We start from the raw sequence: 144,179 nt of genomic DNA, 5'->3' as shown, positions 1-144,179 counted from the left end.
TCATAAATAATGTTTGTTTTCTTCTTTATCCATTTGTTTGTTTTGAGCATAATCCACAAAATTCCCCAAATCAATGAATTTTCCATAGAATGTGCTCCATACATAGTATCTTAATTCTGCAGTATCCACACCCCCCCTTGCTTCCATAATTGACAAATCTATATTTCTATTTATACTCAGTACATTTTACTTTCATAAGTTTATAAAATTTAGTATTTTAATTTACACAGCATAAAAATATTCAGTGTAGCACAAGGAAAGGAAAGCCCTTCTACAATATTGTGGTGCATGTACAACATGAAATGGTTTATGCTAAGCCATGCCATACAGCAAGTGTAGCGGGAAGTATTTCATTCATACGCACGATAATTTGGGGTCACCCGTTATCTTGGTTAATAACTGAGGTGTGCACGTACATCAAGCACTTTCACTGTAATTGTATTGATCAGTATGCAGAGTGCAAACCACTTACATGAATAAGATCCAGATTAGATTCTATGTTGACTGCAGTATTATGGTCTATTATTTTTCGGTTAGATGCAGTTATGTGTAACAACAATAATATTCATATCTAACCTCTATATTGGTATGGTGACAAAATATATCTCTATATTGGTATTGTGAGAAAATATAAATTTAAATTGTTCGTCTTCACTCAGCAGATTGACTCCAGGCTCCAAATGCAAGTGAATTTTATCAGAGAAACTGTCATTATTAACTTCAAGTGAATTGTAAAGCACTGACTTTGGATTTGGTTAAAGGTCCGTGCCCCGATCGACAGCCTCTACCCCGATCGACAGCCTCAACCCCATTTTTATTCATCAAAACTGAGATTTTGGTCAGAAGAAAGCTCATATTTTTCTCATTACCCCTGTGAAATTTAACACCTCAGATATTTCTCTTTTAAATGGTGTGAACAAAAACATAGTGATTTGTGGTTATCACTCTGGAAGTACAATGTACTATCCTATGGGACAGTTATACACGTTTCTGCATCTCATATCAAAACACTGCAGCCCTGCAACTCAAAATTTGGATGTGTGTTGTCTTTTGGTGGTAGGCCTCAATCTAAGATAGAAAACAGAACATAATAAATCGGACCAAGCCTCGAAGTATTTTACTTCCAATTCTAGATACATGCAGGTTAACTGCATCCCATAGTATGTTATTAGGACTGCATTTAAACAATAGGAAGAATAGCAATGATAAACTTACACATTTCACATTTGTGATGCGATCAAGCTTTAATGTGTCTGATATCCATCAGAATCAAAATTCAGCTTTCAATTTCAATACATGAGCCATTCTTAGTATAGAGCTTTATTTTGCTGAGAACCCTGGCATTAGACAAGTTTGCGATTCCACATATATTTAGTGTTGCTCAGAACAATAAAATACAAAAAGGAAATTGAATACTCTTGGCTATATCTCAAAATCAATATTCCTGTCAGATATTCGATTCATTTTGCTTGATTACATCACATTTTTTTTTCAATTTCATGCTAGAAGTACACTGAAAGAGGGTACTTAAACACTTAAATGCCCACACAGAGTACTTATTAAGGAAGAATAGGTAAAGTTAGTTCAGTATTTGACTAATTATTAGCACCCTGTTATTTAATTTTTAAGGGCACTTACAAAATAAAATGCTTTAAAATGAATATATAATTTATAGAGAATTTGCATAACATTCCAAATACAGTGTTAGGTACATGTATAAGTCACCTGTGTAAAATAAATGGTAAATTTAATTTTAGTTTTGACCAATTTAATTTGTTCAAGCACATCAAAAACGGACAGTTTAGACAAGTTGTCATTTGAGCAATTTCAGGGGAGGGACGCTAATTAGGTAAAATCCTGTACTAGTTACTGAAGATTTTCAGCGCTCATGTATTGAATGCAAATTTTATAATTAACAGCAGCACTAAATATAAATCACAGATTCTGGTTAAATACATTTTTAATATGGATCATTAACAATTTTTCATACTGTTAACAGTATCCTATGTGCATGGCTCGAAAAAGTGGGGAATTGGGGAAGCTCATTCCCAGGAAATGTTGGTGTTTGGAGGGAAATTCTGGTATTTGGAGGGAAATTGTGTCTTTTTTGTATATAAAAACATGCTATAAATTGTGGGAAATTTAGCTAGCTTCCCGGGAAATTAACATTTTTTCGAGCCCTGCCTATGTGACTTACATCTCAAACTGTTTCCAAATTATGTATTATGTATAGTATGCCTCTATTACAAGCTTTTAATTTGCTTGCTGAAAATTAGGTAGCATTTATTCCACTACTGCCTATTTTTCCTCCTCAATTTTGTGATTACCTCAATCAATGTCCTACTAATGAACCAAATTATTTCCATTACATTGTCTTGATTGAATTTATTTACGTCAATCAGTAACAATGACGCACCAAGTCCAGGAACATCTGGATCCATGTATTTGGGTTCTTTTTTTACATCTTTTGTACACTTCTAACAGCCCCTTTATTTTAATTGGCAGACATTGATAAGCAATGTAAAGAATTGTCCTTGTTATTATTCAAAATGAGAGTATTTTGAACATGGCTTAATCAGTATCTTGCATTTAATGTAAACATGCATGCTCAAATTCATGATATCCAAACTTACTGTCTCAGGCTGTAGAATGAAATAATTTTGCCAATTTTCAGTTTGCCAAGAAGAGCCCATGAAAACTTATGCAATTTTTTTAATAGAAAGAGCAAGTATGTTATACCAACTTGGTGTGGGAAACATGTGACATTGACAGAGACAATTGGAAAAAAAAATGTGCACCAAATGCAGACATGTACATGTATCCACTTGCAAATAAGTGCAGACACTGCATGAGAAAAAAAAGGGGTTTTTTTGGCCAAAGAGAGTTCGAGTAAGAGCGAGGACCCCCAGGGAACAGCCCTCGAATTAAGGATCTGAAGGGGCACGGCAACTTTTTTAGGGCAAGTTGAAAATGCCTTGGATTTTCACTGAAAAGGCAAGGCAGCACGGCAGTTTGTAATATTTCAAGAGGGCATCATGGCAACTGTTGAAAATTTGAGAAGGGTACCAAGGCAATTTCTCAAAAGTGAAGAAAACACACACAAACATAGATTGATGATTTTATAATGAAGGGGCAGGGCTGGGGCACCAACGGCAACTTCATTAGAGGGCACGGCAAGTGACTGCCTTGGGTAAAGGACATATTTTGAGGGCATTACGGCAGAGGGGATGGGCACCCACGGCAAAATGCCATGGGTGCCGTGGGTTAATTCGAGGGCTGCCAGGGAAGGGCCCCTGGGGTAGGGTAATGGCACAACAAAAATTTCATCACAGAGCTTTGATTTATGCAAATGAGCTACCTTAGCATTATATTATTATGTGTGGTGGAAAATATGACTAGGAATTTGAACTTTACAAGACCGCCAATTGCCACCCCTCCACAAAGTCACATATCCTGAAAATAGTACAAAAATCCAGAAAAAACTGCATAAAATTGGGCAAAAATACCCTAAAACGGGCTTAAAATCAATAAAATTTTGTAAATTTTGGCCACAAAAAAATCCAGACAAATCACACAATGCAGCCAGGGGTAGCGCTACCTTGCACCATGGTGTCATAGGTGCATTCCTTTAGGTTATGGCACGCAAAAGTATCGTTAAGCGGTTGCTATTAAAGGGTAATTTGAACCATTAATTTTTAATGTTATCACAAAATTTCTAATTTTTGACCCCCTGAATGCAGCCCATAAATTAAGACATGATAGACATCCAAGTGCTGTAACTCATATGATTTTAATAGTCTCTCTAGAAACTATTTATCCAGTCACTTTAACACTTTCCTGCACATGAAATAAACATCTATATGCAAACATTTTGTATTTTGGAGGAAATCCAGGCTAAAGCTGCAGACATCCCCACCTTACACCCTGGACTACACATGTTGCAAAGTGGACCTACATGTATGTATGTCAAATGGCATTCATGAGCATGGACAAACACACAAAACAAGTATTTTGAATACATTTAATGAGGAGAGGGTTTATATTTTCTTCTACAAATGTACATTTTTGAGGTTACGCCATATTAATTTTTAATTGTTTGTCTCAAAGCTCCTGTCCATGTGAGTTAATAAAATCATGCATCTTCTGTTTCAGCTTGTTTTCTTTCTGTCCCCAATCCAACATGCCTTCGTCCAAACCGGTTGATCCACACACAGCCTCAAAATAGTCCAAATTCTAAATTATTAATAATATTTTAAATAAAATGAAGCAAAAAATAAAACAAAAATGCATTCTGCATTAAATTTCAGAAGAGTTTTGAGACAAACAATGAAATTAATGTGGCATCCAGAAGTTTAACTTAAGTCTCTTTAATGTTTAAAACAGATCCATCTCCTCTTTATGCCAAAATATAAACAACGAAATTAATTGGTGAATTTATTTTTTGCACATTGCTAGCATCCCATTCACATAAATGTGCTGATCCAGGACCCATGACCACTACATATATATGGCCATGCGTCGTGAACTCGCCGACTTTGCGTCACACCTTGATTTTTCTGTCACGATGCACCTTTTTTGGTATAAATTGTCATATCTGGAAATCTATACACCCTATGATAGTAAAAGTATACATTTTTGGAAAGCTATTGGTCCAAGGAATCTAAAAATGGAATCAGAATTAGTGTAGGGTATATGTGAAAAGAAATAATGTAAAAAATGCAAGCCCATTTTATATTTTTGATGAATTTTACTTGGGGTACTGGTTTTCATTCATGTGTACCCCTCCATCAATTTTTAATGCAGTTTTGAAAAGTTCACACCTTGATTTTTCTGTCACGATGCACCTTTTTTGGTATAAATTGTCATATCTGGAAATCTATACACCCTATGATAGTAAAAGTATACATTTTTGGAAAGCTATTGGTCCAAGGAATCTAAAAATGGAATCAGAATTAGTGTAGGGTATATGTGAAAAGAAATAATGTAAAAAATGCAAGCCCATTTATATTTTTGATGAATTTTACTTGGGGTACTGGTTTTCATTCATGTGTACCCCTCCATCAATTTTAATGCAGTTTTGAAAAGTTCAGACCATTACCTTTCTGATGATATAGGGCTTTATGATAGTAAACCAATGTGTATTTCAGAAAATGGTTGGTGGAATTTTATACCGATTCAACTCATCAGTCTAGTACATTTTGAAAAATATTTTCTTAGGGTAACACCTACACTACTTTCAAGTGCATTTTGGATTCCTTGAGCCAAGAGCTTTCCAAAAATGTATACTTTGGCTATTCTAGGGGTATACATTTAAAAATACAGCGATGGTAATCTCTAGCAGTATATTGCGGTTGAAAATTTGGGTTTACTGTGTAGAGAATAGGGACTAATTTGTATGTCATGTGACTTACCTGTGACTACCAGTCCTCTTATATTATTTTAAGAAAGTTAAGGTATTTAAATGTTTACATGGACAACTAAGCTATCTTTTGATACCAAATTTATAGTAATAAGGACATTTGAAGTGCATAATGAACAATTTTACAATTGTGTGCACTTAAAATACAAACTACCCATAGAGTTTGTACATGAGTGCACCGCTGCCACATGCACCGCTGCCACCACCACCCCTGACTTGGTCAATTGGATTGGGTGCCATTCTGCCAATGTTCAAGATATCTTAATGAAACTGTCCATAGTTACTAATCAATATCGTAGCCTTCATTTGATACCAAATTTACTGTCATACCTAGATTTCTTCCAAAGATACACTCAAAAAACAAAATGATCACAGTGAAAATTGTGACGCCACCACCCTTTTTGGGTGTTGAGTTCAAAACGCATGGCCATATACAAGTATCTAGGATCTAAGAAAGTTCCTGGTTTTCCTGTACACTGGCGATTGAGTAACATTATTATGTGTGTCATGAGCATGACAGATCCTGTATTATTTTAAGGATAATATGCCATTAAAGCAATGATCACAAATCCATGTAATTTTAATATTAGATGTATAAAGATAATGCATTGCAACATTTGAATTTATCTTGCTGATATCACTTGGGTTCCACTAAAGTTTGGAATAGTTGCATTCCCAGGGAATAATTTAAGGCCAGAGTAATGGAAGACACATTCGTCCACGACCGAATTTTAGATTTTTGATATTTATCAACACTAAGATGTATTCTTTCACTTGAAAATGATAAAATACAACTTGCTAATATTTATTCGTATTTTTGCTTGATTTATTTCACTCTTTTCAACTCTAAAAAGTCACATGGCTCAAGACAGCTTAGTAAATTGGCGGGAAATAATGAGTCAGAAATGCGCGAATGCGAAAAAATATTGTGATTCTGCAGCGATTCGCGTCGGCGTGACGTGGCAAGAACGCTATGCGTATGTCCAACATGAGTCAAGGCGCATTCGGTATGTTGTTAACGCCAGCAAATGTGGTGTAAACAAAACAAAAATTTGCAGTCAAAATGCCACTTAGATTTTTTAATTATTTTGAATTTTGGCGCACTGAAAGCAGAGATTATAGATTCATTGGTGCAAAAAGATGTATATTTAGACCATGCACCAGATACAGCTTTTACAAGTGTGAAAGTCTTACCGTTTTAAAATTTAAGGACGTTTTGTGCATAATTGTGACATTTTTTTACTAAAACGTCGATTTCTCAGAGTTCACTTTTGACAATATTACGCGATTTTTGTGACAAGATAACTCGAAAAATATGCAAACAAAGGGTAAACTTTTTGCACTATCCTTTAGAGTACATCAAAGTCTAGGGAAGCTTTTTTCATTTTTCAAAATATTTGTTTTAAACAAAAATATACACCATTATGTGCAATTTTAGCTTAATAGAGTGACAAAATGGTTTTTTTTCTCATCTTTTTTTTAATATTTCTAAAAAAGTTTCGAATTTCAAAAAAATTAAAAACCTTCCCTAAGTTCATGTCTCTTCTTCATGAAAAGCTAACTGAATTTTTTTTTACTCGAACGGATTTTTTTCTAAGTTGTCACAAAAAAATTGGGTTAAAAAGGTGAATTTTGTGATTTTTTCAAAAACTTGAGATTTTTGAACAAATCTGGCGTCACCATGGGATTCCTTGACTCATTTCCTTTCCAAAAATGTATAGTTTTATATACTTTGGACATACAATTCAGAAATAATGAAGCTCGAAAAGGTCCATGTTCTCTCCCATTACTCTGCCCTTAACTGGTATCACATCGCATTTTGCTACACAATCTAGCCAAATTGCTATGCAATCACACAAACGTATGTCATTGCTATACAGAATTATTGCTAGATACAACTTTGTCACAATATTTCTAAGCAAAATTTTGACACTAAATTATGCCCTGTATGTCAATAGTATGATATATTGAAGCCGCCCCTAATTTGCATATTTGCATAAATGATAATTAATTATGCAAATATGCAAATGAGGCAACCTCACTTTATAATACATTAGAACATATTAGAAACACTTTGACCAAGTGTCAGGGCAAAAGTATGCAAAATAAAAGTACCATGAACATTTATGCATCAATTGATTTTTAGCAAAATATTGGCAAAAATTATATATTAATGAGTCTTTAAAGTCCTTTTTTAGCTCATTAACTATATTGATTATTGATAAAAACAATAAGATACAAAGAAAATATAATTTGATGTATTATGGAAACCGTATGTCCGATTAGCTTTTAACAAAAGGCATATTGATCAGTGTCCTCTGCCCTACTCAATATGTTTAAAACATAAATAGAGCGCTTCCCAAATGCCTCCAATACTACCTTAAATGGTCATTTGTACTGAGTACCCTTCCCCCAACACATGAAACACATTTGATACACAAGGACAAGGACTTGTACATGCAGACCTTCACTATACATTGCATTGCTGTACATGTACAAATGTCATGGTTATAAATAAACAAACCTGCTGATAACATTTGGACACATCAGGTTCAACAGCCAATAGAATCATGATATTTGAGAGGTGTGTCACAGTATTCCCATTCCATGAGCCTCTCATGTATATCAAATGTGTATTTTGGTTACATAACATGAGTCAAAGTGGTACATGTACAATGTAGGATCAGAAAAATTCCACATTTAGCACAGTATTTAATTTTCTGGTGGTATACTACAGGTAAATTAAGTAATTCTTGGCCAAGATCGAACACTTTGAACGCTAGTGGCGCCACAATAAACAAATATGCCCATAGCACGGTACAGAAGAAAGCATACACGTGCCTTGCATTGCGTACCGGTACACGCTTAGTACGCTACATGGCCGCAATGGGCATGTTCCAGTTTGGCCAAGAAATATGTAATTTACCTGTAGTGAGTGGAACATATGGATGATCTAGAAATATTTCTTTCTAGATCTTCCTGGTACACATGAATGCAGATCTAGAAATATCTGTCACTCTACCATAGTAAAATGAAGGTCACTTTTAAATTTTGGCATTTTAAATTCAGTAGAAATTCAGGGACCAATTATGTAATTCAAATGAATTGCATGCATTCACTACTTGCCAAAACAAACTCCTTTCCATTCAAGATCACTCATTTCAAGGTTTTTTAATAAGTACTTAGATCAACAAAGTGCGCATTTATGGTATTACTTATTCACACCACTAGTCTTTCAACCTTTGGACCCATCAAAATGACATATGCAGTCCGAGACTGAGTTTTCTATCTCATATCTTCTCTGCCCATATATGTACTTTTTGTGCTTTCAAATCTGTACTTTGGCATTTAAAAATGTACAGAACCAAAACAGTGAATTGCTGACTGCTGGTCATGCAAAATAGGTTGCATTGAGAAACTACTGCTGACAAAAATCATTTCAATTAAAATTGCAATATAGAATATTTCCACTTTTTTTATTACTAGTATATTAGTAATAATTAAGCCTATTATTTGGGAAAACATGCTACGGTACAATGACATATCTAATGTGCCAGTTATAAGCTTCATAAACATAGCAAGATTTGTTGCCTCTGCTCCCCTCTGCTGTTGCAACCTGTAACTTTTCTATTTTGATTGGTAAAATGCAAAGCCCCATTTTGAATAACCCGACCAGTTGCATATTTTCAAAAAATTGTTTAAAAATTATTATTAACGAAGAGGAGTGGCATTGACAGCCCGGGCTGCCCTGCTTTTGTTGTGGCCCTAATGAGAGATCAATGACTTTTATATTGGCAATAATCCCACATGGATCACTTCCTCTTTTCTTGTTGTCTTTATAATTACATTTCATGTATATAATATCATCATCCCATTTTATTGTCTAGTCTTTTTATTTTTATCATACATGCTGTTGTTGTTTTATTGTTTTGCGTAGCATCTATAGGTTAATACAACTTTTTTTACATTTGAATGTCTAGGGCTCCACACAAGTGCCTTTCATTAATTGTACATGTGTGTAGTGGGGTGGGTGTGCGTGGGTACATTCGTACACCTGATGTGCACCTGTCTTCAAAATTACATTCAATACAAAACAACTGGGTTTCAACTGCAAGCACATTTTTGTGTTATTTTGTTTTTGTCACAAACACCAAACGCTTCCCTCAAATACAAGCAAAGTTCTGTAGTCTGTACATGTTTATGCTGTAAGATGTACAATAATAATTTGACTGCACACACACCCCCACATACATACTACCGTACCTAAATAAAACCTAAAAGTTGTGGAATATTTGAGAGATTATTCATTTCTGTGACAGCAAGTGAATACACCACAGCAAGCAGCACACAAACTGGTCACGCTCTGGCAGGCACTATGGACAAGACAAGGCATTGTTTTGCTTGTGTGGAAGCAATCATGAAGAACGTACTTGTCAACACTGTATATTCCCTTCTCAGGTCAAAGCTGGCAAAGCTAAAACATGCATTCAACTGTTTAATGGTTTACAGTGTACTGAATATTTTGTCTACAAATGAAAACAGTTGTATTTTCCAGTTTTAATAAGCAACCATAAACACTAAAATCTTTGCATAGATCAGAATAAGTTGTGCCCCAATATGAAAACTTGTAATATGATGTCATTCAAGAAACTTAACTTTATTGTCAGTGTAAAATGTACAACAACTGATCAAATGATTATGATCATGCTATTGTTTTATGTTTGTGTAAATGTGAAGCAGCAAGCACAACATAACATATCATTATGATAACATTTCATCAGGTTTTATGATTACTTTGATATGCTATGTGTACCAGGTCATAGGAAACGGCGGGAAAGGAAACAAGATTCCTGTCCCATTGGTTAATTACCACTAATGTTTACTGAGAAATGAATTAATAACTTGAATTGTACTTACCTTTTATCATGAATATTTAAGTTTTGACCAAATTCATTCTGCAATAAAGAATCAAGAAAAACAAAAGGTTATATGGTTGGTGAGTGTCTCTTGTTATCATTTTACATTAGGTAAAAACAAATGTTCCTTTGCCTTTTAGAGTGCAAGAATTATATATTTATGCACTCCTTCAAATTGCAAGATCGAAAATTTTTGCATTTTTTATATGATCATACTGATGTGGCACATCAATTGAGGAAACTGAGCCATTAATTGCACAATATCAGACTTTCCGAGCCATCTTCTTGCCCATACTTCCAAAATGCTAGCAACATTGGAGTAAGTCTAAAATTATGAATATTTTCATGTTGCAGGCAATAAAATAAAACAACACTGTTTTCTCTTGGCCCATCTTAAAATTGATTTACCAGAGGACAACAATTTATCACATCATATCCCGCATGATGGAGACGGAGTTCTCATGATGCGCTGGATTGGGTGGATAAGGAATCACTCTCCAGTCCATATCTTAATCCCACATTCAGTCTTGACCAGGGATTTTCAAGTCATACCCTTGATAAAATTTGCCCTTAGCAGAAAACATACCCTACACAGGAATACATTTTTGTAACTGTGGCATTTGCAATATATTTTCCCTGCTAAAGGAGGGTAACCCTATTGTTTAGGATATGGAATGTTTTCAAACCTATACAATGTCAAACGTCGTCCAAGGTACACATTATACCCTGTACAGGCATAATTTTCTGAATTACTAAATTTGTTAAAAATTAACCTTTTCATGTATTTCAGATTATAATGCATTTTTAAACATTCTACTGTGCGGCTATCAATTATATCCCTGGCAATTATGGGGATCTAGACAGGGACTTTATTTTGAAAATTGGCAAATCCCCCCCCCTACATGTTAAAAGCAGGGCCCCTCTGACTTCCACACAAGGCAGGGTATCTTCAAATGGCGAATCCCCATCCAAGTCTCAGCCCATAACATTGCAAATTTTCCCAAGCCGCCTTCCATTGACCTCCATGCAGGATGGGGCATCTTTGACTGACGAGTCCCTGACCAAATCATAGCCCCATACCCCAGGGAATTTTGAAGTCTCAGACAAGATCCCAGCTCATGTTCCTGGTCCAAATTGCCACTGTTGATGCCCCTATCAATTGTAACCCTGGCCTCCAGGTAACACTGACATACAGGGACCTCATCTAGGCATAGCAGGGGACTTGAGCAGTCAGATTAAGTGATTCTTGCAAGCACCTTCTGGTGCATACCAGGCTTGTTCAGAAAGCACTCTAATTTCCAGGACATTAACAAAGGAGAACATCATGGGCACCTTGTGCTTTTGAAATGGGGCACCAAAGGCAGGTAAGGTAACCAAATTCCCCACGGAAGTTGTTAGCACGATTTACCACAATTTCTCATACGTTTCTGTACTTGGGATTTTAGGAAATCAAAATTTCCCAACATTACAATACAAATGCCAAAATTTCCTAGGCAATAGCTTCTTAAATTCTCCATGTTTTTTAGTACCGGTACTGCCTACTACAGTACTGCTGTAACTGCTCAGTGCTCATCCTTCACCTTCTCCTAGTACATGTAATTGTAATGTACAGATGTACAACATCTGTAATACAAATAATATAATTTACTTTGTGCATGTACATACAATTGTACATGTACATAGTACACCAATGGAAATACATTGTACTAATAACATCCTCATTATTTACATAAGTTTTCTACCCATGAGTTGGGACCTTGACAAGAGAACAATCAATCAAACAATCAATCCTGGACCTGAACAACTTTAAATCAATTCCTATGCACTGGAGCGAATAATGTGAAACACTCAACATAAATGCAAATATATTCCTAACTGTAATAATCACAAGAGCAACAACATTTGCTACTGTAAACTGATAATAACCAGGGTTGCCAAAAGATTTCAGCCCGAATCGTGGGTAAAATAATTGAAAAGTCACCCAAATTTTCTCTTTACCATTGGTTTCTATGGGGCAGGAAACTATCGGAAGTCGCGGGAGCCAATGTTGAAAAGTCCCCCAATTTTTTCTTAACCATGGGACTGTAAATTGTCAAAAGTTGCGGGGCAAATCTTCAAATGTCGCCCAATTGGGCTACCAAATCACGGGTTTGGCAACCCTGATAATAACAGATCCATGGGTTTCAATCAATAATCTGATGACAACAAGAGCTGCATTCACCTATAACCTGTCAATAAATATTGAACTTTGATCTGAAATTAAAAAGTCAAAAATGGAAAGGCCAGTCATATGGACCTTGGTGACAAATCAATATTTAATATACATGTACTGCATTGTCATATTTGTGATGATATGTTTATCATCCATTATGTACATTGTATATAACTGGCATAATGTGGCATTGTATTGTCTCAATGAATTAAATCTAAATTAAGTTCCTATAAATAATAATGTAATTCATTCATTTTTGTAGTCAAGTTGGAGTTATCTGTTTTTCTTCTTTTGGTAAATAAAGATGAATAAATAAATTAAAAACAAAAGACTGAACAACAAACAAACACACATTATGGTATGTCCTGTAATTATTACATTTACTGCATTGTTATTTTTGTGTGGGAGGATTTTTTTTTGTCAAATGCAATATACAAAAATTCTATACAAAGGTAAAATTTAATTGTGCAAATCATGTAAAAACTAAAATCCTGACTGAGGTGTGCACCAGTTGATCATCTGATGGCATAAAAATGGATTGAATTATAATTAATATACGGTGGCAGTACAAAGGTAATTTGACACACGGAAGATCACCTCACAGGGAAATTAATTGATGTTGCCAACAACATACCAAGTAAGCAATATGGAAGCAAGTACTGCTTGCTACCAAAAAGCTCATTAGATATGAAGCAATCAAGCAATTGCTACTCCTCAAATTGCTATTCAGTATCAATTACGCCTAATCTACCAAATTGATGGTATAACATCCAATTTTGTTATACATGTAATCTTGTGATGCCCATTTTCATTACATAAATTACATTGTACACTGTAGGGTGCACATCCAACATTGTTTTTACACTTCAAGGGCTCATGATTCAAGAGCAAATGTGTATTTTGTTGTTGTAGTATCTGAATGAAATAAATATATTTGATTGACTGATTGCTGATAAACTGTCCTTTTATTGTTTAGTACTTTACAAAATGTGTCAGAAAAATGCAAGTTAATATTTTAAATCAACTCTGATTCAAATCTAGTTCTTAAAGTATACATAATTTACATTTGCTGCCACATGCAAACTTCCGCAAATGACTGGGGTTGTGACCCCTGATCTATTTGTTTCAAAGAAAATAATATTTTATTATTTTTGATCATAAAAATATCCCACCAATCACTCAGTGAGCAGAGAATGACACATCAATTTTGTACAGGTATGTATACATGTATAATAGGCAAAGGTGAAAATAAGTGGGAGACGGGAGCCGTTTATCCCCCAGAAACCCTGAAATGGCCCCTGGTTCCATCTAAATTTAAGCTGACCAGGGACACTTTTCTTCAGAAACTGGCCCTGGTCACTCCCGTGGTCACCACACCCAAAAATTTAATTCTATAGCCATTAATGCATGATGAACTTATCCAGAACAAATATTGGCCCCTTGTTGATTAGAAGTGGCCCCTGGTTCCATGTTGAATGAAGTGTACCAGAGGCCATTGTGTGTAAAAAGGAGCCCCTGGTTCATCATTTCTTATTTTCACCCTTGATAATAGGGTTTGCAGTTCTTATGGCACTGTTCTGTACATTATTTGGTATTGATTTAAAGCTCAAGACCACAATGAGTAAAATAATTGTATATCTTTATTAATTACCGGTTACCGTATGTACATTTGGAATTTGATTTGATTAGATATTATTACAAGGGGAAAATGTCTCTCCTTGTCTTTAAAACAACGAAGTAAATTTAAAACAAAATAAAAAACAATTGTAGCAGGATAGCCAACTTTTTCGACAAGAGGACTACATGGCAGATTTCAGACAAATTTTTAAGCAAAAGGCCTTGCGGACTTGATAACATGTGACACGCAATCTTGCAAATTGAGTCGATAAAACAAATTTTGAGTAACTTTATGGCAAAAAGAAACAATTCTTCATTAATTTTAGAAATGTGAAAAGAACTGTGTTTGTATCTTCGGAATTAAGTAAAACAATTTTGATGAATTTTCAGTATATTGCCTGTCACTTAAAAGATGCTTTCAATCAGGTCAACACTTGTAATAGGACAAGAATTTTAAAAGAAAAACAAGTAAATAAATCAAGAGAAGCACATTTGAGCTCACTCGGTTGTGCCGAGCATACAGCACAATGGATGCCCATACGCTAAATGTTATTACACAAAAAGTGCACTGATATGACAAAGTGTATACATGCAGTAGGTACATGGTTGAAATTAAATGCTTTTATTAGATTAGCTTTTTTTAAACATTTTGTTGGACATTGTTTTGGTTTGCTTGTTTGTTTTCCTATTAAAGCTGCTAAAGTTGCATTTCATGTTTCATACATGTACCATTTATGTTCTTGACAGGGGACGTACAGAAAAAATGTTAGAGCTATAGTTTCAAGTTTTTCTTCTGAAGAGGCATTTCTTCATAGTACTTACTAATACAGTACCAATCAACTACTTCTATTTTGTATGGTACTACAATCATCACCGGATGGAGGTTAAAAGCACAGGTCAGCATGATCCGACGGTTCTCGGTACAGGTAACAAAATTAAATTTAATATCATGAAACGGCTGCACACATATTTTTTGTCAATATTTCATACTTTTAATTTACTCACCTTTAATGTGACCTCTTTTACTAGTTGATGAAGTTCGTTGATGTGATCTGGCTGCACAAATGCTGCAAAAAAAAAACAGGGAAAGACACCAAAACATTAACTGCCAACTAGATTTCGAATGCAATGGTCTAACCAAAAATGAGAAGCTATCGGTAAGACAATTTGTGGCTAGACTTCTCAAGCAATAACACAGTGTAAAGCAACGGAAGTTCAGAAGTAAACACAGCCAATTACAATGGGTGATCACATCAAAAATGTTGTTAAAATTGCTCAATTTTAGCCTGTTCAAAATGATGGGCAACATTTAGTCTTCAAAATAAATGCATCCAAATATAAACATCAATGATCAACAGAATATTTAATATGATTAATATCATCATGATCGTTGATGTTGCAAAAAATGTCACTGCTTCCTCTACCAAAAAAACAATTAGGCCTTAGTACATGTATGTAGGACTGATCGTGAGCAACCATTTTACGTTTAGATGAATGAACCCCGTTCATAGCAGAACATATGCAGAGGGCATAAACAACCATTTTACGTTTAGTCATGAAAATATATGAATGAACCCCGTTCATACATATACCAGAACATTTTGTGAATTTTATTTAAATAATAACAAAAAAGTACATTTTGTAACAATTATTAAAAAACATGATGTTCCTGCATTTTCCATACCCGACGATCTCACATCCGGGACACCGGGCATAAACAGTGTTTATGCCCGGGCTCTCGACCAATCACGCACGCTTGTAACAGTGCAGAATGTTGATACCTTTTGTAGGATATTCTTGTTTGCTTTTTGCTATTTAAGAAATAGAAACACATCGTAATATTCCAGATAAACGGTCGAGTCATTCAGATCGATTTTATTAGGACAAAAGAATATTTGTTTATGAATAGGGAAGACGACTATAAAACCCAGGTGTGGGATAAATCTTTCTCTCACTCTCTCACTCAAACTCATGGGGCCAACACACATTCAATTATCATTTGTATTTTGATGTTGTGAAGGAAGAATAAATAAATTCATCACCAAACCAATTCCAGTTGTTACCAGAACTTTTATTTAAACCAGTGGCCTACCGCAGCATCTTTATATATATACACCAACCGAGCCTCGTTACACGCTGTTACATAGTCATAGCGTGTATGTACAATTGTACATGATGTATGAATGGTTGTTTATGCCCGAGGGGCTGCTTGCGTTCATACACGCCGCCGTACCAGAACATTTTGTGATTCTTTCATTAAAAAAATTACACTACAGGTAATAAATTTATTTATTCTTTCTTTATCCAGGGTAACCTCTTCAGTATCTTGTACGGATCTCCAAGATCAGTAACAACTAAAATACGTGATTTTCCTTCATTTTCCCTACCACAAAAAAACATGATCAAGCGATCTCACATACATGTACATCATTGTACATGAGTGACATCCGGGACACATCGACACCGGGCAATGTGGGCATGCCCGGCTTTTGAGCATGTATGTATGAACACTGAGAACAGGGGCATTGAGTGACATACATTGTATTAATGTTGATGAGTACTGTATCTTTTGCGACATGTCATAACTCTTACTCTGCACATTTATCATGTAATTTGTCAATAAAAACCAGAAAGGTTTTAACATTTGAAGTTAATAACTATGTTGGAAAGACTAGTGTTGAGTTCCAAAATGTGTCAATGGACTATAATGAACAACAGGATCACGTACAACTTTTTCAAGATATTCTTCCACGCTTGACTAGTACAACCATGAAGCACATGCACGTTTCCTGAATGTATTGTTTACATTTTTGTGTGCACGATCATAACAACATAAAAAGTAACGCAATATTTTCAAGTATTTACACACTGTGTAGATCCCTAAGAACGGTACTTTACCTTGACGTTGGGCTTTTGCTGTGTCTAGATGAGTTGGGATTATCTGTAGAATACTAAGGGCGAGTGTAAGCCACATTTGTGCGACCCGCTACTGTGTTGTTCGGCGCGACTATAACCCGCCATGCTTGTCAATCTATCTATGTATTTCTGCCTTGTGATGAATTTCACTACAGTCTCCTATGGGACAAATAATTTACATGACAAAGGTGATACTGAACGCACATTCAATAAATTTTATTTTACATCCTGTTTTAAATTTAAATGTTAAAAACAAAATATTATTTTAATATAAGAAAGCATCTTATATGGTGGTTTTACATGTAAATATGTGAATTAAGCTAATTTTTGATTATATTTTTTATGTAAATTTTGAAGAATATCTATATTACAAATAAAACACACTCATTGCGTGGTCATGCTGAAGGCATTCAAAACACTCACTATGATTGGATAGTAAAAATACCAGTAAAAGTTTTAATATTAAATTTAGGTAGATTAAAATATTCAGAAAAACACTTAAATGTATGTAATATATTAAATACACTTATGATATTTTAATATAATAAGATATCTGACTCAAAAATAGAACAAAAGCAATTGTTTCTATAATTTCCATATCTATATTGACCAATCAGAGAGCTCGGTTCTTGAGCATTCTATTCTTTCATTGATTATTGATGCCGAAGTGATCGAAAGCAAGTTAATTGATTGATGGATACTACTTTTGGAAGTGAATGGGTAGGCCTACATGGGTGCATGTTTTCATGGAGCTAAAAACAAAAGACAGATCAAACAAACAAAGACGTCCATATTTTCTTGAACTGAAATTGTTATCGGAAACCCCTTCTTCACTGAGCTTCTTCAAGTTCTACGTTTGCCCCCCCCCCCACACACACACCCACCCACCCCCACACACTAGAGTTAAAAAGAGGACTTGCCTCGCCCGGGTTCTTGTGTGTCGACCCCTCCTAAATTTCTGGGATTTATTTTTTATTTTTTATTTTTAGATTTTTCAAAAAAATTTACCGTAAAATGGGGTAACTTTGGGCACTTTTCAGAGTTTTTAAACCACTGCTTCCAAACAAAACCAATTAGGCAAGTAGGCCTAGGCCTATTAGGCTACATTCCATGAAGGAAAACAAATCAGAAAAATTGATCTTCGCTGTAGGATATGGGCAAGTTGTTGTTTTTTGTGACATTTGACCCCTTGTAAAATTAATCAAGCACACATCTTGGCTCACAAATAGGTCTATTGATTTTTATTTTTTCTGAAAAAAAATGCCTAAAAAAAATGCTCATTTTTGGTCCAAAATCCTGATTTTTTCATAAATTTTGAGGAAATTAGACATTGGTCGACTAGCCTATTATTTCTTCCAAATAGGCCTATAGGCCCTATTTCTCAACAAATTAACACCAACTAGCCTATGACTAGGCCTACAAACAATAGGCCTATTGCTGTACGAAAATAGGCCTCGGGGCCTATGATCATTTCAAAAAATATATTTGACCGCCCAAAGTTACCCCCGCTGACCGAAGTTACCCCATTTTACGGTAGACTTTCTTTGGAATGAGCCTAGGCCTACATAGGCCTAGGCGCTCACTCTTAAAAAGAAACGAAAAATAGGCCAATGTAAGGGAGTGTTCATCATACTTTTTTGAACCCCCCTAAAAAATGGTGGTTTCTTTTTGATCCCCCTTTTATGGTCTAAAATTTTTTTTGACCCCCCCCCCTTTCATGTCCTAAAAAAGAAACCAAAAATATACATCATTAACAGTGGGATAGATTTCTTTTTGACATTGGGGTTGGAGAAAATTTATTGAAGTCCAGTGAATACAGCACCTTTTGCCGACAAAATAAGTAAATGGTACAATTGCGCGCGAAGCGCACAAAAGTTTTTGCCATATTGAAGCTAAACTGGTGAAAAATAGTACAAAACTGGAATTAATTTGCGCGAAGCGCAAAAAATTGGCACTTTTTATTTTAAAATGACGAAATATGGGGTAATTTTGGTTAGAAACCCATAGTCTAGACAGGCGTCCGATTGGGGGATGATTGTATGGACCATCCCCCTAGAAATATTGGGGGGATTTATCCCCCGGGATCTACCCCTATGGTCATTAACTCATTAGCTAAAAATAGGGCCTACCGTTTGGAGTTATTACCGGTACTCATTGGAGTCATAGTGTTACACCCAAATTGTAAAGTGCGCACATTTTGTTGATTTGTAGCTAGCTTGAGATTACAAAATTGAATACTTAACATTCATGCGCGTGGAGCGCGCACAAATTTTGGAATGTAGGCCTACGGTACATGGCTTCTCGTAAATTTTACCCTCAAATTTTTTTGTTCCCCCCCCCCCCTATTCAGGACCGAATTTTTTTTGGATCCCCCCTTTTTAGGACCCAAACTTTTTTTGATCCTTCCCTAAGCCTAGTGTTCCATAGTAGCTCTAGTGTAGGCCAGGCTAGTGGCGTAGATTTCATGGGGGGATGGAGTTGGGGAAAAATTCTTGAAGTAGCCTACCGTAGGCCTATAGTCAATCCAGCATCTTTTGGCGACATGATAAAGTTTATAGTAGGCCTACAAATGCTCGCGAAGCACGCGAAAATTTTTGCTATTTTGAAGTTAGGCCTATAGGCCTACCGATGAAATATGGTGTAAAAGTTGAATAAAAGCGCGCGAAGCGTGTGAAAATTTGTACTTTTGGGGCTAAAATGGGCAAATATGAGGTTAATTTGGTCAGAAACCATATTATCAGGCGTCAACATTGGGGGGATGATTGTATGGACCATCCCCCCTGGCAAAATATTGGGGGATTTATCCCACCCCCGATATCTATAGGCCTACGCCTATGGGCCAGGCGCAAATTGTTGAAGCCCAAGGGCCACCGTAGGGTAGGCCTCATTAGACTGGGGCAAAATGGGACACATGGGACAGTTTCGGAAATAGCCTAGGCCTATATCTTAAAATAGTCACATTTTGCCCATTTTTAGGCATAGGCCTACGGTACTGTGTGCTAAATCGCACTGTCCCATCATTTCACCAACAAAAAAAATTCCCATTAGTAGGCCTAGGGGCCTAATCAAAGGGGGGTAGGGGGCAGCTGCTTTGAAAAGTCTTGTCCCCTCTTGCCCCCCTGTGGGATGGTGACCACCCCGACATTTAAGACTTTTTGTGTTTCTGACCAAATTTAGGGCCTAGGCCTACATTATATTTTGCCATTTTAACTTTAAAAGTGCCCATTTGAGTGCGAGCTTCGCGCGAATTTATTCAATTTCTGTACCGTCATATAGCTTCAATATGGCAATTTTTTTCTCGCACTTCGCGCGCATTTGTAACATTAACTGATTTTGTCGCTAAAAGGTGCCCCCCCCACCTTAAAATTTGTCCCCCCCCTCTGAAAAAGTGCTGGCTACGCCACTGTTTCTTGGCCATGCCGTTTATTTTACTGCAGGACTGATCCGTTCAAAGTATTCAAAATAGCGACGCTTGGAATTTATGGAGATAGATGGCGCTATTTTAGCCTGCTGATAGCTATCAATGATGAAGCGTAGGAGCATTTACTATACTAGTAGGCCTACTATACGATTTTAATGTAAAACTGACAATACTAACCCCAATTTTGAGGGTCATAAATAAGCTCGTGATAATGTTATGACCCCTCTCGTATTTAGTGTCAAGTTATGGCCAACCCTTTTTGGTATGACTACAACCTACCACCCCTTCCGAAGAAAAGAAAATAGCAGCCCCTTTCAGGACCTGCCCTCTCCATTCCTTCCTGACCGCACTCAATATCCATTTTTGGTGATGATGAGGATAACCAAAATAAAATCACATATTAATCTATGCATAATTTAATATACTAATAGCTTTAAAGTCCCATTCAGTGATCCCAGCAAAAGTGTAAAAAAAATAAAACTGTTTATAAATTGCTTCAAAGTGAAGGATATCATTTAAATTGTCATTAGATATTTTTGGAATGAGAAATTTGGCAACCCCCCCCAAAAAAAAAAAACCCAGCAATATTGAGAAAATTTAAGTCCTATTCAAATCAGGGCCGGATTTACTGGGCCCCAAATTTTGGGGGGACCAAAATTGCCCTGTGCATCTGCATTCACTTGCAAAGCACTTTGAGTCTCAAAGTTTATTCCAGGAAATGTTTTATGTTTTAATGCATGATGATAACAAAATTTGAAGGCCTGTTCAGCAGCGCATTGCATTGCCTTAGTTTGTCTTGCAACAGAACAGAATCATTTTAATAACAATGGCACCGCACATGCTAATTAGGCCGTATAAAATTAATGTTTTGGTTCTCGTCCAGAGGAATTTCATGAATTGATGAGGGAGGAGGTGTTTTTTTTTTTTTTTTTTTTTTCAATGTAAAATTAGCATTGTCAGTAGTTTTCGGTCTTCTCCAACAGTGCTCGAGGAAACGATGAGGCCCTTTTTTTTTTTTTTTTCAAATGTGAGATTCTGAGGATAAACCCCTAGAGTACCACAAAAAGACTTGGAAGTGATGCTTGTTCTCTAATAAACTTATTTATATGTATGAAGATTTCATAAATCATTCCAAAGTCTAAAAAAATTGAAAAATCTAAAAAAAAAAAAAAAAATACAAATCCCAGAAATTGAGGAGGGAGGGAACGAGAACCAAAATATTAATTTTACACGGCCTTAGGGATTGTTTCTTCCAGGAATTGTTCAATGTTTAATGCATGATAGCAAAATTTGAAGGCCTGCTCATCAGACAGAACAGTTATTGTGTTACCATTTGCCAATTGCTTTGATCATCTGAAGCAGATACTTACGGAAAGTGTAATGCTATTTCCATGATCTAACGAAGTTTGTGCTTTTATAGATCAGGTCTACAAAAAACATTTTGACGGCCAAGCAGCTTGTTCAGACAGCTTTCAGATGGTAGGCCTATACCAGTAACTAGTGGAGCTCAGTGGCAGAAGCAAAGTTATCAGATTCACGAGTCAGGATTAAAGGTAGGCCCCCCTATGTCCATCTCGATGCGTCAGGGGAAAATCAAAATGATATATTGCTTCATGTAATAATATCTAAGAAGAACATTTAGCTTTTCAAGCGAGCTTCAGACTCCGTATTGTACGTACAATATTGTATGTACAATTTCGTGACGTCAAAAAGTATTGCACGTCCAATAAATATACGTGCCACGACGAGTTGAATCAGATTAAATAACGCGCTATAACCCTGACGGTTCATTGTTTGCTAAATCCAAGCGAGGTCACCCGAAAATCTATGCAAGAGAAATTTCTACTGCTGCTGATGAAAAATCCTAGAGTGCGTTTGTAATTGGAGGTTTTTTCTGCACTTTACCAGTAGGCCTAATAAATTCATTAAAAAATAAAAATAAAATAAACATTTAGAGGGAATGTTTTTACTCACTGTTCATCTGATCCACTTTCCCAGGAAACTAAATACCGATACTCCTTAGTTTTTTCCCTGACTTTCCAGACATAATTATGAGTAAACATCAGATTTAATGTTTACAAAACAATCAAATTATATACATTCGTTTGCATTTTGTACATTAATATTAATATTAATAATGTACAAACATTAAAAAAGGGGGCCTAAGAGTATGTCTATTTTTAATCATATACTAATTCCGCCATGCCCAAACATATTTTATATATGAAATCGCGTAAAAACATACCACTTGCAGATCTATGGAACCCCAAATTCCAATCAAAAATAAAAACAACTTTTTTATCAAATACACTAGGCCTATACATTGTATTACAGGAATTTAATAGATGGTGCATTTTAATTAATAAATAGATTAACACGGGTAATGGACGAGAAATATTTGGCAATACCGGATTTACCACAGAGCCAGTGGATAAAGAAATTAATTAAAATTAATTAAAATTAAATGAGAAAATGAAAGCAAGGACATTTGGTGAAGTATTGTTTTAGAATGCGAAGGAGTCCTAAATGTTATCCTGACCCAGGACACTGATTAAGGGCTGGGGTATGAACGTTTGGACAGTATTTATTTTGGGACATTAGAGCACATCAGACATATCGAATTGCATTCTGAATACGAAGAAAGTCATTCTGATATCAAATAATTTTGATTTTTTGAAATTCGCAATTTAATACACATTTTATGGCAAATCATTAAAAATTGATATTTTTGATATTTAACAGTACTTGAAGTAAACTTTATAAATCTGATGATTTATACTTAAAGTGTATGTAGGTGGGATGAAAAGCCGACGATCAATTGAAAATGTTGACCTTTCGTATTGAAGATATGGATTTTTTTTCCCAAAACACCAAAAAAAATTAGGTCTTTTTGGGAAAAAATCCATATCTTCAATATGAAAGGTCAAAATTTTCAATTGACCGTCATTTTTTCTCCTGCTACATACACTTTAAGAATATATCATTAGATTTATATAATTTACTTCGAGGACTGTTATATATCAAAAATTTGAAAAATATCAAATTTTTATAATTTGTCATAAAATTTGTATTATATTGTGATTTTCAAAAATGAAAATTATTTGATATCAGAAAGACATGCTTCATATTCAGAATGCGATACGATAGGTCTGAGGTGCTCTCATGTCCCACAAAAAAATACTGTCGAAACGCAATAAACGCTCATTTTAGATCCCTTAATGTAAATTCGACCCATAGTTATTTTGTCTACTTTTGCCAGCATTCAACCTGTTCAATGTGATTTATGCCTATTTTTAATAAAATTCCGAAATCTGACGTACGGTATCCGGTATCAACGTTTTATCGTGCACAAATTATGATTCGAGACTATTTCATTTGACACGGTTGTATGGATTTCAAAAGATCGATCCTACATGTATAATAGGGTACCTGCAGGTAATATGGGACCATTAAGGACATTTAGCTTATTTGCATAAAAACTAAAGAAGATATGCCCACAAGAGATTGTTATGATGAACAACCTGTCCTTTAAGATTAATAAAACAGGCAATGTTACCTTGTTTTTATGTTTGTTTGGACGCTATGACGTCAAAATGACGTCATCGTCAAGTGTCCCATATTACCTGCATGTGCAGGTAATATGGGACACTGTGTTATCTCTATGGTGAAAATCAAAAAGTTCAGAAAATCACTCTTTTGTTCTAAAAACATTTTTGTTACATGATTTTGAATGTTAAATGCAAATTTCTACAAGAAAATTCAATTTTCTAAATAGTTTTGCTTTTCGCATTGACAATGCACACAATTTCCTATGTGTCCCATATTACCTGCACCCATTCAGTTGAAAATCAGAGAAAATAATCATTTATAAAAGGAAAGTGCCACTTGTCAGTGGAATTTTACCTGCTGATAAGCTTAACCCATCACCTAAAGATCATAAAAAATGACAAATGCCCCCTCAGTACCCGAGTTTTTGGATACACAATCATAAAATGTGACGTCATTGATTTTATATCAGTCCAAAAAAACGACATAATTTTTTGGGCAATTTCACTCTTTTGGCATTGATTTCCAAGAGTTTGATACACAGACTCCAAAACTGCATTTCTAGAAGCACAATTGATGTCTCTAAACACTTAACAAATCAACTTAAAGTGTTTACCTTCTCTAAGCTACTTTTTGTTAAAATGAAAACAGGTGTCCCATATTACCTGCTGTCCCATATTACCTGCACCTACCCTAGATATCGAATAGAGAATTACAGCAAGAGGCTTTGAGGATGCCGCAATCCTCTTGACAATCAACCAATCAGAGAGACATTTCAGAAATATGTTCGTATAGTTGAAACTCTTTCAACTCTGAAATATATATTTCAAGTAATCTCGTTTCACATTTAGCACCACTTTGGCTTGCAATAAAGCCACGAAGGGACGGTAATGCTAATATACGATTTCAGTCAAATATTGGTGCAAATATATACGATTTCGGTCAACTATTTGGCTATTCTTTGCCAAAAATTATGAAATGTTTATTATAACAACTCTTAGGAGGGTTTTCGAGTAATTTTAACGAAATAATGAGGTAAAATAAAAGAAAACCCACTTACAATTTAGGACGCTTAACTGTGGGAATTAAAATATCACAATATTAACATGTTTAATTCAAAATCGTTGTCCTACAAGCACGTGTTAAATGGCTCGATTCACATTATAGGTATGTGAACATTACAAATACAAACAATAAGGTTGAAAAAAAAAGCCATTTTAAAATGATTTTAAAAGATCGTCTATTTTTTAGCTTACACTGAATAGACCAAATATCTGCCTCTGACGAAAAAAATGTTTTCCATGCTGATTTGTTTTTGTAACGAGTATGTCATTTCAAAAAGAAAGAAAAAAAGGCGGAAATTACTTTTTAAAATCTCATAGCTCAACGCATTACTATTAATAGGCCTATAATTAATGAAAAAGTATAGAAGGCGTTGCATCTGGGTCTGATGAGGGGGGAGGGGCACAAGCCGTTTTTGACAGTTTTCCTATGGATTTTCTAAAATTTCAGATCAATGGGGGGGTCCCGTGCCCCTATAAAGCTATACGGTTACTGCATTAACACGTTTATGGGTGTATTGTGATGATCATAAGTAGGCCTATAACCAGGCCCGTACGCAGAGCACCCGCCCCCCAAAAAAAAAAAAATCTGGAAAAGTGTACAAAAAGTCCCAAAATTTCAGAATTTGCGAGCGTAGCGAGCAAAAAAATGGGTTTTTTTACGCTTTTTGGACAAAAAAGGTCCAAATGTGGTCCACTTTTCACAAAATCGCCCCCCTTGGAAAAAGGTCCACTTTTTCAAAATCAGCACCCCCCCCCCAATGAAATCCTGCGTACGGGCCTGCCTATAACATACACCATCATAACATGCCTCACCGATATCAACATGTAAAAAGGTGTTGCAAATTCATAACACAACGTGTTATAATATAATGTAACAAATGCTATGCCAAAAAAAAAAAAATAATAAAAATATCAATATCAATAAAATTAATCAATCAGTAATCAATCAATCAATCAATCAATAAATAAATAAATAAATAAACAAATAGGCCTAAATAAATAAATCTATAAATAAATACATAAATAAATAAGAACTGATTGTGCCATTTATATTATTATTACAATTTTAATATTTTTTATATTAATATCAGTATTAATATTATTAACTTTAAAGGTGCCCATTGATTATATAATAATTCAAGTACAGTTGAATACAAGAAGACATAAAAAGATGTTCATCATTCCGTGCACGAACACTCACTAAATTTACCACTCTTAGAAATTTAGAAACTACATATCAATTAAGCAACCAATGATTATGGCAAAATATATATTTTCCCGGTACATACTTTTTATTGTACGTGCAATACTTTCTGACGTCACGAAAAATATTGTCCATTCAATATTGTACGTACAATACGGAGTCTGAAGCGCGCTTCAGTCAGATGCAATTTCAACCGAAATTGAAATCTCTTGATATCATGACATATCCAGAAAATACACAAAGATCAAGAAATTTGATTGTTTATCTTTGTGATCGATAGATTACTTTGAGGTTTTCGATCATTATAGCTGTAGCATGCAGATATCGAAAGATCAATGGGTTCAAAGAAACCATCCCATTGATGGATATAGGCCTAATGAATCTGTAATTTGGGGCTTCATCTTGATCACTTCTGTTGTTGAGTTCCTCATTTTTTTACCAAAAAGTTTCATTTCAAAAATACAGTATAGCTAAGCAACAATTTGAATGACTTATCCTTCACTTTTAGGTAATTTATACACAATTTTTACTTTTCGACTTTCGCTGGGATCACTGAAGCGTAAACATATTGTGAAACAATAATGAGAATCGTGATGATCTGTGTCTTTAAAATGATTGATGCTCTAGGTCTGTGACCTTCTGGATGCGGCTAACCATGTAACTTTTGAATATAGGCCTACTCTTGAAATTTCGGTTCATCAAATTGTCATCCTGATAGTCTTATTTAAATCTTTATGTCCCGGATTATGTTTTGAATAGTTTTTCATTTCAGTTGGTTGAAATTGTTAGTAAAATTGGTTTTATATCCGACTTTCTTCTTCAAGACCTCGGTGGAATAAAAAAGTTCGGTTAAAATCTAAAAAGTTTTTCTTTTACCTATGCAGTCTACGTTTGGGTGGAAAAGGGCATTCGCACATTAGGCCTATATCGATCCGATCTCGACAGATATATTATTTCATCAGGACTTTTAATTTTGAAGGTTATGGTTATTGAATATGCCGACATTTCAATTGGTGACAGGAGAAAGTATAACTTTTTGTTGCCTCGCTCAAAACCCCAAGAATGTCAAGAAAATGCGTTTGATTTGCTCTTCTTGAAACTGTTAAAGTTCCAAGATTTATTTATTCTATTCTAAGGGAAATCTCGAAATGGATTAAATATCTTGATGGTGCTGGAAGAGATTGATTGGAATTTGGTTCATACATGTGCAGTAGTTACCAGTATTGAAACTCAACTGATTGAAATTCTACTTCAAGATTTTCGCTATAATATCTTATAATGTAGGCCTAGGCCTACAAGTTATCGTTTCTTCATAATATTGGCAGAGCTTTAAGAAAATTAATATTTACACTGTACATAAGCATAATCAATCCATTTAAACATGATATTAAAAGATGCATGCTTACATAAAAGACACAATAATTATAATACATCATTGAACTAATTAATAAAATACACATTAGAAAGTGCATAAGAATTTTAGATTGAAGTAATACTTTATAGGCCTACAATGTGTACAGTTGACAGGGGCGGATCACTGGGCCAGGAATTTTCAATAGAGGGGGCGCCGAGCCACTGCCGCCGCCGCCGCGGCTCGGCGCCCACACCGTAAAGTCAGGCGCCGATCTGCAAAAAAATAGAGGGGGCGCGCGCCGGGTGCGCCCCCCCCCCCTAAATCCGCCCCTGGTTTATGCTATAAAATCTGTTGAGATCAAAAACACAATTTTAATGATGAAGAGCAAGATGATATAGTCATGAATGGCAAGTTAGGCCCTACATAATTTCATGTCTTTTTTTAAAAAAGCTGTTTTAAAAGACAAGAATGATTTTGCATTATGATTGTAGGAATTTAATTAGGATTATTGCCATTATAAATGCTGTTTTGTCCTTGATCAAATAAAAACAAATTAAAGGTTGAATGTAAATTAAACTGAAAAAATAAACTTAAGCTTGAATTATTTTTAAAAAAAATGGACTACTGACCTTGAACTTGGCCTGGTTCCTCCGGCTGGTTCCACTTTACAGTTTTTACGATTATTTATTTATTTATTTTTCTTTCAACATACATGCCATAGGCCTACCTTGGATTGTTTGGTCTTTCTTTTTTGTGTTTGTTTTAATTGTTTGTTTTTGCGTCTGTTTTGTTTTGTGGATTAGGCCTACTGGTTTGTCCACAGAATTTTGGTTTGTCCTTTTTTCTTTGCTGAATATTTAGTGTAGTGCGACCTTAACTTTTCTATCTCCGTCATTTTCGTGTCATGGGTGATGGGTCATTGGGCATGCGTTCATCTTCCGTGATCAAATTCTGGCTTCGGAACTTTTCCCGCGGTACAAGTCTTACGAATGTACCAGGCAAATTCAACATAATAATATAAAGATCGACAATCACTGGTAATCCTGGATTAGTTTATTTTAAGGTGAGTTTATGTTGTTATCTGTAGAACATAATAAAAGTGACAAATTCACCAAATTCCATGAGAGGATTTTCACGAAATGTCTTAATATGTCGAATTCGGAAGCTTTACAATAGGCTATTAATTGCATTGGCCATTCATGCATTGTACTCTCATGCTCTGCATGCTCATGTGCTGCTAGCTTTCATAGGTCTGATAGTCATATAACGACCAATAAATACTGTCACTAAAAATAATAATTTTTAAAGTTGTTTTTCTCTAAAGCTGGATAAAGTTGGATGTACTTTGTCTGAATTTCCTGTCAATTTTTTGGAATTGCTTTTTTTTGGCGTGACTTGCCGTGAGACACCTGGCCTAGCGATGGCGGATCTAGAGCTAGAGCAGTCCAAAATGTCCGCGTAGTTCCCTGTTCCCTGTTGCCCAACACATCATCATTTTCCGGACGCACAAAAAATTTTGCGACACGCATTTAGTATTTTACCGACCAAGTCCAAGATTTCAGTTGTGCATCCAATCGGACACATTTTGAAGACTAGCGCCATGATAGCGGGAGCTTTGGCTTGATTTTTGACCTATGAATGATTATTTGAGCCAGCACACCAGCCCTCGAATTAAGGATCTGAAGGGGCATGGCAACTTTTTTAGGGCAAGTTGATAATTGCCTTGGATTTTCACTAAAAAGGCAAGGCACAGCTGGAAAAAGTGGGCAATATGGGAAGCTCCTTGCCGGGAAATTCAGTACATCTCAAGGGAAACAAGAGCTATGGAGAAAAAAAAATCGAGGAAAAGTCCAAATATTTCTTTAAATATACCCTTTTTTCACCACGCACTGTAGTGTAGCACTGGACGCCCAGTTATGCCCGACAGTCGCTCCCCGAATCCATCCCATCACTCACAAGGTTATCCTGCGTGGTGCGCGTCCACCATCGCCCATCTTCAAAAACCCTACATACCGGTACCCGGTACGTGAAAACAAGCAAGTACATGTACAACAACGTGTGCTACAGACAACACAATATAATATAGCGATAGCTCACACAGAAAGTACTGTAGGCCTTACGACATCTGTACATGCACGATGCATTTGCAATTAATACTGCAATGCAGTCAAACTTTCCGTAAACAAACTAGCGAGCGGTGCTGCTAGTACCTCGCGTTTTGCGCCCAATGTGCAGCCTAGTGTGACACGTGACAATAAATAATATTTTTTTCTTACACAAATAACTTCACTTACGATATTATTTATAACATCAACAGCACTATCTGTCATCATTTTTAATTTCAGATTTGAATAGAAAAACTTTTAATATTTACTTAATTTTATCTAGTGCTGTAATCGATTGTCGTAAGTATCGATAGTCAGAAAATACATAGACTTCCGACATGTCGAAACACTCAATGTCAGTATCGATACACAAACGACATGGCACACATGCTTAGGTTATAAATCTCAAATCAGGTCCAAGGTGAGCTTTACATCTAGAATACATGCATCATGTCGTCTTCACGATCTCCAGCCCCTCCAGTATTGGTAAACTCAAATCCGTGTTTCAAACTGCGTGAGTATCGATAATAGTATCGACATGTCGGATGTTTGCCTCCCGACATATCGATACCCAGAAAGCTTATCGATTACAGCACTAATTTTATCGTAAATAATACGAAAATTTACAACATATTTCTAAAAGAAAGAACAATGATGGTAGTAAAATATCTAGTACGTCATCGAAAATAAATAAATACGATGTCTAAAATTGCATTGGGAAATCCCAGACTACGTCATAGAGATGTCCCAAAAACATAAACATTCGCCCTGCTATTTAGATAGGAAACCCCAACGTAGCATTTAAAACACGCACTGCTTGACACGTGAATGCATGCTCATGTTGATAAACAAATCATGCGGCATCATCGGCACTGCGCCCAAATGAATGCAGAGTTCCGACGGTCGTCTATTGTTCTTTCTTTCTTTTAACTCATTTTACAAATATTATAAACTTAGTTCTCGTAAGTTTTAATATTCTCAATCTCAAACTTGTATTTTGTATTGTTGTTTGGCGTTTGTTCTTGTTCTTGTTCAATCCATCCATCCAATATGTTGGCATGACATCGTACATGTAGTTTTCATATTAACATGCGCATTTATGATTGATGGGTGGGTGGGTCTTACCTTTACCAAAGTTACCGTAAGGGTGGGTGGGTAGCTAAGCAATAATTTCACTTGATTGACACATCACGCTTTTGACACAAACCTTTTTTCAAGAGTTTTATGGGCATTGACGGCCATTTTTTCGCGGGAAAGTGTAACTAGCTTGCCGGGAAAAAAACATTTTTTCAGGCCGTGCAAGGCAGCACGGCAGTTTGTAATATTTCAAGAGGGCATCATGGCAACTGTTGAAAATTTGAGAAGGGCACCAAGGCAATTTCTTAAAAGCGAAGAAAACACACACAAGCAGTCTGATAGATGATTTTATAATGAAGGGGCAGGGCTGGGGTACCGAAGGCAACTTCATTTGAGGGCACGGCAAGTGACTGCCGTCGGTAAAGGACATATTTTGAGGGCAGTGGGGATGGGCACCCATGGCATTAGGCTAATGAAAGTCGATTCCTAGTTTCCCGTTACCCTACTCCGCTCAAAACAATTTGCTGGCCAAATATTCCATTATTCCATGATTTCTAACAAACTTTAACATACAAATAAATAATTGTGGTTTTAAATAATCATAAATCTCTTTCTGTTGATTTTCAGGGATTTTCTTTGCAGTAGAAGCATGGTATATGGTTAATAATGAATTAATAATGAATACCTACTCAATTCTCTGTCCTGCACTTTTGATCTGCTCTGATCTCATCCCATAAAAATATTGTCAAACTTAATTTTGATAATAGTTGTACAATCACCTTCATGTGGTTGTAAACTACATCTGTAAACTACAAATTGTGATTTATCACATGTATACATGGGTAGTTATTGGTTTACACCTGTAACAGATGCAATAATGAAATGGTATAAAATAATGAATAATGAAATAGTCACCTACACAGTCATGAAAAATTATGTAACGGGAAACAACTTTCACAAGCCTTATGCTGTGGGTGCCATGGGTTAATTCGAGGGCTGCAGCACACTCAATAATCTTTCAAAAAAATTGCGGAGGGGGGTAGGGCTGTGAGATTTTACTGCCTTGGCGACTTTTTATGAGATTTTACGACTTTTTAGAGCAAGAGAAAGCGTAAATCTCACGCTTTATGCATGATAGTTGATACAATGTAGCCCCGATCAATAGATAGCAGGAAATTAACTGCAAATTATGAACTTATAATTATATATGGTATCGATATACAAATTGTTTTCATCAGATCACTAGTACATATATTGCAGTGCCAAAATTGGTTGTACAATGAATGGTGAAGTTACTAACAATGGTGCCGAAGATGGCGGCACCAACAAAAAAGCTTCGGCAGCTGAGAAAATCGTCATCCTGGATGCAGGGGCACAGTATGGAAAAGTGATTGACAGGAAGGTCAGAGAGCTTTGTGTTGCCACAGAGATCTTACCACTGGATACGCCAGCATATATATTACAAGAAAAAGGATTCAAGTAAGTTGCTTTTAAAGCCAAAATGTATGATTTCTATCGAATTTAAATTAAGGATGGGAACGTTAAACGCATGTACTGTTAAACACACACATGCAGGTGTGTCTGTGTGGCAAGCTGTGGAAAACTGTTTCATGCTTAAAACATCAAAACCATGGCCTTTTGCACTGTTTGAGCTTGATTGTGATTGTACTTAATGCATAATTTGAGTCCATAATCCTTAGAAAGTCACCCATCCCCAAATTATTATATTAGGAGTATATAAAGTTAAAACAACTTGCAATCTCACAATAGTAAAAAGCAAGTCACACTTATTTTTTTTTTTTTTTTACAGAGCTATCATTATATCAGGAGGGCCAAGCTCTGTGAATGATGAGGATGCCCCAGTGTATGATGCTGCTATATTCACATGTGGTCTTCCAGTGTTAGGAATATGTTATGGTATGCAGGTAAGAAAACATGGTTGCATTGGCCTATTCCAGTTGAAATCCATACACCCCTTAGGCCTAAAAAAAATAATGTTTGGTTTCCGGTATCCCGACCGACCGTGTTTTTTATTTTTTCAGTTTTGTAGTGTCCCTGGACCTAGACCTAAATGCTAGGATCATTCATGGACATGGTTGACCTAAAAAAAAAAATTGAATTTTGCACGGTGTTTTGTGTTTTTAATATGAAAAGTGATACTTTGTTTTCATGTCATACTCTATTAATGATATCAAAATGCATTGAATTTGAATGCATTTTGATATCATTAATAGAGTATGACATGAAAAGAAAGTATCAATTTTCATATTAAAAACACAAAACACTGTGCAAAATTCAATTTTTTATTTATTTTTTTATTTCGGGTACCCGGGCAGGGTATTTCCTGCCCGGGTAATGTAATCTCGGGCGGATTATTTTTGTTAGGCCTTATGGAAGACATAACCTTAATCTTCCACATATGGCAGTGTGAATTTCAAATGGGTGAGTCCATTTGAAATCTACATTCCCAGTGTAGGAGATTAAGGGGGTACTACACCCCTGGCCAATTTTGTGCCTATTTTTGCATTTTTCTCAAAAATTATAGGGCATTGGTGACAAGTAAGATATGTATATTATAGGGGCAAGGACTAAAACTACTGCACTGAAAATTCAGCAACTCAAGGCAAGTAGTTATTGATTTATTGATCAAATATTGGTTTTCCCTCATTTTTGACTAAAACTCCACAACTGTTGTCTTTAATTTCTGAATTTTTAATGTCGTTTTTGTAGTTTTGGCTTTTACAATATACATATATTACTTGTCACCAATGCGCGCTATAATTTTTGAGAAAATGCAAAACAGGCACAAAATTGGCCAGGTGTAGTACCTCTTAAGGTCATGTCTTCCATAGGGAGTGTATGGATTTCAACTTGAATAGCTCATTCAGTCACACATTCACAGAAAAATTAATTTTGATTCTTGCATGGGGAGAACAAAAATCGACTGTATAGTCAGGCAAACATGCTCATAGGCACAATTATAGCTGAATTTGCCTCAAATTTATTGTCGAGTAATCTGTGCAAATGGATTTGCTTTAGTCAAGTTGTCAAAATTCTAACCCTGTTAAATTACCTAAAATTAACTTTTTACATAATGCTACTGTGTTGTAGCACTGGTCTGTAGAGCTGGAACAAATTCCTGTGAACCTGTCCGTCCCTAATGTACCCAGGTCTGAATTTCCAGAACGGGTTACAAGCCTTTGACTAGTTCACAAGTTAACATAAACAGTTCAGTGGCAGCAGTGTGTTGGTTCCAGCCCAAATTCAAATTGCAAATAGCCAGAATTCAATTCCTGAGATTTTACATATTAAAGATCAAACCTTGTCAATTTATAATATTTTGCTTCATTTATTCATAATTATACCGTATTCCCTCGATTAAACGCCCCCGGGGGCGTTGCATTTTCCATGGGGGGGGGGGGGCGTTTATTAGAGGTTATTTTTAGTTAAAATCATTAGGCCAGCTTAAAGTCACACTTTAGTTAAAATCATTAGGTCAGCTTAAAGTCACACTAAAATGACGAACTATGAACTAGAAACACTGACTTTTGGTTCACTTCCGGGTTTCCGATGCAGATTTTCGCCAATTATTGCTGCTATTATCGACTATGTGAGCAACTTGGTAAGCTTACTACACAAGATAGCATGGAAATATCAGCATTTTTGAAAAATCTTGGTTGAAAAAAGTGGTGGGGGCATTTATTTGAGGGGGGGGCAACTAATCGAGGAAATACGGTATATAATAATTAGATCATGTCCTGTATTTCCCAACAGATGATGAACAAGGAGAGTGGAGGTAAAGTAGTCAAGAAAGATGTGAGAGAAGATGGACAGTTTACAATCACCATCAAAGAAAATATTGCCTTGTTCAAGTAAGTTGAAATTTTGCACGATAACCATCAACTGTTGATTTCCTTGAGATTGAGTAACTTCCCTTTCCATACCGCCATATCAATTGCTTTCTGTCTATTATGCTGGCTGTTCATTTAACAATTTCATCTTGTATCAATGGAACATGATGTATGGCAAAGGGTTAGTACAAGAATACCCTATAGCTGCCAGGTGATACACAATGTAGTCCATAGGGCAGCTATTGCAGAAAGGCCTTGTTGTTGTACTTTTGTACTGTTTTCCTGACACTTCTGTGGGCTCTGGAATTGACCATTTTTGGCCATCGAACTTTGCCTGTTTTTGTGCCTACATTGGTTGTTTGGTTTATCGCGTCTGTTTAGGACTTTATGTGCACACTGATTTTCATCACTTGTTCTAGTGTACTTTTGTATTACCATTGATTCTTGTTGATTTTGTAAGTGTAGCTCTTCTGTGTGTTTTGGAAATGGTAATTTTTGGCTATCAAACTTTACCTGTTTCTACTGCCTATATGCTGTTTTTGTCCACCTTCTATGTACCATCTAGTCTGTATTTTACTTGTTTCCCCACATCAAGTTAGTGTATCTTGCTCTTTTTCTTTGCTGTAAATCCAAATTCAATTATAATTTAACGGGTAAATGGACAAGAAGAAGTAGGGAAAGTAGATATACATAATTAAAATTGATGAAAGCAGTTATCTCAATTATGAGTTTCAAGCCCTGACAGTGCCAATTTATACATGTAGCTTGAAATTTTTATAGACAAAAAACTAATTGTCCCTGTTTACCCATGCAAAACTTGGGGAGCTGATCCTGGTTGTGATGGTTCATATAGGTCGATTACTCTCTGTACATTCATGGGATGGTAAATGATTTGGGCCACCCTGATTTGTGGCACTCTGTAAATTGTGCGGCCTTGTGGGTCTAGCTACATTGTAGCAGTGTACTATAATGATCAGTTTCCCAAGATAAGGTCAACATCACATCGTATGGCGATCAATAAAGCTCAATAGATGATTTATTTAATTAGCTAACCAACCGTTTTTGTTTGTTTGTTTGTTTTATTTACCTATACTAGGGGATTAAGTAAAGAACAGCAGGTTTTATTAACACATGGGGACAGTCTAGACTCAATAGGAGATGGCTTCAAGGTAGCAGCAACATCAGGCAATATTATAGCAGGTAAGATGTCAATCACAGAAAGAATTCACTCCTCGTGAAGTACCTGAAATGAATTACCCATAGCAGGGGATTAACAATGAAACGCGGATTAGCCAAATTTGCACGCTACAGGATGCTGTACAGAAGTTGCCGCGAATTACAAAATTTGACACACGTATGGGGGCCGCCATGCTAACGGGTGCTAACACTACGCGTACAGTACGCATTCCTAACTGTCAAGCATCAGGGGACAACGATGATCTAAATGGACTATCGCCAAGTCTAACGTGTAGGCGTGTTTAACTTTAGGGTTAATTTTCGTGTTTGAAACAGTATTTTCTTGTATATCTTAGCCCGGATAGCGGGATTGTTGGTCGATTGGATGTAAATAATAAAAATTAGTTCATGGATGCGCTAAAAATGTCATTAAAATATTAAAAATAGCTGTTCAACATTTGAAAAAAATACACTGTAGCAGGCTTGAAAAGTCTAACCTTGGATGCAGCAAGCCGTGATTTTTACGGGTAAATTTATTACTTGAACGCGGAGCAACGGACGCGATGCAGCTGGTAGAAATCGCGGCTTCCATGGCGGCTTCCATAGTTTATTACTTTTATCATAGAGTGACACTTCCCAATCTTATTTATTCCCTGCCCATAGACGTACATGTAATTGACATCAGCTTGACTTCTGCCAGATTCAAGCAGGGCACTTCTATTATTATCGGGAATTGCCTGTCACATGATCGCACACAAGGTCGTAGGCAATTGGTGGGACCTCATCTGCTCAGAACATATTGACCCAGGTCAGCATACCACCATATCCTTCCCGACATGCTTAGTAGCCAAGTCCGCAGAACAGTGGATCCACACACTATGTACACAAATATACATTTGGCCACATTTTATTATACAATAAATACTGAATTTATTAAACATGGTAAGAAATATTCTCTTGCAAATCAGTTATACGATGGAACTGGTAGGCATATTATAAATTCGGGATATTAAATATCTTCCTGACCAGCCAGATCAGCGCATGGTCAAAGACGATTCCTTGCTAGCCACAGACCGTCCGCTGGAATTAGTTGAACATGAACCATTTGTTACAATGGCTGTTGGTGGGACCTCATCTCTCTACATCGATTGAAAAATTGTGATCTATAATCCCCGACATTGCTCTTATGAAGTCACATCCACCTGATTCAAGTGTGGTCTTCCAAGTCATTAAGTTTATTTTGATGTCATATGCACTTCTCTCATCAACCTCTAGTTATACTACCAGGGGGAAGTTCTTATTTAAAGGAAGATGCAACAAAGTAATGTGTACATCAGTTATGAGGATTTCCATTATGGATTGCTACTTACAGTTATTGTTTTCAGTGTTTTTCAGCCTATTTTTGAATCAAATTCACAGGAAATGGTAAAAAACATGGTTTTCAGTGTTTTTTTCCAAGACCAGTTTTCATGCCTGTACTTCTGCCATAATTAAGTAATACGACATACCACTGTATGACACACAAACTTATAATTGAAGTTTTTCAGGCAGGTGGTGAAACTATACCATTTTTCACCATGGTTTGGCAGTAACATCAGTGCATATTTCATTGGACCCAGTTTCAAATCTCTAGCTTTCGCTCAAAATTGCTGGCGTGCACACGCTTGAAGTCACCGCATAGATGCGTGCATGAAAAAGCTTCCTCAATGCTATGACGGTATATGATGGTATATCCACAGGTAAGATATATTCCCTTCCATGATTGACACAACAATATGGCATATAAGTGTTCTTCCTATTCTTCTAATTTGTTTCCTCTTCATGTTTTATATATAAATATGTAGCTATTGCAAATGAGAGCAGCAAACTGTATGGTGTGCAGTTTCATCCTGAAGTGGACTTGACAGAGAATGGTAAAACTATGATGAAGAATTTCCTGTTTGAAGTGTGTAAGCTTAAGGCTGACTACACAATGAAAAGCAGGGAGGCCGAATGTATTGCTGAAATCAAGGAGGCCGTCAAGGACAACAAAGTACTGGTAAGCTACAAGATTACAAATGCACCTTTTCTGTCAATTCTGTAAGTCTTTGCGTTTGGACACCTGGCGTCTTCACCTGTCTTCACGCCGATATGCACAATCGCTAGCGTCCATTGTTACTGCACACTACAATGCCGTGAAGGGTGCAGTAATGATGTGTGCATTGGCGTGACAACATCAGTGGGCCAAATGCAAAGGCCTGTGGGATTCACCCAAAAGGTGAATTTCTGACTGATCGAAAGCTGGCATTAATTGTGTATCATGTAGGGCTCAAAATACTTTTTATCAATTTATCAGTTTTGAACCGATTTTACCCCTGTGTGCATATTTTGCCATTAACAAATATTTGGGCCCAGGCCATTTTGGGCCTTGGTGCAGTGGCATCGCAGATCCTATTTGGGTGGGAAACTGACCATGATAGTAGGAGTGGGCCTGAGTGGAGGTCACAAGCTGTTTTTAGACAATTTTCCTATGTGATTGTCTATATATTTCAAATCAATTTGGAGGGGGGGGCGTGCAACTCCACTGCCCTGGTCTTATCTTAGTCATGGACAACTGCTAGGTCACTAATCATTGATCAAACACTTGCATACATGATACAGGTCGGTGATAAGATCAAAGAAAAATACATCAGGAAATTCTGAGAAACTTAAACCTCCAAAATTGAAATTTCAGTGCATGCTATTTAACTGGTGTGTTCATTTCATGTTTTTCAGTGTTTAGTGAGTGGTGGTGTGGATTCTACTGTCTGTGCTGCATTGATGTCAAAGGTAAGGCATATGTGACCATCCACAACGAACCCAGGGTAAAGTCGCCAGTGCTTATTCAGAGACATGGACCAATGAGCATAATAGAATCAATAGAAAGAATTTCAAGAGCAAACTTGATTTTTGAGAACCTTATTTCCCACGCAGTTATGACATGTGATATATCATTTTGAAGCTTGTTTTCTGGAGATTTCAACTGTTCAATAATCTTAAGGGGGTACTACACACCTGTGGTAAATTTGTGACTATTTTTACATTTTTCTCAAAAAATAATAACACACTGGTAACGAAAGTTATGTATATTATTGGGGCAAGGAATCCTATTACTACACTGAAATGTCAGTGACTCAAGACAAGCGGTTCAGTATCTATGATAGGAAGTGAGGTACATCCTAGCGGTACCTTATTTCTTATCATAAATAACGAACCGTTCGTCCTGGGTCACTGAAATTCCAGTATAGTAATTGGATTCCTTGCCCCTATAATATACATAACTTTTGTTACCACTGTATTATTAGTTTTTGAGAAAAATGCAAAAATAGACACAAATTCATCGAGGGGTGTAGTACCCCCTTAAGATATTCAAAATCTACCAGATCTAATGATAAGATTTCTTAAAACTAAAGGTGCATTTGGACAGGTTTGTAAAATACTTTCTCATTGACCTTATCTGATAGTAGACCAATCAGTCAATTTGAAGGAGTATTTTGTGATTCTAGCATCCTTTTTTTTATGACATTTTTCAGTAGATATGCATGAAAAAAGCTTTTCCCAAAAATTTCAGTTGATCCATAGGCCACTGTGTTTTAATTGTGTTATATTAACACAACAGGACGTAAATACAAATCTGACGACATTTTTGCTAAAAAAATTAATCAGCAAGAATTTTTTTGAACATAAACGTTATGTAGCCAGAGGTTTCCAGTGGTATGTGAATCTCAGCTTCTTTTTAGAAAAGTGGGGGACGAGGTTATGGATCACGAAATGCCTCAATTAAGTCAATGAGACAAAATTGCAACACTCTTTGCCACCCCCCACTGTGTACTATCCAAAGCGCAATCTATATAAATATGCAAAGAAACATTTCATATGTATAATTTGAAAAGTACATGCAATAGAACTGTCAGCCATAATTCTAGGACTGTGCTATTACACTCCTCCTCATGTCCATCTTAGGAAATCATTAATTATTCTGCTAATACTTTTTTTCAGGCATTAAAACATGACCAAGTAGTAGCAGTCCATGTTGATAATGGTTTCATGAGAAAGGATGAGAGTGAAAAGGTGGAGGAATCATTAGAAAGACTTGGACTTCACTTGAAAGGTAAGCCAGTAGAAAAGTAATTTCTATGAGTATCAGCAAAGAAGATATTTTGGCCCTTTCCGAGTACTATGTAACTGCTCAAATTGTAGAACACATGCATGAGAATTTTCCTGCCCAAGCAGGAATTCCTGCCTTTTTGTTGTCCAAATTTCCGCATTTTTATTTATTTTTGGCCCGTTTTGGAGAATTTTTGCCATATGTTTTTAATACATGTTTTTCCTGCTTTTTCAGAATGTTCATGTTTTGTCATTAATATCTATTCTCATGCCTGAGAACATATCCAGTTTTGCCTTGTGTTTGCACTTTGGTCCCTGACTTTCAAAGTACCAATTTAGTACTACTAACACTATAGGTTAACAAGGGTCATTTGTAAATACTGATAAATTTACATTTTGCAGTGCAAACAGTCATAATAAGTAGGAAACCCAATAAAAGGAAAATTGGAAAATAATTAATTGTGCAACAACAATTTCAAATGTTTGTGTTTGTAATCTTTTGGACAGGATTCGTAGCGGTCATTAAATTCCTTAAAAGTCAGTGAATTTGAAGCAAGGTCATTAAAGTCATTAAAAGTCATTAAATTTTGTAGAAAAGTAAAAAAAGTCATTAAAAGTCTTTGAAATATATTTGTATGAAGGAAAAATAAAAATACGATGTATTTTAATAATTATTTTATTTAATTTATGATTACATACCTGCCAACCGTTCCGCTTTGGCGGAACTGTTACACTTTTAAACCTCAAAGTCGGTTAAAAGCGGAACGTTCCGCTTTTCACGAGAAAAAAGAAATATTAATGATGATTCTTTCTGGACACATATATTTCCAATTTTAAAATGAAAATTCCTTAGAATCCTGACTGGATGACTAGGCTAGATAATGGTACTCATTTAACATGCATGTGGTCACCTTTTCATGCCCAAAAGACTCCCAAAATTGATGCATTTTGGTCGATTATCGGACCTGCATGTTATCAGGTTTTGCATACAAAAACTCATCTCTTTTTCCTCAATGAATATTACCTTAGTAAGAAGTATGTAATGTGTATTAATGAACGATGACGTTTGAGATGATGCTGGACTGATTTCGTGTAGGCCTATATGTATACTCTAATATCAAGTCATGTTTAAGTCTAAATTAAATTGAAGCAAACTTGGGTCAAAGGTTTGATATGAACCTTTTAGCTGTATCCTTTGGCTTTGTGTGGCCGTCAGTCGGGGTGGACTTGGGGTGGGGGTGGGGGAGGTTGGGTAGGGGTGTGTATGTATTTCCCTTGGGATAGGCCTACTATTTTAGTCCCAATTTGTAGTGACATCACTCTGTATGTTTAACATACTGAATTTTACAAATTACTTTTATCATACAATGTATTCTTCATGCACATTATTACCCCCATGTGGGCCCCCTCCCACATACCCAAGGTGTGGGGGTCAAAATTTGATGAATCATTGTTTTTATATTATGCATTATATATATCAATTTCAGTCATGTAGGCCATGTTATTAGGCAAAAAAGAAACTTTAAAGAATGTCTCTCATGTACAAAAGTATAGGAAACTGAAAACTTTAAAGCATGTTTTCTGGAAGAAGGAAGCACTTTTTATTAAAAGTGTAAAACAAGCCAGGAGCTTTGAAATACACATTAGTACCCCGGCCCTTCCCATGTGGGCCCCTCCCACATACCTGAAGGAGGGGTGGGGGCAAAATTTAATGAATCATCGCTTTTATATTATGCATTATATATATATCAATTTCGGTCATGTAGGCCATGTTATACAGGCAAAAAAAAACTTTGAAGAATGTCTCTCATGTACAATAGTATAGGAAACTGAAAATTTAAAACCACTTTTATAGGATGAAGGAAGCATTTTTTCAAAAAAGTCTAAAACAGGTCAAAATGGTGTAAAACCCTCTGGCTTCGGGGCTTCATCCACTCGACCCCCACCGGGGCTTTGCCCCTGAACCCCCGCTGTTATATGCTCGGTCGCCCAAGTGCTCCCGCGCAATATGTGTTCCACTTTTGGGGTTTCTGGGGTTGGCAGGTATGTGATTATTATGTATTACTTTATACTTTCCCGTTAGATAAATTAGAACAGTAGATTAGTTGAGTAACCCTTCAGAATTCAGCAGCTGAACCTACAGGCTGTAGTATCAATGTATATTTGTATAGGGTAAAACTAACTGGTACTTATATTAAGAGGTACAAACATAACTGGTACTTATATTAAGATGTACAAACAATACTGTTCAACACATCCGAGGTATGAGATTTAATAAAAAGTCATTGAAAAGTGTATTTGAAAGTCATTAAAAGTCATTGATTTCACTGTGGTCTTGACACTATGAACCCTGTTGGAGAGTACACAAATTATTGTTGCAAAGAGGCAGCCATCTGGAAAACATGAAAAAATGATGCCAAGTATATTTGATGTTGGTTGTTTATCCATTAACCCTAACCCTACCCGTGGTTTTTTGGCTATCGGAAGGGAAAGAAGGAACGAAAAAGGAGAGAAGATGAAGAAGAAAGTCACTTGGCACCCCCAGGATTCGAACCTCAGACCCCTCGCGTGCCACGCAGAAGATCCCCAGCATGTAGCTACACGGGTGACGTTGGCCCGGCCAACGATTCCCTGGGTATATATGACTTGGTCTGATTGCGTCATCAAGTCCCGTGGAATGCATGCACGCAGAGTGGTTTTAATAGTGAGCTTTAGTGAGTCCTAGTTGGGTTAGGGTTAAATTTGTTTTTGTTCTCTCTGTTGTGTTTTAGTTATTACTGCAGCTCAACAATTCTACAATGGTACCACCTCTATACCAGTAAACAGAAAAGATCCCAAGTCACCGAAACGGGTCACAAAGACACTCAACATGATCACAAACCCAGAAGAGAAACGAAAAGTTATCGGCGACATGTTCATGAGAATAGCGGACGAGGTTTGCATGGAGTTGAACTTGAAACCTGAAGATACCATACTGGCACAAGGTGGGTTGTGATTCATTTGCATATGACTACTCCCTACTCCAGAAAAATGCAGCTCTAATTTCTTGGAATTAAAAAAATATTATCTTGTTTTGCCAAATGAAAAATAGCTAAATCTTAATCCTTTATTAGTTCTAACTGGCAATGAAATTAAAATTTGGACAATTTGAGGGAAAATGGGCCAAAAACATGTAATTTTGCATGTTTTCTTACAATTGTAGTCATAAAATTCAAAGACTTAGCACAAGTCTAAGCATTCAAAATCTTGATTATAGGCTAAGAGTGAGCTCAAAATTTTAGAATTTATGTTAATTTTCATAATTGGTTATGGAAAATATTAGAAAATGTGTTATCTAAAAGTTAGAATGCATAACTTGACATATAGTCTTTGGGCTTGATATCACAGCATACGAAAATCACCCTAAAACGCATGTTTTTGGCCCATATTAGGATTTAGCTCCGTTTCATTTGGGAAAACAGGATAATATTTTTTTAATTAAATAAAATTAGTGCTGTATTTTTATGCTCCACCGAGATGTCTCGCTAGATAAGCTAATAATAATTGGGAATAATCATCCATTGAGGAGATAACCAAATTAAGATGACTTTGTCCCTTTGTGCACATGTGATCACAGTGTAAGATTTAAACAAAAGTATTATGTTCTTGGTGCCAGAAATTTCCTTTATTGATACTGAATATCAAATGTGAATAGACTTAAGGGATCTAGAATGAGCGTTTATGGTGTTTCGACAGTATTTTTTGTGGGACATGAGAGCACCTCAGACGATCGAATTGCATTCTGAATACGAAGCATGTCTTTCTGATATCAAATAATTTTCATTTTTGAAATTCACGATATAATACAAATTTTATGACAAATTATTAAAATTTGATATTTTTGAAAATTTTGATATATAACAGTCTTCGAAATAAATTTTATAAATCTAATGATATATTCTTAAAGTGTATGTAGCTGGGAGGAAAAGCCGACGATCAATTGAAAATGTTGACCTTTTATATTGAAGATATGGATTTTTTTCCCCAAAAGACCTATTTTTTTTGGTGTTTTGGGAAAAAATCCATATCTTCAATACTTAAAGGTCAAAATTTTCAATTGATCGTCGGCTTTTCACCCCCACCCCCCCCCCACAGACTCTTTAAGTATAAATCATCAGATTTATAAAGATTACTTCAAGTACTGTTAAGGTTATACACAATTTTGCCATTTTCAGAAGCAAAATGGGATGCACGTAGCCCCCTTTAAACTTTTCTATTTCTGGAAATAAATATCGGAGAGAGAAAACGCAAACTACGTCTAAAAGCTGAAAGTGTAAGGGTCATTATTATGCTTGAATTTTCCACTTGGCTCAAAATGAAATGTACTTTTCAAACATTTCAATTTTTTTCAATATCCGAGCATCAAGATTTTTGGGAACACGGCCATAATTTCTCATTGGAAGTGGCGATTTTGTTGGGAACTTCGACGCACATTACAAACAAGTCAATAAAAGAATGTGCATATTCATTCTTGATATTGGTTGTCTCGATTTTTATATAAGCTTAAAATGTTGGCCGAATTTGAAGTAAAATGGCCTCCACTTGTATGTCGTTTTGTAACCAGTAATAATAATTCCGCAAGATTTCATAGACAAAATTCTGACCTACATTATTTCTATAAACCCTCTTCTGCATGCAGGTGCTATTTAAATTTTCATTTCGATAGCAGAAAATTGAGATATTTGCTATTTTTCCGACTCGCTGCTGCCAAATTGTCTAGTTTCGCGATAAAAAGATACAGCGAAATCAATTTTTTTTTCGAACCATTTCACCTCGTTTGCTTGTGCTTTGAAGTACAAACTTCAAAATTGATATAGTGATTCTATATTTCAAGCCGCGTCATACTGTGTTTTTCTTACCTCTGATTGTCGCTGCTCAAGGCCAAAATTCAAAATTTTCTGGACAGAAGTGACACTCTCATTTCTTTTTAAAACACGCTGTTTACGTACGACATTGTTACGACGGGCTGTATTTGCCAAGTGGTGTTGCCGAGGGCAAGTGGTGTTGCCGAGTTTGGATTTTAAAATATTTAGGTATTTTCTAGCTTAAAATCCAGCGCCAATGCTGCGCTTGCAACAGGTAGATATTTAGAAATCCATTTAAGGTATGGGTATGGGTATGGAAATTGGGGATCCCAAACAATTGGCATATGCCTATATATAGGCTATATGCAAAGGGATGGGGCATTTTGGCAGGCCAAGGGGAGGGGCCACAAAAATTTGGCAGTCCAGGGGGTGCGGACAAGCGATTTTTGGCTGGTCGAGACGGGAGGCAAGCAATTTTTAGCGAGTCGCTTGGAAATTTTGGCTTATAATTAGTAGGCTAATACCGGTACTGATTGCAGGCCGGGGGCGGGGGAGGGAATAAAATTAAATTTTGGCAGGTCGAAAGGAAGAATGACTTTACCTAGCACACATTAAAGGGGCATTTCGTGATCCACAGCCTCATACAACCCCATAGGCCTACGCCCTTTCTCACAAGTTAAGATTTTTATACCAGTCATCCCGCTCTGGCCACATGTTTAGGCATTTTCACGCAGATCAATTCATTAAGCAATGGAAAATATTGCCAAATTTGAATTTCGTTTTAAAAGCCTAGGCCTACTCCCCATTAAAAAAAACCACTAATTTTGGGGGATTAAAAAGTTCTGTAAAATGAAACAAAAGCCTGCCTCAATCCTAATTATTCATTTAATAGGCCAGGCCTTCATTTCTGAAAATAGCGGGAGCTCAGTTAGTCACTCTCCTATGTGTAGGCCTACTGAGGAGCTTGACAAGGAGCTCAATTATATAATATCAATATTAAACCATAGGATTTTCAAGAAGTGAGCAGCTCAATAAATGCCATTAGTAAAATTATTGGGCCTACGATTTTTATATTTTATTTGACTGTGATCCGTTTTTCTATAGGCTATACATGCCTACACTGTATATAGGCCTACCTTTAAAATTTCTAAAATTGGCGGAATTGAACAAGCTCTGATTTCTCATACGTCCAGCATAACCAAGGGCAACGGGGCGCCTAGCTATGGCCATACCCGTAGTGGCGGAACCAGAATTTTTTCCGGGCATGGGGCCCGGGGAAGTGAATTTGAGACGAGGGCACTTATTGCACTTGAAATTGCCGCATAAAAAGTGGAAAATTACATAATTGTGGGGATTTTGCCTAAAAACTGGATGAGAAAGAACAAATATTGGGGAAATACTGCCCCCTCTAGCGGGCGCCACTGCATATCCATCCAAGCTCATCCATGATGCTAGAATGACGGAAGTTCTGGCGCTGAAATTCAATTTCAATATCACGAGTTTTTATCAGGGATTTTACCAAGGGAAGGCGATAGTGTAGGGTTTTGCTGATATACCAGGCAACACGAGAAAGGTGTGGCGAAATAAGGGAGTGTTCATTATAAATATTTTCCATTATCATACTTTTGACGCCGAGAGCATAATTATTTGAAGCGTACATCGTTTCAGTCACATGGTCACATTATTTTCTGTTGAAAGAGAAACGCACATGTCTCTGATTAGCTCGGGATTAGCTACTGCGGCCTGCGTGCTGGTCTGTTGTTGTCGAGTGGAAATGGGAAATTTATGAATGAACTTCCGCAACTTTGCAACATCATCACGCATGGCGTAGCTGGGATTTTTTTCCAGGAGGGGCAAGACTGTAGGCCCTATGGGGCGGGGCCCTAATCCACCAAATTTCCCACTGGGGGCGGGGGCCCAAATAGACAATTTTTGCCAGGCTTATGATACATAATATATGGTAGGCCTATTGAGCTGTATTGCATATCGCTTGAATTCCCCATCTCTCTGCCCCTCCTCTCACCCTCTCCTCTCTTTTTCCTCTTTCTCCCCCCCCTTTCCCTCTTTTTTTTCCTTGCACTAGGGGCGGGGCCCAAATAGGCAATTTTGCAATTGCCCCCCGGCAGCTACGCTTACTGTCATCACGGTAGACATACGCGGTAGGCCTACAAGCAGGGCTGTCAACTGTCCCGCATTGGCCGTGAGTCTCACGCATTGGGTCACTTTCTCACGGTCTCACGCCAAGGTTAATCTCACGCCTAGGTAATAAATCTCACGCAAAAAGCTGCAAAATGAGTAAAATCTCACGCATCGTCCTGAATAATTTGTTGCTCCTACCCCCCCCTCCCCCCCCCCCCCCTTTTCACATTCCCGCACCCCGTGGCCCAAATATTAATGGTTCAAAATGAACATTGAGTCGGCAAATCCCTGCACGCCCAGCTCTTTATACAGACAAATATAGTAGGCCTATCAAAATGTTGTATTTTTATATTTTCTGGTGGACTCGGGGGAATATCATGTCATGTAGGTCACGGCGCTGGGGGGGGGGGGGTCTCAAGGCATTTTGGTAGGCCTACCCATGATTGATTTGGGGAGGGTTTTTTTAGGAGGGCCGACCATTTTTTTAAATAAAAACACCTCGGGCGGGTCTCTTCAAAACATTTGTACCGCGGGGATCAAAGTCATCCAAATTTGGCCTAATTTGACGCTTTTTTAAGGGCACTTTTGCCAAAATGCGCCCAAAAGTTGGTCTTCGCTGTAAACCCACCCATCATAGTCGTTGAAAAGGTAGGCCTACCCCAAAACTGTGGCACATCCACTAACCCGAGGAGAGACCTCCAGGGTAAAACACACCTCTAGCGGGACCAGATTTATAATTTAAAATAGGCCTACATTTTGGAAGCCAGTCATCACGACAAAACGGGCTATGGCAGTGTTAATGGTATTAACACTTTGATTTTAGGCTTAAATAACGAGTGTAGGCCTATAAATTACAAATTTGCACACACCCGGGGGAACCTTCTCAAGCTGGTTTGGGTAAGGATGTGAGGCTGTGACTCCGAAAAACTACGGTACGATTTTAAACCAAATTTGAAGAAAACAGACCCAAAATTGTATCAACTTTTGGACTGAAAGTTTTCGCAAATTTTTACTTTTTCGAGAAAATTATTGAAAATACCCTTCTTGAACCTAATTTTCATGACACTGAGGGTCAATAAAATCATGGCTAAAAATACAACAGAGTCTAAACTAAATGGCTGAAAATGCACCCCAAATCTGCCGCACATCCCCACGACACATTTCACCTTAGGCCTATAGATTTTGAAAATTGTCACAATAAAATAGGCCCGAACTTATCCCAAATTATCCCCCGAAAAAATATTTTTTTGCAGGTTTTTTTGAGTCTTATCATTTTTATTCTCAGAGAGGATATGGGTTGATATTTTTAGCAGGGTACAATTTGTCTTGTTTTTTGACGTTGAAGTTCCAGATTCTTTTTTTTTTATATGTTATTATTCATTTATTTATTTATACCCCGGGATTTATACCCTGTACGTGGGGAAAAGTACACACGGCAGCTACAGAGAAACCACGAAAAACTCCTGTGAAGTGCATGAAAATGCCCAAAATGTGCCAACCGAAACACCCGAACAGGAAGATAAAATAAAAAACAAAACCAAAAACCCAGGAAATTTCCCGAAATAAGTTCCAAATTCTTTGTCCCCACTAAAATATATGAACACTCCCTTATGAAGTCTGCCCTCTTCCGCTATTCTGGTAGTAGGCGTTGACAATTACCTTCATATTTTTGAAGCATGTTGAACCCGATTTGTTCTCTATTCACATTTTTAACGTTGCAAGTAACATTTCAAGACCTCTATTTGTGACAGGTATTTATTATCTTGCTAGAGATGTGCCTAAAGTTGAAATTCAATATTTCGGATCGCAAAGATCGAGAGATATAAAGTTGTTGAATATCAGTTTAACACCATGGATCATATGGGCGTCTTATATGAACGATTACGATAACTAGGCAAAAATGGCTGGGATACAGGTTGTGTAAATACGACATGAATATTCATGAACTATACAGATTCCATTCTTCTCTAATAATAAAGATGTCAATCACTCTCCCAGACGACAGTTGCTTGGCGCTTGTAAACAAATCGAATAATAGTGCTTGATAACAGCTAAAAAATAGGCTAAAACACATTTTCACACAATTTTTCCGGATTTTTTTATTTCACATGATAAGTAGACATATTTTCTTACGTATAAGGTAATAATATATTTTTTCTGGAGGTAAAGCCCCTCAACACTTTGTTTAACCTTAAATATCAAAAATATCAATTTTAATGATTTGCCATAAAATGTGTATTACATTGCTAATTTCAAAAAATCAAAATTATTTGATATCAGAAGGACATTCTTCGTATTCAGAATGCAATTCGATATGTCTGATGTGCGCTAATGTCCCACAATAAATACTGTCCAAACGTTATTACCCCTTCCCTTAAGCAAATTGCCAGTACGTGTATTTTTTTATAACAATATGGAATGTAAAATTAATTATTCAGCTAAATGTTTTCTCAATAACATACACAAATTTGAAATTGATCTTTTTGCAGTACATGTTTATCTTTGTAATTTGAAATAAATGTTATTGATTTGCAGAATTTTGTACACAAAATTATAATAACTGACTTTTGATAAGTCAAGTGCCTATTAATTATAACGCCCATTATATGCCCATTTATAACAGGCACATTACGACCAGATTTGATTGAGAGTGCTTCCAAAATTGCCAGCCATAACGCAGAGGCAATTAAAACACATCACAACGACACAGAACTTGTGCGCCAATTGAGAGACCAGGGTAGGGTGATTGAGCCGCTGAAGGACTTCCATAAAGATGAGGTGCGAGTTCTTGGAACAGACTTGGGACTTCCTATAGATGTTGTGCAGAGACATCCATTTCCAGGTAACACAATATTATTTTGTATTATCTTTCACATGACCTTTTCAGGTCCTATTGGGGGATTTTAAAATAAAAAAATGGATGAAAAAGAAATAACACAACTTAAAGGTTTAATTTAACCCTTCAATGTTCACTACTTATTTGTGGCTTGTGGCCAAAGCATCAGTCTAGAGATCCAAAGGTCATCGGTTCGAATCAGGCCAAATGTTTTTGTTTGTTTGGTCCTTTTTTGGGGGGGTCAACATTTTATATGCACTGGCCATCCCAATCACCCAAGAGTTAAATTCCATAAAGTCACTGTGGTTAGGTTGAAGTTGCTATGTATCAATCTCTCTCACTCGCTCTCATATCATTCTGTCAGTGTACTAGTGTCCTTATTAATGTATTTATGTATGTTTTTATTGCAGGCCCTGGTTTAGCAATTAGAGTGATATGTGCAGAAGAACCCTATATGGGCAGAGATTTTGCAGAAACTAATGTTATTTTAAGAATACTTGTAGATTATGCACGAGCAGCAAGTAAGGTAAGGCTCTTGGCAGGAATTCTGTTGACCATAATTGAGTACCTGAGTGGAAGAAGGGCCCAACTCCATCAAAACTGTTTTTGAGATATTTAGAAAAAACTTAATATTTGGAAAAGTTTTATAGACAGAATGTTTTCATCTTCAGGGGACCTTTAATACATGTATACAATATTGTTAACATTCGAAATTATATATGATGTTTCCATGGCAACGGTACAGGTCTTAATACGAGCTGGAGTTGGGCCCTTCTTCCTCTAATATACTGCAAGTGCCAGTTCCGTAAGCAGATGTGTTATAAATAGCTACAGAAATTTGATAATTATCCATTGCACAAGTAGCATGTAATATATGTTAGCAAGAAAGTTTATTGTAGTGAAAAGTAGATTTCATGGATGAACAAAATTCCTCTTTAACCCAATATTTGTGGAAGAAGGGCCCAAACCATGGAGTTGGGCCTGCCTTCCATGAAAACCATGATTAAGCGTACATGGAAGACTATTTAGAGAGTGGATTTTGGTTCATCTTTCATACACAAGGAAGAACAATCTGCTGGCAATAAAATGCTGGGTCTAACTGATTTTTGTAAAAAAATTGGAGTTGGGCCCTTCTTCCTCTCAGGTATTAATATGTAGCATTGCAAGTCATCTTACCGGTTACAAAATTAGTAAAGTTATACTTTAATTGTCCTGATCTCTAGCAAAGGGTTCCATAAAGCATTATAACTACTAACCCTAATTGTAGCTGTAGAATACAGCTCCTCTTTAACAAAGAACTTTTTTGTGTATTGCATGTATAAAGAGCATATAGTTGGAAGGTTTAAGATGCTGACCAGTGATAGTTGTAAAAAGCTTATATTCTAATTAAACACATGAATAGGAAGCTTTACTGAATTATGTATATAGCTGGTATTATTCATTTTATAATTTCCAAACAGAAGGCTACTTATTTATGTTACCTTTTTAGCCATCTAAGTGAAACCTATGTCCTTGGAATACACATACAATGGGCTATTACAATTGAAATCCATACACCACACTATGGAAGATATGACCTTAATCTCTCACACAGGCAATGTAAATTCATCAGGAGTCGCCCATTTAGGTAACCCTGTTTGAAATTCACACTCCCTGTGTGTGAGATTAAGGTTATGTCTTCCACATGGGGTGTATGGACTTCAACTGGAATAGCCCAATTTCAGAATGTGCACACTTTCCTCCCATTAATAACGTATATGTTTGTGTTGTTATTATTAGCCACATGCTCTAATGGGGAGAATAAAGGGCTCAACATCTGAGGAAGAGAAAGACCTACTGACTGCAATCACGGTGGCATGTGATTTATCAGCTACGCTATTACCAATCAAAACTGTAGGGGTACAGGTAAGCTTTAAACAACAGGTTTGCACCCCAGACCTGCATTGGATTTTTCCCTTGTCATTAATTAATATGTTATAAAAGTAAATTTTGAATTCTTCTGTGGTATGTGCTGTGCATCGAACGTACACAAGCATGAATGCAGAAGTGATAAACAATCACCCTGTTAACGCTGATTGGCTGATCAACAGTTATGACAACGACCATTAGTGAGATGTAATGAGTACACAAGTCCGAAGTCCAATCAATCAATAGTGGGACAATAGCCTTTGATGTCATCCGCACAGTACATCTTATGTCCACATCTTAACTAAACCTAGTAAATGTGCGTCGGTGTATGCTTGCAAACAAGGACACACAAGATTTTTCACTCTACACTGCGGACATATCAGCAACCGAGGACAGTCCTCTGTCTCAAACTGCTGCAGTAGACCTCAAATGCCTGCTAAATGCATTTGAGCGATACTTACTCAAAACTGCAGACTATGTGTGTAAAAAATACAGTTAGCAGTTGATGGCTAAAATTCTGTTTTGTATCATACTCACAAAAAGTCCGCCATTTTAATCCACGGTTTGGCAATGAAAACATGATACACACATCTGCGGTTAGATAGCAATACACACTGTTCTCGGTTGGAGGCAAACACACACAGGGGTGTGTGGTTTTGTGTGTAGGGGTGGTTGTGTGTCTTATATGTATTGATGTGCCTGTCTTTGTTTTGCATGATATTGTCCAGCATGAATTTGCCGGGATGAATTGTTATCCCCTTTTGCTTTAGCCACGAGGGTGATATTGTGATACTTCAGAGAATAAATGTTTTTAACATCTACTACCATGTGATAGAAGATAATTATACAGGTCCAATAATTGGATGGGTGGATAACAGTCGATATCCACAAGTGTACTATAAAAGCAGTCTTCTTTATTAAATAGTTCTTAACCTCTAAATTATAACTCTTCTAAATTGGTGAAATATTTGAATTGCATGTTACAGGGTGATTGTAGAACATACAGCTATGTAGCAGCTTTAACCTGTGATGGAGAACCTCACTGGGAAAACCTCTTAACGTTAGCTAAAATCATACCCAAGATTTGTCATAATATTAACAGGTAAGATGCTCACAAACTCAAGTTGACTAAATACTGGAAATTATTCCTAAATACATTGGCTTCCTTGATAGCTCAGTGGTATGAGCACAGGTCTAGATACCCAGGGATCCCAGGTTCAAATCCTGGTCAAGTATCAAATTTTCCTTCCTTGGTCTACTGTAGGGAAAGAATAAATTTCTTGCTAATCTATAATTGCATTAATTCAATAAGTGTATACTTTTGATAAGGCAAAAAAAAAAGTTTGTCTCAAAGCTCACGAGTGGTTTGAAAACATGCTAAATGCGACCCCCGACTTTTTAATGGTATTTTTGGAACAAAAGTCTGATTTTCGCCAAATTTTTCTGAAAAAAACTTAAAAATTTAAACAAAAAAAATTCTGCATTCTTTTTTTTCAAATCGCGCGATTTTACAAATGCGCGCGCAAGCTTTCAGACAAACCTTTTTTTGGCCTAAATAACATGTGAAGAACATGTTATTGATATCCATTGATATCTTTGCCATTCTGTCATTTCAGGGTGGTCTATGTATTTGGAGATCCTATCAGTCACAATATCAATGATGTCACACCAACCTTTCTCACACCAGGAGTATTAGGTACACTCAGACAGGCGGATCATTTGGGTAGAGATGTGCTACTCAAAAGTGGTAGGTCATTGCACAGTTTTAAAGCTTGTAAATTTTGATTGCCTTCAGCTCCAGCAATATTAATTAATTTATTTATAACATTCGGCTGAAGCCAGGCTAAGCCCAATAGTGCTCAGACACTACTAAATTCAAGGGATGCCATCCGGATATGACGGGACAAGTATATGGGAAAAGGTCCGATTTTAGATGCTGGAGGAAAAACCTGTGAGGACAAACAAACATGGATCGGTAACCGCATGTGGCACCAGGGGAATTGAAACCCGGCCACAGTAGTGAGAAGCGAGTGAGAAGACCTCTACTCTAAACTGTCCTCATTGGGCAATCTCATCCAATTGTTTAACCACTATTAAGTTATGTTAGCACATCTATGACAGTAACAAATGTGCCAAAACCTGAATGTTAACTTTTACAATACTTGTGATGAGCAAATCACTGAATGGGTCTTTAAGAGAAAGGATAAGGAGAACTAAAAACATGTTGAAGGGAAAAAATACTTATGCTGCAATTTTTTGTTTACTTTTGACAGGTTACTACAACAAGATAAGTCAGATGCCAGTGATTCTAGTCCCTCTTCACTTTGACCGTGACCCAGTCAAACATGAACCGTCATGCCAACGCAGCATTGTGATCCGTACCTTTGTTACAAATGACTTTATGACAGGTATTCCAGCTGAGCCAGGCAAGCACATCAAAGAAGAGGTAAAAAAAATATACTTGCTAATTATAACAGAATTTCTGGGTTTTTGTGAGATCAATTGAATTCAAAGGATGCAATTGTATGATAGTCCAGTGGAATTATTAGCGATTTTATATTTTTAAAATGGTTTTGAAAATGTCACTTATCCCGGTTTCAATCATTTTGATAATTTGTATAACCTGCACTGTCGAAGGTGGTCTAGGTTGAGGATGACACCTACCTTTACTTTATTTTCTCAATTTTTTTCTTTTATTTCTTTCTACAGGTGATAATCGATATGGTGACTGCTATTCAGACCGTTCCAGGTGTGTCTCGTGTCATGTACGATCTCACCGCTAAACCTCCAGGAACAACAGAATGGGAATGAAAAGACAAGGGCTAGGATAGATCTGAAAACAATGAAATGAAAAGACAAACAAAGGAAGGACTTGGAAACAGATCTGAATACAATGAGCAGAGTTGCCAACAAATTTCAGCCCGAATCGCGAGTCAAGTAATCGTACTCTCATAACCATTTCTATGTGACACCACTGGAAGTCGCGGGAGCCAATGTTGAAAAGTTGCCGAATTTTTTTCATTACTATTGGTTTATATGGGACAGAAAATTTTAGGAAGTCATTGGGAAAATCTTCAAAAGTCGCTTTATTGGCTACCAAATCATGGATTTGGCAACCCTGACAATGAGATGACAAGATAAAGGAAGGACTCGGAAACAGATCTGAATACAATGTGATGAAATGGCTCTGTAGTTTGTATTTTGCCCTTAAAGAGCCACCTGTGGTGGACTGTCCACCAGTCCCAAGAGAAATGGATACATACCACCATGTTGTCCTTGCACATGAAAACAAAATAGTATGAAAAAAATGTTGTACCCATTTAACTTTCACGTGTTATATACTAGATTTGGTTTACTAACTTTATTGGATAGTTAACTAATTATACATTATTTAGCACAACATTTTGGATAAAAGTTAAAGAAAATTAACAATTTCAGCAAATGAATCTTCCAGGGTGGGGTACTCAGTACAAATGACCATTATGGGGATGTGCCGCAAACATGCGTAGCATTTTCGGCCTTTTGGTATATCAGTGACCCCTTTTTCTAGACCAGATTTTGCGAAAAATAGACCAATTTTGCTTAACTGAAATTTTTGAGATTTCTTAAAAATTTGGGGGAAAAGTTGTAAAAATCAATACAATTTGTGTTTAAAAGTTAATGGATACAACACAAATGGAAGCAGCCCTTTAAACACTGTTAGTCAGACAAAGTATCGACATGAGCAATGCATTTTTAGCATTACATGAAAAAATATACATGTACAAAACCGGCAAAACCTTTAAGGTTAATTCTGATATTCTCTGAATAATTTTGCTCTGAAAACTTGGCTCTACTGTGTTTGTATATCATCACTTATGGAGGGAGGTTTGTGTACATTTGGATTTGCCATGAGCCCAACAAACTTTGATTGCAGGGTCTAGATTTAGAAGAGAATCACAGAATCGATTCTCGTAAGAATTGGTTGCGAGAATCAATTTCTCTCATTGTATCATACAGTAAGTGCAGTGACTATGATATATTTTGATTCTCGCAAACCAAGACGAAATCCAGGCCCTGGATTGTAAGTGAATGCTTGCTTGTAATCTGCATGTAATGCGTTGTGCCAATTAAAGAAGTGTACTAAGCGTTGGTAACAATTATGGAGGTTCACTGTTGGTTATCATGCACGGCAATCTTATTTGATGCATCTTATGGTTTTATGGCTATACAGATTCAGAGATCTCCAAGTCAAACTCTGTGCGTATGATAACTTGAGGGAATATGGACAAAACTAACTCCTTAACAGCACATTCAATTTACTTTTATTTCACCTTGTGGGGGAGCTTATATTTTCATAATGCTAGGTCATCTGTAACCTACATTGTGATGCGATCAAGGAAAATCAGCACCACCCTGCTCGCGTGACTCCTCTTTAGGGGCGTTGGGCAGTAAATAATCCAGATCCAGATCCAGAAATCAGTCGGAACCCAGAAATATTGATTATAAGATATAGCCAAGCAAAGGAAATATATTCTTTTGTTTCCTGTTGTTTTGGAAGCTCTTTTTTAATTAATTGCTCATATCTTTGGAACTGGTTGTTCAATTTCAATGGTGTTTTCTGCAAAATGCAGCTTTGTAAATGTTTTTTACTATCCTATAAGAAACTGAAATTTTGATATTTGTTAGTTCCGACTGATTTTGCTTGATCGCATCACATTTGTGCCAGTGCATGAAAAATGCATCCTATAGATATTTGAAGTAATTCTTGGCCGTACATGTGCCGTACTAAGAATGTATGCAGCTGCAGTATACAGTGGAGGCATGGATTCTTCCAGATTGCGTTGCATGCCCACGTATTTGCAAAGGAGCTTGTAGCCAAATTGATGCTAGGGCCAAGAATTACTTGACATATTTGTTCATGTATTTAATGTATTTTTCTTCAAAAATCATGTGAAAAAATAGGCATTTAATTACATGTGACCAGCTGAATGACTATGATCTTTTTGTTGTTTGATGTATTAAATAACTTTATATAAGAATATGATGGAAAACATTCCAGGAATAATTACATGATATGATTTCATTGATACAATAAATATTGTCCAAGATGAAGAAAGATGATTATTATAAAACACTAACATTTTAAAATTGCTTGGTAACTTTTTTTCACTGTAGAGTTATGGTGCAGCAAAGGAAAAAATGGCCAATTTTCTTGTGCCAAATATCAGGTTTGTGTACCATAATTGTTGCATGTACTAGAGTGAACATTTTTGAGGTGTCCATAGATTGCAATGACGTATACAAGCCCTTGTGCTATTTACATAGCTGTCATTTATACTGTCATTCATGCATATTCTGTGTGGAATTAGCCTAGCACAGAAATCTTGTATAGAAGGGTTATACAGCTTTATTCCATAAACTGCTTTTAAGCAGTATTAAAATACCTTGATGGAAGTCTTTACACTAGTCGAACTCATAAATATCTTAAACCAAGGATACATCAAAGTATCATTCCAAATTGTGGCTAAACCATATCAGGCTTTAGCCATTAAATGTCGGAGGTACACCATTTGCCCTCCTTGGATGACAAACCTAAATGGTGCATACTACAGCATTACACACAGGGCAATTGTGAGTGGATACTCTTTGGGTCTAATCTCAGAGAATTCAGGAAATTGGGCCATAAAATTCTGTAAATGTTTACTTGTCTTTAAAAAAAAACACATGATATTTCAGCATAAAAAGAGCAACAACAAAACATTGGGGGTGGGGGGCAATACCCAAGTAGCTTATTGCTCGGATAAACTCAGACGAAAATATTTCTTAATGCTGTGCGCAGGTACTCGGCCAGATCAGATTTTTAAGGAAAATTACCAACACCTCTGTTATGATTGGTGTTTCCAAGTTGGTGCTCCAACTTTCTGTCATCTACCCTGCTATTTTTATTATACATCAATCACTTTCAGATTTTGAAATATATCGATGCAGTGGAGGTGTTTAATTTGATTTATTTTGAATATGTGACCTGCTACCACAAAATGAGAGTTAAGTCGAAAGTTTGTAGTTTCAAAATGTCCTGGCTACTGCATTGGTGTTCTCTGTTTCATGCGCACCTGTTCAAGCTAATGTATGTGTGTGCGTCCTTTGTGAATGTAAGCACAATGGGCCATTCACAAAGGACACACTACTGGCTTGTACAAGTGCGCGGTAAACAAAGAACATCAACTCAGCAGCCAGGATGTCTTGAAACTACCAACTTGCATCTTTATGCTCATTTCGTGGTAGCAGGTCACATATCATTTTTGCATGCTTGTAATTAACAGTAACATTTAAACATCACTGCAAGAAAATTGGCAGCTTATTTGAAGTTTTTGTACTTATGCCCCTTAAATCAAACACTTAGAAGTAATATGTGCCTTCTTAAATGTTGGGTTAGACTTTCTCAAGTGCATATTAATGCTTGGCTAGATCTCTGCATTTATTGACATTTATATTAATATCAAGTTTTTATCATCAATTATGTTGTTATGCAATTATGCTGTTGGGTTGAAGTGTGCTGTGGCATATTGGTTTGATGTCAGTTTGAAGTAAGTCTATCTTTGATGTTAACATTTTATATCAATCATACATGAATTAGACTGTTTATACCATTCATTATTTTACCATCAGCCAAGCCATTCAAACAATTGCTATCAAGCATGTAGTATACAAATATTAACCATCTATGAATGTAATGACCCTGTTCAGTTGTCATGAATTTGGCTATTTCTTAAGGGGGTACTACACCTCTGGCCAATTTTTGCCTATTTTTGCATTTTTCTCAAAAATTATAGCGCATTTGTGACAAGTAAGATATGTATATTATAGGGGCAAGGACTACAACTACTGCACTGGAAATTTTATTTCAACACAGACAACAATTGTGGAGTTAGTCAAAAATGAGGGAAACCAATAAATCAATAACTACTTGCCGTGAGTTGATGAATTTTCAGTGCAGTAGTTGTAGTCCTTGCCCCTATAATATACATATCTTACTTATCACCAATGCACTATAATTTTTGAAAAAAAAAAAAAAATAGGCACAAAATTGGCCAGGGGTGTAGTACCCCTTAAGGCCAAGAAGAGATGAAAACTTTTAGAACTTAAGATTGATTTTCTATAAATGTTATAGATTTAAACAAAATCAGTGAGAAAATAGTTTTAACACATTTTTTCTGCTGCTTCATTTTGTGCATGAAAATATCCTTTGACTCTTATCAGAATAGTCAACTGCAGATCCGTCGGATAACGCTTTTTCAATGGGAAATGAACTTTGCTGCTTGGATGATGTCACAATGAGGTTAGCATTTATTCCGTACTGAAAAGCGTGTTCCAACGGATCTGCGCTCGACCAGCCTCTATTTTGTCTTTAAATATGGACTGGGAAAACTGCTCCTAAAACGAAATGTGTACAGCAGTGTACAACAATTAATGCCCCATTTTGTGAGAAAATTAATTGATATGGCTACTGTGGAACATATTTTGGGAGTATTGAAATTTTGTGTCTTGGAAAAAAAACCCATGTTTCTGCAAAATGAAATTTTCTCAATTTGTACATTTCCTTATTAAAAGGCCTATTGGAAAAATAATCATGTGCATGAAAATTTCGCAAATCAAATGCACTCACAAAATTTTTATGTTTATGCACTGCGCAGGCATGAGAATTTTCAGGTTTAAGCCTGAATTCAGGCTTTTTTTGTCCAAATTTCCACACTTTCTTTTAATTTCAGCCAGTTTTTGGCCTTTTTAGCCTAATTTCACACACTTTTTAGGCTTTTTCTAACTTTTCAGGTTTTTTCATGGATGATCATTCTCATGTCTGTGCACACAAACATTTCATGTTTTACAGTATTTCATACACATACAGCCCAAACCTGTTGAAACCGGATTTGTTCATGGGTCATATTCAATTTGGGTTCAAGATGCCAGTGACATTATTAATTATTTCTGGAAAGTTGTATCATTCTCGATTTAAAGTTTATGTAGGCATAAGAAACTTTTTGTGTTTCTTCAAAAGAAACTTGAGCCTTGTGGTATTATTTATATATTAGTGATGGAATAAAAAACATGGTGCAAACCATGATAAAGCAGTGATGTGTGAAATATGATTGTCATTTTGAGATCCTTATGATTTGTTACCCAAAACCAAATCTACCACAGGGGGAGTGTGAATTTGAAATGGAATGGCCCATTGGAAAGTGTACAAAGTCCACAACTTCAGTTCTGGAAGGGTTTCAAATGTGCCCATTTCCATCACAGAAAAGAGTACGATTCTGGTTTACTCTGCACACCCAATGTTTTTGGCACAATTCTGGTTGGTTTACCCAGAGATCCGTACACACAGCCTAAACCGATGTCAGCAACATTCAAAAATGTGACTCTTAATAATTGATCGATTATCCATGATGTCATGGACATGTTGAACCAATCACAGAACAGAGTTTTGCCTAGTCTTGAGCCAGACTGTATGTCAGGACTGGCACAAACTGGTTGTGTAAGAGATGATAATTTATTAATATATTAACAGATCTGTGATATTAAGAATCGCAAAATGTATGCCGTCCTTGGACTAGCATCAGAGTGTTTCGGGCCTGCTTTACCCTGCGTTTCAGGGTTAGGGTTAGGCTTATACTTGTGCGTAGAATTATTCCCAGAAAAGGTATAAAATAACTCTTAGAAAAGGTATCAGAGCTAATGTGTTCCAGAAAGTTTGATATCAGTCTTGATTTGTGTAGATTTAAAAAAGTGTTTTTCTTTGAAAGAAACTCGTGCCTATTGCAAGGTATTAGTGAAGTACCGGTAAAAGAAGAATTGATGCAAACCATGGTAAAGTAAACTGAGCTCAAAAAGAAACTTATAATTTTTCACAAGGACATATCTTGAAATCCTGTCTATCAAATTCTACCAAAATTACACACAGGTTTACTTCAATGCTCTACTCTTAACACATGTCAGTAACCAAACAGTTATCCAACTGACACAACAGCAAAATGCACTGACATGGAACAGCTAACTGGACCACATTCACAGCCCAGCCCTGTTTCATGAAAAAAGTGTATGAAAAGCAGAAAGCGGCACCGTTTTATCATCAGAGCAAGGATCTTGTGTGCATTCTCACAGATTTTTTGTGCTGGGTGCCAAATGTTGGGCTGTGAAAGTGGAGGAAGTCCAGGAAGCTGTCCCATGACAGTGCATTTTGCTGTTGTGTCAGTTGGACAACTGCTTGGTTACTGACATGTGTTTTGAGTAGAGTATTAAAGTAATCCTTTGTGTAATTTTGGTTCATTTTGATTGACAGTATTTTAAGATATGACCTTGTGATTCACAAGTTGTAAAAAATTATCATAAGTTTCTTTTTGAGGTCAGTTTAGTTTATCATGTTGCGATACAATGAGATTAATGACCCAAAATATAGCTCTAGCAGGAAGAGATATACAAAGGGATATGTATTACCAGTGCTGGCATAAACACACCAATACGAATCATCCATTGAGGCAAATGGTCGACTCATGGGGTTTGGGCAAGTAGGGAGCAAGTTAGTGTTCCAATATCTGGCCCCCTGGTTACCTGAGACGAATCAGAAGAAAGCACTTTTGTGTGGCCCTTTTTGTGTCTCAACAATATATTGAGAAGTAAAAGGCATATGATGTCTTACCAATGATGTCTCAATTCAGAAAAATGTGGTATACTTTAGAGATTTTTAAATTGATACAAAACCTGGAGACACATTGGAACACGGTCGTGTATGCATTTTAAAATTTAAAGTTCACCATATTTTTCTGAATTGAGACACAAAATGAGCATTTTTGGGCAATTTTAGCTGATTTTAACAAAATTTCCACTTTTTTTGCATGAAAATTGTCAATTTTTCATTTTTTGGACCTGTTAAGGGATGGAGTTTGGACAGTATTTTTGTGGGACATGAGAGCACATCAGGCATAAATTTACGAAATAATACAAATTTTATGACAAATTATTAAAATTTGATATGTTTCACATTTTTGATATATAACAGTCCTCGAAGTAAATTTTATAAATCTAATGATATATTCTTAAAGTGTATGTAGCTGGGAGGAAAAGCTGACGATCAATTGAAAATTTTGACCTTTCATATTGAAGATATGGATTTTTTTCCCAAAAATTTTTTTGGTGTTTTGGGGAAAAATCCATATCTTCAATGATCAAAATTTTCAATTGATCATCGGCTTTTCATCCCACCTACATACACTTCAAGTATAAATCATCAGATTTATAAAGTTTACTTCGAGTACTGTTAAATATCAAAAATGTCAATTTTAATGATTTGCCATAAAGTGTGTATAACATTGCGAATTTCAAAAAATCAAAATTATTTGATATCAGGACATTCTTCGTATTCAGAATGCAATTCGATATGTCTGATGTGCTCTAATGTCGCACAATAAATACTGTCCAAACGTTCATACCCCATCCCTTAAATGATTTGGTGATATAGTTTAGTCAACCTACAAGGCTAATAAGTGGATTGGTGATTCCAAATAGATGCCATAACAGAGATGGAACACACATCTAAAGTACACACAAATAGGCTCGATTCCTATCCCTGTAGGTATATTCGTCTCGGCTGGTTACACCATTGTATGCAAGAAATCAAACAATGCTACAAGTCATAAAGTTTTACATTAAACTGCAGTAAATACAGTCTATTTATTTACAATGTTTTTGAAAACAGCTTCAAATTGGCACAAATGAAGCGATATATTATATACAGTTCACACAAAATATACCATACCATTTGTTTTTGTTGTCCTATTCAGCTGTGACAGCTGTAGTGAGATGAATTTTATTCTATCAATGACACATTTTGATACTTAAAATAAAACTAGATGGACCGCGGTTCTCGGATGTTGCGGTTTTGGACGCACAGCATCGACCGTGATGCCTCCACCAAAGGGTGTGATGTGGCACTTACCTGATGACCCCAAAATGACCTTCCAAAAATTAGGCTCTAAATGTTGACTACCCACCAAGTTTCATGCCCATAGGATAGTTTTTACTAATTCGACCTCAGATGACCCCTGGTGACCCCAAAATGTCCTTCAAAAAACTTGGCTCTAAATGTTGACTGTACCCACCAAGTTTCATGCCCATATGACAGTTTTTACTAATTTGACCTCAGATGACCCCTGGATGACCTCAGATGACCCTGAAATGACCTTTCAAAAATTTGGCTCTAAATGTTGACTGTACCTACCAAGTTTCATGCCCATATGACAATTTTTACTAATTTGACCTGAGATGACCCCTGGGTGACCCTGGATGACCCCAAAATGACCTTCAAAAATTAGGCTCTAAATGTTGACTGTACTCACCAAGTTTCATGCCCATACGACAGTTTTTACTAATGTGACCTCAGATGACCCCAAAATGACCTTCCAAAAATTTGGCTCTAAATGTTGACTGTACCTACCAAGTTTCATGGCCATATGACTATTTTTGCTAATTTGACCTCAAATGACCCCTGCATGACCTCAGGAGACCTTGACCCACTAACCAATACAAACTTGTTCTGTCTGGGGTCAAGATGCACCCACCCACCAAGTTTGAGGAACGTACGACCCCTAGTCTCCGAGAAAAGAGGTAAATAAGGAAAATGGGCCCCTTGACCTCAAATGACCTTTTACCTCAGTAGATGACCTTGAACCTCACCCAAAAAAAGTAGTCAGAGTTTTTGACCATGACCCACCTATCCTGAAAATCTGAAGTCAATCCACCCATCCATGCCCGAGATATAGCCTCCGGACGGAAGGATGGAAGGACGGACATTGCAAAAAACAGTATGCCTCGCGGTGGAGGCATAAAAATTTCAAACTTGAAACCATGTTACATGTACTTTCTTATTCCCTGCTAACTTGATTAGATTTCTATACACCCTGCAAAACCATACTATTATGGTAGCGTAAGATCGACATCAAAAAACAACTTGAGTTACATAATGCAGCACCTGGCTAAGCGTTTCTTTTTCAGTGTTTCAATCTGGAGTTGATAGTTCCTATATACATTTGCAGGCCTGTAACCATCCCAGCTATGCTACACAATCATCTACCCTTTCCGTTTTCAGGCTACACAATCGCTTTCAGTTTTCCACTTCTCTAGAGTATATATTTAATTATTGTCATTATTAACAAACATTATACTATAATATTTTACTCTTAGGAGTCGGTGACATCATCGCGCATTTCATTGGCTACAGTTTCAAATCACGAGCTCATAGGGCTGACATAAAATAAAGTCTTCAAAGTACACTGCTGAGCAGTGGTGCGCCTGAAAAATAGGCGGAAATTCCCAAATCCAATCCAATCCAATATGCATGCATTTTAAAGATTGGCATAGATAGGCGAAAAACAGCTGCCTCAACATGTTGATGTCACAGACCAGAAGTAAATACACTATGTCTCGGTACATCAAAAGCTAGATACTGAATTCCACATGAAAGAAATTTAAAACTAATGCCTATCACATTGATATATTTATCACATTAATACTAACTGGATGGTAAAAACTTTGGTTCTAACCAAAACATGACATAAATATTTACTGTAGTTGAAAAAACAAGCCATATTCCTAACACAAACTCAGAGTTTACTATTGATATTATCAAAGATGTATATAGTGCCTTTTATAAAACTTGTATCACAAAACAGATTCTTATCAATTTAAATATTAGCATTAACAATCCTATTCAGGGCTTTCCTATAGAAATATTCACTAATATCACACAGTGAGTAATTATGTCACACAGAGGTGATATAATTAATATTGAATGGCTTTGAGTGTGATCAATGTATTCTTTCGTCATTCAGCAGACATGAATAACGACATTTCAAATTAATAGTCATATAATAAAATTTTGTATTGTTCAGTTTTCACATAAGTACCGTACAATATATAGCCGAATCAATCAGCTCAATAGTCACAAATTTACCACAGGGGTGTAGTACCCCCTTAAAGGTCCGTAATCCGATCGACAGCATCATCCCCGATTTTTTTCATTGTTGATGAGGTTTTGGTATCACATAATAGATACTATTTTTCTCATTACTATCCTGAAATTTGACGCTCCAAGTCGATGTATTTCGGAGAAATCATGAATCACAGCGGTTTTACAGGTATACCAGTTTGTAAACAATGGTAAATACTTTGGAATTCTGGGAGGAATTATGAACGAAATATCAGTCACCGCAACAGCTACTTTGGTTTCGCGTCATACACATTCTGTGAAAAAGCGAACCACACTAACTGCTGAGGAGACGGTGCGCCCGTATATATAGTTATGAAAACGGCAACAGTAAGCGTGGTGTGCTAAATAGCTCAATTGACTAGCGTTTGTTTTTTACCGAGAGGTACCGGTTCAAAACCCGGTCTCGGAAGGTTTTTTTCCTCTCCATTTTACCCAAACTTTTTTATATTCATTTGAAATGTACATATTGCAAGGGAAATATATTTTGTTTCCTTTTTCTGAAACGGTACGAAAAAAAAGACATTTTCCGTTCAATACGGGCCGGGCATTGTACAGCATGTCAGCATTCGTCATTGCCTGCCCAGATGCAATTCACGTATACCAAGGTATTGGATTGCAAATTTGGCTATTTATTCACATTTACGCTGAAAATGCTCTCGTTTTTTCACAAAGCAGCATAAAGGAGGCGATATTTGATATTATTATGTAATTTTAAAGACAATCCATATCCAAAACCAATAGGGTTACCCCCCTTTAAGGTGGCAAAAACAACCAATCCTAAAAATTGGGTGTTGTTTGGCAATGAAATTTAGTGGGATCCATATTTTACAGATACCACCATGAAATGTGTATCTTTACCTCATATTAAGGGGTACTACACCCCTGTGGTAAATTTGTGACTATTTTTGCATTTTTCTCAAAAAGTAATAACACACTGGTAACAAAAGTTATGTAAATTATTGGGGCAAGGAATCCAATTACTACACTGAAATTTCAGTGACTCAAGACAAGCGGAAATGAGGTACATCCTATGCGGTACCTTATTTCTTATCATAAATAATGAACCGCTTGTCTTGGGTCACTGAAATTCCAGTGTAGTAATTGGATTCCTTGCCCCCATAATATACATAACTTTTGTTACCACTGTGTTATTAGTTTTTGAGAAAAATGCAAAAATAGACACAAATTTATCGAGGGGTGTAGTACCCCCTTAAGAGGAAGCATTTGTATAATTTTAGTGTAAAGCAAAACTGACCCTGGTAAAGTTACACTTAACACTCAACTAGAACTTAATAATTCAGACAATACCAGGTGGCATAAAAAGGTTATTTTTCTTTAAAACAATATGAATCCTAAACTATGCACAATATTCCAATCATTTGGCATGTTCTCTTACATACCCACCCATTCATGCCCTGCATATTGTCACTGAATTGAATTGCCAATCAAAACCACACTTCCATGTTTATGATTTCAAATGGTAAACAAGTGCCATTCTTCTCAGCAAGCAAGTGTAAACTTCACTCTTCCTGGTTCATGTGATGGGTTTTGATCACATCTTTAAATCTCTTACTCAGAAAACTTGGTGGGATTTCTATAAAAAAAACCATAATCAAACAGCACCTGTACATGCATGTATACACTATCAGCCTTTTGGAAATATGGCAGAGACAATAGAACGGTGCAACATAAAGTGGGGTTTGTACCCCGTTTAAACTCCGCCCCTATTCAAGTTTTCGGTAAATCCCACAAATCTTTGTGTTTGGACCTCTGCTGTCATCATGCCGATGCGCATAACATTACTGCACACCTCAAGGCTTTGGAAATGTGCAGTAACAATGTGCACATTGGCGTCAAATGATGGCATCAGGGGTATACACGCAATGCCTTACAGGATTTACAGAAAGGTTGAATTGTGTACACCATGCATCAAATACACTGATTGGACATCCTATCACTACTTTGCAAATTACAAGGCCCATATCATTCAAACAATTGCGATACACTACTTTTTTTATCATGGCAATAATTTTCAATAAATCATTGAAAAAAAACCACTTGCATTTACTTGCATGAAGCAAATCTTATCGGCAATAATAAACACACTGCTTTATTTTGGCAACACAATAAACAGTGCAGACTCAATACACCCTCAATTGATACTACAGCCTGCATTAAAATGACTAGTATCCATTTTGACATTATGTTATGTTATACCGATATTCACCGCAATATGGCCTTAGATCCTCTTCAAAGGACCAGGATTTGATAGTTTTATGGCCTTTTTAGAGACTTCAATATAATATACAAAGAAGGTGGATCTTAATGTTGTGTTTTGATGTGCCAGTCTAATCCATAATCACTGGAAATTGATGGGTATGAATCATTTTGATACAGCCTGTAGCACCTCTAAAACAGGTAACTTCAAATTAAAATGTATATGTGCAAAAAGTAGCATCCCAATTCTGTATAATATGGAGTTAGGCCATCTTGCTAAACCTGCTGGCAGTATGTAGCATCTATTTGCATGACCTTTGGTAATGCCATCTTCACTTTACTCCGATATCGAGGATCTTTGGCGATGGGATTCCTTTCAAAATACACTGTAGCTAGACTTGTTGCTTTGTTTAACTGGTCCAGGTCCCGCCAGTTCTCCAAGTTATTATCATTGAACTGGTGAGAGAGAAAAGTAGAGAAAACAACAGAATTTTTGTGAATTATAATGTACTATATGCCAAACACAGATGGCTCTGCAGACATTAGTAATTGTCACTGATGTTGGTTGCCCCAAGATATTACATAAATCATTTAACAAAGTGGCGTGCGTGAAGGGGGGGTAGGGGCACAGCCCCCCACTTTTGTTGGTCATTCGGGGATTCGGGGAAAATGTCAAAAACATCAAAATTTGCCCCCTCAAAATAGGATTCCTTGGCCTTTTAAAACGCTAAAACCCCAAACCCGGGAACCCCCACCAGGGGCCCTAAGGCGGGCCCCTGGACCCCACCTGTGAGGGGCTTCGTGGCAAGCCGCTCGCAATGCGGGCTACGCACGCACCTTACACTCCTAATCAGACTCCATTCGGGGGAACTGAACAACCTGCACCCCCCACACTGCGCACGCCACTGATTTAACATCAGACAGAATCTTGCTGGTAAGAAGCCTATTCCCTAAACATCATATACATGTAACATAACTGTTGATTAGCTCTCTGAGTTTCTTACGGGTTACACTAATAAAGTAAAATAAAGAGATCATGGACTGCAAATTAAAATACAATTTACAATGTAGTCTGTTGATGTCTACTTACCCAGAACTCCTCTAGTTTGATCAGGTGTACTATATGCTGCAATCTTGATATTCTGTTACCAGCCAGATCAAGAGTTGTCAATTCTAACTGAAATAGGAAAAGTATGAATTGTATGTAATATGATTAACTGACCTATTCATGCTTGTTGATTAGTTGGAGCAATTAAGCAAAATTGACTATTCCAGCTGAAATCCACACACCCCCTATAGAAGATGATAACATCTAGCCCTAAACCACCAAATACTAGAGCTAAAAAAGATCAAGGTACAAACACAAAACCAAAATCTATCAAAGTAATGTTGGTGAATTGCAGAAGTCTTAAAAGCGAAAGAAAGCAACATGATTTCTTAGATCTTGTTGAAACCCACAGGCCTGATGTAATATGTGGGCAGGAGTCTCACATTGATGCTTCGTTTTCCTCTTCTGAAGTATTTCCATCGGGTTACACTATCTCGCGTAAAGATCGAGATGTGCATGGTGGGGGTGTTTTTGTAGCAATTACAGATCAGCTCAGTATCAACAACCGAATATACCCTTGATTCCAAAAGTGAAATCATTTGGTGTAAAATCAGTGTAGTTGGAAGTAAACCATTGTATATAGGGTCTTTTTATAGGCCAACTAATGACAGACTTGAGCCCTTAAATGAGCTTAATGAATCTCTTAGCAAGTTATCGCAAAATGGTGGTCTTCCAAATGTAATTCTTATGGTGATTTTAATTGTCCCAGCATAGACTGGGATGATCATATTGTATTACCTAATCCTCAATATGGCTATGCTGTCAATAGGTTGTTGCTAGATACAGTGAACGAGCATGGATTACATCAACATGTTCATGAACCGACTCGCTTAGATAATATATTGGATCTTCTATTTACCACTAACCCTGATCTTGTGGAAAAAGTAACCGTCTCTCCTGGTATGAGTGATCACTCTGTTGTAACAGCCACAGTTAATATCAAGGCTAAGTTAAGCGGGAAACCTCCTCGTAAAATTTTCATTTTAGGAAAATGAACGTCGAAGGTATCAAGAACGATGCAAAGGTTTTTCAGGATAGTTTTTTACAATCTGCGTCTGAAAATACACGTCCTGCCAGTGACAATTGGGTGCTGTTCAAATCACATATCAATGAGTTGCTAACTACTCATGTGCCTCAGAAAGTAGTTAAGCAGAGATGGGACGCCCTGGATGGCCTTAACCAATTCAGTGAGACTCATCCGTAAAAAGAAAAGGGTATACAATGCTTATAAGAGTCATAAAACAGCCAAACTTGGGAGAAGTTCACAAAGCTTAGAAAGACCGTGCAGACAGAATTAAAGCATTCCAAAATGATTATTTAATGGGTCTTCTTGAAGACAACAATCAAGAAAACTCAAAACCATCTGTCAACAAAAAATTCTGGGGACATGTAAAAACCTTAAACGTGATTGATGGCACAGGCGTTGCTACACTTCAGGTTGATGGCAAAGAAATGGTGAGTGGGAAAGATAAGGCAAATGCTCTTAGTAATCAGTACTGTAGTGTATTTACCACAGAAAATCTGTCTTTTATACCAACTGTAGCAGGTGACCCTATACCTACCATAGATGATCTCAGAGTAGATACCGAGGGAGTTGAAAAATTGCTTCATAATATAAATCCAAAGAAAGCAAGTGGCCCTGATGGTGTTCCGTCTGCGATCTTGAAAGAGTTAAGCAAAGAACTCGCACCAATCATGAGTCACATTTTTCAACAATCCCTTGATACGGGTGATGTTCCTGCCGATTGGCTCATAGCAAATATAACAGCTATTTTTAAGAAAGGTGACAAGAGTATCCCTGCCAACTATAGACCTGTGTCGTTGACATCAGTATCTTGTAAATTATTCGAGCACATTCTATTTTCTCATATTATGTCACACCTGGAGAAATTCCAAATATTATCCACCTTCCAACACGGATTCAGAGCACAGCACTCTTGTGAGTCACAACTTGTCATCACTGTGGAAGACTTGGCTAAAAATCTTGACAGCAAACTCCAAACTGACATGTTAATATTAGACTTCCAAAAAGCTTTTGACACCGTTCCCCACCAGCGATTGATCCAGAAACTTGATTTTTATGGTATACGTGGCACCATCTTGGATTGGGTTAAAAAATGGCTAACGACCCGAACCCAACGGGTCGTTGTGGATGGAGAATGTTCAATATCAACTTCCGTCAAGTCTGGTGTACCTCAGGAGCGGTGTTGGGACCTTTGATGTTTTTAATTTACATTAATGATATAGCAAACAACCTTGATAGTTCCATAAATACGCCTCTTTGCAGACGACTGCTTGTTGTATAGGTCAATAACATCTGAGCATGACTCACTGGCCCTGCAGAAAGATCTCAATTCACTTGTTGAATGGTCTGACAAGTGGCAAATGTCATTTAATACACGTAAATGTAAGACATTGCGAGTAACTACAAAGAAAAATCCTATCATTTATACATATAGCATGGGCACTGATAACCTGGAAACCGTATCTCATCACCCATATCTGGGGGTTGAAATCAGTAGTAATCTAAAGTGGTCAAATCATATCAACAATATTACTGTTAAAGCCAACAATGCTCTATGGTTTATTCAAGAGAAATCTCTGGAGATGCCCAAAGCACGTAAAACAGCAAATGTACTTCGCATTGGTAAGACCGCACCTTGAGTTTGCTTGCGCTGTATGGGACCCCCACAATGTGTCCGACATCCAACGAATTGAGGCAATACAGCGCAGGGCAGCTCGGTTTGTATCCAACAATTACAGGAGAACCGAGGGTACGGTCACTGGTATCCTTCAAAATCTAGAGTGGCCTTCCCTTGAGCAGCGAAGAAGACAACATAGATTAACAACAATGTATAAAATTCAAAATGGTGAAATTGCAATACCTATTCCTGAATATGTTCAAGCACAGACAGTTAAAACTCGTCAATACCATCCCCAAAGGTTTAGAGTTATGACACCTCACATAAACACCTACAAATATAGTTTCTTCCCCGGACAATCATAGAATGGAACGCCCTACCTCCTTCCGCGTATATTGCCAAATCAGTTGACTGCTTCAAGAGTTGTATTAATAATATGTAATTTAATGTATTTTTCTTCAGTTTTGTATATAGCCATGTTGTATTCAACTGGCGCCTTTGATCACCTCAACTAGATATTGCTTTCATGCAACTTTGTTGAGTATTTATGTAGATGTAGAAGACATGACCTTAATCTTCCACACAGGGAATGTGAATTTCAAACTAGAAAGGTAGAGGATTATCATTCTTAGTCAGTTAAATATTATTTTAATAACTATAAACCATTTTATTGAGCAAAAAAATTAAGTTACTGTCTTGTTGCGCTTACTACACGCACATGCAACTATTACACATTAGTTCTATGCAATATACACATTATCAATACTTATGACGTATGGCCATCTACAGCCTGATAGATGACACACAAAATCATGTGATTGTCCAATCAGATTCTGTGTTTACGATCTAGACCACTCCCACTGAATAATAGTTTGTGGGTAAAATTAGGTTTGCTTGTAAAAAGTTTGGGAACCGCTGTCTGTTGTAGAGTCAGAGTTGTTTCCTAAATGAATCATTGATTAATTGATTGATTGGCACTGATTTAATTGATTGATTGATATTGATTTAATTACTAAATGTCAGCATACTTACATTGTTGTCTAGGTTTTCAATTGTTTGTATGCCATTATGACTGATGTATAACTCCTCTAAGTTCTTCAAGGCATCCAGGCCTTCTAGTTTTGTGATGCGATTACTCTGAAAAAGAGAAATGGATGAGTCTTATTTTTGCTGATTATAGTTTGTAGTTTTCTTACACTGACAAACCCATGATAATGATCAATCATCCCTTTAATTACACCAACTGTAGAGGTCAATGTCTGCAGTGCAAATCCATTTTTTGGTTGGTGTGCCATGTAAGACCGACCTAAATCAATTAGTAAACATCATTTCAAGTCCATTAACCAATATGTGACATGATCAAGGGGAATGAGTCGCATGTCGGCCCTGGTCGAAAATGAGTTTTACATTTGTTTCTAAAGAGGACATCTTGAGCTTTCAGAAACTGAAAACCCATGTTGAAATGGCTTTTCATTACATCAATTTATCAATCGCTGAAAGCAATATAAAACAAAAGAATTTTAACAATTTCTCAAAATCAATATTAGCGACATCCGACTCATTTCCCTTAATTGTGTCACGTATGTCAGCAGAACTTTTCCTACTTTAATTTAAAAATGAATACCGTATTGTTTGTATTAAATGCCTCCTCCAATTTTTCAAAGAAAAATGTTAAAAATGCAAAAATTTCCATGCCATATCATGTGAGAAGTTTAAAACTTGCATCAGTCTAGTAGGGTCATTTTTGGACCTCCAGTGACCATCATTTCTAAACAGCAATTTTTTGATGGATTCTTGTACTTTGGGGTATTTTAAACAAAATAAGCTCCTATGTCCCTCACCAAAGTGTGGGCATTAGCTGGGAGAGGCCAAAATCCAAAATGGCAGCCTTGCCATTTTGAAAAAAGTGAATTTTCGGTATCTTCTGAACGCTTGGTCGTTTGAAGTCATTAAGGTGTCATTTTCAACTAATTTTGTGGTGAGAAATCCATTAAAGGCATTATTTTACCCATTTTTGGCCATCTTCGTCATCAAATCCAAGATGGCCGCCTTTGGCGGTACTAAAAATACATTAAATTATACAGTACATTAAGAAACAACTCATAAAATGTATTACAAGTGCACTTAATTCATCGTTTGCATTATAAATTGAACACGGATTCAATGTTTGTAACATTTATTTACAAATGAGATCGTCTGCTACTGAAAACAATCCAAAATGGCCGCCCATAGCAACCAAAATCATCATAGCAACGCATTAAAATAACAAAAAATCAATGTTTTTTGACATATATGTGCATTTATTATACCTATTCTTAGTATATCAAGGTTGACTGATTGTAAGAAAGTGAAAGAATGGTCATAGGGGTTGAGCTAAACAAAAGTTCAAAATGGCTGCCCTTAGCAACCAAAAACATCACAGTAATGCAGTAAAACTACTATAAAATAAGTGATTTTTGACCTTAATGTGTATGTAATTAGTCTTATCCTTGCAAATCGAGGCCTATTAATTAAATGAAGATACCACTTTGATCAAAAGAGGTCAAACAAGTCCAAAATGTTCAAAATGGCCGACCAAAGGAGACCATAGCAACCACATTTTACCTAGCAACGCAATAAAATGTCTATAAATCATGCACTTTTTGACCTAGTTGAGTATTCAATGTGTCTTTTTCTAAGTAAATCATATCCTATTGATGGAATGAAGATAACAATTTGGTCAAAGGTGGTCAAACTACTGAAAAAATATCCAAAATGGCTGACTAAAGACGGCCATAGCAACCAAATTCCACATAGCAACGCAGTAAAATTACTTTAAATCATGTACTTTTTGACCTGGTTGAGTATCAAATGTGTCTTTCCTAATACATGAAAGCACATTGATGGAATGAAGATAGCAATTTGATCAAAGAAGGCCAAACATATCCAAAATATTCAAAATGGTCGAATAAAGGTGACCATAGCAACCAAAATTCAAATAGCAACGCTGTAAAATTACTACAAATCCAGTACTTTTTTACCTTAAATAAATATTTATGTGCCATCTAGTGAATCAAGGCATATTGATATGAAACCATCAAAGTATCTGATATTTATACTGAAGGGGTGATTTCATGATATTTTATAGCTTCATGGTGCATGTGGTATAATTTTAAACTTGGACTCCATGTAGTGAAAGTAAATTAAAAGATGTATACATACATTATATAATTTTAACAGAATTTACAACTTTAACCTTTTTTGGTTGTTCTTAACATTACAGGTCTGCATTTAAGAAGTGCTCAAAACTCATATAAATATACTCTCTATAACTCAGTTTGCAATGTTATTATATTATTATAAATTATATTTGTAATATAATAATAAATATTAACATTCATATAATCTTAAATACTGTTAATATGATAATAAATATATTTCATTAAATACACTCTTTCCAGCTGAGTTTATACACACAGATCTGTATTCACAAAAAAATTATTACCTGGCATAAACCAATATTCAATCAGTTTATTATATTAATATAAATCATATTTGTAATATAATAATAAATATCAACATTCATATAATTTCAAATAATGTTAATATGATAGAGAAGGGAAAATCAAGTATCTGTAGTTATACTTATACCTATTCCAGTACTAAATTTGGCAATCTTCTGTGAAAAAATATAATACCATACCCTGTTCTATACCATATTTCTTCCATAATAATATATGAACCGGGTGCACAAATTAATGGTTAGGGGGAGGACAGGGTCATGAAAAACAAAATGGGGAAAATGTTCACCATACCTGAGAACACACAGGAAATGCACTGTTTTTATATATATTCTGATGGCATTTTAGGAAGCTTTAAAAAGTTTAAGGTGTTCTGGGGTATTTATTAGATTTTTGGTGCATGAAGCCAATTATGTTGGCCGAGGCCGGTTTCTATAAATTATAGAAAATACGGCACGATTTTACCAGAGTATGGATTAAAGAAGATTTACCAGGGCCTTAATCGGAATCAGATTCATTCGAGTCTGAATCTGAATCCAATTCAGATTCGCTATCTTCATCAGAACTACTGGATGGTTGTGAGTCGTTGAGGTCAATGGTCAAATCTAATGCCATAGGAAGAGATGGTTTCAAATATCTGACAGGGCGACACTTCCCATCAACAATATGCCAACCATGGTTCAAAGGTGAAGGATGCTCACGTAGGTCATAGTGACATTGAATGAATGCCAAGTAGTTGGCTCTCGTGATATGGAACTTAATGGAATCCTCATCAGGAGGCAAACGAACGGTGCACTTCTTTTTCAGCGACGCCCATTTATGAGCACGAGCATCACTGGTACACTTGCTTGTCTTGTCCCCATAAATGAAATTGATCACAAAGGTTTTGAGGTCTTGAAATACTTGGGCTTGAAGTGGGATTTCTTTTCCACACTTCTGGAGCAGTCGTCTGGCCTCAGGATCTGATATTGCCTCGAAAATGGACTTCTTCCCATGCCCGTAGAAACCTGAGTTGCTATCACAACCACTGATGACATGCATAGATATTATGACATCTGACAATTCCTCACTACAGAATGCCCGGCAGAACAGGTTTACAGTTTTTCTTCTGATGCAAAGCAGGCCTGGCAGTCTGTGGGAAATATATGCAGCTTGTACATATACGTCAGTGTCCTGGCAATCGATGACGACAGCCTCCATGCCACCATTTGCACGTAGTTGAGCATACGTCGCCATGATAATCGTGTCAGCTTCTGCATGGTTGAACTGAAAGGAATCCATAATATCCCCAGAAAGAAGGTTGTTGCAGCTTGCTCCAATGGAATAGATGATCTCTTTGTCATAATCTATGGCTGCTTTATAAAGGGCCGCTTCAATAAATTTCTGAAGTCTCATCTTGTTGCCAGAGTTACTAAGCTGCGATTTGAAGCTGCTGGCTGAAGGGAATGGGTCATTAGTCTTCATGAAAACGTTCGGTGCTGATCCATCTTTTCTACTGTCTCTTTCGTTCTCTTTAATGGAGTTATTCACATTGTATGGATCATTGATGCAGAAGATTTTTGCAGCATATTTGTGTCTTGTTATGATCAGCTCTACAACTTTAGAAGCATAATCACCCCATGTGTAATGTGATCCATCTGCTTTCTCTCTATCCTCTGCACTGGGTGTGGCCATCCACCATATCATACCCATATCTATCAGAGCAGTGTGATGAGCTGGTATATCGATCGATTCTAGTTTGAATTTCTCGATAAGCTTGCTTTTCTGTACTTTGCGGAAAGTCCCATTTACATTGAATATCGGAAGACATTCTTCAGTAACACGGTGCTGCAGAATCGTAGGAAGGTCTACAGCATGACTGATGACCGCAGCCAGAGCCCTTGCTTCCATTTCTCCAACACGTATCTTAAGATTCTCTCCAGAAGGCTTAGGGACAGTCATGTCAGAAAAATTGAGGCGAGAGCTATTCTTGATGGTGTCATGGATTGATGAGTTCTTGGAGTACACTCTGCTGTCAAGAAACTCTTTCACCTTGGCTTCTCCGTCCTGGCGAGCAGTTGTGAAGTCAGAACACAGTTCCTTAGATGCGTGAAGGCCAGACTGGAGAGTACGGAGATTAGGAAGGGAGGTATCAAAGGGGTGGCTTTCAAACTCATCAAAGCACGTAATAAGATCTTGAACTGCCTCCTCGTCATTACGAATGCGGGCTGGTGTGCACTCTGTGTGTTTGGATTTACACTTTATGGAGTGGGCATGTCGCTGGGCAGCGTTTCTGATTCTCCCAACGTTGTTGGCATTTCTGGTGTTTACTAACAACTGTTTCTCATTCTTCAAAATCGAATGCCAGCCAGCTTTCATCTTAGAACCCTTATTCATAGTACATTCTATCCAGAGGTCAAGAGGTAGATTTGAGAATGGTTTGCCAGTCATTGTCTGAGCAAAGCTTTTCTTCATGAAATCTACTTGATTTTCAGGAAGCGTGCTCAGCATAGCCCAGAAATCGGGCAACCATCTGCCATACTTATTGTTGTCATATACCATTAGCCATGGAAGCATTTGACGCATAGATGCTAGGAACTCTTCCCAGTTACAACTGTGTATGGCATGGACATTCATTACTAGTATGTCAACCATGTCCAAGAAACTTAGCCAAAAACCTGCCATGTCACTTCCAGCTGATTTGATGTTCTCAAACATTTCATCAACAAACTTTGCCAAACTATCATCTTCTTCCAGGGAATTGTGTGCAGCTGACATCATTTCTTGAGAGTTGTTGTTAGGATTCCGTAAGATTGCGAGATTCTTCTGCGTATCCTGGTTCATCTCCTTACCATTAAGGTGACTTGTAAGTGTTTTGTTGAGCAGTGCTTCATACATAAGACGTAGACATCGTAGTGCACGCTTGTAATGTTTGCCACGTAGTGCCTGATCAACAGAGCCCTCAACAATAACACCTGCAGCAACCAGAATATCTGATATCCCTGAGCCTTTGAAGCGCTTGTATATTGAAGAGATGAAGGACATGTGCATATGAAATGGACCGAGGAATGGAATGATATTCTCAAATTGGGAGGCGTTCTCACTTTTCAATTCAACTATGAGCGTATATACTGGAAGATCGCCAACCAAAATGGCAAATGGTAGCTGCTTCTCTGCCATTGCTTTTACCATGCTTTTCATGATGTCATAGACAATGGTCTTCTTTGGTGGCACTGGATAGGTGACATGGTAATAGGCTCTGCTTTTTTCCAGCTGTGGTGATATAGAAGCATGAAAGCCTAGATAAGATGGCACCTTCTGACTTGCAGCATTTGCTCGTGATCCATCTTCACTTATACTGGCTTAATGTGTGAATGATACCTCGTTGTCTTTGAACCCGCATGTCAACATGTTGCGTGCTGGTTGCTCTTTGGGGTGGCTCTCCTCTTTTGATGGTTTTGTATGGATTGGCACTGGTCATCTGCTTTGCACATTCTTTCACAGCTGCTGCAACTTCTTTTGGATTTGTTGTCCTTTCAGTTGTCACATCCTGTTTCTTTTCAAGCGAAGCTGGCTGAACGTACATCATGTTTGTTCGATGTGCGGTACCACCTCCTGTGAGAGTATCGTTTTTGAAATCATCATTGTCAATGATGGCAATTGCTGGTTTTCCATCTGCTATCTCATAGGGACATGATGTGGAGAGCTGTAGATCATGTATTGCCCATACATCATGAAGAAGAAGGACATCTGCATAGCTGATACATATGCCATCTTTATGAAACATGTCTACCAGCTCCTTGTTTTTTGTGAGGCCATGTAATGTCATGCTGAGATTTATGCTGCAAGTTGTTCTGCGTCCTGTTACATATTGTGTCAGGAGAGAAGCCAATGAAAGTGTCTTGGGACTTAAATCTGCATTCGTCTTTCCAGGCTTTTTCATCCAAGTAAGCAACCATACTAGAAGCTCAGGGACATCCTCCTCTCTCTCTAGTTCTGTTACATCACGGAGGCCATGGAACTGTATTGGTTGAACAAATGTGCTTTCTCATTCGACTAGCTACATTCTTCACCAACTGCGTGTCACTTACACCTATTGAAGATAAAGCTGCCTCTACATATGTACCGCCAGCTGAAGTGTCAAAAACAAGCTCACTTGTATTACGTTGTGAACGAGGGTGAAATCCGATTCTATCTCCAAACTCTTGTATCAATATTGTCTTGATGTATGATGATTTTGTTCCAGATGTAGTATAGCCGAAATTACCAACAATGGACTTATAGTCGTACAGCAGACCTTGAAGGGTTCTGATCTCATGTTCCTCAAATATAACCTCTTGGACATGGTTGAGGAACATGTACTGTGCTTCTTTCAGCTGCACATTTTGTAAGTGAAGATGTTTTTCATCATCAGCACGGTTATAGCGAACATATTTGCACCAGCACTGACGGTGGTAACATATTTTAGCTGCAAATGGGTCCAGCGTTGCATCTATTAGCTTTAGAATCCGATTTCTCATATCCACATCATCCAGAAATGCTGTATTTGCTTTAAATCTCTTCCAAGCACTTTCCGTGCTGAGTACAGACAATGACCCATGCCGATCACGGTGTTTTTTGTCTCCTGGGCGCATACAAAAGACACACAAGTTTTTGTCATGTAAAACTCCTAATTTTGAGCGCAGACGCTTGGGGAGAGGAGGACGACCAGAGGGTGATGGAATATCAGTATGATTTGAATCAGGTACACATGTACTGCTACAGCTGCTGGATTTTCGTTTTTCAGCTTGGCCAAGCTTTACATTGCTTGTTATTGTAATATAGCAATCATCGTGCATGTATAGGTCACCTGGACCCTGATCCCAATTAACAGTTTCATGAACTGCTCCAAACTTGTCTAACCCACTCCATTTGGTTGCCTTTTCTTTCAAATTTCGCCATTTATCAGGAGAAATTTTACTGATTGAGTCATTTTGTTGTATTGGTTTACCACACTGTAACAAACAATTTGACTCTTCGGCCATTTGGATGTGGATGAAAACAAGAACTATTAGACTAATCAAAATAAATGTACAGTTCATAGTATGCCTTGGGTTTGCTAATGTTTCTAGTACCAGCAGCAGAATTGGTCGGTGTACAGCAGCTATCTGCAAAACCTGTAATAAAACAAAACATTCCTATGAGCTGACATTACAATAATCAAAACGGACTAGAAACTGTAATTACTAACATTTAGATAAACTTTTATCCATTTGTGATATTATTAATATCCTTTCTTATGTTGCCATGCTACATTGGCATTTCAAAAACCATAAAATGATATCCTCATTAGACTTTTATATAATTCTATTTCAGATGGCAAACCCAGAGCAGAAGTAAAATAAAAATAATCAAATGGTTTTTCTTTTTACGAGATTTGAAGCTAGTTTTCTCCCCAATCTGGTTTGTCCTTACCTAAAAATATAAAGTTGCTGACTGGTAATGAGCGGTGCTGTTTGGGCAAGGCTTCCTTTAACATTTATCTGAAAATGAAAAAATAAATTTTAAGCAAAGCACACTTATTTCGAAAATATGATTTTAAATTCTTTTTTATTGATTTCATGACGTATTTTACATGCTTCCCATCTGGCTTAAACACATAAGTTACATAAAAAGATTGTGAAAAAAATCTGAGGCCTACCTGTTGTTTAAATGCTCCTATCAAATCTATGTAGGTATAGACGGCAGCCCTTACAGTGTTGATTAGAATATAATAGCAAAACTTCCCTTGCAAAAACCTGAAAATGAAAAACAATTGAATTATTAAAGTCATTTTAAAATTATGTGGGTTTTATATACCATTACTTGACACATATTGCTTTCAATAGATTTTACTTGCAGCACAAACCATAATACATCATGTGGTAGGATTTAATTACAAATTCTTCTTAGGTTTCAACATTACACAAAATAGGTCTATGATCACCCATATTATCCTGTTCTAGACCTAGAACCCTTTAAAAATATATGCCTACTAACCTGACTTCAGCCTTGGCCTTGCAAGACCTAGGCGTAGGCTATGGATTAAACATCATAGCCTGACCTAGGCCCCGGTACAAACATATCGCAAACATAATGCCTAGTCCTCATTATCAGCATGCTAGCTTGACCTAGGGCTAGGCCCAGTACATACTATACATATTAACGAAAATTGTTAAATTTATTGCTTAGCCGAGCAATATATGCTAGCTTGGTTTAGAGCTAGGCCGAGTATACCGACGTCGACAGTGTGTCGACATAAAAAAAAATTCTAAAAAAAAAAAAAAAAAAAAAAAAAAAAAAAATTATTTTCAAAAAAATATTTTTGGCCAGAAAATCAAGTTATAGGCCCAAAAACTGACTTGTTATTCAAGGTTGTAAACCAGAGAAATACTGCTACAAAAAAAAAAAAAAAAAAAAAAATGCCAATTTTTTTTTACAAAGTTGGAAAAAGTTGTACATTATAATTACTTTTGTTTCTATTGAACAGCTAGCAATGCATACTAATTCAATGTGTCCCTGACTGTTCAATAGAAGCAAAGGTAATCAAAATGTACAAGTTCATCCAACTTTGTAAAAAAAATTGGCATTTTTTTTTTAGTAGCAGTATTTCTCCAACCTTGAATAACAAGTCAGTTTGGGCCTATAACTTGCTTTTCTGGCCAAAAATATTTTTTGAAAACTCAAAAAAAAAAAAAAAAAAAAATTTTTTTTTTTATAGAATTTTTTTCGACGTCGACATTTATGTCGACATAAGGCATGTCGACCACAGCCCTAGTACATACATATTAACGTGACCTAGGCCAAGGGCAGGCCTAGGCCATGGATTAAACATAGTAGTCTGACCTGCATAAACATATTGGCCACAATTGTCTATGGATCCAGCATAAACATACTTGGGCCTATTTCCGGTACAAACATGGTCTAGGCCTATAAATACCTTGATATGAACAACTAATACTAGCCTAGTCTTGCCTAGGCCTATAAAGGCCTTGGTATGTACATACTAAACTAGTCCACACCTTAGCGTGGGTTTGTTCCACAAATATACCTTTTTCTATGTGTGTATGTAACTTTCAACATCAAGAAATTCTTGTCCTTGCATTGATTTTTTTCGTTGTAATAACACAGCAGGCAACTGATTGAAGCTTAGACCACACAGAGTAAGCTTATAATGTATTAAGCTTAATAAGCTTATTGTCTAATAACAAACATTTTTGCATTTTCACGCTTTAAAATAGTTGTTATTTTAGTATTATAAACCTAGGTTTACATGTTTATATGGAGAAATTTTCAAGGCAGAAATATTTACTTACCTGATATGTTTAGGCGGTACAAATCTCATCAAACTTTTGACTTCCAAAAAGCCGATTTGCAGACGATTTTGTAGCTACAGACAGCTTGCATTCCAGGTTTTACAAAGCTCGTATTCCATATTTCAACTAAGGAAACCAATCAGTGCCAGAAGTTTTGATTTATATTTTATCCACTAGGTTTGACTTAACCCACTTAAAGGTAAAACTTTAAGGCTGATCATTTTAATTATAAATGTAGTGTGTGTGTGTAAAAGTATATTTCTCAAAAGGGAGGAGAATAAAATTATCTATTTTTTGTATCAAAATTTACTGAAAACGTTAAATTACATTAAAAAAGTGTAAAAAAACACACTTTTTGGCTCAGAATCTTCATAATGGACTACAAGATTTACTTCTTAATTAGAAATTCTAAAATTTGGTAAAGCTAATTTTGGGACAATTGTCTGGGCGTTCAAAAGATACAAAATTGTTTACAAATTTCAAAATTGCCGCCGGCAGCCATTTTGGATGAGGTAGCAGACGATCTTATTTGTGGATAAATATTGCAAGAATTGAATAGCTTTTGAATTAATAGTGAAAACAGTGAATAAGATGCACTCAAAACATGGTTTAAATAAAACATGGTTCATTTAAATAAATGCATAGGGCCTACTGCAAAATTCAGTGGATTTCTAGTACTGCAGCCGATGGCGGCCATCTTGGATATAATGATGAAGATGGCCAGAAAACCTAACAATAGTACCTAGAATGGATTTTTTATCACTAAATTAGTCAGAAACAACCCCTTATGGCCTTCTTTGATCAAATTGCTATCTTCATTCCATCATGTGCTTTCATGTATTAGGAAAGACCCATTTGATACTCAACCAGGTCAAAAAGTAGATGATTTATAGTAATTTTACTGCGTTGCTATGTGGAATTTGGTTGCTATGGCCGTCTTTAGTCAGCCATTTTGGATATTTTTTCAGTAGTTTGACCACCTTTGACCAAATTGTTATCTTCATTCCATCAATAGGATATGATTTACTTAAAAAAAGACACATTGAATACTCAACCAGGTCAAAAAGTGCATGATTTATAGACATTTTATTGCGTTGCTAGGTAAAATGTGGTTGCTATGGTCTCCTTTGGTCGGCCATTTTGAACATTTTGGACTTGTTTGACCTCTTTTGATCAAAGTGGTATCTTCATTTAATTAATAGGCCTCGATTTGCAAGGATAAGACTAATTACATACACATTAAGGTCAAAAATCACTTATTTTATAGTAGTTTTACTGCATTACTGTGATGTTTTTGGTTGCTAAGGGCAGCCATTTTGAACTTTTTGTTTAGCTCAACCCCCTATGACCATTCTTTCACTTTCTTACAATCAGTCAACCTTGATATACTAAGAATAGGTATAATAAATGCACATATATGTCAAAAAACATTGATTTTTTGTTATTTTAATGCGTTGCTATGATGATTTTGGCTGCTATGGGCGGCCATTTTGGATTGTTTTCAGTAGCAGACGATCTCATTTGTAAATAAATGTTACAAACATTGAATCCGTGTTCAATTTATAATGCAAACGATGAATTAAGTGCACTTGTAATACATTTTATGAGTTGTTTCTTAATGTACTGTATAATTTAATGTATTTTTAGTACCGCCAAAGGCGGCCATCTTGGATTTGATGACGAAGATGGCCAAAAATGGGTAAAATAATGCCTTTAATGGATTTCTCACCACAAAATTAGTTGAAAATGACACCTTAATGACTTCAAACGACCAAAGCGTTCAGAAGATACCGAAAATTCACTTTTTTCAAAATGGCGCTTGGTGCCATTTTGGATTTTGGCCTCTCCCAGCTAATGCCCACACTTTGGTGAGGGACATAGGAGCTTATTTTGTTTAAAATACCCCAAAGTACAAGAATCCATCAAAAAATTGCTGTTTAGAAATGATGGTCACTGGAGGTCCAAAAATGACCCTACTAGTCATGTCAGTGGCAATCACTAAATTGCATAGACAAAACCTATGACTCAAACTTCCATCTACATGTAGTTCATTCATTGCCTACTTATGTAATAATTTCACTAATTTCATAAGATTGTTTGATGATACTTATTACATTGTAACTTGAAAGTAAATTCATGTCACCCCATGTTTTTGCCCTGTAAGTAACTTTGCTTAAATTGCAACTGAAACACAAAAACATAAAAAGTTTCCAAGTTTCTGTCATTAGCTCTTCACTTCTGAAAATGAACATTGAGTGGATCTGACTTTTCAAAAGTAAAGGGAAGCTCCCTCAACTAAGTTTAACACTAAAATAGTTACTGTCTAATAAACTCACCTGTATACTTAGCACCCTTAGCTTAGTTAACTTATCCAGATTTTCTATCTTGCTGATTTTGTTCTTACCAACAAATAAGCTGTCTAAATTGCACAACGCATCAAGATTTTGTAATTTCTGAAAATGAAACGCATACACAAGATGAAAGTATTTGTTAAACAAACTGATAACAAGCAATGTCATATCAAAACTTGTGTAACTATAGTTGTGCACAACACAACATACACAGCTGAAACATAACTCACATAAACATAAATACCCATTCGTACATAAACACCCCCACCTACACATATAAAATACCAACCCATGTGCACCACACCCACCCACACATATAATAAAAGGCTTTGTTGGGACTTAAAATGATTCACAAATCTCAAACTACAAATATTGTAAGTCTGGTACAATATTTGTCTTACTCATCTGTGTTCAATTTGGTCCATTCTACGGTGACATCCATGAGGTTAAAAACTGAGCTTTTTTAACTAAATAGCATAATTTAGCTTACATAGCTCTCCCCCATACCCTCACTCACAAACTAACAACCCCCACATACAAAACAAAACATACTTACCCTGATTCTATTGCTCCCTAATTCCAGCATTGTCATCTGTTGGAAGTGTGTTACTTTTTCTATATGTGGAATCTTGTTTTGAACGAGGAACAGTTTCTTGACGTTGGTGAGTGTTTCCATGTTCTCGATCTTGCGAATTTTGTTGTAGGAAAGATCTAAAATCCTGAAGTATAAAATAAAAATATGTTTAATGTACAATGACTAATTGTGTGAAATTTTGTAGGTATATAAATCACAACAGAAAGGTTGATGATAGTGGCTGCATCGTCACAGAACACACATGTCCATGTACGCACTTAATTCAAATTGTGTGATGACAGCGTGAACTGTTAGCTGTAGGGTTATATAATTCATGAAGACTTTTATCATTGTGGATACAGGTTGCATCATCAGTCGGCTGAGGAGCAGGCGACTACAAGCTTTCTCCAACTATTGCCATCTTGGGCAAGCAAAACAATTTTGTTTGGCTGTAACATCCCTTCAGTATCTCCCAGGAGGTGCTGGACATACTGTAAGTACAGTGTGCGCAGCCGTCCCGGTTTCCTCTTCCCATGTGGTGGAATATAAAGGGCATATTCTTTCACAGGCTCGTTGTCTTCAAGACGCAGTATATGGCCGAGAAATTTAAGTTGATGAATCTTGACTCTGGCAACCAGTGGAGTGGTGTTGGTCAGATTGTAGATGGTTTCATTTGGAATCCGATCCACACGCTTGATGTTTAACATGACTCTGTAGCAAGATGTTGCAAAGGCATTGATTTTGTTTTCCATGTCCTTGGTGATTACCCATGACTCACACCCATACAGAAAGACAGTAATACAAGTTGTCTCAAACAGCTTGATTTTTGTTTCGATTGGCAGGGATGGGCTTGTCCAAAGGCGTTCCAGTTTCCAGAAAGCTGCCCAGGCTAGTGCTTTTCTTCTTTTTAGGTCTCCAGCACTAGAGCCCATCTTGGAACCCAAGTACTTAAAGTCTGTGACATGGTTGACATGGTCTGTGACATGGTTGACAGGTTGCATCAGCATCCACTACTCAAAATATTGGTCTTGCCTATCCTCTATTACATGATTGACAGAGGATAGTAAAACAAAAATTTCTATTGTTTATTCTATAATTATTCTACTTCAAGTGGTAAACACAAACTCACTCTAAATTGACCAGATTTTCTAGGTTCTCTATCTTGGTGATATCATTATCATACACATCCACTTCTGTCAGTGTTGTCAGTGTGCCAATATTTTCCAGTTTCTTGATCTGATTCTGTCGTAAACACAGCGCCTGTAAAATCATACAAAATATCATTGTCAAATTAAATTCATGTAAAGTGTATAGCAAGTTTTTCCATCAATCATTTTTCAATGTTGCAACAAATTCAAGTGTTTGATCCAAGTCGTAAGCCCATGTCATACTAGCAATAGCAGCGTGCAAATAAAAAATGGCTAGTGTTTAAACACTGCATATAATTGCTACCAGTTGTGACTAGCTATGTAGCGACAAAGTTGCCTTCAAGTTAACTGGTTGCAATTTGACGCTAGGGCATGCTAGCTACTTATATTGCAACATGTGAGGAAAATTTTTCAAGAACTCTCCAGGAATACTCTTTTTGTTCCCGTTCGAGCACCAAGACTAAATCGTGATCCAGGACTTGAAATAGATCCTATTTGGGTGGGATAACCTGCTGATGCCGGGGAGGGGAGGGCTACATCAGTAACATCCTATGACGTCATTCTGTCAATCACATGACGTAATTAGTGAGGAATATCCCGATTGTAGACAGGATATCCTCACAGCATCACCATCTGCTGAAGATGCTAGTTGGACTAGTGAAAACGTTCGTGAGTGAAAAATAGTGTAGTGTTGAAGTTAAAACTTTAATTCATTTTATCTACCACTACATATGAATATTCACTCGCATATTTGATAGCCTGTTTAGTGATAACATCAATGTGTGATTTGACCAGAACAAGTTGTGAGTAAGCGTGCCACCCAGCTACTACTTACCTCTACACAGCGAAGACTCTCTAGGCCTTCTATCTTCTCAACCCTCCGATGAGTCAAATCTATCTCCTGAAATGAAAACCATGCAATCTTTTAATGAAGTCTACTGACTTGTTTTAGGCGACGAAAAAAAAGACCCTGTGCTGTGGGACCGACCAACCCAGATTTTAAGAAATTGGGGAAAAGGGTTTTTCTGTATGAATGAATCCTGATCCAAATTTTGAAAATTTCAGGAAACTTTTATTTTTTTGTATTTCAAAATATTTACAGGTTTTGGTGATTTTAAGGTCATTTGAAAGAAAAAATTAACTTTATCAATTTTACATTTTGGCATGCTGGTATTATTTCACATGTGGCATGACATGGATGTCCTTGAAAATATATACGACATGTAAATACAGTAATCCTTACCTTACAAGTTACACAAAAATTACTGTACTTTTTTGATAATGGATAGGCTATATGATCAAATTCAATCTTGCATACACGTATGAGGACAAAGTAGCTTGAGGTTGTGGGTTCCAACCCTTTTAGTGCTAAAGTGTTGTACACTTGTCTTGACCAAACCTCACCCCACCCAAGTGTAATAATGGGGAGTTGTTATCAGATAATAATAATGGCTTGTACAGAGATGAGAGCGCCACGGTTGTGCTACTGTTAAAGCTAAATTATTCCAATATATTGTTGTAAATGTGCTAAATTTTATTTATTTTCATTTCATAATGGAATTTGCCACATTTACTTACAATAGCTTCAGGATCCAGACTCATCTCCGGGATTTCTAAGGGTGGAATCTGCTCTACTCCCACACCAATAGAAGGTTCTCCAAGCATCATCTGTTGTTCTTCCTCCGCCGAGTCATCAGACCCTACATGTACATATGATTGACACAGATAAAATCAATTAAAGAAAAAAAACAGGTTTTCTACCTATGGCGCTCTAGCTGAAATACAGCAAGATAATGTAAGATAGTAAATTAAAACGTAAACCTGTACAATGTGTATCAGAGGGTTGACAGTAAATTTTGCTGATCCCACCTGTTCTTTTCCTATGACGATTTAACACACAATTCCTGCTGTTGTTTTGGTTCCAGTTAGCACCCCCCGGTACACGCATGGAGCCGCCATTTGGGCTTTTAGCACCCACTTTAGCACCCGGCTACCATGGCCACGCATTCAGCATCACATACAGTACGCGTTTCCAACTGTCAATCATCGGGGATCAATCACTTCGAGCTTGATAACGATATCTGAATAGGCTGTTCAATATAAAAAATGCACTGTAGCAGGCTTGAAAAAGTCTAACCGTTGATGCAGCAAGCAGCGATTTTACGGGTAATTTTCATGACTTGAACGCGAAGCATGGACTACATGGATCGAATCCATGGGTTCCTACAGTCACCCATGGAAAACAGGGTACTGAAAAACACTACACAATGTCCACATCAGCCATGGTTGGTTTTGTTTACATTGCATTAATTAATTCCCTCAGAACAGGCAATACAGATTCCAGACAGATAAAACTTACCTAATATCAGTTTTAGTTGCCCTTAATAACTCCAAATTGACAAGACATTAAATTCTATTTGCTCATTTTCATACCAAAATCAAGGAAAACATGGTTTTGTTAAATTACAAAATAACAGGAAAATCATAGGCCTACAGTTCATTTCTGGTCAAAGTTGCAGCAGGCCACTTGAGATAATCAATATTGGTACTTGAATGGCATGGTTGGTTGGTTGGTCAGTGACTTCTGCTCATTGTAAGACTGACAGTAGCTGACAGTGTTGTAAACTTGATTGCATAACAGGCCGTGTGTCCTGAACTCGCCACCCTTAGCATTACATGACAAATATTATGAATTTTTACACCAACGGGTTTCTAATTAGATTATCTCGACAATCATCAACCCTAAACTAGCTAAAGTATACATTTTTGAAAAGCTGAAGGCATCAGCAATTCCAATATATACATTTCAACTCATTATACAGGGTGACCTGCAAGTTATACAGGGTGGAATAAAAAAGATTTTGATAAAAAATGGGTCACTCAATGCATTGCTTATTACCAACTTACAGTAATAAACTGGAAGTAAACAACATTCATTTGGTTAGAGGAAATGGAGAGCCAACTGACTTCGGAAGAAACCAAAATCACAGCTGTTTGGTAATCTCGGAATATAGGGTGTCCCAAAGTATGTTAGATTTTTTTTACAATTCAACATATTTTGAACCTAAACATTTTCCCCTAAAAAAAACAAAAAAAATATGTCCATATTTAGATTCCTCGTCAAATTTCCTTCAGAAAATCTATACTTTGACTATGATAGGATAAGTAATTAAAATTTTACAGTAACTTTCAGATTTTGAAGACATCTGCATTACTTACTACAGTGTTTAATATGACAACGGGTAGTTTTGTATGGAAAAATTTGTATTTTCTACACTAAACCAATCATAAATGATTAAAAACAATTAGTAGAATTGTTTAGCTGTAAGGCCGTGAGTCGTTTAGATGCTAAATAGAGTCCAAATCCAATTTACAGCCTTTACAGAAGCAGATTACGCACTAAAAATACCAATCCCATAGAGTTTGTGTGTACCACATCCCCCACCACCGCCACCCTGCACTGCCCATTCTGAATTCTATGAAGCACAGTGTCAGTACGGTAATAAAAAAGTTCAAGTATTTCTTTTTACAGGTTTGAAAGTGCATTTTATTTAGCAATAAAATGAGACCACACGCATTACAATAACTTCTTGCTTGACAGAGATATCATCATTTGTTTTGAGTCGACTTTGGCAAAATGTAACGTCGCCACCTTTTTTTGGTGGCAAGCTCAAGACACACGACCAACATTAAGATTGCCAACTTATATCCTTTGTATTTGAGTTGTCAAATTTATGGATTGGTTACTGTAAAATGAAGTAAACAGTATTTAATGTCAACAAAACATGCTGCTGCAGAACTCTATGCCATGGCTATGCGTGTGTGTGTGTCTGAGCATGAGGGCCGATGATGACCGGGCCGATGACACACATTCGATGGGTGTTCTAAAGCATGGACGCGATATAGCCAGTAGAAATCGCGGTAGTATTCCAGGTCTACGCGATGGCAGGGTAATGGTGACTTCCATACTACTATAACTTTTATAATGAACTGTCAGTCAGGGCTGTCAACTTTTTGGAATTGCTTGGCGTGAGACAGAGGCGTACCGGGATTTGCCGACTCCAATGTTCAATTTTGTACCATGATTACTTGAGCCACGGCGCTCGACAATGTGAAAAGCGGGGGGGGTAAGAGCAACAAATTATTCATGACGATGCGTGAGATTTTACTCATTTTCAAGCTTTTTGCGTGAGATTTACTACCTAGGCGTGAGATTATACTACCTTGGCGTGAGACCGTGAGAAAGTGACCCAATGCGTGAGACTCACGGCCAATGCGTGAGAGTTGACAGCCCTGCTGTCAGTGTCATTTGTTTTATCTCTGTGTGTATTCAATATTTCAATCATGAATCCAAATGTTCAGTAAGCTTACAATTAATTCATGTAATTAGGCTTGTGTTCTCATTTAAGAGTTGATTCAACGTTCCTTTGCTGCTTCTCCACCACAATGAACATTAATAGTTTGCAAAATAACAAAAAGTCCACAATTATTCGACACGCAACTACAAAAAGAAACATAAACTCTAACCGACGTTTCTTACCTTCCAAATTTGGATCCTCCGAATTTCCTGCCATTTTTTTCTTCTTTGAAAATTCCTTCTTTTTACGTGGGAGCACCTTCGTATTCATTTCACGGAGTTATAAATTCACAGGAATTCACTGAAACTCTCCGAACAAAATAAAGACTCGCCTCGAGTCTAGTCCAAGAACTTAATTTTTTTATTTGGGTGTAGGCCTATCAGGATAAAAGTCAAATTGACCCGGTCAAATTCCCGGGGGGGGTTCTTCAAAAACAAATTTACGGGGATGTGCCACGCAGACTTTCGGATGCTGACATTCTCTGTCTCTATACCTACTTTTTGCTGTTTTTGCCACCCATCAGTATACCAATTTTCCACAAAATACACCCAAAAAGCACCCAAATTTTCCCAAATTGGGCGCTTTTAGGGGCATTTTTGCCCAAATGCACCCAATTGGGCGCATTGGTCTCCACTGAAAACCCACCCATTGATATACCAAAATTGCTGAAAAGGTACCCCAAAACCGTGGCACATCCCCGTACACCTTCAACCAGGGAGAACCCCCTCCGGGGTCAAATTGAGAAAAAAAAATCAAAAAAAAAGTTTTAAAACTGGTATTATTGTGTTCTTATCCTTACAATTAGCCTATTACAAATATTATTATTATTTCCATTATTATGTATATTTGTATGTTTGATACAGAACCAAATATTATGAATCTGAATCCAGGGGCGTGCCCAGACACCGGGACCCCCGGGAGCTGAAGTCTGAACACAAAATGTTGAAAGGTTTAACATCGGCGCGTCAGCGCCACAGTCGTGGGGATGTCTGAGGGGAGATGTGCCACCCTCAGAATTAGAAAATTTTTGAAAGTGAAAGCCACAATGGTGCCATTTGGTGCAAACTTTTTACACATTTGTAGGTTATTTTCGGAGCATATATTTTGCCAGATTTCCAACTGTAATATGAACACGCATGCTCAATAACTTGCAATCAAAGCCTCAATGAAGGCATTTGGTGCAACATTTTTACATTATTATTGGTTATTTTGAGGCATCTCTATAGGCCTATTTACAGGAATATTTTCCATTCGGCTCCATTTTCGGGAAATGTGACCGAAAAAGGCTATCAAAATTTGTGAAATAGGCCTATGGATCCACTTTTGGGGCGCTTTTTTCTCCCCTTTTGATTTTAGGGGGTACCGTAAAATGGGGTATAACTTTGGGCACTTTTCAGAGTTTTTAAATCACTGCTTCCAAACAAAACCAGTATATTTAATAAACTCTTTTTTATGACATTAGGGTTCCCTTCTACACCTTGAAGCTGAAAAAGATTTTTCAATAATTTCGTAAGGGTGCCCTAGGGGTTCAAAATAGCCTGACCAAAGTTGCCCCACATTTGGGGCAACTTTGGTCAGCGTATTACATTCCATGAAGGAAAAAAAATCAAAAAAATTGATCTTCGCTGTATATGGGCAAGTTGTTGTTTTTTGTGACATTTGACCCTTGCAAAATTAATCAAGCACACATCCTTGCTCACAAATATCGATTTTGATTTTTTCTGAAACAATTGTAAAAAAATGCTCATTTTTGGTCAAAAATCACTATTTTTTCGTAAATTTCGAGGAAATTGGACATGAGCGACTATTATTTCTTCCAAATATGTTTCTTAACAAATTGACACCAAATATGACTAAAAACAATATTGCTGTATGATAGGCCTATGACCATTTAAAAAAATATATTTGACCGGCCAAAGTTACCCCGCTGACCGAAGTTACCCCATTTTACGGTACTATGCCCCCTTCCCCCACTGGCTATGCCACTCTCCCTCCTCTCTTTCTCCCTCCCGGGGCTGCAGACCCCAAAGCCACCCCCTGGCCGTGGGTGTTAGCTGTGTACTGAAAATCATGGGACAGGCCCATAACCAGGATTTATTTGGGGGCTGATTTTGAAAAAGTGGAATTTTTTCCCAAAATTTTGACCTTTTTTTTTTACCAAAAAGGCATAATTTTTTTGATCGCTATGCTCGCAAATAGGACTCTTTGGGTCCAAAAATGGGACTTTGGGGCATTTTGGGATTGGGGGGGGGCGGCGGCCGCCTGGCGCCCCAGTCCCCAGTTACGGGTCTGGACACTAGTCTTGCGAGAAATATTGCTGAGAGGAGCAGAAAATATTGCGTACATTTAGTGGTTTGCGCCCGTAAGGTCCTGTAAATTATTTTGCTTTGCTGCCCTCTGTTGTTTGAAAATCCCTAAACATGGCGACTCGCTTGTGAAGCAAATCTTCCGTATTTCCGTAGTGTAAAATTCATGAAAAATTGCCTAAACAATTGCAGGAACGCCTTTGAAATTCATAATGGAAAAACGAGGCAGTCAAGAAGATGTTGTAGAAGGATCGGAATCGTCTAAACATTCCAGAAAACCAAGTGGCAGCAGTATGGAAATGGAAAAGTTACCGTCAAGCCGAACACCGCCCAATGAGTTGGAGTCAGCCGGGGCCGGCGGGGGCAGCGAGTCTTCCGCTTCCGCCGCAGCGACAAATGTAGGCGCTGGAACTGCGGGACCCTTGGCAGGGATGCCAAAAACTGGCTCCCTAGGTAGAGGGCCCGTAGTTAATATCTCAGATGAGAGCGGAAAACCTAAATCTTTGACAGAAAGCAAGGTTAATATCAGTTCAGGTTTTAATATTTTTAGTTTTTAATTGCATTTTCATGATTTGTAAAATTATGTGAACTATTAAAATAAATTATTCAGTTTTTAAGGGGTCGAGCTGTATTGTCTCAAATATCTCCGAAATGGGAGAAAACTGCAATGTTTGCTGTGAAATTTTGCCTAGCAATATCTATCTCAGGTGCAAATTTAATGGTGCACATGAAAGATTGAAGTCTTTAGATTAATATTTTAGCAATCTTAATATTATTAGTTGATAGGAAATTCTTCAAATATGCCTGTACATATAACGACGCATAACAGCCCACGCAGTTTTTTATAGGTGAACTCTTTTCGAGCAGTCCGTGTTGGACGATGACCCTATCTTTTGCTGAGGTATTTACAGGACCTTGAAATAAGAATTATGATAGATATTTGTGACTTCGAATGCGACGAAGGCATGTTCAAGCTTCGTCAACATACAAACTTCTACCTGATTTTACAGTCTAAATCGACCACTGTCTGGCGCATGTTATTTTGTTACTCTAAATTCAACAAAATTCCATTTTTTTAGGCAAAAAGACTTCTGGAGATACCATCCTGCATGTCCGTGTTCGATTTATGGTAATACAATTAACCAATTTTGAAATATCAATATTTTCAGATTCACGGAAGCCATATTTTGTACATGTTCGACAGTAACGAGTTAACGCCAATTTTGGTAGGGGGCCTACAAGTTTGTCAGTTTTGCCGAAGGTATGTATCCGGTTAACTAACGAATATCAAGGTTCATAGGCGAGCTAATAGCGCTATGTTATTATATTACTTTTACTTACGATCTTCATAATGATTCCATTTGAGAACGAATATAACTCCTTATAGGTCTTCAACTTTGTCTTCACACGACTAGCCATATTTTATGGAGTGTTGCCAGGCAAGTCAAAAGCAAATTGGGACAAATCGGCACTAAATATGGCCCGTAACTACATCAACATATCACCCAAATGTCCATGTTATTTAGGGTACAATGTTAATGTAAATACATTGTAATATACAATTTTAAAACATTGTTGAAAATGTTCTAACATGCGTATGCGCGATTCTTTCTCCCGTTTGAGTTTTAATGTATACCTAAGTATAAGATATTGACAGTCAATTCATAAGAAGCCCAAAGTTAATACTAACACTGCAGCGCTGGCAATACGACCAATTCTAAAACGATATAGAATCGTTCCGCTTGATTTATCAGGTCTATAAAGGTGACAAAGGAACAGGTCTCTAGTTTGATTCCACAACCATTCAAACCGATCTCATGTTTTATTGTATTATCATGTATTAAAATGAGGATGGCTATGTCATAAATGGACCGGAACAATATAACCGTATACTACCACCTGTGTTGAAGGACAGTTCTGAGATACAGGGTGTTCCAGAATGATCTATACCGTGTTTGAAAAATTAATCAACAGTGTATTTAATTTTAGTACCGGTACATGGAATACAATAGAGCTTGCGAAATAGCGTTACTTTAACTTTAACTTTAGCGTCTAGAGAGATTACAGAGGATTATGTATTCAAAACCACCTTGGTTTTGAATACATAATCTCTATAATCCTCTAGACGTTAAAGTTAAAGTTAAAGTAACGTCATTTCAATAACTCTAATGACATAAATGTCACCTACTTATTGTGTTACTTTCATTTCAAAAACTTGATTCGTTTTGGCGTGATATTGATATTCTTAAAACTGGACAAAAATTGCACGTGTGTAACTTACAGCACAGGCTTCATAAGCACCAGACATTGACCTGCTTTATCACTATCGCCCAGACGTAGGCGCATTTTGCAATATAGTGTAGAAATCATTCAGTTGTCAAAGGAGATACACCAAATTTGGCACAAATGTAGAGCTTGAAACACTGAATAATTCTTAATATTGATTTAAGTGACCTTTTTCATGTGTTTTCAATATTAGTCCCGATATTTGTGCTGAATTTAAAAAAAAAAAATTTACGATCAATTTTACGCCAAAAATGTAATTCTTATAGAGGGTATAACTTGTTTAAGAAAAACTTGCTGCAAATGTAATCTTCACCTTTTCCTAGTTGTGTGTTTGCCAATAGGGACATAAATACATGCTGTGGCACAAGGACCTAATCTTCTCTATAATATTTTTATAATAGGCCCCTAAATCAATCTCTGCCGGCATTTCAAATGATGAAACTCATACACCACAATCATTATTTTGAAACTGCCGCCAAAACGACACACATGCAGTATTAGGTCAATCAAGCTTAACAAATCCTTTATACCATGCATGCTAGTAATCGATAGATCATAACAAAATTAGCTGCAAAACTTTTTCCAAATAACTTTGTGCTGAACGGTTACTTCATTATTTTCATAATAGATTGTATTGTCAAAACTTAAACTTCACCATTGTACGCAATATTCGGTAATTTATTTTAGAAACATTCGATCTTTAAAATCTTAAATTACCAAGAAAGCTAAATATGTGTAATATTTAGAACTCAAAACAATACGACTGATAACAATGCTACCTACAAAATTCAACTTTCCCGGTATGGATCTTTCTGGGACACCCATGCAGCTTAAGATGACAGCGAGACAGGTTTCTCTAGATCGATTACACGGCCATTCATACCTATTACCTGTTTTAGGGAACAAACCAAAAAATCGATAGCGTCTTATAAACGAAACCAGTTTCGTTTAAGGGGTAGGGGGTAAAAATACTCGATTACGTTTGTACAAAAACATCGGTCTGAAGAATGTGTCATTATTATTATTATGTCAAAATTTCCAACATTTCATTATTACGTTTCTGGCATGGAGGGAGGGGTCGGCTGAGAAACGAAACTAGTTACGCGTTTATTGGACGGCATCGATCTTTTGGTTTGTTCCCTTATTGTAACCTTATAGAAGCCATACTTTTCACGCCGTACTGATTACCCTCTGTATGGAATGTTACATCACAATCTTGATCGACTTGAGAACAGCCACACCCCGGTACAAATAATTGTAAATGGTGGAAAGTCGTATTTATGACAAAATGATTAAAAAGTGATACTTTTAGGTATTATTCTGTTAGTTTCTGTTTGGCAAATCATAAATACTCACGTGTTTTGGTCAAAATGGCAATAATCTTTTTTCTACCCCTACCCACCTGAAATAGCTAAACACAACCCTTAAGTTTGCATGATTTATCAATATTCATATTTTGCAGAGTAGCGTTCACAAATTACGTGTACTGCTGATCGTCCAGCACATTATTTTCCATAAGGTCTTATGCACAGGCATGGAAATTTCTAGTAGGCCTACCGTACTATTAGTTATTAGGTGAAGCGCAGTGCCGTACTATTACGCTGACTTTCGTATTCGGCGAGGAGGACGATTTCGACCTCCTGGTTTGTTTACAAACAGAGAGGTAGACAAAAACCGTTCCGCTTGTCCAAACACTCAAGTATCAGAAGGATGGTCCACAATAGCGTGATTCACGTAACCTGAATAGGGATTAAAAAGCTGTCACGTAGAACCATGTGCTTCTATTGTCCAATTTGCCATCAAGATTTCATATGGAAACAGTTCAGACCCAGTACACGATCATGTCAGAAATTAATATTTTGTTCTGGGTCTGATTATTCGGACTAGGTGAAGCGTCGGTATGGTACGGGAAATTATCGTGCGCGAAGTGTCATACTGGGTGAAGCCGAAGGCTGAACCCAGTATGACACTGAGCGCACGATAATTTCCCGCACTATACCGACGCTGAACCTAATAACTAATTTATCATACCACTAAGTCATTCTAATTATTTAAATAATTACGATATGAAATAGGAAAATCGCTGCTAAATAGGAGAGAGATTATAAAAAATAGAGGATTGTTCTGAGAATAACAAATTGCGTGCATTTACGCGCCCGGTTTACGCTGAGTCGCCTTTATCGCGTACCTCGCCGTACGCCGATCGGGCTTGCGAATGGCACGCTCTTACTGACTAGATATAAAGCGTAAAATACGCACTCACTGACTAGATACGAAAATATATCAGGTTAGCGGTGTTCTTTGATATTTCCCTTAGTGGTATGATAATATATTACGCTGACTTTCGTATTCGGCGAGGAGGACGATTTCGACCTCCTGGTTTGTTTACAAACAGAGAGGTAGACAAAAGACCGTTCCGCTTGTCCAAACACTCAAGTATCAGAAGGATGGTCCACAATAGCGTGATTCACGTAACATGAATAGGGATTAAAAAGCTGTCACGTGGGACCATGTGCTTCTATTGTCCAATTTGCCATCAAGATTTCATATGGAAACAGTTCAGACCCAGTACAGGATCATGTCAGAAATTAATATTTTGTTCTGGGTCTGATTATTCGGACTAGGAAATTTCCACCCGTCCGGATGCCAGTTGCAATTCAAATTGCGGCCGGTCGAGTAAAGTTTCAAATTCACCAGCCCGACTGGCGAGTAACATTTCACGGCCGGCCTAACCCTTACCCAGACTCGGAGTAGGCCTACAATCTGACCTTATTACATGTAGGGTAAATTGGGGTAAATGGAACGGTGGGGTAAATGGAACGCTGAGAATACAATTTCCTCAATCAAGAACAAAATTGGGCAACATCATACAGAGTCTTTCATTTACCCCAACGCCAAACGTTCCGCTTTTGTTTCTACTTCTATACAAATTCTTGGTAGACCAACGAGTTGCTATCCCTCCAAGTGTGCAGATACTACATCCAGTGCAGAGCCAACATCAAAATCAACATTTCCCACCACCATTCCAGAACGAAACACAAAATAATAAGTGCAAGTAAAAATGACCATCTGGTGCTGAACTAGGTGAGAGGAGCGGCTGCTGCAGGAACTGAGCCCATGTACAATAACATGTATGTTTCATACCCCAAACTTGAGTTTACTCGGTATTGGAGTGGAAGAAAATCTCAAAGGTTGTCACTGACCTTGAAGTGGTGGTACGGTTCAGTGAACAATACTAATTTAAGGGTACTGATTCCTAAATATTTGAATACTGTGTGGAGTGTTGTCATACAATATTGGCAATATGTTTGTTATCTAAAATAACATAAATGTTTTAAACAAAAAAATAGTAGATTTTAATGATGCAATTATGCAAATTAATATGCTAATTAGCTAATTAATTGGTTTGGTGTTCCATTTACCCCACAACAGATCCAATTGGGGTAAATGGAACATGGTTAACTAACCTTAAATATGCTATATAACATGTTAAATATTTTCTTGATGGTTTAAATATTATGAAATTATAATTTATATTTACTAACCTTAAATATATATAACATGTTAAATATTTTCTTCCTAATTGGTTTAAATATTATGAAATTATATATTACAAATAACTAATTCATGGTCGATTAGGCCCCCTATTGATTTTTTAAATCCGAAAACCATTTTTTTCTGTTATGTACCAAGAGAAAGTGCATTTTTATGTGGTATTTTACCATGTTTATAAAATATCATGAAAACAAAATTATTGTTCTTATTCTTTTGTTTAGTAACGAAATATATGTTAAATAAAACATTCTGATGTCTTTTCAATGTAAATATAGCCATGATAGCTATGAATGTAGGCTCCTTACAAGTAATCCCCTTGTTCCAATTACCCACCCCACTGTTCCATTTACCCCAATTTGTTGGGGTAACTGGAACACTATGACCATGTATGTATTTGGACTGAGTACAAGAAACAAAGCATAAAATGGGAGTTAATCTGTTAAAACAAGTTGTAAAAACATATAATCTACTTCTTGAAATCATAATATATGGATACCCTCCCGACCACAGAAAGTGATTTATTGTAGGCCTGCTAAGAATACGCGATTTTGGAGGCCAAAAAACGCACCCCGATTTTCCAAAAAATGCAAAAATAATCCGCCAAAAACGCAAAATCTAAAAAAAAAAAAATTCAAGGATTTGGAGAGTCCCTGGATCTAACATCAAGTGCTACCATCATTAAAAAAATTTGAAAAAAAAAAAAAAAAAAAAATTAAGAAAATTAAAATATAAAAAAATTAAAATTGCGTTTTTAAAAATATTTTGCAGATTTAGAGAGTCCCTTGACCTAGAGTGAAGTACTGCAATCATTTGTGGTTGATTTAAAAAAATTGGAAAAAAGATACAAAAAAATTACAAGTTTGTATCCAAATGGGACCAATTTGTAACTTGTGTTCACTGCATAGTCTATTGAAGATATAAAAATGCATTGGTTTTGTACACAAGTCCATATCTTAGATAGATTTTGAAGTGAACACAAGTTACAAATTGGTCCCATTTGGATACAAACTTGTAATTTTTTTGTATCTTTTTTCCAATTTTTTTTTTTAATTTTTATTTTTACGATGGTAGCACTTGATGTTAGGTCCAGGGACTCTCCAAATTCTCTAAAAAAAAAATAAAAATCGCAACAAAAAAAAACAAAAAAACAAAAAAATTTTTTTTAAAAGTTTTTTTCAAAAATGTCAAAAAACGCAATTGGAGCCAAAATACGCAAATTCCGGCGCAAATAACGCAATCGCGTATTCTTAGCAGCCCTAGATTTATTGCTAAAAGCGTTCCATTTACCCCAATTTACCCTAATGTCGATTGTTCAAATAAAATAAAAGTGCATTTTCGTTGTGGTATTTTATCATATTCCATCTCTAGTCGCTATGATATTTTGTCTTCTTTTCATTTCCATGTCAATTTTGGTCCGAAACGTGGTCAGAAACATGTGCAAAAACATGCTCAAACTTGGCCAATTTTTACATAATTTTGGTACTTCCACACTTCTTAAATTAACGTTTTGTTGTCATGCTAAAACACCAAACACGTGGAGCATCAATAATACAAAAAAAATGTTATCATTTTGATTTTGTCTTTTAAAATTGCTTTTATTCATCATAACAAATTTTATGTTCAAAAACTGCACTGATCGCGATTTGGCGGCCGTGATATCGGACGAGTACAATTTTGTTCGGACGGGTTAAATTGTGAGTGGCAAAAAAAATGTTAAGTTCCATGCCTGCCTATATGCACATGCTTGCTGTTGCGCACATACGCGTCACGCGATGCATGGATGAGTCATTCATTCAGTCATTCCATGATGTCAAATCCATTTATGTGTTGGCTGGACACCCTCTCAGTCAAAGTCAGAGTTTGCTGAAAATCATTTCTATCCATCATACCTCTACTCTACCTCTGCATTTATATTATAATAAACACGCCTGTTTTTGAAAAATTGTGATTTTGTGCAATTTGCATGATTTTTCTTCCCCAAAAGTTCAAATTATGCAATATTAAAAAATTGTTACTTTTTTTCTTCTATATTTTCTTGCAATTTTTTGCGACAGCCTATTTTCTATATTTTTTTTTAACATGGATTGTGTTGCAGATCATTATTGATTGTTTGATTTTAGTGAAAAGAACAGGTTTTTGGAAAATGAGTACTTGAAAAAGTATTATTTTGGGATAATCTAAAATCGCGGCCGGTCCTAAAATGCGCAATTATACCCAAAATGTGCACATTTCGGTGTTTTTAGCGCATCGTATATTTTCTCTGTTGTTATGTTAATGATTTCAAAATGGATACAAATTAAATGCATAAATGCATTAGAATAATGTTTAATAAAGTGCAAGAAATTTATTCCTAATACACACTTAAGTCTTAACTTCATTCAATGACCCACATACATTATTTGGTGCCAATAGTAACAACCAAAAGGGCACATTTGCTAATTGTGGTACATTTTGGTCCATATTTTGGAGACATTCCAGACTGCACAAGAAAATATTGTATTGATGCAGGAAAAATTGCACAAAGTGCTGCGAGAGTGGTAAAAATGTGTGCTACATAATTTGGCACTTTTTTAGAAATTTAAAATCATGCAAAACTTTTGAAGTTTCAGTATGAATGTATGATATGGGTAAAGTCAAAAATAATTGCACCGTTTGGTTTTTGATGCCTGCTGTGCAAATGGAAAAGACCAGCAAAGAAATTCATCTTTCAAAAAGTGTGTTATTGGCTCTTTAACAACAGCAATTTGTAGTGTCATAGCTGTCATGTAAAAAATAATATGCCCAATTTTCTTCCCCATGGTCAGGAGTGTTACACTTTAGCGTGACAAGAAAAGAGGGACTTGTATTTTAATCATGCACTGTAAAAAATATACAAGTTAAAAAGTTTTGCATGTGTTTTCATGGCATTTTGTGAAGTTTCTGCTAATATTAAGTACCAAATTCTTTCATATTAGTCGCATAATAGTCGACTTATGAACATATGAAGACTACATGGTGCGAAAAATAAAATATGTTCCAAAAATCACTTGTCGCCAGATTGTGTAGCATTGTACATGTAAGGTTATGATGACAGTAATAATCAATTTCAGTCTGTTTTAATTAAGTAAAAACAACATTTGGGCCAAACTTGGAAAAATAAAACTTGCATGATATCAAAACTGTTTTCTTTTAGAGCGGTTTGAAATGAGAAATCCTGTCTCGTCAGGAGTGTTACATCAGAATTCAATTATTTTTTCATACACCAAGGTGGCAATATTCATACATTACTATTTATTTTATTAGTGCATTGCAATAGGAACTCAAAAACGAGAAAAATATTTGCCATTGCTTGAACATGTTTGCTACAGCTATAAAAATTTTTTATTATTATTAACGGCATCTTTATAGAGGGTAGCCCAGATCAGTGAACAAAGCACTGCTTTCCACTGGGGCCCTCTTTACATATTAAAATACACAGAGATACAAAAGTTATAAAAAATATACAAATATTGAAAAATAAAATTTCCTTAATCTTAAATTACAAAGCACTTAAAATACCATGAAAAACTGTATAAATTGCACTTTTGTAAATTGCATGCATATCAATAAAATAAAGTCTGCACAAAAAGCAACGCAGCTGCCACAAATACGCCCATAGCTCCAGAACCAAATATCCGCTCCCACAATATCCCAACATAAAAAGGAAGGACGATCCACCCACGCGCACTCCGATGCCCAATCCATCCAACACCAACAACACAGCAGCGCCTCGACAGAAAAATACCCGAATTCAAAATGTCAGGAGTGTTACACAGAATTAATTAATTGGCAATAATTCAAATTTCTGAAGAAATTACCAGTCTGTTGGTGTTCTTTCAGCACTGAAAATATATTCCTCAAGCCAAACTGCTGCAATCATGATGTAAAGACCTTCATATTCAAGAAATAAGAACATAAAAACATGGTTTTCAAGATGTTCACAAAATGTTACACTCCTGACAATCAATTGTAAGTAATTTAAGTTCAACAATAAAATTGAACTAATGTAATTCAATTTTTTGCCCCTTTTTGAGATTTACAAAATTACAAAAACTACTTTAGAAAATGTGATTTGCAAATTTATATTTGAGGCTATACAGTGACTGTAGCAAAGTGTCAGGAGTGTTACAAAAACATGCAAGCTGAGCTCAAAAAATAAAATTGAACGTAAGTCACCTAGATTCTGTGTCTTTTTTGATAGGGCAATAGATGTTGTCAACAAAAAATTACAAAGACTCTTTTAGAAAATGTAGTTTATAAAATATTTGAGGCCATACAGGTACCGTACTATTCAGTGTCAGGAGTGTTACACAATAGCACTACTTTGATGGCTCCTTACATCAATTTGAAGAACAATGTGATGCTAAAAACTTCAACACAGTTTTTGCATATATCATATTGCATTATACAAACTTAAACAAAAAATAATTTAAGATGTTTCTTTTGACAAATAAAAACTTTTGTTCCTGATTTCCAGAAATTTCTAGGTGTTTTAATGAAAATTCTATTTTTTCCCCAAAACTTTGTTTCCATTTGAAAAATTCTGCATGACTATTTTAGTTTAGTGTCTAAGTAATTTTAAAATTAAAACTCAAAGAATTACATATTTGCATCATTTTGTCAAAATATGACAAGGAATGACATGGAACTTTTGTGTTATAATGTTTCTGCAGATTTTTAGTAACATGACTGAAATAATGTTTTTAATTTTTTCTTGAATTTAGATATGTTGTGCTTATGATTAGACAACAATAACATTTCTGATCACTGTTTATAATTTTGACCCTTTTGTCACACTTTGGTGCCATTATTTCTGATTATACCCATATGCAAGTTTATGTAAAAATGTGAAAATTGTGCAGAAATTGGCACTTTTTCTCTCACATCGCTGGCATTCATGATATATTGGTATTGGGCAGCAGAAGTTCTTGGATCAAAGTTTACACACAATGCAGCACATCAAAATTCAGTTTCGCTGTGACAGTATTTTGTCATGTCTAAAATAGGTTTAGAAAAATGAATTTGGGCTGATTTGTCATGTTCTTCAAGTAGCAGATCTGTTTGTGTGTTTTTTATTGTTATGCCTCCACCATGAGTACATACATGCCTCATTGTTTTTGCAATGTCCGTACCTTCATCTCCGTCCGTCTGTCCGGATATCTCTTGAATGGATAAGCCACTTGACTTCAAATATTATAGGATAGGTAATTAGGTATGCCATTGGAGGTCTAATTTGCATATTCGTTATTATGACAATAAGCTAATTTGCATATTTTGGGCTCCTTCTGTCCATACCTCTGTCTGCAGGGATGCCATCTCTTGAATGGATAAGGGGATTGATTTGAAATATTCTAGGACAGGTAATTAGGTATGCCATTGGGGGTCTAATTTGCATTCGTTATTATGACAATAAGCTAATTTGCATATTTTGGGCTCCGTCTGTCCATACCTCTGTCTGTCCGAATGCCATCTCTTGAATGAATAAGGCGATTGACTTCAGATATTCTAGGACAGGTATTCCACTTTTAGAAGCTCTGGCTAGTTTTTTGTCTAATATTGTAAATCACCTGCCAAAAATTGTCGAAGGGGCCAAACAAATGCTAAGCCTCTGTGGGGGTGTATGTGTGTGTGTGGGGGGAGGGGTGTGGGTCCATCCCTCCAGGCTCCCATTATATCTTTGATCTAAGCATGTTTAGGTTTCCATCTTTTGCAGCATAGATGTATCAGAAGCAAGCGGTTGTTGAGGTGTGTCATGGGTCAAATTTCTCGCAAATATTTCACAACATTTTCAATGTGGAGGTACCATGTTGGATGCTTTGTGTTGAAAATCATGCAAGCTGAAAACCACACAATTCTTTTAACTACTTTTTGAAAGTTCTTTCTTTTTTAAATGATTTTTATTACATTTCTGATAATAATAGGGTGGGGTCTGTTAAAAAAGCTGGCATGGTAGTTTACACATTCCTGCTACAAGCTTCATCGGTTTTAAACATAATGACATTTTTCATCTTTTTAACTTTTTTGAGACTTTGTTTTCAAAACAACATTGTTTTTGTACAAACACATGTCATCATCTTGTCAGCCTAATCGGACACTACACCCTCTCTAGTAGTAAGCTTTTAACATTATAGTAAGGACAATCAATTGACTAGGGACACCAAGCTCTAAATAGGTAAAAATAGCGCATGTACCCTGCATGTGCTAAGACAAGCGCTTCCGAACGGTTGCCTGTGTCGCTTCCCACAGCTCTTCCTGGTTCAATTAAAACGCCTGTCTTTGAAAACTGGTGACTCATCCAATCAAATGCCCTCAGCTTTTTGCCTCATCTATTGGGCAAAGTTCATAATTTGCAATGGAGTGATAGCGAGGTGTAGAAATTAAAGTAAAGAAAAACAGGATTGAAATGTGTTTCATGTCCAAGGATGAAGTTCATTGAAATAAGATGTTTATGATTAAAAAATGAACTTTAGACAGTGAGAGATGAGGATGCAAGGCCTTGTTTGTGACAATCACTGAAAGGAACAGTGTTTAAACTTCGTTTGTGAAGCCTTTCGGATGCACTCAAGCTAACTAGTCTGTATCTTAGGTCAGCTATATGTAATATCAGCGATGTGTGTGGTAGGGTAGTAGCTCTACAAACAGACAGACAAACATAAAGACAGACAGACAGACAGACAGGATCATGTATAGTGTGTACTATAGTGACCGTGGTGCCAATAGTGACAATGGATTTAATTTGCCTTATAATTTAGCCTGGACTGATGGATTAACTTCTTGGTGTGAAGTAAGGAAATGCTTGTGTTTGTTGTTTCTTTCTTTATTTGTACATATATATGCATAGTACTTTTAATCAGATGCAGGAGGGGTCAATTCATGTGTATTTCAATGCATGTGTTCATTTTTCAAATCCATCCTACAAAATCGGAAGTCATCAGTTAGAATAACATAGCATCACTCTGCTAGGATTAAAATATGTCAAGATGCTGATAAGATAAATCATCTCTGTAGAAAACAATCTGAACACGTCATTGCTTCAATGTTGTTTCATTTGTCCATTCATTCAACATTTTTCTTTTCTTTTTTTTTCATTATAGACTCCAAGAGATTTAGGCAGTAGTGGGAGCAAACTTGGCCAGACAGAGGATGTACCATTATTAGTAGGGGAGGCAATCCAAGGCATTGGTAAGTTATTATACTAGTTAGCGATCACCAGAGGCATATTGTGAGTGTTTTGGGAAGGGGCCAAACCTGGAAGGGATACTGATTGTTTGTCGAAATTTTAGTTTGACTTTCACTTTGATGCTATATATTTTTTACCCTGAGGCTGAGAGTCATCACGATGTACAACCAAATGATATTTGCTTTCCCATCTGCAGTCCAGGATAATACCATATATGGAAAGGATGATCCTTACCTTTCAAACATGTGTGATCGGTACAAGTTTCTATATCAACTATACTCTGATCAGCTCGTAATAAGCAAGCTGGTGAGTGGTGACAACTCTCTAGTACAAAGGTTCCCTAGTCTGAAGGCTCCTTAGTCCCAAGTTCGCTAGTCCAAACACGTAATTTACCATTTGCTAGTCCGAACTCAGAAAATTGGTCGCTAGTCCGAATATTGGTTTCTCTAGTCCGAATATAGATTAAGGCTCGCTAACCCTAACCTTAAACCCTAACTCTAACCCTAACCATAACCCTAAACCCTTATCCTAACCCTAACCCTTATTCTATATTCGGACTAGAGAACCTTGAACTAGAGAACCTTTGGACTAGCGAGAAGTCACACTCATAACATTGCAGATTAATATAAAATGACATACATGTACTGACAGCGGGGTTCAGCATTTACTCGAACTGCGCTTTGCGTATTGCCTGACTGATGTGCGCTTTTGTGAATTTACTCGCGCAGTAACAAAAATAATGAAAATCTGGAGCTCATAGTGTCAGACAAATATGGCCATAATGGCAAATGTAATCATGGTAATCAACTTAAATGGTTTCATATTCCATTTTGTAACAAACAAAACATAAAGGCAGCAATGGAGAAAATGTTACAGAATTCTTGCTTGAAGATCAAGCAGAAGCCAGAAGATCAATGCAGCGATGAAGCAGAGTTCCTGTCTTCACTATTGCTGAAGAAAATTGCCAATATCCTTTAAACTTGAGATTGGTCAATGCCATTGGATGCTTTGGAACAGTCAATATTTCCTTTTGATTTGCACAGGTGTTACAAATGCCAGTGACCTCTGACTACATGCCAATAAGGTGTGTTTCATAGGCACACTCTGTTGCCATATGGTGTTGTTATCGGACTGATCTTAGATAGCAGCACCATACCTTGTAACTTTGACAAATATAAGATGTGCGCTTGATTTTAGTGACTTAAAAGTAAGGTAAAGGTTTATGCCTGTGTCTACAGGCCAGGGTACCCATATCTCATTCAAAGTGACTTGGGCCAGACTCCTCCGTGAATAATGTTGCTGCTGGGGGTTCGCCACTCCTGCACAACAAGTCTGCAGATGAATTGAAGCAAACAGGATAATTTAAGGGCCTTACCCAAGGACATAGCAAATTGGTTGTGATGTGACTCGAACCTGCGACCCTATGGTTACGAGTTCGATCACTTAATTGCTAAGCAAGCACTGTGCTCCCAATGGTCAGTCTTTAGAAAAATGTACTTTCACACCAACCCGATAAACAGTGACTTGTAACTTAGTTGATGAGCTGATAAAATTACATGCACATGCAGATGCACATATTTGTGATGCGATCAAGCAAAATCAGTCGGAACTCGGAAATATTGATTTTGAGAGTACACATATCCTTTTGTTTCCTGTTGTTTTGGAAACTCTTTAATTACTCATATCTGTGGAACTGGTTGTTCAATTTTGGGGTTTTCTGCAAAATCCAGATTTGTAAATTTATGCTTTTTACTATCCTATGAGAAACTGAAAATGTATAGTAACTGAGTTCCGCCTGATTTTGCTTGATCGCATCACATTTAATCTTGTTTCCAACAATGTGAATATATGATGAGTAGGAAATTTAGGTCCAACTCTTATCCAGGGGCTAGATGTACATGTATTGTAAGTAATTTGAGATGTTATTATGTAATGGGTAATGCAGTGCAAGGATCTTGCCCTACATACTCCTAAAATGTATGATTATTTTATTCTGTATCAGTCACATGATCAGATGTAAGGGACTAAGACAATATCTAGATTGCTGCATGAGCATTGGGATATTCCAGTTGAAATCCACACACCCCCTATGGAAGATATGACCTTCCACACTGGGAAATGGGAATGTGAATTTCAAATGGAGTTAAGTCACCCATTCAGGTAACTCCATTTGAAATGCAACTCCCTGTGTGGGGAGATTAAGGTTGTATCTTCCATAGGGGGTGTGTGGATTTCAACTGGGGTAGCCCATATGAAGTGAAAATTGATTGCCAAGCATCTGACTCATTTGATGGCATGGTTTATTTTAGACTGCATTGAAGTTAAATTGGGAAACAGTTTTCATCATTATGATGCCGTATATTAATGTTGATAGTAAATAATCATGTCACAACTGTGTCCTGAATTTGATAATGGTTCACATGAAGAATGATAAAACAAGAACATGTACAATGTAATTATGCTTTTAAGCATTAAGGACTTAACAGTCCTTTCATTGACTTTACAAAAATTACTCACCATTCTAATTGTCAGTGTTTACTCACTCTGGAAATTGAGTGTACCAAATGAAGCATTCTTTCCCAAATTGGCCCAATTTGGGATCAAACATTCCTCAGATTGACTAATTATTGTAATACCGTATATTGCAAATTCATGTAAGCCAGCTCGTAAGTTTCGCTGACCCAAACTTGCAACATACGGCTTCTGAGTAAACACTGCAAATTACTACAATGTACATGTATATGAGCTTATATGCAGTTACAAGAGAAAGGGGAGAGAGAGGACTCAGAGGAGGGGGAAGGGGATAACACACAAACAACCAGAATGCAAATAATAAGAAGGGTCATGTGTTTTAATATCACATTGATGCATCTGTGTTTGTCAGTTAGTGTGTTTTTGTCATGAATATACATACATGGAAACATTTGAATCCAAATGGGACCACCAAGATTAAGTCTACTCACTCTAAATAAAACAAATTTGACACTCAAGGAAGATTTGTTTTCAGAAGCCAGATGATTACAATCATAGCATAAAAATAAATGAGGGAAGTTTTTGATTTTCTATTCAGAGCCAAATTATTCTATTTCAGCAACTGATCCGAATCCCTATGGAAGGAAGATTGATGCTTCAGGAGAATATCTGCCTTTCTGTGGTTACACTGTCATAAGCATGTGTCAGGATAAACTGGATTTCATAGAAGAATTCATACAAAACAGCCAAATTATGAGGAAAGTAATCTCACCTTTGCCCTACACCTCTTACCACATGACCACCTACAACATTTACAGCCATAATAAGGCACCGATCAAATTTGTTCGCGAGTGGTTGGCTAGCGATAAATTACAGGCCATCAGCCATGCAGGTTGTATCCCACCACGCGATGTTTATCCAATCATGAATAAAGCGCAAGAAGTTTGGGATCAAACTGGAGTTACGGAATTTACCATCAGGCCAATTGAGGTCAAATTCACCTACAGTAGCATCCTGCTTATTGAAGTGTCGATGAATGATCAAAAACTTATTGAACAGTTTGCTCATGCTAGAGCTCAGTGTGATGCGATCTTTGATAAAAAGGATTCCAATTTGCCACTGCATATCACTTTAGGTTATATGTTTTCTAGCATAGGGTACTTGACAAAGAAAGAGAGAGAACAGTTTGATAAAGAAGTGAAACAACTGGGCAAACTTGTCCCAAACAGCTTAACAATGAATCCACCAACTGTGTCACTGTTTTCATCCATGAAACAGTTTGTCCCATTCAAAAAGTTCTTTCCCTAATAAGCAACATGTAACTTGCACAAAGTACTGTATTTGTTCCATTAACAGCCCATGCCCCTATAAGCACCCACACAGTGACTTTACAACAAGCAAAATATGATATTATTAACCACCCATGCATATCTGGGTCATGGTCTGACACATGGCACTGATGATGGGTGACTATTTTGGGCCATATTTATGCATGCAATGCCAGCCAGTAGGCTGGCGAAAATAAGTGCCCATCCAAAATGACTTTACTAAGCTCCCTGAGTGGTTAATGGAACGAAAATGGTAGTTTGTTTAGACAATAAAATGTATTTTTTTATCTTGGGCAAAAGGGCTATAATTGAAATGCTAGGTCTGTGTGTGTATCCAATCATGAATAAAACGCAAGAAGTATGTGCGTACGTTCCTCCGTTTGTGCACCAGATAACGCAATGTCTATTGATCTTAAGAATGGACGCCCATCTTCACAGCATACATGTAGATGTATCTCTTGAAGTAGGCCGTTTCTTTTCAGAAGCCATACTGAAATAAGTGCTCATTAAAATTGTAAGGCATTATTAGCATATAAATCTTGTAAGGGATAGAAAGATTCAATCCAGGTATTCCAACTTGATGTGGGGAACAAGACAAACACTATTTATTACCTGTACTTTGTTGTAAGGGATACTAATTTGAAGTGGATGAAATGTTGTTTAAAAATATATAAAAATGCTCCTTCAAGTTGTGTGTTGGTTAGTTTTCAAAATGTGGTAGATAATATAGTATCTAAGATACAAGGTACCATAAAACCTTGTCTACAATAATATAGAGTGCTTCTGATGAAAGCTAAATTAATCCAGGCGCCATTATGGAGTTTGAGCAAAAATATTACAGATCCAAGCATATATACAAACAGGTATTATTGTAAGACCAATCTATTGTATTGGCATATATTCATGCTTGTGTCATATTAATTGAATTTTCATCAAAAGACACTATATATGCTTGTCGACGAGGTTTTACGGTATATAGATACACCAAGGATCATTTAATGATGTGAAACGTGATTGCTATTTTAAACAATTTTGAAAAGTGGTCCCTTTGTCAATTTGTCTTTCTAATTTGGACCTTCTTGGGTGCTTTCAAAATAATTTCCTGGGAAATGGATCTTTTTGTCAATTAAGGGTGGTCCACTCCCTTGCTATGGGCCTGACAGAAAGTATTGAGAGGTATACCATCCTGATTCCTTGTATAACTCATATTATACAAATATTGATTGCTATGAGGGGCATGGTTAAGATTATAGGCCCAAGGTGATCTCAAAACCATGCTATCGGTGCAGAGGGTCATAGCATGGTTTTGAGATCACCGCGGGCCTACAATCTTAACCATGTTCCGAATATAAAGCAGTCAATATTTGTTTTATATACCGAATGGATATGTGGATGTTGCAATTGCGCAGTTTGACCTCAATGCACGTGATCGGTCCATAGTTCATTTCCATGACCGGTCCATACATGCAGTTCATTTTGAGGGCATAGTTAATTCAATGACTGCACTTTCAACCAATCAGATGACAGGAATCTATATATGATATGAGGTATATAATATAAAATAGCACTCTCAATTTTCCCCCATTTATGTAATTACAGTAAATTACAGTACTATAAAGAATAACAATTATATATGTAACAAAAAAACAGAAAAAGTTGAATAATTTTACAAAGAGAGGCAAATCGATGTTAAATAGAAAATATATGCCTACTACTATATATGCCTATTTACATGTAGTATGAAAGTTGTCTGCATTGTCCAGGCTTTGAATAGGAAATTATGTGTTTTATTTGAAAAAATATTAAATGATCATATCGAAATAATAAGCATGAGTTCCTATACCATTATGCTTGTGTGTGGTTCTAATAAAATCTATGCTATATGTATGACAGTTTCAGTTTCATTTGTAAATCTGTAGCTTTAAAGTAATCAATTAATGATAATTTAAATAGATTTGTCAAAATACAGCATGTAATGCATTAAACAAGCAAGTCTTTCCTTTTTACCATGGTAATATATTAACAAGCTATAAACTTGACCTCTAGAAGATTGCAGAGAGGAAGCTACTTGATGGGCCTCAGTTAAGGAGATCAAGGACAAGATTTGTAACATTTAGCACTCCCGTGTTCATTGCTTTTGATTGCTTAGTGGGACTGTCTATTTGACTAACTAATATTTATTGCCTGATGTGGTCAATAATTCAAAATATGAGAAAGATTAAGGAAAAATCAAATTTATGTCAAATTTTGAACAAGTACATGTTTAAAAATTTTGTTCCAAAAAATAGGTAAAAAAACCCTTTTTTTATTGTCTTCAAAATGGTTAACTTTTATGTGGTTTTTTTTTGTTGAGATTTGACAGTCCCCTTTTAAACAGTCATTGGTCAAACGTGGTGTCGTGGCTGATTTTCTTTTCCTCTAAATAGTTAAAAATAGACATGGAGAGGTTTTTGATTTTGTTTATAATTGTTTTTAGGTGTTTTTTTTGGGGGGGTTTGGGGTTGGCCAATGGACTATGATCTATCCCTTTTGGTAAAAAAATATTGACCGTAGATATACAGTATAAATTCTCAGATATGGGTCCCAATTTTTGGTAAACTTACCCTTAGAAATGGATATGGGTCTGGCAGCTCGAGCTGCACAACCCGGTCAACCCCATCAGAAAAAAATCAAGTACCTGTATACAGGACACTTGGCTACCATAACATTTCATACTAAATGTAATCTGCTGATTATCTGATGCTAATGCTATTGATATATGGTTCTTTTTTAATTTTCAGCCAAAGATGTGACTTACCTGTGCCCATTTACTGGCCCTGTACGAGGGACTCTCACTATCACTAACTACAAGTTGTACTTCAAAGGTGTAGACAGGGTAAGTGTTACAAGTTGAGTGATGTGAATGTCAAATGCTGAAATGCGTGCAAAAATTTTGACTTTCATCACTTGGAGGGGTGCAGAATCGATGCTGAATTGGTCAATTTTGCACCCCTCTAAAGGGTGGCGCCCGGGGCACGTTGCTCCTGCCCCCCTAGTTACGCCACTGGTCTAAAATTGTGTTAACATTTTCTTATTTGGCAAAACATTACCCCCATTTAGTGCTCAAAAATCACACCATTCTGATCCTCTGGCAATAAGGATTCAGAAAAGGTATACTTTGACCTAAACGGTTCCAAAAAAAGTAAGGCCCCCCCCAAGACATTTTAGTATAATCCAAAAACAGCTTGATCAATTCTCTTGTTTTAAAGTTTGGAACATAGACTGATTAGTTATGCATCAAGTGAGCGGGTTTTGTTGCTACTTTTTATCATCTTCATTGCAAAATGCAGCCATTTATGAAATTTTCGACCAAACAAAAGTTGATTTTTTTACATAGGCTTTTTATGCTTCAATTTTTGTTTGACAATTTTCCCCTTTAAGTGAGTAATTTAATCAAAAAGAGGCATAATTTAATTTAATTAAATTTAAGCTTTTCCTGATTTAGGTGTCACACATTCAAAAACAGTTTTTATGGTTCAGTGAATAAATTAAAATGAATGCTGCAGCTTATTTCTTTCAATAATGAATAGGCCTTTTATTGATGAATGCAATGTCATAAATGGCTGTATGATTACTCACTGAACCATAAAACATGTTTGAAATGTGTAAAAATTAATTCATGAACATCTTAACTTAAGTTATTTTTATAAAAAACAAAAACAAATTAGAAACATTCCTTTTTAATTTATTTTCTTGATGTGAAAGAGGTCTGAAACCAAAAATCATGCATAAAAAGCCTACATGTATGTAGAATTAGAAAAGTGCAACTAATTTTTAGCCGAAAATTTTATAAATGGCTGTATTTCTCAGTGAAGATGATAAAAGATAACAACAAACCCCCATTCACTTGATATATAACTAATCAGCCTACAATGTATGTTCCAGCTTTAAAACAAGAGAATTGATCAAGCCGTTTTTGGATTATACCAAAAATTCTTAGGGGGGGGGGGGCTTATTTTTTTGGAACCGTTTATCTGTGACTTACATGTACAGTTATTGTGATATCTTATCTAATTTTGCCCTGCATAGGCTGAAAATGAAATTTGCCCTGATTGTGATGAAAATTATCTCAAATTATTAGTCTTGTTGCAAGAAATCAGAAAAGGAATAGTTTATGGAAATTGGAAATAAAGCTGTGTAATTCTGCAATAGAAAATTTCTGTGCTAGGTTTTAAAATTCTATGATCTTTTTGCATCAAGAATAAACCAAACTGCAGTGAAGGGTCATAAAGTGTGTTTGACTTACTTTTAGCCCATTCTTGCACATTATGCAGAGTCTTAAATGAGAATGTTTATGGCAAGAGAAAAGCGAAAAGATGTTGCAGTATGTGTTTACTGGCCCTAGTTTAAGATATCCTGTGCTAGTTCCCATGCTTTGCATCAAAGATAAGTCAATTATATACATGTAGCAAGTAGCAAATTATAGTGAACATCGGGCTTTAGGATTTAATTCCAAAAGGATGAAGTTCTTAGTTGTGAAGAGTGATTGCTTGTAAGTTGCATTCTGAATTTATTTGAAATTATGCATGTGGTGTGTTCAATCACAGTGTTTGGATGATTGTATTATCATAAGTACATGCTCAGCTATTAAACACAAATTGTTTTACAGAAAACATAAATGTCAGGGTATAAAACATTGGAATAACATTCTAAAACGTTTTTGAAAACTTGCTGCTGCAAAACATTTTGAAATGATGTTATGTAAGTGTTGGTAAACTATTTTGCAAAAAATGTTTTACAATACCATTTTGATATCATTTTATAAATGTTTTGTAGTGTTTTTTCACAACATGATGAAATGACCTGACATTATATAACTTGACATTTTAATGTTGTTAAAACGTTTTGACTAAAACCAAAACCTTTTCATTACGTTTACAAAATAATCTTGTATTTACTGGGTAATAAGGTAGTCCTGACCATGCACTCCAACAGTGTTACAATGTACATCAATGGGTACATACTATTATAATTGAAGACAGAGATAAAAAGACTAGTTTACGTCTGACGTCACTGTCAATCAAATTCCCTACAATCCTTGATTGGTTAACAGCACGTAAAAGGAAGGTCGATTTATCTGGTGCCGATCGGAGAAAAGAAATAGCAGAACATGGCGAAAAATTACATACTTTTACAAGGCAAAAAGCAACTTCTCTTGGCATTGTTGACATGGTGCCTTCGCGAAAGAAAGTTTCCTACTATAAAGACCTAACTTTTGAGACGGTTTGTATGTTTGAAGGTGCAAAATTAACAATAAGGCGCCCAGGGCGTCGCTAGACCAATATGATTCGGGGGGTGTACAGTATGGTTTGCCGATGGAAATTTTTTGTAATTTGTTGACCCAAAATTTTTTTAGCCAGGACGTCCCTCAGAAATCTAAAAAATGGGGGGGGTAGGAGTCAAAAAAATGTTCAAAACAATTTTTTTAAAGTAGTAACTACTATACCATTCACAGCAACACAATTACGTAACACATGATTAATCTGTTATATGGCTCTCACATTTTGCAGACAATCAAACATACCTTTGACTACATTTGCCGACAGTCACATGATTTTGCCGACAGCAGTCAAATTTTGCCGACAAAATTGTGTATTGGGGGGTGTGATACCCCCCCTCTAGCGACGGCCCTGAAGGCGCCCAGGTTTTACCGCCGCGTTCAGCAACTCATATCATCACAACATTTGTAAACAAACCGTGCTCGAGTTTGATTGACAGATGACGTCAGACACATACTAGTCTTGTCTTCCAGTATAAAAGGCCCAAATTTGGCCCAAATTTGCCCAAGCAAGCACAAAGTAATTCTAGAAGCTTCAAACAAAGTCGAAGGGGTGAAAATTATTATACTTAGTTCTCTAGGTTAATAGGATGAACAAATTTTAATCTTTCTCCAGAGTAGACCAGTGCACATAAACGTTGAAAAAAAACCCCAGTGCATCCGGCCGGATTCGAACCGGCGACCATCGTAATACTAGCACGACGCTCTAACCAATTGAGCTAAAAAGGCACGTTGGAGAAGAGCGGAAGATATAAATAAAAATTACAAATAGGTATTAGGTTCGAATGATGTTCGTCGCATTATTATACTAACATGTAGTTCTCTGGGTTAATAGGATGAACAAATTTTAATCTTTTAAAGTCAAGGGGTTTTATGCCCCTGTTTCAAGTTAACTGAAATTTACAAGAACTTTCTTTCCATTAAATGTCTTCTTTCTGGGTAAGATTATAATACAAAGAAGCAATTGTTTTATTATTAAACTTAGTTAAATTTCCCTTTTTTAGGATATTTACTGTTCACATACCACCATCAATCTGCCAGTACTTGTCATAAACAGGATATTATCTAAATCAATGAACTTAGCTCTCATATATACACCTAGGACTAGGAATTGTGCTTGAAATAATAAGCATACTGACAGGGTGTTTATAAAAGGTCGCTTTTTCCCCCCATTTTTGTTGATGAGGATATCCATAAATGTGATGTGATCAAGCTAAATGAGTTGTTTGTTGCTACTGATTTTGAAATATAACCATTCAAGTTTCAACTAACTTTTTATTTTGTTGTTCTCAGCAACACTACAATAACCATATCTCTAGAACGATGAGTCTAATTGTAAAATTAAAAACCAAGCTTGCTTGAAGTTGAAGTATGAAGTTCACATTATTTTGTGATCATTCACCATAGAATTCCATCTCTAAGCATACGCTTGTTTTTTGACGAAAGCGACAAAAGGCAGGCATCCACCACAAAAACATTACAATAGATTGGTCTTACAATAATACATGTTTGTGCAACCTCCTGTATCAGTAATGTATACTGTGCCAATAAAGTATCCTTACACTTGGAAAAATAATCACAATTTCCAAATTTATTTTCTTAATAGATGCACTATCTAATCCTGTACATTATGACACCACATTGAATCCAGTGTGACTTCAAGAAGCAAAGTTACAAGCATTTGATTAGGCGAAGGTCCAGTTTTAAAAGTGACAAACTGGCCTATTCAAAACTCCACAGACTAGACATCTGGTTTGAGAGTGGTGAATGGCTAATTTATGCGTTTGGCTTTAATTTAAAACAAAAGGAACAAAAGAAACCTGGAACAAAAGAACTGGCAAATAAAATGAAAGTTATGAAAAGTACAGAGAAGTAAAAACTGAAATAAAACTGCTTTAAATAACGCTTCATTGAAGAAACTGTGTTGTCTCTTTGTTGCGCTTTGTTGGAATCTTTTTGCGCCTTGTATAGGCCAGTTTGTCACTTTTAAAACTGAACCTTCGTCTATTCAATTGCTTGTAACCGTACTTTTTGAGGTCACATTGGATTCAATGTGGTGTCATAATGTGCAGAATTAGATAGTGCATCTACTTTTTTTACCCCAACAAATTTACCCCAATATTGTTCAGTTTTGAAATTATGATTATTTTTCCAAGTGTAAGGATACTTTATTGGCGCAGTATAGTTGCTCAAACTCCGAATAGTGCTCTTGAGGAGGGTGTCTGCCTTTCATCTCTTTCATCAAAAAAAATTTAGAAGCATATATCCTTGCAGACCGAATTCTACGGTATTTGGGGATCAACATTGGTGAAAGGAACGTTGACTTAGACATGCACAGTCCTACTAAAACTAATAAAGTAAACAAGTAGTGGCTGCGTAGGTTTGAAAAATTATCAATATATGCAAATAAATTAATATTATGTGGTTTGACACCAACTATTTCTCTTGGACTTTATTATACCTACTAAAACTAATGTGCATAAATGTGTCCATATTGTTTCTGCTCAAGTCTGCGGTAGAATGCGTGTACTTGTGCTTTCACCATGATAAGGCTGCAGAAATCAAAACTCTTACACAAACATTATCACAGTTTTTAGATTTCTTGAGTATTCTCACATGACAATTAGTATGAAAGGTCTTTCCGGCTATGCCATTTGTGGAATTTCACAAATTGTTTTGATGGTTAGCATGCATGTCACTAATATCTCTGTCTATTTGTGTCTTTAGGAACCTATATTCATACTAGATGTACCACTGGGTACTATTAATCGTGTGGAGAAGGTAGGAGGCTCCACCAGCAGGGGAGAAAACTCATATGGGCTGGAAATATTCTGTAAGGTAAGGTGGTATTTTCTATGGCTGTGCAAAGTATAAATCTTACTATGGCTCTGAACAAAGTGATCAATGGAACAGAGATGATAAGTTGAAGTTTGAAAAAAGAAGTACATAATTTATCATAGGTTTTATTATGCTATATGTGTGATAAAAATAGAGTATATTGGAAGTGATACGACTTTTCCTACAATCAAGGAAATTAATGTTAGCACACTCCGGCATACTAATGTAAATCGCCACCCTCTTTCCCAGTTCAATGTTGATGAAAGCACTTTTCCCATTGAGTTCTCCAGTTTCCCCAACATTGGTTGAGGGGGAATGGGGTAGAGAAAGGGAAGGGAACTTCTCATCAAACATTGTTATACTAATTTCACTGAACTCTCAGAGCGGCAGTGAAGAGTTCCTACATATTGTCAAAGTGTGCTAACTGTATATTTCCTTGATTGTAGATTTAGATGTGAGAGAGATAATTGGATTTAAATAATCAAAATAATTGGATATGAATACCCACAAATATAATCAGTACCAAACTCTCAGTAAACTGTATATAGTCTTGACAAGGCATGAAGCAAAGTTCGAGTTAGTAACGATGAACATTTTATTTCATTGTATATAAATGGTTCACAAGTTCCCCCTAAGATTTTTTTAAATAATTTGAAAAGTTGTTGACAGAATGAAAAATTTTACATTTACAATGTCAGACGTTGTTGCGTTCTGTCACAATGGCTCACATTCTGTAAGAAAAGATGCTGCTTTAAAATGCAGAATGTAATCTATGTTTAGAATAGTCTACATGCTTTGTGAGAGTTGAATGAACAAAAGTGCAACTTTCAAAACCACATCTTTTCTTACATAATGGGTCATTTTGACTGAATGCAACAATGGGCTATTCCATTTGAAATCCACACTACCCCTGTGGAAATTTTTTTAAATATTTTTGTGAATTTCAAATGGAATGAACACATTAGGTATAGCTCCATTTGAATTTCATACACCCTCTGAGAAAGATTCAACTTGAATCGTCTACAGAGGGAGGATGAGTTTCAAATAGAGCAGGATAATGTGCTAATTCCATTTGAAATTCATACTCCCTCTGTTGAAGATATTTCCAAAATCTTCGGGGGGGGGGGGGGGGGGACTTTAAATGGATTATCCCAAGGTGGGATATTGTTAATTGGACCAGTATGTAAAACAAAATAGGCTATAGAAAAAATATTAAATTTGTGTACATCGTGGAACATTCAACTGCGCTTGTTACTCTGCGACTAATCATGCTAACTACACGCGCGTACAACGCTACTCTACGCGTCCATATTAGCGAGGCTATCTGCGTACAACTGCTTACTACGCACAGCCACGCAAAGAGTATGTTCCACGATGTACACGAATTTGATAATTTTTCTATAGTACTAATAACTTTGTAAATTGATATTTTCATCAACAATATTTAAAATTTATTTTTAAAAGTCTTGGGGGACAACTTAGAACTTGTGAACCCTTTACTTAGTGAACTTTTACGAACAACTTTTATCTTTTTTAGGACATGCGCAATTTGCGCTTTGCACACAAGCAGGAAAATCATTCAAGAAGGCTAGTGTATGAGAAATTACAGCAGTATGCTTTTCCATGCTCCAATAAAATGGTAAGTTGTGGTGATAGGTAACATTGACTTTTTAAATATAAAAAGTCATTTTTCCAACAAATTTGATATCTCATTTTCCTGAATATATTATACAAACATATGTGCATGTTCTTTGCATTATATGTACCTAATTTGTAGGACAGTTATGCTGATAGATGTCACTGCTTGCAAGTGATGTTGCTTTTCTGCTATGACAAGACAAGACATGTCCAATGTATAGAAATGGAATAGTTAAAGTGCAAGAGCAGTGTTAGAAGACAGTGGAGTTTATTCTGTGCCACTGCATATTTATCATATTTAGTATATACGGTACTATAAGCTAAATGAAACAAGGACAGGAAAAATACATCTATATGCTGCAAAATTTAGTAAAAAGGTAAATGTTGGACTTTTTAACGTTGGATTGTCACCCCCATTTTACAACAAATTTCATATTTTCTGAGAAAATCCCTTTCTTTCTTGAAGTGGTAAAATGTAGTACATCGACAGAAAGAGAATGGACTATTTCAATTCCTCTAAATGTGTGTGAAAAAAGCAGAAATTCAAAATGAGTAAAGGGACTTAAAATTTCTTTGTCTAACTAGCAAGATACCAGTTTGACATTTGAAAACCCACTTTGCTATGATTTCAGCCATTGTTTGCATTTGAATACAAAGAATACTACAGTGAAGATGGCTGGGCAGTATATGATTCAATAGGTGAACTAAGGAGACAGGTAAGCAGTATTAAGATTTCTTACATTTTATAAACTTAAAAATTAAAAATTAAAATGTATGAAAAGTTAGGATCAAAATGCAATAAATCCAAAGGCTACATTGTGTATACTTAGAGAATAAAAGTATTATTTTGAGACCCTGCCGTGTATCTATTGCCTGATATAACATGGTAGGTAGCATTATTTTAGGTGGAACAATGTACAAGGTGGGACGCATTTCTTGAGCGTAATCATCATTGCGAGTTATGACACGGCTCAGATAAGAGGATAAGCCAATCAGATTTGCAAAAATATTATAACTGCTTAAGAATACATTATGAGCTATAATGAGCTAAATTTGTTATTGCATATTAGAATGGGAGGGGGTACTAATTAGGGTGTAAGGGAAAGGTAAAGGTTCATGCCTGTATTTTACAGTCTGGATTGCCCATCTCTCTTTCAAAGTGATTTTGGGCCAGACAGGAAACTACCGGAAGTCACCAGTCAATGTTTTAACCAATGGTTAAGAAAAAAATTGGGCGACTATTTAAAAATAGTCGCCCAATTTTTTTCTTAACCATTGGTTTCTATGGATCAGGAAATGTTCAAGAGGTACAGAAATTCTTCAAAAGTTGCCCAACTGGGCTACCAATGGTAGCTTTGGCAACTCTGATTGATATACAGCCATGATATATATGTATATGATGGTGCTCATAATGCTGATTTAAATTATGTTGACCTGTCTCTTCTTGCCCTGGAATTTTGTCATTGAAAAGTAATGGAATTTTAACATTGAAAGAACTGTGTGTCATATGTGAGGTTAAATGTGTTGCATTGTACTGTGCACCATATTTCTAATTCAGGATATAATGAATAAGGATAAATTGAATTTTACCAAATGACCAGATTTGAAATGTGATATTGATAACAGGAAATAGGAATATTTATAAGAGGAAATATGGTAAATCATTCTACAAGAGAATGTTACTTACTTAATTTAAACATATGTGTTTTTATACATACATATATTTTCTTTCGTAATTTCTTCCGGCCCCCTAAAACGACAAAGGGAAATGTACATATTTAATGATAATAAAATGAAATTGTTATGGTGCATTGCACAATATATTGATCTCCAGCCATGTCAGTTTTACAAAACAAATTTTCTTTTATTTATTTTTTCCCATTTTAGTGTTTAGTTATATAAATAGGTTTGTTGTTTATTCAAACCGGTCATAAAAGCTTTCCTGCTTATTTGCCTTTTCCAGGAAATTTAATTTGCGATAAAGGTGATGGGTTTTTAGTAATAGTTGCATAACACGAAATTTGTCTGTACATTATCAAGTCAGTTGAGTGCAAGAAAGTTGTAAATGCAGGTGCTTCATGTTAGATTTTGAAATTCCTTTGCAGAATAACGTCTTCATTGGGTGACCACTAAAGTTTCTCCTGGAAGCCAGGGTTGCCAAAAGATTTCAGCCCGAATCGCGGGTCAAATAATCGAAAAGTCGCCCAATTTTTTCTTTACCATTGGTTTCTATGGGACAGGAAACTATCGGAAGTCGCGGGAGCAAATGTTGAAAAGTCGCCTAAATTTTTTCTTAACCGTTGGTTTCTATGGGACAGGAAATTGTCAAAAGTCGCGGGGAAAATCTTCAAAAGTCGCCCAATTGGGCTACCAAATCGCGGGTTTGGCAACCCTGCTGGAAGCATCTCAAGTCTCACTACCCTCAGAATTTATATGACAAAAGGCAGCTATTGCACTTACGCCTTTCATGCATTCACCTGACGAAGTGTTCTCGCTAGAAACAAATTGAAGTATCTAAATGCTAACAAGATACTATATTGCATAAATATTGCATAAAGGCCAAGTAAAAAAAAACCATGTAGGCTATATCGTCCGGACTTGTTCAAAAATTACTATTTGTTATTATGTGAGGGAGGCTCTTATTATTTGTTATTATGTTATTTTTTACCATTCATTTCTGTGTAAAATTACATTTGCAAGTATTTGTCAAAACATAAAAACGGTGAGGCCCCTAATATTTTTGTTATTTCTCCAAAGTCCTACCCCTACCTTGAAGAGAGTGTTTACAATGTGTTTATTATAACCAAGAACTTCCTAATATGTCTTTTCATTGCAACAATTTTAGAAACAAAGTAAGGGAGCAAAGAAGAAAAATAACAAAAATATTTGAAAATCTCCAAAAATCGGTGAGCGCGGGGACGATATGCATGTTATTTATTTTACTTGGCCTCAAGTCTACAACAGATTCAGCAGCTGTGAAATTTGAATGTAAGCAGTGTTCATTGTAATTATATTTTTCTTGAATTTAGCAATTCTTGGTGCATAAAGGTATCATCCATTCGTACATTACTTCGTAAGGGAAAATGTCCAGTTTGACTATCACAATTTGCTGTACACATACATGTAATGGACTAATGTCCAACCTACCATTGCCATTTGGTACAAATGTTCCTCAGTCACATGACAGTAATATAAATTTACTAATTAACTTTATTGATTTTTTTCAGGGCTTACCTACAGAGAGTTGGAGATTTACCAAGATCAATGAAAACTACACATTTTGTGACACATATCCTGCTATAGTGAGTTTCCATTTGGTTATATATTAAATTCCACATTATTCAATTGTGACGCAACTTTTCATCAAAATGTCGTTAAACATTTGAATACCTGGGTGGAAGAAGGGCTCAACGCCATCAAATCTGTTTTGGAGATATTAAAGAAAAAACTTGATATTTGGAAAAGTTTTAGAGACATGTTTTCATTTTCAGGGGACCTTTAATACATAAACATACTTTATTACATACATGTGAAATGATGTATGATGTTTCCATGGCAACAGTACAGGTCTTAATGTGAGCTAGAGTTGGACCCTTCTTCCACTGATATACTACAAGTGCTGGTTCCTTTAATTGCAGATGTGTTATAAATAGCTACAGAAATGTGTTAATTATCTGTTAATTGCGCACGTAGAAGCATGTAATATGTTAACAAGAAAGTTTATTGCAGTGAAAAGCAGATTTCATGCATAAACAAAACTGCACTTTATCCTAATATTTGTGGCCCAACTCCATGGAGTTGTGCCTTTTTCATAAAAATCATGATTAAATGTACTTGCAAGACTATTTAGAGAGTGAATTTGGGCCCTTCTTTCACACACAATGAAGAACAATCTGCTGGCAATAAAATGCTGGGTCTAGCTCATTTTTGTAAAAAAATGGAGTTGGGCCCTTCTTCCACTTAGGTATTCATTTGTCAAATCGTGTACTGACAATGGGTAACTAATTTTACCAGTTAACAACTTGGCAACAGTATTCTTGGAACTGGAGAACTTTTGCTTATAGTACAAGCAGCTTGAGTGAGGCGTGGTGACATTATAACTTATTTCCCTTATTTACTATCAATTTACATCCACACCTTTAATCATTAGATTGCTGTGCCAGCTGGTGCAGATGAGGAACTTCTCAGACAAGTGGCTGCTTTCAGAAGTAGGAACAGGTTACCGGTAAGTTTAATGGGTAAAATATGGTTACTGCCAACATAAATGTCATCATTAGCACATGAAAAGAAGTGTACCAAATGAGAAACTTGGCTATATCAAATAATTGTAACCCATCTGTTTTGATTTTTCTTGCAAAACCTGTGTTTTTGATCCAAATGTAACATTTCATCGTCTAGAAATGACCAGAATTTATAGTTTTTATAATCTACAAATTAGATGCATCTTATGTTGCCTTTTGATGTGATAATCCATAATCACTGAAACTGATGGGTTACAAACATTTGATACTGCATGTACCAGTAAGTTGATGTTGAATTGCTTTGACATTATTATATCTCAAACATGACAATCTCTAGGACACAGTTCCTTAACCCCAATATACTTCTACACCCAAAGATTGACCTTTTAAGGTAACTTAAAAGATACGTTGGGTACAAAAACTCATGTTCTACAATTTGAGGTCAATATGTCAGCCTTGCTTGTTTAATGTGGGTCATTGAGATATGCCATTGGGTATGAGATCATTATGGCTAGGCTTGTGTGATAAGGCCTGAAAAAAAATTGTTTGATTGAGGTAACCCGACCAACCCTAACAGCTGAGACGAATATACATATTTAGGTATATTCGTCTCGCTAAAAGTAGGCCCAACCTTAATTTGTTTGTTTTTTTTTTTTTGCAAAAAAGAAATTAAAAAAAAAAAAAATTTGATTTAATTTTATTTAAAAAAAAGAAGAAACAGTTCCAAGGTCTTTATCAAATGCAATTTACAGCTTTAAAAAATTTTTTAAATCCCTACCTACCTACCCTTATTTTTTTTATGCCAATCAAACAATTTTTTAGGCCTAACCCGCGTATCATCAGTAGCACTCCTTTCCTTCAAAACTTAATATGAGGGACTCTTTCAGCATGTGACTACTTACAAACTTAATAAGAACAGATTAAACTAGGAAGATGAACAGATGATACTTAACTGTTGCAAAAGTACTTGTGGACTCAGGCACCGTAATTAGCTTGTAAAAACAAGAGTGTGTACTAGGTGAGGAAGTAGCAGCTTTCAGGTATAGGAACAGATGGCGGGAACTTGAACAGATAAACTGACATTAGGAAATATACAGTAATCCCTGAGTCATACATCATCTTTAACTGTACACCATCACATGTGTAGAGTAGACCAGATATACAAAATGAGGACCTTTTGAAATAAATGGCTGCTGTCAGAAATAGGTTAACATGTATTAGTTGCTATCTTATAATTTCAGCAAATAGGCATTACTTATAGGTTTATAAATGCATTATATCTCTTGTTAGTAGTGAAATTGTACAAAATAATGCGTGCGTAGAGATGTTGATGCGTCTAATGCACGAGCCCAAAGATAGAAGTGCATTAGATGGATCAACATCTCAGTACAATTCTGAATTTCTAGACGATGCATGTCGGAAAGCACTGCGTGAAGTACACACACATACAATTAATGTACTCATATGCATCTTTCTAACATTTGCTCTGATTGGTTCTCACTATTTAAGAGTGTATGAAGCATCATTGGTATGTGAAAAGAGAAACCGATACCACGTCTGACTTTCCTTAATTTGAAATACTACTTTGCTTGTGCTTTAAAACACAAAAAATACATAATTTAAGAAAGCTACATAACTGCCTAAATTTATTTCATCATGATTATAGCTAAAATAATAATTTCTTGATCATGAGAGTATGAATGTACTGCGTGCACTGCGTAATGTCGCAAGTTTAGTGGAATGACACAATAGCGTGATCGATTGTGCACGCACAGAAAATGCAGCACTACCCAAAGTGTGTGTGGTCGGCGTTGTACGCCAACGCAATTGTCGTTGCGTGCCTATTGAGCTCTCATGATCGAGAAACTATTATTTTAGCTATAGGTAAGGTAAAGGTTCATGCTTGTGTTTACAGGATGGAGTGCACATCTTGCTTTGTAATAGATTTGGGCCAGACTCCTCTGTGTATAATATTGCTGTGAAGAGTTTGCTACTCCTCTAACACAACAAGTATGTTACTTTTCCCAGTATAAGCCAGTACCCATTTACACTTGGGTGAAGTGAAGCAGACATGATTAAGTGTCTTGCCCACATACACACACATTAGCTGTGATGTGACTCCAACCCGCAACCTTATGATCATGGGTGCAATCATTTTGAACAACCAAACCATGTGGTTCAAATAGTTAGGGTGTGTACATCACATCAACCACATTTTCCACCTTCATTTGACCCTTGCATAACTGATAACTCCAACCATTCATTACTTGGCATGAAAAGTAAGTTGTGTTTAAACAGATGAAATGGGTCATCAATTAAAGGCCCTTTCAGTGATTTCACAGGAACATTAAAAAAATGGAAATTTGTCAGAGTTGCTTAGAAATAAAGAATAAGTCTACAGAATTTCATTAAACCACTTTTCCCTGAATACATCGACAAATTAGTCAAAAACAGAAGTTTTAGAAAGGTTTTCTACTTCAACTCAGATCGACTCGAGAAAATCGAGATTTTCGTACAGTGCGCCACCAATCGACTGGAAAAACTTCCTAGTCCAGTGTTTCTAACACGGGGAAGTAGAGTCTAAATTGATTTAAAACAGACGCTTAATTTTTGTAGTAGAAAACAAAATAAGCAATTAAACATGTTAAAGGTCACCGAGGCAAACTAACGGTCAATTCAAATATGAAAAACAGTTAAAATTGTGTATTTTGTTTAAAATAGTAGCTACTGATGTAATAAGTAGTAGAAACAATACATACGCGTGTTGGTGCGATGGAGAGTGAGCTTCTTTCGATCTCGAGTCGGACTTTTGTACTGTCAGTATCAAAAGTCTAGAATCATGCAAATGCTTTATTTTGTCTAAAATACACGGCTTTCGACCGAACCACTAGCAGGCTATGTTAGCACATCTATGCCAATTACAAAGGTACCAAAATCTGAATTTTGATGATTTTTACGATCGTCCGGATGAGCAAATCACTGAATGGGCCTTTAATATCTGTTGTGTTTTATTACTAGGTGTTGTCATGGATACATCCTCAGAGCCAGGCAACTATCACAAGATGCAGTCAGCCTCTTGTTGGTGTCGGTGGCAAACGTAGCAAAGAAGATGAGAAGTACATACAGATGATCCTTGATGCCAATGCACAGTCCCACAAGCTAGTCATCATGGATGCTAGACCTAGTGTCAATGCAGTAGCTAATAAGGTAAGAATGAACAAACATAGAAACAAGCAAAAGCAAGAGACATGTACATAAATAGCAACCTGTTGACACATCTTTACCTGTAACTCCAGAAATAACTGATGCTATCCCCCAAATATTGTTTTTCATGTATCTATGGGTGTGTTTGGAGTAGTTAAAGCCAATTATGTGTACAGTTGCAAACCTAATTATGTGTACAAGTGCAAACCTGTGTGACACTCATGCTTTCAGGTGCAAGTTTGATTTTGGGTCTTTGCCGAACAATTCTGGAGGAACACTTATCTGTTCCCTATTAGGACAATCTAAAATGGCAGATTTTCCAATTAGTTTTCCTATGTAACCCAACACCCCACATAGTACTAAGGCTTGAATAAGTACATCCTCTAAGTAACAGTGATTGTAGATGTGCGCACAAACAGAAACACACAACACAAACACATAGGTCACACAAAAACACCTGTTTTTTAACCATCGGTTTATGTAATCTTACTATAGGCCAAGGGTGGTGGCTATGAACATGAGGATAACTATCAGAATGCTGAGGTCATATTCCTGGATATACACAATATTCATGTCATGAGAGAAAGGTAAGTAAAGAGAGCCCGAAATATATCAACATTTGAAATAAGCTAAAATCTTCAAGTGCCAGTCGGGCTTGGGAGTGATATCTGGGGCCTTATTAATTTAAACAGGCCTACTATTGTTTTACTGGTCCACATTTGTGACACTTTGTGAGACTTGCAGATCAAGAATAGATATTTTCATGGATTGATGTTGAAGTCAGCATTCAGTCCATCTTGCTGACTTTGGTGATAACATTTCACAGGTCGTGCTGGCACGCAGTGTAGCATATTGGCAGGCTGGCAATGATTTAATAAGTTTTGGTCATAGGGAGGGCCTGCCTTTTATTTTTAAACACTGATTATTATTATTATCATATCAGATTAAACAATGGTTTTGTTTAGATTAAACAATGGTATTGTTTAGCAAGTTATTATTTGCATATTGAAGTAGAAGGCTAAGCCCAGAAATAAATGAAAGAAAACATTTTCAACAATATTTCGATTGTTTGTCCACATGCCTTTTCTTAAGTTCATGCAACGGAAAACTAATTCTTAAGCCCAGATATGATGTACATGTGTAAGCACTGTTAAAGCCATATTATTGTTGTACTTAAGTTGATAAAAGTCAGTATATTTCTAAGCCATGTTAAAATGTATGTTTTGGAAATGTGTTTCTTAGGGTCCTGTTTCAGTATGATTTAAAGGTGTCCTTTTGCCTCGTAAATTCAGCCTTCCCTTATTAGTACAAATCGAGCAATCATTGTATGATTGTGCTTTGCATATTTTCTATCTAAATAGCTAAAGCACATGGTCAATATGTTCTTTATTCACTCTTTTCCGTAGCTTACGTAAACTGAAAGACATCTGCTATCCAAGCATAGACGACAATCATTGGTTATCTAATTTAGAAGCAACACATTGGCTTGAACATGTTAAGGTGAGTCACACTGTTTCAACATTCATTCAAGACCAGAATGTTAATCATTTTGTACATACTGGTTAGTCAGTGACACTTTTTTCTTTCTTGGAGAGGGTACCATTTTAACTCCATGAGGATGGCGGTGATGTATATTCCATATATGTTTGAAACAAATCTTGCTGTTCTCTTTTGAACATGTTCTAGTTAGAAACATTTTCTCAAGACTCTCTTGATGGCTCAGTGGCAAGAAGACATATTTCAATAAGCAGCCATATGAATGGATGCATCTAGATAGCCCAAAGCTTAGCAGCACAAAGATGTATGTCTACTAGCTGCCATGTGAATGATTGCATCTAGATAGCCCAGGGCTCAGCAGCACAAAGACCAATGTCCATTAGCTGGTACATGAATGATTGCATCTAGATAGCCCAGGGCTCAGCAGCATCAAGACCAACATCCATTAGCTGCCATATGAATGATTGCATCCTATAGACCACTTGACATGTGACGTCATTGCCCGGCAGTATGCGCACGCATTATGGCACTTTCCATTGTTCTTTGCCCTGCAGTGTGCGTGCGCATCGTAGTTTGCTCAGGGCATGTGTATTTTTAATTTCCCACCACATTTCATATAGTACAAGAAAGCCATTGAACAGTGAAGCGGTTCGTTCGAGCATATCGAAAGACCAATCCCTCGCCTTTGTTGACAAACATTGATGTCAAGTGGTCTATATAGCCAAGGGCCTATGTCCATTAGCTGCAGTATGTGTGTATAGGACACACCGGCACAAAGGAGTCATTAGAAAATTATGTGTTTGTGCTGATATCAACGCTCACATTATTGCTTTACTCTTGCTTTACCTGTTTCTCCCAGACGGTGCTAGCAGGTGCTGTACGAATAGCAGATCGCATTGAGGGTCAGAAGACATCAGTAGTTATCCATTGCAGTGATGGATGGGATAGAACAGCTCAATTATCAGGACTTGCCATGCTTATGCTGGACCCATACTACAGGACTATCAAAGGATTTGAAGTGCTCATAGAAAAAGAGTGGATCTGTTCAGGCCATAAATTCTCACAGGTGAGGTACTGATATGTAAGATGAGGAGTTGCTGACCTTAATGCTTTCTGATATCTTGTAACATATATTTTCTTACAGTTTAGAAGGATAATATTAGTGCTTATAATACAATAGTTTATCCCACCCTAATGCGTTGCAATTAAAACTTAAGACAAACAAAATTAATCAGTCCATCCGTAATCTTCTGAAAAAAAAACGCTGAGAATGCGCTTACACACCGGAATCAAACTCAAGACCTTCTGTGTTCTAGGCAAACGCCGAATCCAAACAATTGGCGCTCTGATAAATAGGGCTAAAAACATACCTATTGTAGGGTAGGACAGTTAGGGAATGCAGCACATGCACAACATATAACATTCAACTGTGTGACAATACGCAGAATCGAGGTACAGCACGTATATAGGAAGAAGAAGGGAAAGGCAACTGTTTTAGCTAGGTCACAGTATTATAGTTTTCTATCGATTCACAATCAAAAATTTTAAAACAGATCTGTCTGAAGTAGATTTGTGATGTGATCAAGATAAATGAGTCGTTTGTCTCTAATAATTGATTCTGAGATGTAGCCAATAACAATACTCAACTGCCATTTGTATTTTATTGTTCATAGCAACTCTAATTACCACGATATCTCTGGAACTGTAAGTTCGATTGTGACAAGAGTTTTCAGCGAAATAAAGCTCTGAAAATGGCACATAAAATGTTATTAAAAACTGAATTTAATTTTGCTTGACCAATGCCTCATTTGCTTAATCACATCACATTGGCTGCTTGATTATTAAATTGATTGATTGATCCATTTACTGTTGATTTTTGGAATGATCGATTGGTGGGTCGATTGATTGATTGATTTTTTTTTTTCTCTCAGAGGCATGGACATGGTGACAAGAATCATGCTGATGCAGACAGATCCCCCATCTTCTTACAATACATGGATTGTGTATGGCAGATTACAAGACAGGTTAGTATTGCATGTTCCATTCAGTGCAGATCTATTCAGAGCACTCTACCAGTACCACCTTCTTAAACCTTAAAGCCATGGACTAATGAGATACAGATGAACTCAAACAGTCAAAGTCTCCGCATCACCGGTTAATGAGGGCCGATCGTTCCATAAAGTGTGACAGGCGCAACTGCTACTTACCTACCGCATATTTTTACGGTCTACACTCAACGCTAGTATCGCGTATATGCGAAGGCACACAATGCTGGTGTGATTGTTAGACACAAACGATCGGCCCTCATGAATATGCGAGAATTCTCAGCATACAGAGCATTAGGACTTTGTTGAAAAATAATATGTACAGGCGATGCATAAAGCCCTTTCTGCTTTTTGGCAAAGGGAAAGGAAACAAGGAAGGAGAAAGAAAGAATGTGAAGAGAAAAGTTGTTTGATTTAGTCTGGTTTTGAACCACTGTAAGTAAGAAAAGTATGGACATACTTTTATGCCATCTTCATTTTGATTTCTGATCATGCCTTTATCAGATTCTTTCATGATTGCCATTTGTCTGCTTCAATAGCACGTAAATGTTTGGTCCAAAATGAAAAAAAATCAGTCTGCCAGTAATGACGAAAGAGTTCTTTTTTATTGGTTAGCGCTTTTTCCATGACGTCATCCAGCACATGCTACTCGCCTACCTAATTATTCAGCCAGGAGTTCAACCCACTGCTAATCAAGTTCCCGGATGCATCGCTTCTGATTAGGTTTCTTCTAGACTTTGCATTGTTGCCCGCTCAGCTAATCAGAAACAGCATATACGTGGTCATTTGCAGACTGTTTGTGTGGAGGGAGCGTAACTAAACTGGCTGCAGAGGAGACTGTGTCTGGTTTAGCAAATCACTGTATTTTTTCTTTTTTTCATCTACAGGGTTGTCGGAGACTCACTTTAAAATGATTTAGTTCACTATTGGGGAATCTGCCAGGAGTCCCATTGACTATATTTTTGCCTTTTTTCTGCTTTTGTATGTTTACTTGCCTGGATTATCAATAAATCAAATCAAATTAATCGATCAAATAGGCCTTTAAGTATCACATGTTAAGAATACACAAGATATAAATCCAATACTTACATTATTCCATCTGCTGTTTTTCTTTCAGTTTCCCAACGCATTTGAATTCAATGAGAATTTCCTGATTACAATACTAGACCACCTGTATAGCTGTTTGTTTGGGACATTTCTGTTCAACTGTGAGAGAGAAAGAGTCAAGGACGTAAGTTCTGTTGTTGTGGTGTGTACCAAAAAGAGGTTATATCAAATATCCCAGGGGTCCATTTCACTTAACTTAATGAAACTTTTAAAGTCCCAAAATCAATCTTAACTTACAACGTCTCGTAAGTTCCATTTCAGTAAACTTGGCTTACGAACGACACCCTTCGTAAGTAATAGAGATTTACTACAGGGACCTTTCATAAAGTTACGTCTTGTAAAAGGGTATTCGCTTATGAACGATTACTTGAGTTACAAAGTGTTCAAAGTTTAGTGAAATGGACCCTAGATTATGTTACCGTGCATGATTCTAATCTGCCACTGCAAAATCCAAGATGGCATTAAAAATAAAATAAAAAATAAATGTAGAAATTTATATAGCGCTTTATGCCGTAAACAGCCTCAAAGCGCTTTACATTTATTCCGCCGTTATTAGAATATGTCGGAACCACGTTTGCTGCCTACAAATGGCGCAGGGTTCATCAGTACAACGACTGTGACTACCCCTAACAGCTTCCCATTGCACCTGGGTGGGGTGAGGCAAGCGTGACAAAGCGCCTTGCCCAAGGGCGCAACACGGTGGTGGGACGGGGAATCGAACCCACGCACGTCAAGCAAGCTCTCAGATTATGAGTCCAAGGCCGTAACCACTGAGCCACCGTGCCCTCATTAACTCTCAACTTGAGATGTGACACAGTATAATATGACATTCTTTCTTTTTTAGGCTGGGAAAAATTATTCTGATACATTCTCCAATATTATTATTATTAATAATTTGTAATAAGTACTTTAGTTAATGAAGCATAATATAGTTTATTTGAGAGTATTGTTTTCTTTTTTTCTTGGTGCAGCAAGTGAAAACCAAAACGCAGTCATTATGGTCGTACATTAATAGCAACAGAGAGGAGTTTGAAAACCCATTATATGCTTCCTATGGACACCAGCATGTTCTATTTCCTGTAGCCAGTATGCGTAGGATAGAATTATGGACCACGTATTACATCCGATGGAATCCTCGCATGAAACCACAGGTGAGTGCTTAGCTTTATACATGATGGACATTAAATGATTTGAAGTGACCTCCACTTGAGATGAGTCTGGTATTTATTCCTAGCTATTTTGTAAAACGATACACATGTAGCAGCCGACAGGTGCATCCTTTTGATATGGCTGTACACATGTGAACCTCTCCAACAAAACCTGGGAAAAGTTGCCAGGCATGTTTTTGAGTTATAGGCTTCTAAAGATGACATTCCCGTAAAAAATTATTAGCAAAATAATAGATCCAGTTGATACGAAATGATTGGTTGATGCAGTCATGTGTCAAGCGATATTGCTCGAAAATTGAGATTTCTTCAACTTGCCCAAGCGACATCGTTTTTTCCTCTGCGATTTGTATCGATTGATCGGCTTGATGCTCTGAAAACGGAAGTAAACACTGAGCATGCGTGCAAAAAGGGATAGTGTATATTCAGCTTTAGGCTGCCATGCTCTCTATATGGCAGTGCAGTACATGATTATTATGATAGGGTACCTAATAATTATGAAAATGTATGTACATGTAGTTTTAGGGATTATCTTTGGTATAGCTTGAAGCTGAAGCCAAGGCATGGTTCATCCTAAGAATGTTTAGTATGTGATTTAAAGGGGTTTGATTATGGATACAATGCACACAGGTCTTTTCTCATTTTTGCTTTCATATTATTTTTTTGTTCCAGGAACCAATTCACCAGAGAAATATGGAATTGATAGAACTAAGACAAGAATTGGCCAAACAGGTGGAGGAATTGCAGAGAGAAATAGAAGCAAGGGATCTAGGAGTAGGAGCGGCAATGCCATCTGGTTCACAGTCACCACCAAGAGTTGCTAGCCCCATCAATGCATAGTTAGCCCTCCTTCAGTCATAGACTAATTCCAATCAGCCGTCTACACTTCGCATGTACTGTGTATGCTTCGTAGTGACGACTGATTATCTTACAGGCCATATCATGACGGACTTCTGAAAAATATTCAATGCGACTTTGGTTGTGCGCCGAAGCGCGACTGACTAGCGGCGCCCGTGTACCAGCGTCGCTGTACCGTGCCGTGCCGCTGTGACAAGATCGCTCGGAACTTCTAAAAACAACAAACTCGGTCAAAAGGTCAATTTGGACACAACTGCGCATGCTCTATGCCACAGGAATCCTGTTGCAAAATCCGTCACTTTTTTTCCACGTAGTTTTCTCAGTCGTCAATCCAGACGGTTGACGACTGAGGGCAGCAGTCTACTTCAGTCAAACAGTTATTTATGGTGCAAGAATTAAGAGAATGATATCAAGAGGAGAAATTAGGGAGAAGCCAGCCCTATCATTGCATTAGTACCACTATCATAAATTGGCTATTCCAGTTGAAATCCATACACCCCTGTAGACGTTTTGACCTTAAAGCTTCCACACAGGGAGTGTAAATTTCAAATGGGGTTACCTGAATGGGTGACTCCATTTGAAATCTACACCCCTTGTGTGAGAGATTAAGGTCATGTCTTTCATAGGGGGTGTAATGGATTTCAAATGGAATGACCCAATGCAGTTTTGAAATTAGGTGCAATAAAAGTGATTTATTTGGCTATGAAGCTTTCAGTGCTGAATATGTATCCAGCCCAAGCATTGTATTTGTAGCACTAATGTAAATGTGGTTTTGAAATTAGGTTGAGTAAAAGTGATTCATTTGCTGGAAGTTGGTTGCAAGCTTGCGCATCTTTGAAAGAATCATTCAGGTTGTGTGGGGGATTCTAATATTTGCATATAAACAATGATTTCCAAGACCTCTTGGACTGAGCTGTATCAAAAGCAAAAGTATAATCCTGCCAAACAATTATTTATATCCATTATTTAAGCTAAGTGACTTGATATAATTACTGTTTTAAGAATTTTGGGAAAAAAGTGGAAATTTCCAAACCAGCTGCAATGCTCTTATGATCTGAGGTATAAGAGGGGTGTCAAGAAAAAGGCAACTTTTTCATGATTAAAGTCAGAATTATTGTAAGTAGATAATAAGGCAGTTGAAATCATGTTCATTGAGAAAAACACAAGAATTAAGCTGTACAGACTTTTTTTTTATCAACGTTTTTGTATTTTTCATGTGGTGCAAAGCAATTTGATTTAACAAAATGGGCTTTTTTAGTTCAAATTCATTATTGCCTATGGATAACCTTAATCTCCCACACAGGGGATGTAGATTTCAATTGGAGTCACCTATTCAGTTAAACCCATTTGAAATTCAAAGCCCCTGTGTGGAAGATTAAGGTCATGTCTTCCATAGGGGTGTATGTATTTCAACTGGAATAGCCAAGAGTCAAAACTGATTGTAGGCTTTATCACTACACAACTTCTTTTCAATTCAAAAGCATATCTTGCAATTGTTTGTGACATGTGAGTAAGGAAAGGAACAGTCAATCAATCACCCAAGCCATTTATTTAAATTTCCAGGACCAAAGGTTCAAACTAAAGCAAAAACCACATTCCACCAAATCAGCTGATTTCTAGGATCTGATGATGATGATGGAAACTTTAAGATGATTTTATTTTTTTGGATTTTATGCTCACTGACATGTTGAAGTCAAAATACCTGCAGGTGACAATTTTGTGAGATTGCTTTTATCATCTTAGTGGTATAACTGAAGGTAGACGTATAATTTGGCATTATAATCAATTGCAGTAAACCTTTGACGAGTGCGTATTTTAAGCATACATCGCATATTTACTGCGTTGGACGCACTTGTCTCTGATTGGCTGCTGAGGCGATCTGCTGTCGCTGAGTGGAAATTTATGAATGAACTGTGCGCCGTACGCGTTGTTAGCTCCGAATTTGCAACGTCGGGCTCGGCAAAGGTTTACTGCAAAATAGTATAGCGGTGACAAAATTTTATTAGAATTTGGCATTTTATGCATCTAAGAGTGGACATTTCCCACTTGGAGCCACCACTGGGAGTAAGATTGTTTAAAACAACTCATAACAAAAGTTTGGCAATAAATTCAACTCAATGTTTCACCATTTAGGGCCAGTGTATATTTTGACATTTTGTATGTATTTTGTATCAACATTCTACAATGTACAGTCCAGTAGAATGTTGTATGTATTTAAAATGGACCAGGTGCAAAACACACACAAAATATCACTCTACTGGCCCTTGGTTTGGTAAATTCAAAGAAATACACTTTCCTAATGATGCTTACAAATGTATAAACTCTCAACATTGAAAGAGGGAGTAGTCATGAAAATATTGTTGTGTTTTTCCATAGTGACAAATCTCAATTTATTATAGAATGCCCCTTTGTATTCTGCCAAATGATAAGGGCAACATTCATGTATTTTTGACAGTGCAAAATCATTTTTGTAATTGCCACCATCTATACTTAGACCTTGAGTATGGCACTGTTATATAGTAATGGTTTCCAATTTATGATTCAGCCTTTTGGGGAAAAACAAATAAATGATACCATTTTATTGGGATGAAAAGTTTGTAACGTTTAGAAATCTAGTGATTTCTTAACAGTGGATTGTTACAGAATGATGTAATTATGATCTAAAAGAACCAAAACCTGGAGCATGGCAAAATTGTGCTATCGTCTATTTTACCATCCATGGACTGTTATTTATACAGTCCATGATTTTACAGAGTAAAAATTAGTATACAGGCTTTAGAATGACATCAAATTTGTTTTGTATCTTGTATTCTTTTGACAGTTTTATACAGGTTGCCAAGGGGTCTTTAGATACTTGTGTAAATGTCATTCCGAGTTATATAGCAGTGGATTTCTCTGACACATGACAATGGATGGGAATTACTCAAATGAACAGGCCTACTGATTGAATTTTGTTTTTACCTTGGCGTTTTGACTAAGGTACCATATATGCTTAAATGTAATGTTTTTCTGTGCTTGAGTATGAAACTGATTACTGAAACTGACAATTTTACCATTGTTTTGTCTTGGAAATGGCATGGAAACATACATTAGGGATTTATTATCAAATGGTGGTCAAACCTAAGTGCTACGCTATACCAAATGAAGTTTAAAACATAAAATATAACATTTGACGGCGTGACTGCATGGGTTAGTATCGTTAAATATGTGCAGATGTGATGATAGATTTGATCATGTGATGCCAGCTTAAAGGAGTAGTTGATGGCAGCATGTGAACTGCATCCTTATATATATCTTATGTCGCATCAAATTTGGTATTGACGTTACTGCGTGTTTTAGGTTGCATAGCCTTGAAAGATATGTGCCATCATTGGAATTGTAACATAATATACACAAGTTTAAAGGCAGCACAATCGGAATGCTCACTTACATACACAATGCATGTTGATGCCACTACCAATCTTGGAGCGATATTAGATATTATAGTATTGGCCAGTATGTAGCCTATATTATAGGACTTTGAATTGTACCTTCTGTAGACAACATGAAGAAGGAATGACAATCCGACTTGCTATTATATGTTCCACAACTGGAGTGACATTTATTTTTGTACAGGTATTATTATCAATAACAAGCTCACTGACTCCACACTATGCAGTGAGGAGGAGATCAATAATGCCATTACCAATGTTATGGAATATATTATAGTCAATAGTCGGGTATGAATAGCATTTAGTAATTGGCAATTCCAGTTGAAATTCATACACTGTCTATGAAAGACCTGACTTTAATATACCACACAGGGGTATGAATTTCAAATGGGGTTACCTGAAAGGGTGACTCCATTTGAAATCTACACCCCCTGTGTGGGAGGATTAAGGTACAGCATTTTGCAGATTTCCTTTTACAAATGAAGCGTACTGCTAACTGTCCAGCGTGTATAATTTTGCACAAGGTCCTATGCACACGCTTGATGTCACGCATAATAACGTTTAAAGGAACCTTGCAAAATATTAGAAACTATGTCTTCCATAGGGGGTGTGTGTGAATTTCAACTGCAATAGCATAGTGTTATATTCAGCATTATATCTTGAAGCAAGATGTTAATGTCTGAATTGCTTTTATCATATGTGACACGACCAGGTCCATGGGGGCCAAAGGCGGCAATTTGAAACTGAGATAAAGGTAAAAATATGGAGTAAAAAACAATAAAATACATAAGAAAATAGGCATAAAAAAACATCATAAATATAGAACCAAATACATGAATGATAGACCTTTGGCGTTTACAGTAAATAATAGCCTATTGTAAGTATAATGTAATAATTACAGTAACTCAATTTTCAAAAATGCCTCCTTTGGCCCCCATGGACCAGATCGTGTCACATATGTAATATTGCCTATGAAAGTATCAAGCATTTGCATTATCTATATTGAAATTGATGACTGAATCTTTGTATAAATAAATGTGTACATATACTTTGTATATTTAACAGGATCTTTGACATGGAAGACTATATGTATTAAAAAGGAAGACAAAAAGTGAGACTGACTTTTGAGTTGTAACACATTTATTTATGACAAATATAGTGCAAAGTTTTTCTGCATAATTACCTTAAACACAGTTATTATACTGATTTTGAGAACTGATACAGAAAGGGGACATTTTTTTACTCCAGAAGAAACACATTAAAACATAAAACCACATAAATATGCATTTTTTACACAAAAAGTGATCTTTGACTAGCGTGGATAGACATCAATTGCATTGGCCTATTCCAGTTGAAATCCATACATCCTGTACTAAGACACAACCTTAATGTCCCACTCAAGGGGGGGGGTAGATTTCAATTGGAATCCCTCATTCAGGTAACCCCATTTGAAATTCACAGTCCCTGTGTGGATTATAAAGTTTATATGTCTTCCATAAAGGGTATGTGTATTTCAACTGGAATAGCTCTTTTTACCATTTAAAGTAACTTGTACAATATCATTGCTGATTTAGAACAAATACATTGTATTTACATGGTAAAAGCATAGTCCTTCAAGAAGCACCTCGGTTATGGGGGGCTCATTTCTGCAAAGTAATACATCATTGATCTAAAATTATAATATAGGAAGAAACAGCAACACAGTACCACACACTTTAGGTGACAGCTGAATATCATAGCAACTTTTGCATTATATTATACAGGTTACATCAAAATGATTTGTACCCATTTTAATGGGTACAAATCTTGCTATGGCAGTCTTGCTATGGCAGTCTTGCTATTTGCTATGGCAGTCTTGACGATAATATAAACTGAAAACATTTTAAATGAAAACATTAAAATGTTTTCAGTTTATATTATCGTCAAGACTGCCATAGCAAATTCTTTTTTGAGGCAAGTTTTGTTAATTTTGCTTAAATAATACAGTTCATTTCTGCAGAGTTAATACATTGGTCTTACAGTGTATGTCTGTTATGAAAAGAGCCAAGGAAACCACTGGTCGCATTTATATTTATGCCAAATAACAAGCCAAAACAAACATTTTTGTTATTTTCCTCCCAGGAAAAATCACTACCCTCAAAACTAACATAAACCCAAGCCCACACAAATAAATACCAGATCTATCATACATGGTGGAGTTAGTAAGTTTAAAGGGCATTTCATGATCCACAGCCTCATCCCCCGGAGGCTTTTTTAATACAAAGTTGAGATTTTTATACCACTGGAAACCTCTTGCTACATATTGTTTAAATGTACCAAAAATTTCTTGCAGATTAATTCGTTTAGCAAAAATATTGTCCAATTTGAATTTCGTTCTGGTTTACCAGAATGAAATTACAACACTGGCCTATGGAGCAGCTCGCAAACGCATAAAATAGGAATCAACTGAAATTTTGGAATAAACATTTTTCGTGGCCGTGGATATCTGAAAAATGTCATAAGATGAGGATGCTAGGATCACAAAATCCTCCTTTAACTGGACATTTTTTGTGTCTTGCCCTTTATTTTCTTTTAAATGAGTCAAGATTCTAGAAACAGGACACTTTTTTTACTAATTTTTGGCCCCCACATATATGTGGGGCTTATGTTATCATCCAGATGGTTGTTTGTTCCCTTGCCTGTTTGTATCTTTGTTTGTCCGGGCGGAAGCAAATTCATTAATCCACTCTGCATGTGCTGTATACTTTCGTGTTGCATTATTTGCATATTTATGAATATTAATGAGCTCATTAGCATATTTTGCCTACATTGATATAAAATTGGACGGATTGAGTGTGATACCTGAATTTATTGGTCGAGCTAGAGTTTTCAAATATCATGCGAGACGAAGTCGAGCATGATATTTGAAAACTCTAGCGAGACTAATAAATTCGTATCATCATGCAAATTATCCGTCAATTTTATCATTATTATGTCTTCAGAATCTTTTTTTGGTAAAAAACATGATTTTTGGTCAAAAATGCGATTATTGGTCAAAAAGGATTTTTGACATGATTTTTGGTCAAAAATGTGTTTTTTGGTCAAAAACGTATTTTTTGGTCAAAATGTGATTTTTGGTCAAAAATGTGATTTTTGGTCAAAACTGATTTTTGGTCAAAACTGTGATTTTTGGTCAAAAATGTGTTTTTTTGGTCAAAAATGTGATTTTTGGTCATGGCTTGTCACAAAAACAACAAAAAATCACTCCAACAGAGACTTTTACATATAAAGTATATGAACTATGCACTCTATGAAGAGGCTACAGATATGAAAAAACCCTGTAGCTCCAGGTGACCGATACACAAATTAATCGGACAGCTGGGTTATTGGACGGATAATTTCGCATGATACCTGAATTTATCAGTCTCGCTAGAGTTTTCAAATATCACGCTCGACTTTGTCTCGCATGATATTTGAAAACTCTAGCTCGACCGATAAATTCAGGTATCACACTCAATCCGTCCAATTTTATATCAAACTTGCTACGGTGATAGTCTATGGTAGCCTCATGTGCTGTATACTTTTTGTGTCATGTTATTTGCATATTTATGAATATTAATGAGCTCATTTGCATATTTTGCCTTCATTTCCATTAATCCACTCTCCAGCTTAAACGCAACCACCGATCAACTTCAAACTTGATATTGTGATAGTATATAGTGGCCTCATGTGGTGTATAGTTATGTGGGGGCCACCTTAATTACGAACCGCGTAATTCTAGTTACACTTGAGTACTGCCAGTACACTCTACAAATGTAAATTTGGGGATTATTGTGCTTCCAAGATGAACTAATGGTATCGATGATGCATTTTCTGGAGAAGTTGATGGTACTACCCCAGGAAGCTCTTCAAAACGGGTGACGGGATCCCCCCAATAAAAGCAGTGTTTGATGTTCCAGCAATTGAGTGGTAATCTTCTTTAATATCGAGCAGTTCTGTATGCATTTTTGATTCAGCTAGTTGTGTTGTCTTTCCCTTCTTCAATTCGCTTATGTTTGACACATCAGATGTGACATTTGAGGCTACCGTTAAGGGCTGGGGTATGAACGTTTGGACAGTATTTATTTTGGGACATCAGAGCACATCAGACATATCGAATTGCATTCTGAATACGAAGAATGTCATTCTGATATCAAATAATTGATTTTTTGAAATTCGCAATTTAATACACATTTTATGGCAAATCATTAAAATTGATATTTTTGATATTTAACAGTACTTGAAGTAAACTTTATAAATCTGATGATTTATACTTAAAGTGTATGTAGGTGGGATGAAAAGCCGACGATCAATTGAAAATTTTGACCTTTCGTATTGAAGATATGGATTTTTCCCCAAAACATTTAAAAAATTAGGTCTTGTGGGAAAAAACATCCATATCTTCAATATGAAAGGTCAAAATTTTCAATTGACCGTCGGCTTTTCCTCCCTGCTACATACACTTTAAGAATATGTCATTAGATTTATATAATTTACTTCGAGTACTTTTATATATCAAAAATTTGAAAAATATCAAATTTTTATAATTTGTCATAAAATTTGTATTATATTGTGATTTTCAAAAATGAAAATTATTTGATATCAGAAAGACATGCTTCGTATTCAGAATGCAATTTGATAGGTCTGAGGTGCTCTCATGTCCCACAAAAAATACTGTCGAAACGCAATAAACGCTCATTTTAGATCCCTTAATATCTCCACTTTTAGACAATTTATAAATTATTTTATTTTTTTCACATCTTCGCTGGGATCACTGGAAGAGGATTATGATCATAATCCTGTTTAACAGTGGGTATAATTTTGAATTTAAACATAATTATGAACTTAATAGTCCTGTATTGTTTGTAGAAATTTATTAAGGTTCGCCATGATCGAATGTAAAAGATGTTTGTTATTAAACGGGCATTTCGTGATCCACAGCCTCATCCCACCCCACTTTTCTTTTTTTTTAAGTTGAGATTTTTTTACCACTGGAAACCTCTGGCTACATAATGTTTATTTATGTACAAAAAAATTCTTGCAAATTAATTTGTTTTGCAAAAATATCGTCAAATTTGAATTACATTCTGGTGTACCAGAATTATATTACAGCAGTGGCCTATGGAGCAGTGTAATAGACATAATCTGCATAACTCGCAAACGCAAACGCAAACGCAAAATCTACTGAAAAATGTCATAAAAGAGGATGCTAGGATCTCCTTTTAAGGTAAATTTTGTGACTAATTTTGCATTTTTCTCCAAAAAAATAGCTACACACTGGTAAACAGAAGTTATATATATTATAGGGGCAAGGAATCCAATTACTTCACTGAAATTTCAGTGATTCTAGACAAGTGGTTCATTATATAGGCTATGTTAAGAAATGAGGTAAATTCGAATCGGGATGAGATTCTAAATGCTATCTTCAGTAGATGAAAAAATACTAAAACGCATTCGGCCTATATGCCGCGCTATTAAAAAAAGGGAAAGGTAAAAATAGAGAGATGATAATCTTTGCTTTATAAGTGCCGTTTTTGGTCACCTTCGTCATTTTTACATTTCTTTATAGCTCTGCAGTCATGCCGATTTTTCTCTGCGGCTCGCAACCAATGCAGTTTTACCGTTTCGTGCCGTACTGAATCATCAGTAGGCCCTATACAACGCATGCTAGGCAATGTTTTTTGTTTTTAATATTATTATTTTTTATTTTTTTGCTTGCTATCTTCTATATATAGCAATTTTGGTCAGCTCCGTCATTTTAACATTTCTTTATAGCTTTGCATTCGGCCTAGTGCCGATTTTTATACTAAAAGAAAATATGGCGAGACATGCCGTAACTTGCTCGATTCTGGTGCCGGTGTCTATAGAGCTCCTGCATTGATTTACATGGGTAATTTTAAAATTGAAATATCTCAAGAACCGAATACCGTATGACGCTGAAACAAACTTTGAAATAAAGCTTTTACATTTCTCTATCTGTTTTATGTCATTTTGGTGTTTGTCGGATTCGTGTGATTTTGCTATCAACTGCAGATAGCTCAAATTTAAATGCCCGTTGGTTGTCGTTTTTGTCTGCTGAACGAGATAAAGGGTACATACCACAAAAAAGCTTTCATAGAGGTCGCGTTTTGTCCATAGGCCTAAGTCGAGTTACGTCCAACTTTGAAATATATATTTGATATCATCTTAACTAGAACAAAATTCTGCATAACATTTCTGAAAATGACTACACATTTTAGGTCCGACTAATTTTTGAGAAAATTAGTGCTAGCTAGGCCTATATAAAAAGGTCACATTTTCCCGTGTTTACATCCGACTGCTAACCGCGTTCTGACCTCGTTTGTTCATGCGCACATAATCGTAAATATCACTCAAATTTCGCATTTTCTTTTCAAATTTGTAGAGATCACATTCACAAGTTCTAGTAAAACACGATTTTCAACACTAAAATTGTTAATATTTTACCGATTTTCTAGAATTTTTATGCAAAGTTTGGGACTATAGGCGTGATAAACTTTTACCGAAAACCGCTTAACTACAGGCGGATTTAGTGGTATATGAACCCTAAAGCGATATTTTATAGAATCATGTTACTGTAAATATATGAGATTCTAAATGCTAGGCCTATCTTCAGTAGATATAGCGAAAAAATCCTAAAACGCGCACGGTTACTCTGCGCGAATTAAAAAAAATCGGCATTCGGCCTAGGGCCTATATGCCGCGCTATTTAAAAGAAAGGGGAGAAAAGGTAAACTTATAGAGAAACAGGCAGATGCGGAAAGTGATGAGTCTGTAATATCGCTTTAAACTTTCTGATCGGGACTGATGTATTAGAAAAAAAAATCGCTGCTACATGATGAACTAAAATTTAGAGAAAATAATGTAAAACATTACTTCTAGAGTAGAAAGATGCAATGAATCGGGATGAGATTCTAAATGCTATCTTCAGTAGATGAAACAATCCTAAACGCGCACGGTTACTCTGCCCGAATTTAACAAATTTGTGTCTATTAAAAAAGGGAAAGGTAAAAATAGAGAAACAGGCAGATGATAATCTCTGCTTTATAAGTGCCGTTTTAAATTTTGGTCAGCTTCGTCATTTTTACATTTCTTTATAGCTCTGCAGTCATGCCGATTTTTCTCTGCGGCTCGCAACCAATGCAGTTTTACCGTTTCGCGCCGTACTGAATCATCAGTAGGCCCTATAGGCCTACAACGCATGCTAGGCAATGTTTTTTTGTTTTTTTAATATTATTATTTTTTAATTTTTTTTTTTGCTTGCTATCTTCTAAATATAGCAATTTTGGTCAGCTCCGTCATTTTAACATTTGCATTCGGTCTAGTGCCGATTTTTATACTAAAAGAAAATATGGCGAGACATGCCGTAATTTGCTCGATTCTGGTGCCGGTGTCTATAGAGCTCCTGCATTGATTTACATGGGTAATTTTAAAATTGAAATATCTCAAGAACCGAATACCGTATGACGCTGAAACAAACTTTGAAATAAAGCTTTTACATTTCTCTATCTGTTTGATGTCATTTTGGTGTTTGTCGGATTCGTGTGATTTTGCTATCAACTGCAGATAGCTCAAATTTAAATGCCCGTTGGTTGTCGTTTTTGTCTGCTGAACGAGATAAAGGGTACATACCACAAAAAAGCTTTCATAGAGGTCGCGTTTTGTCCATAGGCCTAAGTCGAGTTACGTCCAAC

At 36.4% G+C, this 144,179-nt stretch overlaps 3 protein-coding genes across 4 annotated transcripts; 2 read left to right on the top strand and 1 right to left on the bottom strand.

The window, feature by feature from the left end:
• Nucleotides 1-28,588: 28,588 nt before the first annotated feature.
• On the top strand, nt 28,589-56,113 carry LOC140160993 (GMP synthase [glutamine-hydrolyzing]-like). Its single transcript, XM_072184355.1, has 16 exons — nt 28,589-28,732; nt 32,090-32,330; nt 32,662-32,776; nt 34,626-34,723; nt 35,799-35,902; nt 37,723-37,916; nt 38,633-38,686; nt 39,896-40,007; nt 42,775-42,987; nt 49,610-49,828; nt 50,233-50,348; nt 51,602-51,727; nt 52,717-52,832; nt 53,347-53,477; nt 54,004-54,176; nt 54,440-56,113. Exons 2-16 carry the CDS (start codon nt 32,131-32,133, stop codon nt 54,539-54,541), a joined length of 2,073 nt encoding a protein of 690 aa, XP_072040456.1. The 5' UTR covers nt 28,589-28,732; nt 32,090-32,130; the 3' UTR covers nt 54,542-56,113.
• A 9,955-nt stretch (nt 56,114-66,068) lies between these two features.
• Nucleotides 66,069-90,259, bottom strand: LOC140160992 (uncharacterized). The gene is made up of 9 exons (XM_072184353.1): nt 90,145-90,259; nt 87,183-87,304; nt 86,440-86,505; nt 85,586-85,716; nt 84,439-84,601; nt 83,868-83,984; nt 71,751-71,855; nt 68,059-68,145; nt 66,069-67,424 (listed from the first exon to the last, which is right to left on the bottom strand). The coding sequence occupies exons 1-9, from the start codon at nt 90,230-90,232 to the stop codon at nt 67,245-67,247; spliced, it is 1,059 nt and encodes a 352-aa protein (XP_072040454.1). The 5' UTR covers nt 90,233-90,259; the 3' UTR covers nt 66,069-67,244.
• Nucleotides 90,260-92,374: 2,115 nt separating this feature from the next.
• LOC140160991 (phosphatidylinositol-3,5-bisphosphate 3-phosphatase MTMR2-like) lies at nt 92,375-133,022 on the top strand. Of its 2 annotated transcripts, none has more exons than XM_072184351.1 (16): nt 92,375-92,786; nt 105,222-105,309; nt 111,888-111,982; nt 117,152-117,262; nt 118,800-118,901; nt 119,533-119,616; nt 122,128-122,202; nt 123,051-123,125; nt 126,160-126,348; nt 126,841-126,932; nt 127,752-127,845; nt 128,702-128,908; nt 129,774-129,866; nt 131,005-131,118; nt 131,966-132,145; nt 132,833-133,022. In XM_072184351.1, exons 1-16 carry the CDS (start codon nt 92,481-92,483, stop codon nt 132,998-133,000), a joined length of 2,073 nt encoding a protein of 690 aa, XP_072040452.1. In that variant the 5' UTR covers nt 92,375-92,480; the 3' UTR covers nt 133,001-133,022. The 2 variants fall into 2 exon arrangements, with proteins under 2 accessions (XP_072040452.1, XP_072040453.1); XM_072184352.1 differs by lacking the exon at nt 92,375-92,786 and adding an exon at nt 104,751-104,911.
• The last annotated feature ends 11,157 nt before the right edge of the window (nt 133,023-144,179 follow it).

This window comes from Amphiura filiformis, chromosome 9, assembly GCF_039555335.1.
Source record: "Amphiura filiformis chromosome 9, Afil_fr2py, whole genome shotgun sequence".
NCBI classification, from domain to species: domain Eukaryota; kingdom Metazoa; phylum Echinodermata; class Ophiuroidea; order Amphilepidida; family Amphiuridae; genus Amphiura; species Amphiura filiformis.
This window is presented reverse-complemented; position numbering and strand designations above follow the sequence as displayed.

Coding starts and splice junctions, on each gene's coding strand:
- LOC140160993 (XM_072184355.1), top strand. CDS start 32,131: ATGAATGGTGAAGTTACTAACAATGGTGCCGAAGATGGCGGCACCAAC. Junction 35,903..37,722: donor ATCAGGCAATATTATAGCAG/GTAAGATGTCAA, acceptor ATAAATATGTAG/CTATTGCAAATGAGAGCAGC. Junction 51,728..52,716: donor TCAAAACTGTAGGGGTACAG/GTAAGCTTTAAA, acceptor TGCATGTTACAG/GGTGATTGTAGAACATACAG.
- LOC140160992 (XM_072184353.1), bottom strand. CDS start 90,232: ATGAATACGAAGGTGCTCCCACGTAAAAAGAAGGAATTTTCAAAGAAG. Junction 87,305..90,144: donor GGAGGATCCAAATTTGGAAG/GTAAGAAACGTC, acceptor ATGTACATGTAG/GGTCTGATGACTCGGCGGAG. Junction 68,146..71,750: donor TTGAAAACCTAGACAACAAT/GTAAGTATGCTG, acceptor TTCCTATTTCAG/TTAGAATTGACAACTCTTGA.
- LOC140160991 (XM_072184351.1), top strand. CDS start 92,481: ATGGAAAAACGAGGCAGTCAAGAAGATGTTGTAGAAGGATCGGAATCG. Junction 118,902..119,532: donor TTCCATGCTCCAATAAAATG/GTAAGTTGTGGT, acceptor CTATGATTTCAG/CCATTGTTTGCATTTGAATA. Junction 119,617..122,127: donor TAGGTGAACTAAGGAGACAG/GTAAGCAGTATT, acceptor GATTTTTTTCAG/GGCTTACCTACAGAGAGTTG.